The sequence below is a fragment of the Rhipicephalus sanguineus genome, chromosome 2 (assembly GCF_013339695.2).
Source record: "Rhipicephalus sanguineus isolate Rsan-2018 chromosome 2, BIME_Rsan_1.4, whole genome shotgun sequence".
Lineage (NCBI taxonomy): Eukaryota > Metazoa > Arthropoda > Arachnida > Ixodida > Ixodidae > Rhipicephalus > Rhipicephalus sanguineus.
This window is the reverse complement of record NC_051177.1, coordinates 177,903,901-178,048,079: the sequence shown is the minus strand read 5'-3', so window position 1 is coordinate 178,048,079 and position 144,179 is coordinate 177,903,901. Positions and strand designations below refer to the sequence as shown.

General features: G+C 48.5%; 1 pseudogene; it reads right to left on the bottom strand.

Annotated features, from left to right (window-relative positions):
• Positions 1-23,345: 23,345 nt before the first annotated feature.
• Positions 23,346-96,908, bottom strand: LOC119383880 (uncharacterized; annotated as a pseudogene).
• Positions 96,909-144,179: the final 47,271 nt, after the last annotated feature.

Sequence of the window (144,179 nt, the reverse complement as noted above, 5' to 3'; positions counted from 1 at the left end):
AAACGTTGGTTGAACTCCGCTTCTCAAGCAGGTACTGCTCCCACTAAGCCACCACATAAAAAACTAAAGACAATAACATTATTTTATCTTTCCACCAGAATTTTGCAGGGAGGGCAAGTGATGAGCTTTGAGTGTCCCTATTGAGTGAGCAGAGTCACGTGGTGGCGCTAGCGTCGTCTAGACAAACGCGCGAACGTCTACGCCCAGACGACATTTTGTCTCCATGCTTTATTTTTTTTAGTTGTGTCGGTGCTATGGTACACGGCTCTTAGGTACTATACTGTGCCGCGTACTCCAATGCATGCGGTGTCCTTTGCACAAATTCTGATGCCGCTGTAGTGTCATTATCGAAGTTTCTCTTGCGTTGTGCGTCGTTACGAAGTCTGAAGAATACAAGGAAAGGGGTTGCTTTGCGTCTCCTGGCTTTCACACATCGGCGATTTGAAGGACTTCGTCAATGCAAGTTTGACTTACGTGCAGTGAGATTGACTTATATGGAAATAAGATTCTAACAGCTACAGCACCACCGGTACCGATATTGGATTTAACCGAACAAGCATTCACTTAACAGAAGCTATCTTGGCGTACATCTCGATTTCTTTTATTCAATGAGTTTTCAAAATCATAATTTGATTGTTAGTGCAAGTTCTTTCTAAGCTGTCATTTTCCATCTCATGCATCACATATGTCTCTGTATTGCTGTTTTCGGCTCTGCTTACGGAAGTATGTCTTTAACTTGCTGGCAACGTAAGCTCTCTGTTTTATTCTTACATTTAGCTGTTTGCCTTATTTCTGCTGCTGCTTACAGACCGATATTCTACTTATGTTTACTGTTATGTCATCGCGACGTTGAAATCAAATATAATATAATCTGAGTGTGCTTGGAGTATACAGTAAAAAAAGTTCTGATTACTGCTTAGTAGAATAGCGAAATTAAGTTTTCATTATAATAACGTAAATTATGAGGAGCCATCTCAAAGATGTTAGCAAAAGGATTGGAGAAACATTGTTATACGAAATGCTCCGTTTTTCTATTGGCGTCTCAACGAGTCGGTTTACGCTATTTTATATAGGCACTGATTTTTCTGTGGTCTTACCTTAAATGCCTAATTATCATGGCTATTAAGGGTTACCCGCCATGGTGGTCTAGTGGTTATGGTGCTTGACTGCTAACCCGTAGGCTGCAGCGGCCGCAATTCGATGTCCGTGTGATTATAATAGAGTTTTATAACACCACGTGGTTGAAAGTTCCAGAGCCCTTCACTATGGCGTATATCATCATGTCGTGGTTCTGTGGGACCTTAAACTCAACAATTATTACCAGCGCGGGAGTGCCGCCTGTATCGTGTTCCTTTACTAATTCGCTGTGTTTGATACAAAATCGCTTTTCTATTTTACTTATTTACATTTGTGTTTCTTTTTTACTCTACTCTAAATATTTTAATGTTACTAATCACGCGGTAATTGGAGCTTAAGCGGCAATATAGTGTGATTAGCGGTGGTGTTCTGCGGCACTTCATGCAACTATAGAACACGTCTGACACGCTTTCTGGGCTGCATATGTTCTCTCAAAAAGAAAAATTGTTAGAGGATCGCGCATTACTGAGTACGTCGTTAACGAACGCTTTACGCCAGCAGGTAACTAGAACATAAAAGTTATTACAGTTTTATGTCAACTACGTAAACAAGATGCGTCGCAAAGAATGTCGCTATCGGCGTCCTTAATGATGTACACCTGTCCGGTGATCGCGTATTGCGAAAACTGTGATACGTTTACGGGCAAGATAGAATTTAACAATGGTATTTGCACCGTTGTACAGAGGCATCATATTGAAGATAGCAGCCAGCTAGCTGGTCACCAAGCGGAGCATCGACTCTGCCCAAAACAAAAGCGGAAGCAAAAGCCGTTATCAGCAAAGAGTATAAAGAGCTGTCATGGTAAGCAGCTAAAGCAACCTATTAAGTTGTTTCGGAACAAAAGTAATATACCTTCAGCAAGAAATACAAAACTTAGGAGGTACTAACAGACATTTCATACAAATGAAACAAAATTGGTCGCAGTTAACTTTCAAGCGAACATTTTTGTGCATCGGCGTTTAGTGCAACGTTACCGTATATATAGATACATAACAACACATTTCCGAATCTGTCGTAGTATCTTAAGATAAAATTGGAATGTATCGTATCGGATACAATCGGCGTTGTGGTATCTTGTATCTGTATCTCAAGTACTTCTTGCCTGAGTATCTTGTATCGTATCGCGATACAATTTCAAAGTATCTTTGCCCAGCCCTCAAAGCATCAACCAATTACCAAAAAGTAGTAGATATTTACGCAGGCTGTACATCTAGGTTAACAGCGGACGTTAATCGAGTTAACAGTCGCTGAAGATGTGAATGTTGGAAAGTGTAAACAGATGAAGGCATACGTGCGATGACCGGAAGCGTTGAGTCCCCGACGATCGGATGAGAGAAGTCACAGAGAGGTCTGGCACGACTGCGATGTGGGCGGAGTTTGAATGTTGATCTTTCCGGGGGCTAGTGCTTGAAGACGATCTCAGGCAGGTTGAGCTAACTTGAGGTACTAATTACGCGTATTAACTAGAAGAACGGCTAAGCTTAGGTGGCTAGCCAATACGGAGCCACACTAAAAACTTCTAGAAGGGATATTTGATGCTCTGCTTCTACACCATGCTAGACAAGCAACTAGACTGATTAGCAGTGCGATATTCTTTCGTGTCCCCCGCTTCTCTTATTGGGGAAAAGAGACCTCCACATGGGTCCAGTCATGCGCGCTTCATTGTTACCAACTCGCTCCTAAAAAATATATTGACCACGCCCCTTTTATTATGGGAGGTTACTCAACTGAGCGAGAGTGACATACGACTTGCCCACCTGCAGTTTTCAACGTGAGAATGGGCCCCTTCCTTGGCTCTCAGCCGGTGCGTCTTGGGGTTCGCGGTTCATCGCGGCCTTCAACGACCCAGCCGTCGCCGCCGGTACAGTTACAGAGGATCAAACGTCAGCGGCGAACGTTCGAAGAATAATACCCCTTCGGCTCTAAAGACCAGTCATGGGCACGTTACCAGTAAAAAGTAACAGTGTTACAGTAACAGTTACCTAGGCGAAAAAGTAACTCTGTTAAAGTTGCACTTACAGTTTCCAAAAGGTAACCTGTTACAGTTATTGTGAAAAAGTACCGTCGTTACTTTTCCGTTACTGTATAAAATAAGTAATAAATCACAAAATAAATTATATTGTTTATTTAATCAAAATGTGCGAAGGCGTGCGGGTAGTGAAAATTGCACGTGGTAAAACCCTAGACGAAGGTAACCTATCAAAATGGGGCCCAACACAAGCAACCCTTTTGTACAGCTCATTCTGTCGCATCAATAAACGCCCTTGGATACCAGAACTGGAAAGCGTGGTTGATGCTCTGTAACGACTGCAGTATCCTACGACGTTTGTTAGCGATGCCCAGAAATGCATGCGAAGATGAACCTAGAGTGCGTCACGAGTGAAGACGACGTCCATTTTGTATTCCTTATATTCAAGGTGTATCACACTGTTCGGAGAGCTAATAATATCTGGGGTTAAACGTCCCAAAACCACGATATGATTGTGAGAGGCGCCATAGTGGAGGGATTCGGGAACTTCGACCACCTGTGGTTCTTGAACGTGCACATAAATCTAGGTACATCCCGCGACTGTACATCCCGCTCTGCGTCCGCTGGGCAACCGTTTTAAGCCCCTTTATACCTTGAGACATGTGTTCACGCGAAACCCCAAGACCATACACCGGCGGACGATCAGACCCAGTCAGAGCGGGGTCATCTAAAAGTACAATTTGGGGATTGCGACGCAACTTACATCGAAACAGCCCGGTAAAACGGGTGTTGCTAAAGCAACCCATGCAACGTGTTCTACGATGGGGCTTGCTGAACACTGCTGGACAACAGCGCATAGTTTTGACCTAAACAGTGGGACGACATGGCTCGTGAACGAATGCAGGTGGGAAGAACACTCCTGGAAATGTGGTTCATTCGCCCCGACGCGTGGGCTTGTAACAACCTGAGGCTGCCACCTGCATAGGAGGCAAAACGTCTGTCATGTTGTTAATAACTGTTGTGTTATATCGGGGTCAACTATTTACAATCAGTTCCAAAGAGTCTTTGAAAACTGTTTTGCTAGGTCACGGTATTGCTGGCTCTCAGCCGTTTCGCGCGGTGCAGCTTTCTAGCCACCTGTCAAACAGGAGTAGCTCGGAGCCACGGACGAAAGAGACTATATAAACTAGGCGTCCTAATGCTCCACCGGTACACCAAGAACAAAGCTCAAGATCAAGTGACAAATATGATATATATTCCGAGAAAAAAAAACAACGGACGTGAACTTAGCAAGCTGTTCAGTTGCAACATGATTGATTCACGATATCTAGTTTACAAGTCAACACTGACGTCGCGTTAAGACCAACCTCCGACCTCAGCGTTCTGCAGGAATGATAATTTCCTTAGCGACCTCCTCTCCTAAACGGCGAGGGGAGCGCTATTGTGGAAAGTTGAAAGGCATATACAGGATATGGTAATAACATTAATATGTGGGGTTTAACGTCCCAAACCCATAATATCGTTATGAGATACGCCGTAGTGGAGGGCTCCGGAAATTTCGACCACCTGGTGTTCTTTAACGTGCACCTAAATCAAAGTACACGGGCCTCAAATATTTTGCCTCCATCAAAAGTGCAGCCGCCGCGGCTGACATTCATTCAATCCCGCGAACTTCGGATCAACAGTCGAGCACCATAAGCACTAGACCACCGTGGCGGGGCTACAGAGTATGTTAAAGAATGAAGTTCGAAAAAGTGGAAAGCGCTTAACGTCGGCGATTACAGAGTATTGCAGTTGGAGAATATCTTCCGAAGAACATACATTTGTGCGAGTTCGATTCTGTTGAACAAGCCCTTGTGTTCGTGTCCCTTCTTCATCTCTGTCGTCGTTGTATCACGCTGAATCCACCCAATATGCTCAAGGATATCTTATAAAAACAGAAGTAACTGTAACGGTATTCCCCGTTACATTTACAGTGTAAAAAAGTAACAGTGTTACAGTTACAAGTTCCCCTAACTTAAATGTAACAAGTTACAGTTACAAGTTACTGAAAAAAGTAACTAGTTACCGCTAACGCGTTACCAGTAACTAGTTACTGCCCAAGACTGCTAAAGACAACCCTCTTACGACCAAGCGGTCCCGCCAGTCAGCGGGGGAGCGCGGCGTCCGTTAGTCGGCGTGGCGCCGGTCCGCAAAAATGGCAATCCGTGACAGACACACGACTTTTCTGCAAAGGGTCCTTCAGAGCAACGAAATGGCCTCACTACAGCCCCCCCCCCCCGAAATTTACTGAACTCCACAGAACTTTTCACCCGCGTTTGAGGCGAAGTAGTTTAAAAAATCACATCATCTCCCGCTAAAGGGGACCATAGGTGATGCGAAGCAGTGTTTGGGCATGTAGAGCCCGCGTTTCAGAGGTGGAGTGGCGAGGGGGAAAGGGGAGAGAGGAAGTGGAGAGGGGGAAAGGAGAGGGGCTGGGGGAGGGAAGGGATAAAGGGAAGGAGAGAGGTGATGTGGAAAGGGGGTGAGGGGAGGAGAGATGAGAGGGGAGAGGAGGGAACGAGAGGGGAGGGGAAGGGAGCGAGGAGGGGGAAGGGGAGAGGGGGTGGATAGAGGAAGTGGAGAGGGGAAGGGGAGGGGAGCAGAGGGGAGAGGGGAAGTGGAGAGGGGTTGCGCATGCGCAGTAAGGGTGGTCAGGCCGCACACCACCACCACCACCAACACCGGATTGAACTCCGCTATAAGATGCTTCACATCTAAAAGACGAGGACTGTCGAAAACGATTCCTCGCTCTCCGTACAGGGGCAAGAAAACGAAACGTCCCTGGACAGCAGTCAAAGATGAGCCCCCTCTCCTTTCTGGGCCCTCCGCTAGCACAATATAATCCTTTCAATTCAAGACGTGCCGGCGCAGCGGTGTGTTCACAATACCTTCTCTATAGCCTCGTCCGAGGAGTTCGGCTAGTGTACAATAGTTACTCATTCATGGTAGCACGGCATCAGCGTGGGAGAGGGGAGCCCGTTAATAAGCGTGTCGCTGCGTCGCAAAATGGCAATCGATGGCACTACGCCTCTGTTTGCAGGGTATTTCTGACGGCCAAGCGCTGCTCAGCCAGCATGGCAGTCAGTTACAGAGCCGCCATGGGCGCAATGAGGACAGCCAGCCCAAATCACCAGTGTTCGCACCGAAGTGTCGTTTCGACTGTGGAAAGGTATTCTAGAAAAAAATACCGATAACATCCGGCGCACGTGGCTGTTTTGGTTGGCGGCACATGAGAGTACGAAACAATTTCGGGGGGGGGGGGGGCTGTAGGCCGGTCAGCTCCCCCCTCCTGGCTACGCCACTGCTCTACGCTCCCGCACGCTCTCATCCCCACGGAACAATTCACCAGTAAAACGTGTGAGTCTGTGGCCGCCGTGGTGTGCGTAGATGGTTTTGACACGTAAGTCGTCAGTGTGTACGTCCGCCACGTCGCCGCGGCCAGCTACGCGTTTGTGCCGCCCCTCGTCGCTGCCCTCTCGCGCGGCCACGTCCTCTGCCAGGATTCAATGCGCACCACGTCAGCTGGCGTGATCCGGCCACCGACGTGCGCAGTCGGGACTTGTGCGACGCGATACACAGGGCTGGTCCTGAACAGTGGGGAGGCAACCTTCAGCCGTCGCAACACGGCTGCCACTGTGATCGAACTGGCCCTGGTGTCAGAACGCTGCTCTTACGAGTGGATGCGACACTCTGACACGGCCGGGTCCGATCACTTTCTGATGGCGCTACTACCGTGCCATCCCAGCCGTTGTGCCGTCCGCGAATACAGGGTCGTGCGCTGGCCACTCTTCCGCGAGCTGTGCACGGTTGTACAGTCCAGTGAGGACTTTGCGCGCATCGCTGACTGTGCCGAGGTGCAACCACACGCTGTGTAGTGCCCGCCGGAACGTGACGCCCGGTCATCAAACTTCTGAACGTTCGAGCAGTTCGCCAGCGCGTTCAAAGGCGGGCACTCCGCTCCCCTGGCCACGGTGCGTGGTGAGTATAACCACCTCGACGTCGTATGCCGACGCCATGCGCAACGACTGCGCGACCAAAGTTGGACGAGCGTGTGTTGCTCTCTCCGTGACCCGCGCCGGCGCCGCTGCGGATGGCACATCACGAGGGTCATGATCAACCCGAATGTCTCTCGCTTTCCTGCCCTAGCCATCGCGGTGGCGCGCGAAATCAAAGAGAATCTGGGATGCACCACGAGTGCCTCAGTCTTTGTGGGAGAGAGTGTTAGGTCGATGCCCTCCTAAATAGCAGCAACACACATGGCAGCTGCCTGTGTGCTCCTTCGAACTTCTTGTTGCTGCCCAGGATCCTGCGCAGGCAGCCCCGACCCTCCCAGCTCCCGAACCGGCTCTTACGGCTCCGATCCGATCCCTTTGCGAGGAGGATTTCACCCTCTCCGAACTGGAACAGGTAATCCAAAGGAAGCGAGGATGCAGCGCCCTGCCGCGGACGGCCTAACACACCAGCTACTGAGATACTTGGAGTCCTCCCAGTGGCCTCTATTGTTAGAGGCATACAACCAAGTTTTCTGAAGTCCATGCCTCCCGGATCAGTGGCGCTCTGCGGTCGTTGTGCCGATCCTAAAGCGAGGCGAGCCGCTCCACGAACTGATGTCTTATCGGCCCATCTCCCTCACATCCGTGGCTGGGAAAACCATGTGTGAGGAAGAAGATCGGCAAGCACGGAGGCCCATCGCCATGGCTGGTACACACTGACAATTCGCACTCTGGCTACGTCCTGCGTGCTGCTGCTACGGTCGTTGCTCTCGTAGAATGCCCAGTAATCCCCCGTAACAAGTGGTGGATCGGCTGGGTAAGACAATATGGAACTACGCAACGGGAAACTCAAGCCCGCCTCTACAATGACGGAAGGAGGACCAATGGAACCCGGTACCGCAGTGACTACCGTGCTATGCCCTGGCCCGTTCCCTCAACGCGACCCAATCTTCAGCGGTGCAGAATAGCAAGATGTGGAAGACTGGCTCGCTGAATACGAACGAGCGAGCGTGATACACCGCTGGGACGACGCAGGAAAGCTTAACTACCTGTCATTTCACTTGAGCGGTGTCGCCAGCGTGTGGCATCGAAACCACCAACGCGACCTCCCGACATGAGCTGCCTTCAACACTCACGTGACGGAGGTATTCGGGCACCCCGCCGTTCGCAAGCTTCGAGCTCAGCAATGTTTGCGTGCTCGTGCGCAGCAGAGCGGTGGGAATTTCACAAGCTACATAGAAGACGTTCTCGACCTATGTAACCGCGTTGATGTAGCTATGACCGATGCCGAGAAGATTCGGCATATCTTGAAAGGAATCGAAGACGATGCCTTTCAGATGCTGCTGGCGACAAACCCATGAACAGTCTCTGACCTAGTCAGCCTTTGCCAAAGCTTCGATGAACTGCGCAAACAACGTGCAGCCACCCGCCAATCTCTGTCATCCGCGACTTCAATGTCCGCCTTGGCTCTAGCTCTCGATTACACGTCCCTGCTGCAACAGATTAAGGATTTCGTTCGAGAAGTTGCTCGTCAGCTTTCGCTGATGCCGCTTATTCACGGCCAGTCGAGTTCTCCATTGGCGCTGGCTCTCCAGGACATCGTCACTGATCAGGCAGCCGATCAAGTTCCACCTTCTCTCCTTCGGGCTCCGACTGCTGCTGTCCTGACGTACGCTTAAGTCGCTTCGAGGCCTGTGCTACAAAGTTGCGGCCCACGTCGGCCGCATATGCGCCCGCCAGTATCTCCACCCGCCCGACCAGCAGTACAGTACGCACGAGCTGAGGATCCTTGGCGCTCTGAAGACAACCGTCCTATTTGTTGTCATCAGGGCTGGGCAGAGATACTCGGAAAAGTATTCCGGAATGCAGATATCGAAATTCATGAACCGGAAGCCTAAAGTACAGATACTGAGATACATTTGCCTTTAGCGTAACGGGATATTTCGGAGATACTATTGCAATATAACGAAAAAGTATTCCAGAATACAGATACTGCATTACAGATACTAGAATACTTCTTTTTTATTTCAAAGATGCTCGTATTCCACAAGGACATTTATAAGTGCGGCATAATGGTGTACATAAAGTTGCAGTGCATAGAAGCTTTTAGTTTATTTGTTCATTACAGTACCCTCAGCGCCATTAAGACATCACAGAGGGGGGGGGGGGCGGCTTACAAAGTACATAATTAGTGTGGCGAAGCATTTGGTACTGTTTAACGGTTGCGCTCTCCAGCGCCTCCTAGTGGGTTGTCCTCTTCTAAACGCCGCGTGCGCAGCCCGTGCTATTGCCTTGACTGTCGCCATAGTGCATTGTCGCCGAGTGCCGTCCAATAAACAGCTTAACATTAGTAATAATGACACAATTACACATATCAATCGCAATAAAAAAGTACACTATTTCACAGCAACAGTAACAAGCATTGGGCACCGAAATCGACATGCTTGGTTACAACTAAGTGAGCTATGCTAGAAGTAGCATAGTTTAAGCAAATCACTCGAATCACTAACGAACACCAGTGAATTGAGAAAAAGTATACATTTACTTTGCACATAAGATCGGCTTTTCTGAGTAGGTTGCTCTGTGAGCTGAAGCAGGCTGTCTTCTAGACAGTGTCGATTCGGCCTCAGCACAAGACTCGCGAAAGGAAAAAATGTTTATCTAGTGCTGCCGACGGCACAAATTCGTGTTATAGTGAATAAATACGGCCTTCATAGCCGGATAGCCCTGGAGCGCGGCGACATCTCTTCTCGGGCCATCTATATACCGAAACGCTTCCCTCCCTCACGTGGGCTGTTCTGACCGTTCAGAAGCCCAAGTCGGTCCCTATCTTCGGAATCATCAGCCGTCTGGCCCGGTCAGCGCCGGGCAGACGACTGAGGATTCCGCTGCCCATATAGGCCGGTTACATACGCGCAATGGAGCCCAATGTGTCGAAACTGCACAATCCAAAAATTGGCTTCCTAAAATCACGTTCTTTGGGGGTGAGAGGGTGTAAGCCCCCCCAAGTCGCTCCTGCAAGCTCTCTAAACAGACATGGAATCAGGGACAGCTGCTCAGAGCGCCCCATGAGAAACTACAGCAAGTACTCGTCGCCTGGGCCGGAAGGGTCACTCTTCACTGAAGGTGTGACCACCACCGACGCTACCAGCACCCATTTCAGCAAGACGCAACAGGCGAAGTCGCCTCCGGCGGTGGCACAGCCTGGTACCACAAAAGAACGTTCCACGCTTGTGATCAATTAAGAACGCGCCCTGACACGCTGGAAAGCGCTTGCGGCCTGAATGTCCAACGAGACGGAATGTACAACGAACTGAATGTCCAATAGTGGACATTCAGTCTCGTTGGACATTCCGTCTCGGTTGGATATTCAGTCTCGTTGGACATACACTCTCGTTGGACATTCCGTCTCGGTTGGACATTGAGTCTCGTTGGACATTCAGTCTCTGTTGGACATTCCGTCTCGTTGGACATTTCGTACCGGTCACAAATTTCGCTTTTCCGTTTGGCAGTGTCTAGCGTGACGTCTAGACGTAACGATATGAGCCGTTGCAGTTACGTCTTGACGCCCCAGTGACACGGGCACACCACGGACGCTGGCACGGACGGGCGCCTGCCCGAAGGGGCAGGCGCGCGGGCTAAACAGCGCATTGCCGCGATAGCGGCCAGTAGCGCGTGACGGAGACCCTGCCAACCGGCCATTGAGCGTTAGACCGCACTCGCGGAAATGGCCGCACTCGCGAAACGAGGGCGAAGCCACGATTAGTTTTCCGCGCCCGAAGGACGCAGAGGGCCTTCACTGAGCAACAGGAAAATAATGTACTCTATCTATTTTAACCCAATGAGTGAGTTGTCTGAGAAATTTTAAACTAGGGCGCGTTTATCTCATCTAAATTTGATATTCCGTCCCGTTGGACATTTAGTCTCGCTGGACATTCCGTCTCGGTTGGACGTTCCGTCTCGTTGGACATTCCATCTCGATTGGACATTCAGTCTCGTTGGACATTCAGTCTCGGTTGGACATTCCGTCTCGTTGGACATTCAGTCTCGCCGGTCACGTGACCCATGGACATTCAGTAACATTGGACATTCAGTCTCTGAATCGCTGGAAAGGCGGCTGAAAGCGCGAGAAAGATAGCCATCTTCTAGTCACTTCCACCACGATTATGAGAACTGCTTTTAGAGGTGCCGCGGCTTCGAGAACTGAACGCACGCGAAGCATTGGAAATCCTCTGTTCCAAGGCGGTATCCGCGCGGGTTGTCACGAAGTAATGGTTTGCCACCCGAAAAAAACTAGGCGACCTGCACTGGCCTTGAGAGACATCGACTTTCGTCGGCAGAGGCCGACAAGACTGCCTCCGCGATTCTTCCGTCTACGGCGTCGCGCGCTTTACCACATGGACAATTCTGTGCTTGAGGAGAAACCATCGCCGCTCTTTCTTTCTGCGACCGGCGGCGCGCCTTTGCTTGTCTTGGCACAAAAACAAATGAAAAGAAAAACCCGTCATACCCTCTTGGAAACACGCATCAACAAGCGCTACCTCGTAAAAGTATTTCACTACTGAGATACAAATACATTTTTCAAATGTATCTCGATACAGAAATACAGATACCCAAAAGTATCTCTGAAATACTATCGCGATACTCTTGTATCGCGATACTGCCCAGCCCTGGGTGTCATTGTGTTCTTCCTGGGCATGTGGCACGTTACTGTCGCTTTCGTGTACTGAACGTCTCCAACAATATGCGTCCACCATGGGTCACGTATGCGCCACGTCAGCCCCGCCGTAGTTATTGGACGACCACGAATCTGCTCTTGTCGCCGAGGCACCATTCTCCTCCCGCCGTTCGCTTTCTCCTCACCGCCATTCCCTTTCACCCATGCAACAACGGCGGAGCCCCACTGCGCCAGGAAAACTAACTAGCGCGGTTCAGGAGGCAAGAACTACGGTGCCACCGAAATGTCTAAGGCATGAAATTTCCCCGAAGAACGTTACTGATGTCGCCATAGAAGGAATACGGACAACACTGGCACCCCTCTTGTCGACACTGGCGCTGCTCTTTCAGCAATTGATGCCCGCATTTCCGCGGAATCAGAAAAGTGACGACACCACTTTTTGGACTATCTCTTCGTACCGCCAAAGCACAGCACGTCGAGCCGTCCGGCGCCTGCAAAGCCCGTGTCGTCATACAGAATGTCGTCTATGCATTCGAATTCATCGTGTTGCCATCATGTTCTCAAGGCGTAATATTATGCTGGGATTTTCTCTCCACGCATCATGCGATCATCAATTGCGCCCGTGCCGAAATCGAGTTGTTGCCGTTTTCAGCAGACATTATCAATGACCACACAGACTCTTGTAAAATCGCAGACATCGTTACACCCGCCCGGTCTACTGCTCTTGTCAGCATATCTTGTACATCTATCAACGACGGCACCTTGCTTTTTGCACCATCTGACCATCTACTTCGTGACCGATCACTACCACTGCCGTTTGTCATCCTTTAGTTCAATTCTGGCACCTCTGTGATGTACGTGTCAAAACCAACGGCCGCACCGGTTACCCTGCGCCACCGTGAAAGCCCAGGGAGAGCCGAACCACTGCCATCTTCTTCAGTTTTCGACATCATGGAAGACTCCGCTGACCTGGCCGCCCTTGAGACCTCGCCTCCTCAGTCACTGCCGCGGTCTTTCACACCAACTATTGCAAGCGACCTTACGACTACGCAGCGCGGCCAGCTTCTTCGCTTGCTCGAAGGTTTCTCATCGTCGTTTGACTCCCACACAACGTCGCTTGGATGCACGACGACTGTGTCGCACACCATCGATACTGGTAGCCATGCGCCCATTTGACAGGGGCCTTACCGAGTATTGGTGAGCGAAAGGCGCGTTATCGATGAGCAGGTGAAAGACATCCTCCAACATGGTGTCATTCAACCTTCCAACAGTCGCTAGGCCTACGCCTGTGGTCCTGGTTCGGAAAAAAGATGGTACCATACGATTGTGCGTCGATTATCGACGGCTTAAAAAGATTACCCAATATAATGTGTAGCGAGAGAGGGAGACGAGACGGCGGCCAACGTGGCCGTGTCGTTCTCTCGCCACTTTATTTGGAAGGCAATTGCCGAAGCGGAACGGCGGCGGCTGCAGCGTCCAAACCGAGAGGAGCGTGAGTACGATCTCTACTGATCGCGCCTCGAGCTCTAGGCATGAGCTGCACGAGTGGCGCAGCACGGTGGCTAGAAAAATGACGATGATGATGAATGGTGATGATGATGACGATACAGATTACTCCCCCCCCCCCGCAGAAAAGAGCCCGAAATGAAAAACGATGGGGGCGTATATGCAAGAATGGTCCGTGACGCGAGGCAAAGTATCAGTGGGCAGTCCAGGTCGTGAACGTGAGATGACCATCGGAGACCAGTGGGTCTCTGACGGGCGGCTCTAGCAGCTGCGTAGCGGGCGGGGGTCGCGACGAATGGACGCTGTAGGCAGGAGCAAGGGCGCCTGTCTCTCTTCATGTCGGAACCGATCCCAGAAAGCCGGTTAGGCATGAGGAGAGGTGTTGCAGAGGTCACAACAATGCCGGTGACTGCTGGGTGCACTCCGGGCCCCTTGTATGCTGCGCGAGACGAAATACCGCCGGGTACGGTGGCTGTAGACGTGGGGAGGAGGCCTGCACAGCGCGCTTGCCGGGTGGGCGGCGCCCTGTGTCAATGGCTCCGGAGCAAATCTGCGGTGACACCGAGCAGGCGTCGTGGCTGCAGGCTCGGACAATGCACCTGTGCGCGTTGAAGAACCCTCGGCAGGTGGCACACGAGGGCTCGTGCGCAGGTCAGGAAGCTGGATTCCTGCCGACGTGGCAGGCGTCACATGTGCGGCTTGCTCTGCCATTGGCGAACCAGGCAAGTCGTCTTCAGACGCTTCGGTCATCGTGGCAGCGTCTCGCATGTTCGGCCCTTGATGGTTCGGTGCTCGAACTTCAGCTGCGGTAGATTGAGAGGGTGATGCGGCTCGCTGCTGGCCAGACGTACACAGTGTCGAGGTTGTTGACACGTGGTGATGTTTGAAAGACGAGGACGACGAGTCCTTCACAATTGGGGAGCAAATAGCGGGCGGTGCGATGTACGTGTCAGACTCCAGGGCATGCCGCAAAGTAGCGGTCGTGGGTTCTGACGACTCCGAAGCGTCGCAGGCAATCGAGGTCGGCGAAGACGTGTGGGTTGCAGACACGCATGAGGGACCTTCATACAAGGGTTTCAAAGGAACGCATTTGTCGGTGGGGAGATCGGCAGAAGTAGGCGCGTCTTCTACCTCGTCGTGGTGGTCGGAAGCAGGAATGGATGCTCCTGTAGGCGCATCCGAGGTAGAAGGAGTCGTAGACCGGGAAGTGAGGTATTTGTGAAGGTAGGGCTGGGGCCTGTTGGTAGCGCTCGCTGCGACGGAGGGGAAACCTGGAACTCACGGCTGCCCAGAAGCGGGCGGTACGTTTCTCCGTAGCTGGCGAGCACCGCAGCGCAGAGGTCGTCGTAGGGCCGCGGGCTGGAGGACGCTCGACGGCTAGATCACACAGTTCAACCGGGAGGGCGTTCAGCAGGGCAGCGTGCATCATCGGCTGTGCCTTGATGCCATTCACCGCGAGAACGGCATCGAGCCGCATAAACCACGCTCGGGAGTACGCCGGGTGAAACAGCGGAACTGAAGGGCAGAGTCGCGGTAGCATGGCAGCGGGCCGCTCGGCGAAGGACGTGGTTGTCCGGGTCACCAATTGTAGCGAGAGAAGGAGAGGAGATGGCGGCCAACGTGGCCATGTCGTTGTCTCGCCACTTTATTTGGAAGGCGATTGCCGAAGCGGTGTGGCGGCAGCTGCAGCGTCTAAACCGCCAGGAGCGTGAGCACGATCTCTACTGCTCGCGCCTCAAGCTCTAGACATAGACTGCACGAGAGGCGCGGCACGGTGGCTAGAAAAATGACGATGATGATGAATGGTGATGATGATGACGCTACAGATGTGTATCCTTTGCCCCGTGTTGATCACGCGCTGGACTGTTTGCAGGGTGCGGAGTTCTTTTCTTCCTTCGATCTCCACTCTGGCTGCTGGCAAGTTCCCCTTGCTGACGCTGACTGTTCGAAAACAGCGTTCGTAACACCAGACGGATTGTACGAATTAACTGTAATACCTTTCGGTCTCTGCAACGCGCCCGCGACCTTTGAACGCAAGATGGAGGCGTCCTGCGCGACCTGAAGTGGCGCACTTGTCTCTGCTATCTTGATGAGATTGTCATCTCTTCCCCAGATTTTTCGACTCATCTGCACCGTTTACATCAAGTTTTGGCCTGTCTTCAGAATGCTGGCCTCCAGCTTAACTTGAAGAAGTGCCAGTTTGCGGCTCAAAAACTGACTACATTAGGCCACGTCGTCTCCAAAGAAGGCATTCTCCCCGATCTTGTTAAACTCCGGGCCGTATCCGATTTGCCAAAGCCCACTACCCTAAAAGCATTACGCAGCTTTATTGGCCTATGCTCGTATTTTCGACGCTTCGTTAGCAATTTCGCTAATGTCATCGCACCCCTGAATGCACTTCTCCACGGCGACAATGAACTGTCTAACTGGTCGGAAGCCTGTGATGACGCGTTTACGACTCTTCGCCGCCTGCTTACATCTCCGACAATCTTGCGCCACTTCGATCCCAGCGCACGGACAGAAATTCACACTGATGCCAGTGGTGTTGGCCTTGGTGCTGTGCTCGCACAACGTAAAGACGCCAGCACCGAATACGTGGTCGCCTATGGTAGTCGTGCGCTCGCGAAACCGGAGACCAATTACTCCGTCACAGAAAAATAGTGCTTGGCTATTATATGGGCTCTTCTGAATTTTCGCCCCTATCTTTACGGTCGTTCCTTAGACGTCGTTACGGACCACCGCACCCTTTGCTGGTTTTCGAACCTGAAGGACCCCTCAGGCCGCCTCGCTCGTTGGGCACTCCGAATCCAGGACTACGACATCAGCGTCGTCTATCGCTCTGGCCGCCGACACACTGATGCGCACGCCCTTTCTCGTTTTCCACTCATCTCAGACGACAGCATATCTACACGCGATCAAGATATGTCGTGGCTTGACATACTGGACATGGCCTCAGAAAAACTAAACGACCCATGGATCGCCACCATTTTGAACTTTTTGTCAAGCTCTCCGACAGCGTCCGCACCTCGCGCACTGCGACGCCAGGCACAGCATTTCGCTATCCGCGACGGACTTTTATACCGCCGCAACTACATCAACGACGGCCGCACATGGTTACTAGTCGTACCCCGTAATCTTCGTCAAGAATTATGCTCCGCTTTTCACAATGACCCACAGTGTGGTGATGGTGGAGTGTCTAAGACGTACATACGGCTCAGTCGACGATAATATTGGCGGGGCATTTACAACTTCGTCTGCAAGTACGTCCGCACTTGCATCCCCTGCCGACGACGCAAACCAGTCTCGCACCTCTCCACAGCACCTCCACAGCCACTTGCATGCCCAGCCCTCCCGTTCGACCACGTCAGCATTGATTTATACGGGCCTCTTCTATACACTGGTACTGGAAACCGTTGGATTTTCGTTGCCGTAAATCATTTGACAAGCTATGCTCAAACCGCCGCCTTGCCTGCTTCAACAGCAAAAGACGTTGCCTCGTTTATTCTACACAACTTCATTTGTCGCCATGGCGCACCTCGTGAACTTCTGAGTGATAGGGGTCGTGCATTCCTCTCGGACGTGCTGCAATAACTCCTATCTGAATGCCAAATTATTCACCCACTACTAGCGCTTATCACCCACATACTAATGGCTTAACTGAATCATTTAACCGGACCCTTGGGGACATGTTGTCTATGTACGTTTCCTCAGACCACTGCAATTGGGATGTTGTACTTCCGTTTGTCACATAAGCGTACAACACCGTCTGCCAAACCACTACCGGATTATCAACATTCTTTTTGCTTTATGGCCGCGAGCCCTCCAGCACGATTGATACAATTCTTCCGTACCACCCAGATTCTGCCGGCTGCCAACCTGCGTCTGAGCTCGCCCAGCACGCTGGGAGATGCCGACAACTTGCCCGATCTTTCGCCTATGATGAACAGTGTCGCCAAAAACTGCGCCACGACTCCAAGCCACCTCCGGACCCTTGTCCTATCGACTGTCTCGTGTGGCTTTGGGTGCCTCCAGTTGCTGCTTCGGGCCTTTCATATAAGCCCCTTCCAAAGTACCACGGACCCTACCGCGTCGTTGCGCAAACCTCCCCTGTCAATTATGTGGTCGAACCCTTTACGCCATCTTCCGATCTCCGTCGTCGCGGGCGAGAGACAGCCCACATTAACCGCCTCGAGGCATATTATGATCCTCTGACCTATATGTAGATTGCCATGATGGCTACCTCTCCATATCGGGGGTGATTGTGAGAAGATCGGCAAGCACGGAGGTCCACCGCCATCGGCTGGCACACACCGACAATTCGCACTCTGGCTACGCCCTGCGTACTGCTGCTAGGATCGTCGCTCTCGTAGAATCCCCAATAAACCTCCCGTAACACATGGAGAATATGGCCCTTTACCGACTTAAATGGATCGCGGCGGCGCGCGGCGTGTTGCCACCCGAACTGTGCGGCTTCCGACATCGCCGTGCGACAGCTGACTGCCTCGCAGCCGTCGTCAGCACGCTGGAGCAGGCCCTGCACGATGGGGAGGTAACCGCACTCCTCCTGTTTGACGTGCAGTCGGCATTCGACTCGCCTCCCCACGCGTCCACCATCAGTGCCTTCCGCGCGCTCGGTGTTGAGAGCAGGCGCTTGAACTATGTACGAGGTTTGCTCACAGATCGGACGTTTACTGTGCGCGTGGGGACAGAGACAAGTTGATCGGGCCCGTTAACTCTGTTGTGCCACAGGCCAGTGTTTCAACACCGTTTCTGTTCAACCTGGTGCTCGCGCCTCTCGTGAAGTGCCTCCCAGAAACGACTGATTTCCCAGTGCGCGCGGTGATCTATGCCGACGCCTAGCCCTGTAGGTGTGCGGCGCCACACGGACGTTCAAAGCAGTCCGCCACTGCATTCAGGCAGCACTCGTGTGTGTTGCTGCTTTTGTTTTGAGCGAATTGGCCTGGCACTCTTTCCCACGAAGACTGAGGCACTGGTGGTGAATCCCAGAGCTGCTCTGCGCCGCCAGGTACCGTACCTTCAACTCCACGATGCGCCGATTGCCTGGCGAAGCTGTGTGCGCTACCTCCGGCTCACCATTGACAACCATCTACGGTGGCTGCCTGCTGTCAAGCGCATTCGGCAGGACGCCCGTCGTGTCGAAACCTGTGTTCGCCGACTCTGCCGGTGGTGACAGCTGCCCCCCTTCATTTGCCTGCACCATCTGGGAGGCAATGGCCTTTTCAGCAGTGCACTACGCCCTTCCACTGTGCAGTGTTCGTGAGGTGCAACGGTGCGCGCTGGAACGGGATTACCTCCGAGTGATTCGCACGTGCCACGGATTTCCTCACAGTTCTTGTGTGGCAGAAGCATTTGCGAAAGCTCGCACGTGTCCTGTTTCATTAACATCTGACCTGCGCGCCCTATGCCATGGAGCGCCTTCACCAGGCCCCAGACGCCAGCCCGCTCGTCGGCCGACTTCGTGCAGTGCCCAACTCGCGCATAGGCCAACTCATTGATTTCTTCGACCGTGCGGTGGTTCACAAACCGATGCCCCCTGCACGCTGGCCCGCCCCTCATTGCCGCGAGGCCCTGCGTGTTTCCCTCGAGATCCCTGGTGTCCGCTCCAAGCGCAACACCCCTCGCTGTGCCATCGCGCACGAAGCCGAAGCGCGGGTGCACGAGGAAATCGCCGGCACGATTCACGTCTTCTCCGAAGCCTCTATCCTACAGGACTGCTCCGCTGCTGCAGCCTGCGTCGCTCCCGAGCTCGGCACTGAACTCCAACGACGCCTGAGCTACTGTGCTTCTTCCACCACAGCCGAACTGGTGGGTCTGCAGCTGGCTGCCGATCTCCTTCGCGAGTCGCCGGCTGTCACGAGCGCAGTTATCTTCTGCGACTCTAAACCAGCCCTGCGCCAGTTCGCGAGGGAGGACTCCGTCGTACCACTCGCACAGCGCGTCGCCCAGAGTCTCCTGGCACTTCGGGGGAGCGGTTGCGACGCTCTCTTGTAGTGGCTGCCATCCCGCGTCGGTATCGCAGGCAACAAGGCAGCGGAAGAGCTCGCAAAGCGAACATTCTCCGCCACGATCCCGCTGACAGATTACGTCACGTCGATTGACTCTGCGCGCATCAACTTTCATCGAGATTTAGCGCGCGAGCATCCTGACGCGTGGATCGCCGCTGGACTCCCCCTCCTCCTCTTCCTGCAAATGGTTTTCCCGACGCGATCGCGCGCTCCTCTTCGCTCTGAGGACAGGTTCTGTGTGGCCCGCAGAACGCAAAATGTCGTCTCCGCGGCGCGGCTGCACCAAACTGCGTCGATTGCGTTGCGGTGGAAACAATGTACCATCTGTTCTGTGAGTGCCCAGCACTTGATTACGCACGGAAGCGCCTCGTCTCGGAGCACTGCCTCGTCGGAATGCCCTGTGCGACCCTGCAGGACTTTCTGTATCCCACCAGCTACGAGGATCACCGCCGTGCTGCCCTGAGGACCCTTGTCTCCTTCGTTGAGGACGCGATCCTGATTGTGCGTGTTTTCTAGCCGCTCGACAAGGTGAACTAGCGCTTCTCCTCCTGCCTCTTCGCAAGTTGCAACCTTTCTCTTATTTTCTTTCTCTTTCCTTTCTTTTCTTTGCTTTTTAACACGAAACTGTTTTATGCCGGGGTCCAGCACGGCTCCACTGACGTAATTCTGTCGCGGATATGACGTAAAATAGAAACACTAACAGATGGCAAAGAAAAAAATCTGGAAGGAAAAGTTCCGCCACTGTGAGTCGAACTTACGACCCATCCTCCGCAGCGCGCGGCGGGAACGATTAGGCCACAGACGGCACGTTCTTTGCCATGCTAACGGCGAGCTATTTATATACACCATTTGCCGGTGGCGGTACTCAGAGATCGGTGGTACATCAGCGTGTTTTCGTTATCACTAGCGAGATGGCGCGAAGGACTCGAAGAGCGAAAAGTCCCTAGAAGAGCGCGGTTTAAATGTCGTGGCCTCACGCGAAGGAGCGCGCACCTCTACAGGGCGTGGTCGCTCGTGCGCGCGCTTATCTCGTCATGGCGGTGGTTTCTACTTCTTGTGCTCTCGCCACAAGTTTGCGTTGAGAGCACGAAGGTCGCTTCGTTCACTGCAACGGCCGTTTTTGCGAAAGGAGCGCGCTGCTCACACAAAAATAAGTGAATACTGTGACCGTTCGCGCTCATCCTGTGTATGTTCGTTCCGTGCGTCCTCTCTGCTAGAGCAGCGCGTAGCAACTTTCTAGCTGCTTGCCGTTCTTCGCCTGACATTACAATTTGCTGCTATAACATTCATTCCTTCGCCGTTGGGGCGAAAGAATGCCCAACAAACGCTCAACTACATCTGTGAAGACACGTTGCACTTTGTTGTTATACTAGTTCCTATGACAGAGCGATCAGCCATGTTTTTTCTTCTTTATCCTACCGTATTTTGTTCCCCCTCATCTCCCGCGAGTTTTTTGGTTAAGGTGACCTCACTGAGAGGCAGTTTTCATCACTCCTCCCCCTGTTTCCTACCGTCTTCCGCGTTCTTTCCTGTTTAAAGAAATAAAGAATCACTCACGGCCCAGTGAGCGAAAGAGAACCGGACAACCGTCGCCGCCGTGGCTCAGTTGGCTCATTCGGCTCAGCGAGCAGCTCAGTTGGCTCAGTGAGCCGTCTTCTATAGAACCACCGCTCACTTCTACTGAGCCGCGGATCACTCCTTCTTTTGAAGGAGCCGATCAAAAGATCCGGCTCGCTCCTGAGCGACCCATCTCTACCTATAACCGCAAGGGTCCCCCCATGATTGAACAAAACGAATGTTGCCAGATCCTGAGACGCTCGCCATTTTCGACGGTGGTAATCAGTTTTAATCGACCAACCTAAGCTAGCTACGCGCTGTTGGCGCTATGTCAGGGAACATCTCCTGTGTTTCATTCGTGAAGCCGTGTGTTAGTGTAGCGTTGTCTGTACAGCTGGCCCGATTGACAACAGTGAAAATTTTTCCCTGTTTGTGCACAATTTTTACTATGCACGCCCTACCAACAATGCATAACGAATACCGTTTCTCCGTTTGCTGGCACAAGGGTCACTCGACGGATTTCCAGCTCGAAGCAAATATCGTAGGCCGCGGGCGCGGTGCTTCGACTTGCAATGACGAGGCACCTGTAGCCACATTCTTTTTCAGCTCATTGCTACCGCACTCCAGCGCAGAGAGCCAATATGAAGCAGAACAATGTCGATTGCAGCATGCAGTGGCAAGTGTGAGTGAGAGATCACTTGAAAGCTTCAATCAAAGTTAATGTTACGCGTCACACGAAGTTTTATCACCGTTAAAAATACTAAAAATACTTGTGTTGCGCCTAGCTGGTACATAACTTTCATTGCTTGTCTCATCTTTTTTTTGCCGTCCGTCCTGGTTTGCACTGATGTTTTTAGCTTTACAGAAAAAAGCCGTCACATGAAGTCGAGTTGTTGGTACGTGGCGACAGAAAACGCACACAACGGGACACTATGGCAACTGAGATATACACGACGTCAACGAAGTTTCAGGCGCTTTAACACGACGCGCAAACAGGCGCAATCAGCCGCGAGCGCACTCTCGAGTATTGTTGACATGGTGGCGCCATCTAGTAAACCAGCCTGCAAACGCTTCTTTGCGCGCACAGTAAATTGCACAGTAAATAACAGTTCGCTTCTTTCGTAAAATGTTCAAAATAAACACAAAACAATATCCGCGCGTTTTTATTTGTGCAGATGCTTCGTTAGGATTGATATAGCGAGTATTGTGAATGGTTTACAATGCGAATGTTGGCGCAGCATTACAGTAAGGTGATGGCAACAGTGACGACGTTCCAAGATGTCAGCCTTTTTGTGTGGTTAGCGGTCTCGCGTCCAAGCTTCTCCTCTAGAATCGGTAAACTAACTATATGGCTAACGCTACAAAATCCTTCAACAGGGGGTGTCGCTGTAGTCCACAATTCAAGTGGGCTTGTCTTCCGCAAGGGAGGAACTCGCCTAGGCACTTGCTGCCTTGACGAAGACTGGTCCACTTCTCGAAATGTTAGCTCCAGCGACACCCGGCTGTGTTCAGGGATTTCTCATGGCTTCGAGCCTCAGTTTTTCGCGTACTTATGGCTTGTTTGGACCACTGTCACACAGTGACAGACTCCCAACCACTTTTACCTAGAACATGGGATGAACGGAACAATCTGCCTGCGTCCGTTGTTAGCATGATTAAACTTGCTACACTTAAAACTGAATCTGTTAACCAGACCTAGCCTGGAACGTTGATGTGAATAAACGTACCTTCTGACCCTGTGATGGTGTGAATGAGAAGGATACTTCAAAATTGTGTCCATTGCGCTACCTATCCTATGTATACTAGTGCAAATGTGTTTATAGTGAAATGTAATTGGTAAACTAAGATTAAATGTCGAAAGTCATGTATATTCAAGATTTACCATATCTAATGTGTGGACCATGTGAATAGTACTGCATGTGCATTTTGTACACGCGACATTTGAAAATATGCACGTATACAGCTGGCACTCTTAACTTGTACATCTGAAAATTTTACATTATCAAGTTTATTTGCGAAGCTAACACATTTCATTTGCTATTTATCATGTTCCTTTTGTTTCTAAGTTTTGCTTTTGCGATTATTTGTGTAGTATCTACCCCCTGCAATGTATTTTTATTTTGAGAGTATTGTAAATAAGTAAATATATAGCAGTACAAAACATTATGGTTAATTAAAGACACAACTACCGCTCTCACTTTTGATAGGGTGCGCATAACGGTATATTTGTTTCATATGGTTTATTAGTTAATTTCTTCCAGGGACGTTTGTTTGTTGTCCCAGCGATGACATGTTGATGGCATAACATGTTTATGGTCGACCAATTATGTTGACATTTCACACATAAAAATACAAATGTTATGATGCATTTACCACTGAAAAACCATAATGAAATTTTATTGCCAGAATTGTTCCATGGATTTTCATTAAATGTTGGGGTTCCAGCTTCTTTATGTACACTGGAATGCTCTTGAGGCTATGCGGTTTCCGTAACCAGAACCTTTATTTGCTCACTGATGAAAATCATACGCGGCAATTCATTCCTTCCCGTCACCACTTTAGCTACAGTGGAGATGTAGGATCTCAACCAGATTTGGAGCCTTTTGCTGTTGTATTAAGACATCTTTTGTCAAAAACTTCAACAGTATCATCCAAGTAGGAGCACAAAAGTTCGAAAATGAACAGGCAACATTTTGGTGGCCTTAGTATACGATGTTCTGGTAACCACATCGAACAGCGAAGCCATGCGCGCTCGTGTGCTGTGGAGTAAACAAGCAAATAAATGTAATCAGTATAGCGGTGGTCAAAAACCGCGAGTTGACAATTTCCTTGCGTTCTCTAAGATTGGCAGGGTTTCAGCCCATAGAGTGAGTTGACATACCTAAATATGCACTCTGCAATTAGGCGTAAATATTAAGCAGTTAAGTCTACTTGACAACTAAGCTCATAATCGTCAACACGGTTAAAATCCAGTGTTAACAGCGTATCAAGGTTAAGACATGTACTAAATATAATTGAGGGGTTTAAAGAGACAAAAATATTGGGATGACTACGACGAACGGTTTTTCAGGGGTCTCCGGAGTCAGAGTGCCATGGTTAACACTACAGTTGAACTTCCTTAAGAACTCCTAGTGAACTTTCATTCTAGGCCTTTTATTTAAGCGAACCTGTTGTTTTTTTTTTTGTAGTGCTTTTAGCCTTTCTTATTTCCGCTGCGCTTTTTCTTCGTTCTTTAGTTATTAGGACTAGTGACGATTCGTTTCTCTGTAAGTGTTGCTCTAGTATCGCTTTCCTTGTTTGCGCCAGCGCTTCTGTTCGCAAGGCGCTGCCCGCGTTCGGAGACGCGCTCACCGATTTGCTCTCTCACCTTTCTAGTAAGGCTAGTAGCTGACTCCTTTAGCATCCAGCTTGACGTACCTCAGCGAAATATTGGTCTAAAGAAACGCGGCTGCTGCAGTGAACGAAGCGACCTTCACGCAGTCTATCGTTTCAATGCAAAGTGAGGAATGAGAACACAGCAAGCACAAATCGATGGTTTGTATGCTATTCCATGTCAAGACAGTGGGCGCGCGACCGCGCCCTGTCGTTCAAAGTACTCAGTCCCTGCCGCAATCACGCATTACCTTCCTCTCTCTCTTTCGAGGACACTCATGGGCCCTTGGCACGTCGGAAGACGGCCGGTGCTTTTCCTCTCTGCTTGAGCCACCATCGTCAGATGCCCTCGCAAGTTTTTGCTTACAGACAGAGCATACAACGCACGGGGCGTTGTTATCGCCCTTCGACATCATACGGAAGTGGCGACACCGACAGCTACGGCAAAAATGTGCCTGGAGTGTCCATATAATTGCCAATGCAATAAAAGCTGTATGGAGGGTGGAAGTGGGTTCATTGAACGACGTCGGGTAGCAGACAGAAAGCCGGCACAGCGACAAAAATCCTCGCATATCCACGAAGTGCATGATAAAGAGCGGGCGAAGCTCTGGGGATTTTTCTGTCACCGTGAATCTCCGGTTTGTCGTTTTTGCGTTTTGCAGCCGCTTCCCGCGCTTTCGCCTCCGAAGTAGTAGCTTGTCGTCGGCGCACCATTGAGCCGCCGCATGCCGCGCCCTACTTTCGTTTTCATCCATGGCAGAAAGAGATTGTGTGGTCTGGAACGCGCTTACATACGCATTTGCACCGCAGCGTCCTCTTGTGCATTACAAGTGACAAAGAGTCGATGACAAAGCTCAGTCCTAAGGTCCAAAATGTGTACGTTGAAGTCGCCGAATAGTAGAAAGGGTTTGTGCGTGTAGGTGTTTTATATTGTTTTGTCAAAATTACGATTGTTGTTGGTGTATTGTAAACTTTTTTATTCATATACACACACATGTTTTTATTATAGCAGCGGTTTTCTAACCAACATGACAGCGGACAGTGAGCGTCGAGGACAAAGCTAGGTCCTAAGGTATATAATTTCTACGTTGAAATCGCCGACTCGTACAAAGGGTTCGTGCTTCTAGGTGTTTTATATTGTTCTGTTACGATTATATTAAGCTCTTGTGCACTGCAGCGCCCCTATCGAACTCCATGCAAAACTAAGTCACGCCGCTGCGTCTCCTGACACGGGACATGCCTCGACACTAAGGTGCTTGGACCCTAAAACAGTCCCACAGACTCCGCGCCAACAGCTCGCGATCAGCGCTCGCGCATCGAACCAGGAGAGTGTCCCACAGGCGAATGCCTTGCATAATACCAGCTTATGAAACGGAATGACGGTCGCGGGCTTCACAATAAGCACTCGCTCTGGTGAAAGAGCGTGTCATTTGACGGGGCCTAACGAATGTCGCCGCAGTAATTAAGATTGATTGGTCGCATGTAACCTGGGCGCATAAAACATACACTTCAACCGCCACTCGTGTGTGGTTCCTGTTGGCCCGTCGCTATAGTGCAGTTCTTAATGTGAAGCGGGTTGGCCTCCCTGTCACATAATTTAAATTTGGAATGAATGTCCAATATCTTATTTGGTGCCCCTCTGTTCCCTTTCTGCGTTAAAACTATTACACAAACGCGGATGCAAGGCACAATATGAATAAATGATCCCAAAACTTTACATCTTCAACACAGTAACAAAAAATTGCGGCAGCTGCACACTGAAGACAAGCCCGGAGGAACCGCGCAACTGTGCGGGCTCCCTTAGCAACCAGCCAAGCTCAGCCTAGATATAGCCAGTTAAGCCTTGATTTAGCCTCATGAGCGTACAGAGGGCAGTTAATCCTGGAAAGCCAAGCTGAGTCTAGGAAAGCCAAGCTGAGACTCTGTCTTTTTATTGCTTTGTCTATCTTTTTTTTTTCTGTCTCCTTGACATTATTTATTTCTTTATCCGTGTGTCTATTTCTGTCTGTTTCCTCCCATCTGTTTCTATTTCTTTTTTCTCTCTATGATTTTCTCGTTCTCTCGCTTACAACAACGCAACAAAATGATTCCGATAAACGCTTGTTCTGCTAGCGCGCATGGATAGTCGAGTGGTTACCACGCTCACCTTGGCACCTTATTATACCCGGGTTTGAATCCCGAAAGAACGTGAGCTTTGGCACGTTGGCATTCCATCTTAAAACATATAACGCACAGAAAGGTACGACGTGGACACCGTTCTAGCTTCCCACAAATGCTTCATTTTACGAAGAGTACAAGTAAAAATATAGGAACCAGATAGCAACGCACGCAGGCGCGTATGTACGACATTAGAACTTTTAAAACATGTAAAAGATAGATGAAGATAAGATAAAAGTACAGCGTAAAAAATAGTTACAAGATTGCCGGGGCATCAAGCAAAACCATCTTCGTCACGTCACCCTTAATATCACATTTAAGAAATGCAATTCTTTTGTATTTTCGAGAGCTCAATTGAAGGCGCCCTTACGCACGTTTCCCGCAAGCCAGCAATCGTCGCCGTCTCGACGATTTCCCGTGTTGTTTACGCTGAGCTTTGTCCTATACTACACTGCACTGTGAAGACATAGAGACACACCCGCAGTTCCTGCAATGAATAGCGACATGGCCGGCGCTTTCAGTCCGCACGTTATTTGCGTGCTCACGCAGCCTGTCATTCGCTCACTTTCGCGCTTTCCCAATGTATGTTTTGCGACGAGACCACGGAAACTCATTTACCACGTTGTTCCCACACTGAATAAAGCTTTCTTTGTGCTTTTTCTGGCAACTCGGCTTCTCGAAACGGCAGTAAGTAGCCTTACACGGATTGGACAGCTTGTTTGGTGCTGAGATGACCCTCATACATTAGCATTAGACAATCTTCTTCAGCCTGTGTGAGACGTGAATATATGGTATTACTGCGCATTTGTGTTTCACTCGTTCCGTTTTCGCTGAAGCTGACTGTTTATCCTTGCGGCCGCGTTTTACTTTGTTAAGTAGACCTTCGGCAACACCTGTGACAATATGCTGCGGAAAGCCTGCCTTTTTGAGGCGGTCAGCTCGAGCCAAGAAGCTGGAACAACACTTCTGCAGACAAGAGCGGTGAGGCACATTCGTCAGGGGTAATTTTGCGATAGCTCGCTTAACCAGTTGCGAGTGGCCGGACGAGAACGGCAGTAATGGCTTTGTAGTCCTCCTCTTCAGCTGACATCTTGTGGCATTTCATGCGTAACTATGAGTGGTTGCAAAAACTTTGTAAAGTTACCTAGCACAACAGAAGCGGCACAACGCAACTTAATCGAACTTTAATCTTGTAACAAAAGGAAATAGTCAACATCACGAAACACTCTAATTACATTTGTGTTTTCTAATACGGCTTCTGGTTTCCCGTTTGCACGAGCCAGAAAAGGTCGCCTAATATTGGCTGGTAGCCTCGAAATCTTCATTTCAGTCAAAAGCCACAAACTAGATTGACCGCTAGGTGCTGTAGTGTCAGAAGGGGGGGACTTGTCAAAAGCGCGTAGGCCTATTTTTAAAGGTAAACTTCAAGTTCTTTGCAGTCATTGACCCCTTTTTGACCAAGAACTCGGAGGAAGTGATAGGTTACTTGAAGAAGCAGGGAGGTAGTAATTTTAATGCATTCTCTATAGAAGTAAAGGATATATACTATTCGCTGCCACAGAATGAGTTACTAGTCTGTCTCCAAGAGGCTATTGACGATTACGATTATAGTGTACTAGAACACTATAATTACGACGAGCAGAAATTCGTTAATTACGTCTGTACATCTACTCGGGGTTTCCTTGAGCTAGTGTCCCTTATCTATGTTTCACCTTTGCGCAGTTGGATGGTAAGGTTTTCCTCCAAAAACAAGAAGTTTGCAATGGTTCCTCTTTAGCTCCAATATTGAGCTGTCAAAAAAGAATTGTATTTCCTAAATATGACACCAAGGGTGACTTGACAAAGATGGTTTTTCGGATGCACCGTCAGTTTTGTAAATATTTCTTTCACTGCCATTTTATGATATCGTCATTGACCTTTCATATGATTTAAAATTTCTCATCTCGTACATATGTGCCTGCATGCGTTCCTTCCTAGTTGCTATATTTTTGGACTGCTTCGTGAAATAAATAATTTCTTGCAAGTTAGCGCCCTGTCCCCGTCTTACCTAAGTGTCTTGTCCTTTCTGTGCGCTAAAGGTGTTAAGTTTGAATTCCGCCTCGCCAAGCAATTTTACATTAATCTAGTAATTTCTTCTACTTCTTTTACCTAATCTTCTTCCCGCGTCCTCCACTCCTTCCTCCAACGCTTCTCTGGGCGATGTATGATGACGTCATAGCTCGAAAGAGTTTTTGCTAACCCCAACGGACCAAGTTCCACTGTGAAAAGATTGATAATATTTTGTATTTTAGTCACGTGTCTTTTCCTGAGGAAACTTTAGGTGTCCTTGGCTGGGCTTGAGTTACGTAATGGCGCTAGGAGGATTCACTTCTTGTGATGGCCAATTTTTGTGGGATGTACGGTTTCGGTAAAGTTACGAGACCGTCTATGTATACATATGGACTGTGCGAACCTTAGGACCTGGTTGTTGACCATCGCCCCCCTTGATTGCACATCAACAGAACGAGCGTAAGCCAGCGCAAGCGTGCACACCTCTTACTACTACGGGATCCAGGCAGGCGACTGCTGACGTGTCCGAACGCGTAAGCGCAAGCGAGCGCCGAACGAGATGAGAGTAGCGGAGGGCCCGATGGGAGTGCCGTCACCAGAGCACAGCGATAAGCGCACGCTATGCTCCTGAGCAGCACGTGACGTAAGCACAGCGGAGCGCACGCGGGCGCAGACGGCGCCAGCAATCACGCGCGGTGCAAGCGCCGCCACAACACCCGTGGAATTGGCGCACGCTGCGCGCGGATGCAGCGCATGATGCCACTCTGACCACACTTTCCCTTCCCTTCAAATGAGACGATGCGAGAAGTACCTCACTGCAGTTTTGGGTTGTACATATACCTACGCCTCAAACTGTCTCCTTCTAGCTGTATCTGCTGCAAAGGCATATATATTGTACGGCCTTATGAGATACTGGATTAATCGTAATTAAGTATTAGACGTGGGAAGTATGCCCCTCATAGCGTCACACTTGCGTACTACGTACCTACCAACTATACTGTCCTATGTTCTCTTACGGTGGACATAATGCACTTTCTGTGCTTTCAGGGTGTAAGTGAACATTTTCATTCAGTTTTGATTAACTATCAGTGGTGTTAACGAAATATTCCCTCCACTCAACCTAATCCTCGTTGTGCTCTCTATCCTATAGAACCATTCACTAGAACCATTACTACTTTTCATTGTTTTTTTTTTATTTTCCCTACCTTCGTTACACCTGGTTCGGGTGGAGCACTTTAGAGACTCGGGCTTTCGTATACTGTCGTTTAGGCCTCCCACGCACAAGTTTGCACAGCGCCTTCCGACGCCACAGTGGAGAGATGGGAAAGCTCCGGTAGCTCGGACTGGTCGCGCTTGCTTGGTTTTCCCATAGCGCGCGCGAAGAACGTGCTCCCCGGGGCTTTTATCTCGCATTTTTCACGCTATGGGTGCCGGTCCTTCGTCGTTCTCGAAAGCAGGCATGCAGTCCTACTGCACTGTGAACAGTCACAAAAATTTTAAAATGACCCATAGCCGAAAACTACCGTTTCCAATGCAAGCAGTGTGAGGAGCAGAGGCGTCAAGGGTGGACTACGTCAGTTTGCCGCGGTGGTTTCGTGGTATTGTCACCTTGAAGCAATTTTTGTCTTACACAGCATCACGAAATATTAACGAGGAGAAACGCGATCATCGTGCTCACTTGAAAGGGAAGTGCGTTTGTGAACCGAAGCTACAACAAATAGACAGACACTGTACGTTTCCAGATTGCGCGCTGGCTTTCGAAGTCAATCATTCATAATGTGAGAGCAGCGGAGCATGTGGGTTAATACACCACAGTTTAAATACCGAAGCGTGAGTACTACAAGTGTTTTATTCGGCTGATGGCGTACATTTCGTGTCGCGGCACACTGTAAACGGAATTAAGCTGCGTGTTTACAGCTGAGCGTTTATATTGGTCTTGCATGCGACACGCCGTGATTGCTCAGCAGGTTGACGTGTTGCGCTGCTAAGATCGAGGTCATGGGCTCGATCCATGCATACGGCAGCTGCATTTTGATGGGGGCGAAATGCAGTAACACCGGCGTACTTAGGTTTACGTACACGTTAAAAAACCACAGGTGGCCGTAATTAATCCGAAGTCCGCCACCAGGGGGTGCGTCGTAATAATGTCGGGCTTTCGGCACGTAATATAGAGCCTTGTATATGCGTGAGCCGCGGGAAATATACATCTCCCGCTTTCGAAACGAGCGAAGAAAGAGCCAAGGCGGCGTTTAAATGTTCGATGGCTTCCCGAAATCAGACGCGCTTATCATCGGGCACAAATCTCGGCATAATCATAAACATGCGCGATCACAGTGGGTATTGTTAGTATGATGTACACCAAGCGAGCTGTCGAAACAACCAAAGCGCCATTCGAATCGGGGAACACCGTGCGTGATAAGGCGTCGATATTTATCACAAAGGAAACACGCCTCTGCAAGAAACATACATGGGCGAAGTGGGCATGAAATATTCTTTTGCGCGTGTCATTATGCTGTCAAAGGGAGCTCTAAAAAATTCAAGGTGACATTAAACTTGCGATCCGATGTTGTTATAATTCGATGCAAACCTCAGCAAAAGTGAAACTCCCGCGAAACTGAACACTGAAAATTGCAATGCTGCCAGTTACTAAACAGGGTAGATGTAAATTTATGCTCTTCACACTGAGCTCATAATAAATTTGAAGCAGCACGACAAAATTGGCATCCAAGCAATCGAAATTTAACAATCGAAAACGCGCGCGAAAGTGTGGTGGATGTTTCCTGACAACTTCGAGCACACACGACTGCCGCAAGATGGTTCGTTTTACCGGTAACATTATTATAGAAGGCGCGCCGTCACTTCCCTATTCATGTCATGGAAATGTGGCCGTTCACCATCGGCACGCACGTAGCGCTCGCACAAACAGCATCGTCCTTGACGATTTGCTCGGTCCCGCAAAGGTGGTCGATCAACCGCACTCCTCTGGTGAGATTCACACCGTGAAAACGTTTTTTTCTACTTTGGCTATTTTTCTAAACGTTCAGAGCAAGCGACAGGTGAAGCTGCAGTGCACGGCGAGCAGAGAACAGCGCGTGCAGGGTGCGTGAACGTGCTGAAACAGCGCAGTCAAAAGGCAGGTGCGTAGAGAGCATCGACCTGTTTTTGCAAGAAAGGCGGTGAAACGCGTGCGACGCAGCGCCCCATGGCCGAGCTTGGAAGGCCTATGCTATCATCGTGTGCTGTCATTTCATGTCGTCGCTTGACGTCATGCAAGCAAAACCCTGTATAACCTAGCCATGTATATAGTAAGTAAGCCGAAGGAACGGGAGAGCTAAGTGAGGGTGAGGAGGATGGAAAAGAGAAAGGGAGAGAGTGAAGCCTAGCATAGCCATGTACTGCGTCGCGCAGACGAAACCATGTTTAGCGCAGCGATGGATAGCATAATGTAGCAAGGAAGCGGAAAAGGGAACTGAGGGTCAGTAGAATTGATCTGACAAGGATGAAAATAAGGAGGAGAGAAGGTAGATCACAGAATAGCCAGCATAGTATAGCATAACCATGTGTAGTCATCACCATCATCAGCCTGTCTACGCCCACTGCAGGGCAAAGGCATCTCCCATGTTCCGCCAATAAACCCGGTCCTGTGCTTTCTGCTGCCACGTTATACCCACAAACTTCTTAATCTCATCTACCCACCTAATTTTCTGTTTCCCCCTCACGCGTTTGCCATCTCTTGGAATCCAGTCAGTTACCCTTAATGACCACCGGTCATCCTGCCGACGTGCTAAGTGCCCGGCCCATATCCATTCCTTCTTGATTTCAACTATGATGTCCTTAACCCCCGTTTGTTCCCTGACCCACTCTGCTCTCTTCCTGTATCTTAAGGTTACACCTATCATTTTCCTTTCCATCGCTCGCTGCGTCGTCCTCAATTTAAGTTGAGCCCTCTTTGTAAGTCTCCAGGTTTCTGATCCGTAGGTAAATACCGGTAAGATGCAGCTGTTATATACCTTCCTCTTGAGGGATAGTGGTAGATTACCATTCACGATTTGATAATGCTTGTAGAATGAGCTTCCCCCCATCCTTATTGTTCTAGTTATTTCACTCTCATGGTTCGGCTCCGCGGTTACTACCTGTCCTAAGTAGACGTAATCCCTTACAACTTCCAGTGTCTCTCCACCTATCGCAAAGCGCTGTTCTCTGTCAAGATTGTTCCACATTACTTTAGTTTTATGCATATTAATTTTCAGACCTACTCTTCAACTTTCCGTACCCAGTTCAGTAATCATGAGCTGTAATTCGTCTCCCTCGTTACTCATCAATGCAATGTCATCAGCGAATCGCACTTTACTGAGATACTCTCCATTAACTCTTATCCCTATATCTTCCCAATCTAGGGCCCTGAAAACCTCCTGTAAACACGCGGTGAATAGCATCGGAGAGATCGTGTCTCCCTGCCGTACGCCCTTCTTTATTGGGATTCTGTCGCTTTCTTTATGAAGGAGTATAATATAGTAATTCCTGTACTTTCACTCTCAGAGCTAGTTCATTAATCGGCTTCTTGCGCATCAGTTTCTGCCGTTCCTTCCTCACGTCTAGTAGAATTCTAGATCTTACCATTCTATGGTCACTGCATCGGACCTTGTCAACTACTTCCATATCCTGTACAATGCCCGGGTGGCCGCACATTATGAAGTCTATTTCATTTTTAGTTTCGCCATTAGGACTCCTCCACGTCCACTCACGAGTAGCCCGTTTTCTGTAGAAGGTATTCAAGATCCGTAAATTATTGCGTTCTGGAAACTCTACTAGTAACTCCCCTCTGGCGCTTCTAGAGCCGATGCCATATTCCCCAACTGCATTATCTCCAGCCTGCTTCTTGCCTACATTTGCATTACAGTCGCCCATCAGTACAGTATACTGTGTCTTGAGTATACCTTACTTAATGAGTATACCTTACTCATTGCTGATTCTACGTCTTCGTAGAAGCGTTCAACCAGTTGATCATCATGGCTGGATGTAGGCGCGTAGGCCTGTACCACCTTCATCTTGTACCTCTTATTAAAATTAATGACGATATATATCACCTACCCATTAGTGCTATAATATTCCTCTATATTACCAGCTATATCTTTATGAATAAGGAACCCCACCCCTAGTTCTCTTCTGTCAGCTAAGCCACGATAACATAGGACGTGTCCGTTCATCAGCACTGTATAAGCCTCGTGTGGCCTCCTAACCTCACTGAGCCCTATTACATTCCATTTACCACCCTCTAATTCCTCGAATAGCACAGCTAGACTCGCCTCACTAGATAAAGTTCTAGCGTTATACGTAGCCAAGTTCAGATTCCAATGGCGGCCTGTCCGGTCCCAGAGATTCTTAGAACTCTCTGCTGCGTCGCAGGTCTGACGGCCGCCTTGGTCAGTTGCTTCGCAGCCGCTGGGGACTGAGGGCCGAGGGCTAATTGGTGTATTCGTGTGGGAGGTAATGGCCAAGTACTACACCGGGGTGGCGAATCCTGCTCTGGTGAGCGAGTGCATTGCTGGCTGTAGTCGCTAGTGAGGCTGCACCCCAGGCCTTTTTTACACAATTCCATCATCACGCGGATTTTTTTTAATCCGGTCGGGAATTGTCCGACACCGGGATTCGAACTACGGACCTCTTGCATGCGAAGCTGATGCTCTACCACTACGCCATGGCTGCATTCCTACCGTGTGTAGTATTGTATAGCAAGTGGTGTGAAAGGGAATTGAGGTAGCGTAGAAGTGACGTGAGCATGATGAGGACGAAAAGCAGAAGGGAGGACATATCACATCATAGCCGTGTAGAGTACATTATAGCAAGGGGACGAGGAATGGAAGGGAGGGTGCGGGGGGGGGTGATTCTTAAAAGGAAGAAGGAAATGAAAATTGGGTGTAGAGTGCACGATAACTGGCCCTCAAGTGAGGACACCTCAACCGATACACTCACGGGAGACTGGGGATTGAAGGGACAGTGAGAGTGAAAAGATGGTAAAAGAAGAAAAAAGAAAGGTATGAGCGGAAAAAAAAGAAAAAAAAGAAAAAAGTGAGGGGGGGCAGGAGAACGGGCGTCCGAGTCACCGTGCTGAGCGGCTAGAAAATTCGTTCTACTAGGCCGGCATCCTCGAGAAAAGCGAGTAGGGCCGCAAGGGCTGATCGGCGACGGTGCACGTGGCCGGTGGGATGGAGCAAGTCCTGTAGGGTCGCACACGGCAGTCCGACGAGTCGGCACTTCATGACGAGCCGCTTCCGCGCGGTGTTGAGAGAAGGGCTGTCAAACAATAGGTGGCACAGGGTTTCGATCGCGCCGCAATCGGTGCAGTTCGGTGCAGCGCCGCCGCGGGCCACACAGAGCCGGTCCTCAGGGCAAGAAGAAGCGCGCGCTCGCGGCGAGTGAAACCAGTGGCTGGGATGGGAGGAGGGGGGTGTCCGGAGGCGACCCGTGCGTCCGGATGCTTGCGCACCAGCTCCCGGCGAAGGTTGTTGCGTGCCGAGTCGAACGAGCTGGCGTAATCTGTCAGCGAAGTCTCGGCGGAGTGTGCTCGTTTTACGAGCTCGTCTGCAGCCTCGTTGCCCGCGATGCCGACGTGTGAAGGGAGCCACTGAAGGACCACGTCACAGCCTCGTTCCTGGAGGGCCAGCAGGCTGAGAGCGGTGCGCTGAGCAAGAAGGGGGCCTCGTTCCTGCCTCGCGAGCTGGCGCAGGGCAGGTTTCGAGTCGCAGAAGATTGCTGCGCTAGAGACGGCCGGCGAATTGCGCAGGAGGTCTGCAGCCAGCTGGAGCCCGACTAGCTCAGCTGTTGCTGAGGATGCACAGTATCGCAAGCGGCACTGTCGTTCCGAGCTGAGCTGAGGGGCTATGCAGGCGGCCGCGGCTGAGCGATCCTGCAGGACGGACCCATCGGTGAACACTTGCGTCCTCCCGGCCAGGTCCTCATACATCCGCGCCGCGGCCTCCTGAGCAATGGTACTGAGGGGGGTGTGGCGTTTGGATCGAATGCCCGGCAGGTGCAAGTTCACTCGAAGGGGCACTCGTAGGTGAGGGGGTGGCCAGCGCGAAAGGCGTGCGGGGTCGTCCGCCAGAACACCGTCGTACACGTCGATAAGTTGACCGACACGTGAGTTTGGCACAGCACGTAACCGCGAGAGGAGGGGACCTGCATCAGGCGCTCGGTGGAGACGCTGCAAGTGGCACAATGCGCGCAGGTCCGCCGTGAGCGACGCAGGCCACGCACGAGCATCCGCGAGGGTCTCGGCCACACGAGATCCACGAGGCATTCCGTGACACATGCGGATGACTCGGCGGTGATCCTGGTCGATCAGTCGCCACTGTGGCGCCTGGAGTTTGCAGATCGGCAGTGCTTAGTGGATGGCAGCCAGAGCCATCGCCTCGTAGATGGTGCAGGCGAAGGCAGCGGGGCAGCCGTTGCCGCCTGCTAGTAGCTGGCGCACGGCCGATTCCACGCGACGCGTCGTCTGGCGTACACGTCGCACCGCCGGGAACCATCGGAGGCGATTGTCTATCGTCAGGCCGAGGTAGCGGACGTTGCTACTCCAAACTATTGGTGCACCATCCAGCTGAAGGCACGGAAGACGTCGTCGGGCTTCAGCACGGGGGTGGACGACTAGGGCCTCGGTTTTCGGAGCCGAGATCGCGAGGCCGATGTTTCTCACGAAGGCGGCCACACATTGGAGGGCCTCCTGCATGCAAGCGCGCACCGCCGAGCACTTTCGGGTCGGTCCAAGCACATACAATGCGACGTCATCAGCGTACACCACTGCGCGAGCAGGGAACACAACCGTTTCTGGTAGGCACTTGACGAGCGGCGCCAGTACCAGATTAAACAAAAACGGGCTGAGGACGCTGCCCTGTGGGACGCCACAGCTGACAGATCGCGGCGCACTTGTCGCCCCGCCCACGCGCACAGTAAACGTTCGGTCAGTGAGGAAGGCCTGAACGTAGTTCAAGAGTTTGCCCTCAACACCTAGCGCGCGCACGGCACTGAGGATAGACGAGTGGGGGAGCGAGTCGAACGCCGACTCTATGTCAAGGAGGAGTAGGATGGCCATTTCTCCATCGTGAAGGGCTTGCTCGAGGGTGCTCACGACTGCAGCAGTGCAGTCGATGGTCGCGCGATGTAGCCGGAATCCACACTGCTCTGGTGGGAAAACGTTGGGCACCTCCGCAATCCACTGTAGCCGGCAAAGAGCCATCTCCTCCATAGTTTTGCCCGCCACAGAAGTGAGGGAGATTGGCCTGTATGACGTCACCGAACGCGGCGGTTTGCCTTGTTTGAGGACAGGGATCACAGTCGCGGAACGCCATTCTTCCGGGAGGACAGCACTGGAGAAAACTCTGTTGAATGCATCCAACAAGAGCGGGCGCTTGGAGGCATCCAGGTTTCTCAACAGCTGATGTGTGATTTTGTCTGCTCCCGGGGCGCTGCGCTTGCGCTTTCTGAGGAGAACCCGTTCCAGTTCGTAGAGGGAGAAGTCTTCCTTGCAGAGAGAGCGAATGTCAGCTGAGGTGATGGGATCCGCGGGAGGCAGGGGAGGGAGCGTGGGTGCGGCGTTTGTCGTGACACCGCCAGCGCTCCCCACTCTAGAGGGGGAAGGAGGCGCGAAAGAGGCGGCAAGCAGTTCAGCAAGCTCCCTTTCAGTGATTCCCTGCGCAACGGCTATGGCGAGCACTGGGTAGCGCGACACTTTCGGGTTTATCAGGACGCGCATGATGTGCCAGCCGCGGCGACGTCGGCGTGGGTCACTCAGAGAGGAACAGACGCCCGTCCAGCTGCGGTCGCGTAGCCGCTGCGCGTGCCGCCGGCACACAGCGTCGAGTCGGTTTTACTCTGTCAATGCGCCGGGGACCGAGGAGCGCAGCGCCCGCCGCTGTGCTCGTTGGCGCACTGCGCGGAGGTTGAGCAGCTTGATGTCAGGGCAGGGCGTGCCGGCGGGAACAACATAGCGCGTTGTCGCACGCTCAGCACAGTCCGCGATGCGCGAAAAGAAATCATCACTGCTCTGCACGCTCGCGCACAGGTCACAAAAAAGTGGCCACCATACGACACTGTATTCACGAACAGCACCACGGCTGGGGTGGCACGGAAGGAGTGTGATCGGGTAGTGATCAGAACCAGCAGTGTCAGCGTGGCGTTTCCATTCGTAGGAGCAGCGTTCTGACACCAGCGCCAGGTCAATCACTGTCGAGGCCGCACTGCGACGGATGAAGGTGGGTTCCCCGGAGTTTAGTACGCGGAGTCCCAGCGAACTGATCGCGTCGCATAGGTCCCTACCGCGCGCATCCGTGGCACGGCAACCCCAGCTGACGTGGTGCGCGTTGAAGTCTCCACACAGTATGTGGTCACGCGCGAGCACGGCGACAAGGCGCGGCACAAACGCGCAGCTGGCCGCGACGACTGGGCGCACATAAACACTCGCGACAGAAGTGTCCACGCCGTCCACACGGACCGTGGCAGCAACGCACTTGTTCTGTGGGGAAAGCGCATGAGCGAGTGTGTCACAAATGTACAAACCGGCGCGCGGCTTCCCGGGCGGGTGGGCGATGTCACAGCACGGCGCATTATTGCACTCAGCCAGCGCACACTGCGTGGAACTGCTGTAGCCGATGTAGCCGGGCAGCGAAACATCCTCGACGCGAACATACGTCTCCTGCAAAGCAAGGACGTCGTAGTCGCGCAGGGGAAGGATCGCTGCGAGCTCTGCTTGTCGGCGACGCAGTGAACGGCAGTTCCACTGCAGTATGCGTGGCCTAGACTCGTGTCGATCACTCGCCATCATTTGTTAACGCAAGGTGGGTGGCCAGCGCTGCAGCACAGAGCGGGCGGACGGGGCAGCCGAGAGAGAGAAAATCCATAGCGGCTTTCAGCGCTGCCGAGAGCACAGCGATCACAGAGTTTCTCTTGTCTGTGGCGGTTTGTGAGTTCTTTGCAGACGGAAGACCAGCGGCCGCCGCGTACGAAAAGTTCTCGCAAACCAGGAGGTGGGCACGGGACATGGTGGTAGAGTCGGGTGTTGCTGGGTCTCCTGTATTCTGTCCACGCGCGATAGCGAGCGCCTCACGGCGCGAGATTGGGAGCGACGATTCGGCGCGCACTTCCTACAAGCGCCGCTCTTCCTGCCAACGAGGACAGCGGGGCTCGGTAGCAGGGTGAGCTGCGCCACAATAGAAGCACCTCGCCTTCTTCGCGGTGCACTCACCGAGGGTGTGCGGTCCGCCACAACGCACACATCGCCGCTCAGATCTCCACGTTACGTGCGTGTGCCCATAGCGTCCGCAGAGCTCACACTGGGTTGGTCGTGGACGGCGAGCACGCACGGGCCGGCGCTGTTTGAAAAGTTCCACATCAGGGGGAGCCTTGTTGCCGGCGAAGAGCACAATAACATGGCGACCAGAGCGAGAGCACTGAAGGAGAGGCAACCGTGACGCGATGTTGGAGCGGATCGAATCCTCGTCTAGCGCGGGGTCGACGTTATAGATGACGCCGCTGCAGGTGTTCGTCGACGCCTGCTTCGCGCGCACAGCAATGCCGCCACAGATGTTAGCCACAGCGAGCAGGGGGTCGAGTGGAGTTCCGGCGGTGACGTCGACCGCGACGACGTTGCGACCGAAATTTACGCGGACGCGACTGACGCCCTCCAGAGGAGCCAAACAGGAGGAGATGGCTTCCTGTGTGGCTGTTCGGAAAGTTTCTCTCCTCACAGCCGGTATGTAAGGTACCGTCTCCAGCTGCGTGCCGGGGCTTGTGTGCCGTGGGGGCCGGGGGCGTGGGTCGCTGGCAGCGGACTTCTCAGCACGCTGAGACCGAGACCCAGTGTTGATGGGAACACTTGGTGCGCAAAGCTCTGTAGCGCTCGGGGCCCCAGTGGGGGAGAGGGCGGGGAACTCTTCAGCCATCAGCTGTCCCAGCACGCGGCTGGCGCGAGGGAGTGGGGAGGAGGGCACGCCATTCAGGGGCTACTTTCCCTCAAGAATGGGCAGTGGCTCGCCTGACCTTGCTGTGCACGTGTGAGCGGGAGCTGCGTTCCCTGGAGTCAGCTGTGCTTCCTCCGTGACGTCAGCAAAGGGGGAAGGGGCCTGGTGGGCGCTCGTGTGGCTTCATTCAACGAAGCTGATGAGGCAGTGATTTCTTCGCTCCCCCCTGCGATGGGAGGGGGAGGGTTCTTGTTTGACAAGGGGGATTGTCCCTCCTGGTTCCCCTCTGGAATGCCAATGTGGTCGTTACCCTCCTGATCCACCGTGACTTGCTCGCTGGAATCTGCCTCGGCGTTAAAATGGCCGACTTGGGAGGGAGGACGAGCCAAGATGGCAGCAGCGTCTTTCTCGACTGTGGAGGGAATGGCGCCCGTGGAGTTGAAGGGGCCGGGGCTGGATGGCGGTTCGGGCGCCTGGTTTGTGGAGCCTGGCACAACAGTGGCGGGTCGTTTGTACCTGCATGGCTGAGCAAGACTCTTGCGAACCTTGCGAGGGCGGCGGCGAGGTGACAGCGATTTCTTGGCGTCATCTTGCCGGAGGAGGTTGTTTGCCTCCCGATGAAGAAGTTCAAACGCTCGAGAGCGCCTAGAGATACAGCTCATGGTGATTTCCGACAGGGAGCTTGGCGGAAAGTTGTCGTCCATCACAAGGAGTGTCGAGGGACAGGGAGGGAATCGGCTGGTGGGGCGTAATAAAAAAAACATGATATAAAAGAAAAGGCCGATCAAAAAAAAAGGTTAGGCGGACCTTCATCGCCCTACTTAATCCCCAATGAGGGCTGGACCCGGTAGAGCAGAATAGATAAGTAAATCAAATTATAGAGGAAGGGGTAAGGAGATCATAACTGTGGATGAAAAATTAAACAAAAAAATAAAAGGAGAAAATGAAAAACTGAGGAGCTTGAAAAACGCGCGCGACCGCGACGGAATCTGCACCAGTCTCGAGGATGAGATGCAAGGATGAGGTGTAACGAGAGGAGGCGGGGAAGGGTAAAGAACAGCATAGCAATGTACAGTAGAGTATAGAGAGGAGTTGGAAAAGGCAAGTATAGCCTTATGTCGCTAACAGCTAGCGCCGTAAGACGCAACCAGGTGCACTTAAAATTCATTTAGCTGATTTTATTTTGTGCTACTATGCGACTGGTAATTTGGGCAAATTTCTCTCTTACAAAAGAACACACGACGAATGCAATTATACTGTCGTACGCCGATTTATTATCAGACAGCGACGTCTTAAACAGCCGAGGTAGCACCGGCAGAACACGAAGGTAGATCGCGCGCACAGCAACAACAGACGCGGAAGCTCTTCTTTCTCTTCCTCACTACAATGGCCCCGGGAGTGAAAAGGAGCCATCCTGGCGACTAAGGCGCAGGTAGGATCACAGGGTCGTAATATGGCTTGAGTCGGCTGACATGCACCGTGTCACGACCGCGATGTCTGAGGTCGTGGGATGGCGTCACAGGTTCAACGACGTAGTTGACAGAGGATGTACGGTCAATTACACGGTAAGGGCCGTCATAACGGGCAAGAAACTTCGTTGAAAGTCCAGGGCTGTGAGGTGGGACCGACAACCAAACGAGTCAACCAGTCGGAAATTGTTGCGTAGACAATTCGTTGTCATGCCGCAGCTTTTCGCGGCCTTGAGCGGCGGTCGTAAGTGTACGCGCAAGCTGCCTACAGTCCTCTGCGTATTTAGCCGCTTCAGACACCGTTGTGCACTCGGAAGTGTCGGGTCGGTACGGAAGCAATGTGTCCATTGTGCAAGAGGGCTCTCGTCCATATAGTAGAAAGAACGGCGAAAAGCCAGTGGTAGCTTGTGTGGCAGTGTTATAAGCATATGTGACGAACGGCAAAACAGTGTCCCAGTTGCTATGATCCAAGGCGACGTACGTACATAGTCAACATGTCGCCGAGAGTACGGTTGAACCTCTCTGTCAAACCGTTCGTTTGCGGGTGGTAGGCTATAGATTTGTGGTGGACGATGTTGCATGCCGCGAGAAGGGCTTGTATTACTTCTGAAAGGAACACGCGCCCTTTGTCACTGAGCAGTTCGCGTGGTGCTCCATGTCGAAGGACGAAGTTCCGCAAAATAAAGAATGCGACTTCGCGCGAAGTAGCGGCTGGAAGTGCTGCGGTCTCGGCGTAGCGCGTGAGGTGGTCGACTCCTACAATTATCCACCGGTTACCCGAGGAGCTGCAGGGCAGAGGAACATATAGGTCTATGCCGACGCGATCAAAGGGACGAGCCGGACAGGGCAGCGGTTGTAGCTCGCCAGTAGGCCGGTGGTGAACTTTTCGTCGTTGACATGCTGTGCAAGCTCGAACGTACTGGCGGACGAAGCGATACGTTCCGGCCCAGTAGAAACGTTGTCGTAGCCGAGTATACGTCTTCAGCTCACCGGCGTGACCGTTATGAGGAGCAGCATGAAAATATTCGCATATTTCAGAACGCATGTGCCGGGGAATCACGAGTAGCCACATGCGACCGTCGGGTAAATAGTTTCGCCGGTAAAGGATGCTGTCATGCACAGCAAAGTGAGCGGCTTGGCGACGAAGCGTTCGAGAAGAGGGTGTGGTGTTTGGGTCGTCGAGGAAGTTTATTATAGCTGAAAGGGATGGATCCTTTCGCTGCTCGACCGCCATGTTAGCGACGTTGATGGGAGACACGGCTGCAAAGGACATTGATGCGGAGGCCACATCGGCAGGCATCGGCGATCGTGAAAGCGCATCGGCGTCAGAGTGCTTCCTGCCCGATCGGTAGACAACGCGGATGTCGTGTTCCTGTAAGCGAAGCGGCCAACGCCCGAGCCGTCCTGACGGATCTTTTAACGAGGACAGCCAGCAAAGGGCGTGGTGGTCGGTAACAACGTCGAAAGGGCGGCCATAGAGGTATGGACGAAATTTGACGAGAGCCCAAATGATGGCTAAACATTCCTTCTCTGTGACGGAGTAGTTTCTTTCTGCCTTGGTTAAAGTGCGACTGGCATACGCCACAACGTACTCGTCGTAACCGTCTTTCCGTTGCGCTAGAATTGCACCAAGTCCGATGCCGCTGGCGTCCGTATGTATTTCTGTAGGCGCTGTGGGGTCGTAGTGACGAAGGATCGGTGGTGAAATTAGTAGGCGTCGTAGTTGCTCGAAGGCTTCGTCACACGAGGTTGACCACGCGGAGATGCCGTGGCTTGCGGTAAGCAAATTGGTCAGTGGCGCGATGATGCTTGCAAAATTGCGCACAAAACGCCGAAAATAAGAGCAGAGCCCTATGAAGCTGCGGAGTGCCTTAAGAGTAGTGGGCTTTGGGAACTCTGCAACCGCGCGAAGCTTGGCGGGGTCAGGAAGAACACCATCCTTTGATACAACGTGCCCCAATATTGTTAACTTACGGGCAGCAAAACGGCACTTTTTGATGTTCAGTTGGAAGCCGGCAGAGGAGAGACAGGTCAGTATCTCACCCAAGCGAATGAGGTGCGTTGGAAAATCGGCCGAAAACACGACGATGTCATCAAGATAACAGAGGCATGTTTTCCACTTGTAGTTGCGAAGGATGGTATCCATCATACGCTCGAAGGTTTCGGGCGCGTTGCACAGGCCGAAAGGCATGACGGTAAATTCATACAAACCGTCAGGAGTGACGAAAGCTGTCTTTTCGCAGTCATTTTCAGCCATGGGCACTTGCCAATAGCCCGAGCGAAGATCCAGAGACGAGAAGTACTCCGCGCCTTGTAAGCAGTCGATGGCATCATGTATCCGAGGCAGCGGATAGACATCCTTGCGAGTGATCTTATTCAGCCGACGATAATCCACACAGAAGCGGATTGACCCGTCCTTCTTGCGTACTAGCACTACAGGAGACGCCCAAGGACTGTTGGAGGGGCGAATGACGCCACGCTGCAGCATATCGTCGACTTGCTCGCTAATGACCCGTCGTTCGGTGGCCGACACGCGGTATGGGCGCTGGCGTAAAGGAGCGTGGGAACCAGTGTGGATGCTGTGAGTGATGCTCGCCGTACGTCCCAAGGATGGTTGGTCGCAATCAAACGATGGCCGAAAATTCTGGAGGAGGGCGAGGACTTGGCGGCGGTATGGATTCGGCAGATCGGCGTCCAAGGCGGCTTCAAGAACGTCTGACGACGGCGAAGGCAGTGATGGTGAGGTGCAATGCTCGGAGGAAGTAAGGGCGTCGAGCTGATAACAGGGCGAGCCGTCGGAAGTCTCAAGAATGTGAATTGGGTCAATGGGCTGAACACGACCTAGTGATTCTCCGCGCAGTAAGGTTACAGGGTGCTTAAACGGATTGCAGAGAAGCATAGATGATAAGCCGGATGCAGCGGCGAGAACGGCAAACGGGAGAGGTACAGCCCTCCGACGCAGAAAAATAGGCGACGGCGTAAAAAGTACGGTGGCGTCTGTCGCTGCGGAGCAAGATACGGGCACAAGGACCGACATTTCGGGCGGTACTTCCGTGTTGGATGCAACAGTGAGCTTTGCGGCTTTAGTTGCAGAAGGCTCGGGCAATACAGATCCAGAGAATGGGAAAAGCGCCACTTCGGCTCGGGCACAGTCTATGATGGCACGATGTTGCGACAAGAAGTCGCAACCGAGGATGATTTCATGGGAGCAGGAAGAGAGCACGAAAAGTTCGACAACGTATAGAACGCCGTCAATGACCACTCTTGCGGTGCACGCAGCGTGCGGCGCTACATGCTGCGTACTTGCAGTGCGCAGGAGCATGCCAGATAGTGGCGTGGTGACCTTATGCAGTTTTCTACAAAGCTTCTCGTCTATGACAGAAACGGCAGCCCCAGTATCAATAAGCGCTATTGCGGCAGTTCCTTCAACTATAACGTCCAATAAATTGTGCGGCGACTGTGCAGGCCTTGTAGAAGTCGCGGAGCTTGCAGTTCGTGCCTGCGGAACTGCAGCAGCTAGTTTCCCTCGCTTGGCGACTGGCGACGACGTAAGGGCGACGGCGAGCGACGACGTGGGGAGGGTGATCGATGGTTGGCGAAAGGTCGTCGAGGCAGCGGCGAAAAGTCGGGGTTGGAACGCAAGGCATTGCCGGTATCATCATGCGAATAACCGTAACCAGGTACTGCAACAGTTGGATTAGCAGAAGGCATGCGACGATTGCAGAAGCGTGCGACGTGGCCGGCGAAACCGCAAGCGAAGCAGATGGGCCGGTTGTCACGTGTGCGCCAGGGGTTCGGAAAATGACTTCGGGGTGGAACTTGAGGCGACAAGGGAGGTGGACATGTTCGTGGTCGCATCGCGGCCGGAAATGCGACGGTTGGATGCGCAGGTCGCGCTGCGACTGCAGCATAAGTCAGAGGTGCAGTGACGGGAGCGAATGGCTGAGTCAACGGGAGCGACTCGGCAAGCTCCTCGCGGATGGCCCTTCTGATGGGATCAGCCAGAGGTGTGGCAGGCTGTACAGGGCGATCGCCTAGCGGAAGCATGGACAGTTGGCGCGCCACCTCTTCACGAATGAAGCCCTTAATCTGGCCGGAGAGTGACATATCGGACGCCGGGTTGGCGGTAAGCGTGAGACCCGAGAGCGAGTTGGCAGGTGCAATAGCGCCGCGCGCAAGGACCCTTTGTCGACGCAACTCATCGAAGCTCTGGCAGAGTGTGACGATGGCCGCAACAGAAGTAGGGTTTCGCGCATCTGGAAGGCGTCGTCCTCGATGCCTTTGAGGACATGCTTCACTTGGTCCTCTTCGTTCATGGAGGAATCGACGCGGGCACAAAGGTCCACGACATCCTCTATGTAGCACGTGTACGGCTCACCAGGCAGTTGAGCGCGCTGGCGTAGACGTTGCTCAGCGCGGAGCTTTCTCAAGGTGGGGCGGCCGAACACTTCCGTGAACGCTGTCTTGAAAGTGGACCAGGTCTGCAGTTGACGCTCATGATTGTGGAACCAGAGCTTCGCAACGTCAGCGAGATAGAAGATCACGGCACGTAGTTTGGCCGGGTCACCCCACTTGTTGTGCTCGATGACGCGCTCATAGATTGAGAGCCAGTCTTCGGCGTCAGTCTCACCTGCTGCGCTAAAGACTGGAGGGTCGCGTTGCCGCTGGACGGCGCCGCAGCTGGTGGAATGGGCGGCGGCTTCAGGCTGATTGTCGACAGCGTCGGTCATAGTGTTGGAAACAGCCTGCAACGTTCGGTTGCGAAGTTCCAGGTTGAGGCCAGGGATTCCAGCAACCTCCACCAGATGTCGTACGCCGATTTATTATCAGACAGCGACGTCTTAAACAGCCGAGGTAGCACCGGCAGAACACGAAGGTAGATCGCGCGCACAGCAACAACAGACGCGGAAGCTCTTCTTTCTCTTCCTCACTACAATACGAACACTGGCCAACCTACCTATGTTCAGTTTACTTTACTACCATTTAAATAGATTTCCTTTAATTCAGCTTCACCGCAATAAGTTTCAGATTTTTTTCCTCCTTTGCCACCTTTCCTACAGTTCGAGGTCGTATACGCCTGGAAACTACAGTGACCAGTGCTCTCAATTTTTTAGTGGTCACGGAAACGAAAAATTAGGGCCATATATGTGTACTCCCGTCGTCAAATGAAACGCGAACAGTGAAGCGCGTGACTGAAGCATAAAGAACGGTATAGTGCGCGCCGGCCAGTCATGACCACCGAAAGGCGCGCACATCCGGTTTGGCAGCACAGCGCTATCCCCCTTAAGTGCAATATTTTCGCTTCTGTTCAAGTTCTGATATTTCAAAGGGAGATAAAAGAAATAAAAGTAAAATAAAGCTAAGCAACCGCAAGTCGATATGGTTCATGCTAATCACGGCAAGAAAAAATCTTCGGCCCCTGCAATTTGATTTTGGAATGATTTACCATCAATTCATAAATCTTTTGTTTCTCTTGCAGTCTTTAAAAATGATCTTAGGCATCACTACCTCAAACAACTGTACTCATATCCCGGATGTTGTACCATCGACTTTTAGGGGCGAAGCACCTTACGACCTAGCTTTGTCGTCGACTCTCGCTGTCCGTTGTCAGGGTATACAGAAAATCGTCGCAGTAGTCGAAACATGTGTCTGCATTGCGATGACGATTGCACTTATGAAGTCTCAAATGAAAGTCTTATGCAGCACTCAAAACACTCGTGAAATATCTTAATAAAACTTAAATAGAATAATAAATAAATGCACTATGTTCCCAAAATCAACAAATCTGGCTATCACTATTCTGAAGCATGTGCAGAGTGTGATGTGGAAGGTGTCGTGCCTGACAGTATGTGTTCCACGAGAAACCCTGAAGAAATTCTTTCGTAAGAGATCTAGGCGGAGACAACTTTGGAAGTCCGCGGCATTCCCTCCTCAAAGGCGAAACATATGTGTGTATGTTCCGATTACGATTAAGAAACAAAGTACAAGCACAAACCATTTTTACTAGTCGGCGACTTCAACGAAGGCATTATGGACATCGACTGGATTGTGCAGTAAATGATATCTCGATACGCTCAACGATGCATTTCATGTGACTGGAAACAACCCACAACCACCCGAGGAACAGGAACTTTAGATTGGATCCACTCGAAGAATCCTTGGCTCTCCATTTCACAGACCACAAAGCAGTAATAATGGAGGGTACACGGAATGGAGAACTCAAGACGATATACGAATTATAACAAGAGGATGAAAATAGAAGAGCATTGAAGATGAACCAAATAAATACATTTGGATTATATATATATATATATATATATATATATATATATATATATATATATATATATATATATATATATTATAAACAGGTTTATTAGCGGGGACAGTCAAGGCGGGGCCGACTCTCAACGCGAGTTGCGTTCTCTTCGAAAAGAGCCGAAGAGGGCGACCCACTAGGAGGTGTTCGAGAGGACGACCCATTACCAAGTTCGATCGCTTCGCTACAATTACCCCGGGTACGAAAAGGCAGCCGCCTGGCGACCTAGCAACTTGTCACTATGAGGGGGTCGTGGTAGGGCTTCAGGCGCTCCACATTGACAATGTCGCGCCCTCGACGGCGCATGTCCGAAGATGGTTCTATGGGTTCGATCAGGTAGTTGACCGGGGATGTGCGTTCGACGATACGGTAGGGGCCTTCGTATTTCGGCAGTAGTTTTGAAGAGAAGCCGGTTGCAGTGGTAGGGACCGAGAGCCATACGAGCGCTCTAGGGAGGAACGTGGACTCAGAAGTGGTGGTGCCACCGCGAAGGCTCTTCTGCCGCTCTTGTTCGTGCTTTGTAAAGGCCTTTGCAAGCTCGCGACACTCTTCAGCAAGCCTGGCTGTGTCAGAAATAGGCACACAATCAGATGGATCCGGCTTGTAGGGAAGGATTGTGTCGATTGTATGCGACGGGTGCCTGCCATACAATAAGAAAAAGGGTGAGAAACCAGTAGTGCTCTGAGGGGCGGTATTATAGGCGTACGTAACGAAGGGCAGAATGGCATCCCAATCTGTGTGGTCGGCGGCGACGTACATCGAGAACATGTCGCCGAGCGTGCGGTTAAAGCGTTCGGTGAGGCCATTCGTCTGCGGATGGTAAGCAGTAGTTTTGCGGTGAACAACGTTGCACTCTTTGAGAATGGCTTCGACGACTTCCGACAAGAGGACACGGCCTCGATCACTGAGCAGCTCCTGGGGTGGACCGTGACGCACCATGAATCGGTGGAGCAGGAATGAGGCCACATCGCGCGCTGTAGCCGCAGGGAGGGCGGCAATTTCAGCGTATTGCTTGAGGTAGTCTACAGCGACGATAGCCCAGCGGTTACCAGCGGACGTCAGAGGAAGTGTCCCATACAAATCGATGCCAACGCGCCCAAACGGCCGGTCAGGGCAAGGTAGAGGTTGCAGACCTGCCGGCGACAGGTGCGTTGAAGTTTTGCGGCGCTGACAATCGATGCAGGAGCGAACAAACTTCTGCACGTAGCGGTACATTCCTCGCCAAAATACCGTTGGCGAATGCGGTGGTAGGTTTTCGATACCCCAGGGTGTGCACACTGCGCATCAGAGTGGAACGACTCGCATATGTGAGAACGCAGACTGCGGGGTATTACTAGTAGCCACTGGCGACCGTCGCCGTCGTAATTGCGTCGGTGGAGGAGGTCGTCGCGAACGGCGAAATGGTGGGCTTGACGACGCAATGCGCGAGAGGATGGTGTGGCCGATGGATCGGTCAGCAAGTCTATCAGTGAGGCAATCCATTGATCCTTGCGCTGTTCGGTAGCGATGGTGTGAACGTCGATTGAAGCTACAGCTATGTGAGACACTGAGCTGTGGGCATTGTCGTCAGGCAAGGGAGAGCGGGACAGGGCGTCGGCGTCAGCATGCTGGCGTCCGTTGCGGTACAGCACACGGATGTCGTAGTCTTGCAGGCGAAGTGCCCACCGGGCGAGACGGCCTGAGAGATCCTTCAAGGACGACAACCAGCATAGTGCATGATGGTCGGTGACGACATCAAATGGGCGACCATACAAATAAGGTCGGAACTTCGTAAGGGCTCAAATGATTGCCAGGCATTCTTTCTCCGTAACGGTATAGTTGGTCTCAGCTTTAGTAAGCGTACGACTTGCATATGCCACGACGTATTCCGGGAACCCAGGTTTGCGCAGCGCAAGGACAGCGCCGAGGCCAACACCGCTGGCGTCCGTGTGTACTTCTGTAGGGGCCGTAGGGTCGTAGTGGCGTAGTATCGGAGGAGACGTCAACAAACTACGGAGCTTTGCGAAAGCGTCATCGCACTCTGACGACAACGAATTGAGGGGCCCGTTGCTGCCAAGGAGCTTCGTCAGCGGCGATATAATAGTCGCGAAGTTGCGGATGAAGCGCCGAAAGTAGGAGCATAGACCTACGAAACTGCGCAGTTCTTTGACCGATGTAGGTTTGGGGAACTGACACGGCCCGAAGCTTGGCTGGATCGGGGAGAATTCCGTCCTTGGATACGACGTAGCCCAGTATTGTCAGCTGCCGTGCTGCAAATCGGCACTTCTTTAGATTCAGTTGTAGCCCGGCGTCGCTCAAACGCGTCAGCACATCCCGTAGGCGAGCCCACAGCTACAGCTCGTGCTGCTCGCTTCTTTGTCCTCTGTCGTCCTGTCGGCTATTGCTCGCGACAGTCTCCCTTCCAAGAAAGCATCGTCCCGATGCTTCATCGTCACGGCAGCAGGGTTTGTACTCACTGGCAGCCCATGAGTTCATTCGCACAAATAGGGCTTCATCCGAACCACGTGAACAATTTCTGGTGCATGCATTTGACGCCTTGAGGAATGTGAACTGTTGGGAACAACCTCATATTTAACGTCAGTGAGACGTCGGAGGTCTTTATACGGTCCGAAGTACCGCCGTAATAACTTCTCTGAGAGGCCACGACGGCGAACTGGTGTCCAGGCCCAAAGTCGCTCTCCCGGCTCGTAGTAGACTGGTCGGTGACGTAGATTATAGCGCCTTGTGTCATAGTCCAGCTGGCGACGAATACGCGTGCGCGCAAGTTGTCGGGCTTCTTCAGCAAGCTGAGTTATGTAGTCTGCATCTGTTTCGACGCCATCGTTTTCATGCGGCAGCATAGCGTCGAGCATGGTTGTGACTTCACGGCCATGGAGAAGACGGAACGGGGTCATGCGTGAGGTCTCTTGCTGGGCCGTATTATATGCGAAAGTGACATAAGGCAAGATCTCATCCCAGTTCTTATTTATTTATTTATTTACAGATTACCTACATCGCCATATAGGCATTACGTAGGGGGGGAACAAAAACATAACCAGAATAAGGGAACACTTGCAGGGATATATACACACATATAGAAATATCAACAAATCATTATCAGGAGCAACATGAGTATAGATCACCAAATACAATTTAGAGACACGTAGTACATACATTTGTTGTTGCAAGAACAATTTCACAACATGGAAAAAAATAAATCATTATCTGTTATATTTACTAAGTCGTCTGTTAAACTGTTCCAATCTCTTATTGTTTTAGGAAAGAACGAGTGCTCCACATCGACGTACATGCAGAGCATAACGGCAAGTGTCCTGTTTAGCCGCTCCGTCAGACCATTCGTTTGTGGACGGTGTGCCGTTCCACGCCGGTGAGATGTGCCGCTAAGCTTCAACACTGTGTGTAACAGCTCGGCTGTGAATGCTGTTCCCCTGTCAGTTATTACTACAGATGGAGCGTCATGCCTCAGCACTACATTTTCTATAAAAAACCGGGCTGCTTCACTTGCCGTGCCCCTCTCCAGAGCCTTGGTTTCGGCGTAGCGAGTGAGGTAGTCCGTGGCTACAATTATCCATCTGCGTCCTGCCGCCGAAGTTAAAAATGGGCCTAGGAGATCCATTCCGACTTGAGCGAATGGAGTTTCCGGTACATCAATCGGATGGAGGAGCCCTGCTGGTTTGAGGGCTGGCACTTTCCTACGCTGGCATTCAAGGCAAGTCCGAACGTACTCTTGAACGGATGCCGTTAGTCTTGGCCAGTAGTACTTTTGTCTCACTCGGCATAGCGTTCGTGTGTAACCCAGATGACCGGATGTTGCTTCATCATGGCACGCCTGTAGTACTTCTCTCCTCAGTGGTGTTGGAACGACGAGTAAGTAGGTGTTTCCGTTTGGCGAAAAGTTCACCTTATATAGGACGTCGTTTCTCAAGCAAAATGATGCTACTCCTCTTGCGAAGAGCTTTGGCACAGCGGATGTGCGTCCCTCCAAGAAACCAATACTTGATTGCAGTTCCGGGTCTTCGCGTTGCTGCTGTGCGATTGTAGTCGTGTTGACAACCCCGACAAAGGCGGCGTCGTCGTCATCTTCAGCATTCGCATGTCCAAGCGGCGCGCGAAAAAAGCAATCGGCATCCGTATGTCGCTTCCCTGATTTGTACACAATAGCCATATCGAATTCTTGAAGCTTAAGGCTACAGCGCGCCAATCGTCCCGACGGGTCTTTTAAGTTCGTCAACCAACAAAGGGAATGATGGTCGCTGACAACTTTAAACGGGCGGCCGTACAAGTATGGGCGAAACATTATAACAGGCCAAACCACCGCAAGGCACTCTTTTTCAGTGGCGGAATAATTCTCTTCCGTGCGGGAGAGGGTCCTGCTCGCATAAGCAATTACTCGTTCGGCGCTATCTTGCCACTGCACAAGTACGGCACCTAAGCCGACATTGCTGGCGTCGGTGTGGACTGATGTCGGAGCGTCATTGTCAGTGTCCGAGGACTGGCGGCTTTTGGAAGCGTTGCCGCAGCTCGTCGAACGCTTCCTGCTGCTCTTCACCCCACACGAATGTGACGTCTTCTCTGGTGAGACGTGTCAACGGCGAGGCAATGCGTGAAAAGTTCTCAGTGAAGCGTCAGTAATAGGCACACAGTCCTAAAAATCGTCTGACTGCCTTTTTGTCGGATGGTGCGGGAAAACTTGTAACGGCAGCTATTTTGTCGGGGTCAGGCCGCACACCTTCACTGCTGACAAGATGCCCCAGAAACAGAAGCTCTTCGAAGCCAAAGTGACATTTTTTCTGGTTTAAGCGTTAGTCCAGGAGATCGTATCGCTTGGACTACCGCGTGTAGTCGCTTCAAATGCTCGTCAAATGTGGCAGAAAATACGATCACATCATCCAAATATACCAGGCACGTTTGCCACTTGAGGCCTGATAGTACGGTGTCCATGAGCCGCTGAAATGTTGCCGGTGCGGAGCACAAGCCAAAAGGAAGTACCTTAAATTCTTAAAGGCCAACGGGTGTCACGAATGCTGTTCTTTCTCTGTCTCTTTCGTCGAATTCTGTCTGCCAATATCCGCTCCTTAAATCCATCGACAAGAAATAACGTGCATGCCGTAGTCGATCGAGGGAATTGTCTATACGAGGTAGCGGGTAAACGTCTTTTTTCGTAACCTGATTGAGCTTGCGGTAGTCCACGCAGAAACGTAAGGTGCCGTCTTTTTTCTTCACCAATACTACCGGCGATACGCAAGGACTCTTCGACGCCTGAATAACGTCATCCTGAAGCATCTTGCGCACCTGACTTTCTATGGCTTCACGTTCCCGCGGAGCTACTCGGTATGGATTTTGCCGTATGGGTTTTGCCGTATGGGTCTGGCCATTTCATCCGTAATGATGCGATGTTTCGTCAAAGGCGTTTGACGAACTCTGGACGTCGAAGAGAAACAATCCTGAAACTGATTAATAAGGTCCAGGAGGCTTTCCTTGTGCTTAGGCAGCAACCTTGGGCCAACATCGACGGATAGAGGTACGGGCAGCAGGCCGGTGTGATCGTCTTGCTCCACAGTCAAGCAGCCTACCTCTCGCCGTATCTGTCGCAAGATGTCGTCGCTAAGGGCTGAAGTTCGTTACTAGAACTTGCGTGTGTCCGCAATTTACGCTTACGACGCCTCTTGCAATGGATAGGCCATGGCTGAATAGCAATGTTGAAATTTGTTCGGCGATGTTGTCGGACTTGCCTAGTAGGTCGCATGTTACAGCCACAAGAGCGCTTGACCGCGGAGGGATGGTCACGTCATCGTCGAAGACGCGCAGATGTTTACGTGACTGATCTGCACAGCGCATATCCGAAACTTGATCTGGGGCCATCCAAAATGTATCCGACCTGTCCGGAATGTCTATAACGGCGCCGCACTCAGACAAGAAATCCATTCCCAAGATCAGGTCTTTGCTGCACTCCGACAAAATGACGAACGTAGCAACGAAAGGCGAATTACCGATGTTAATTCTGGCGGTACATTTGCCAGTCGGCGTCATCAGTTGACCACCCGCGGTTTTGATGTTGCGCCCCGTCCATGAAGTTTTAACTTTTTTTGAGGCAGTCGGCGAGCTTCCGGCTTATAATTGAGAAATCCGCACCAGTATCAACGAATGCTGTCACCGGGCGTCCGTCTATGTAAACACTAGGTCGGCGCTTACGATTTCCTTCAGGGTCGGCGACGTCGCATCGTCCGTCGTATCGTACGGTTGGGGGTGTTGTAACATCTCGACGGGCGGCAACCTTCCCCCCAAAGGTCGCTGCTGTTAGTTTTTCGGACGAGGGCTGGGGGATCTGCCCCGGACGGTGTCGGCGTAACTACGACGGTGCGGCGAAGAGCTCGGCGCAGGTGACGGAGAGCGGGGTCGACGATACGGAGAGAATGGCTCTGCTTGCGGGTGCATGTTGCTGTCGCGGCGGTTGTGAAAACGAGCCCGTGGAAAGGTCGGCGCAAAAGTCTGAGATCTCTTGTCACGGTAAGGGCAAATGCGGTAAATATGGCCGGCTTCTCCGCAATGGAAACAAACAGGACGGCGGTCGACGGTGCGACACAAGTGCGTCTTACGAACAAATGGTCGACTGGTGGCCATCCTTTGCGACCAGGCTGCAGACGTTGGCGGAGGGTAGAACGGCGATGTTTCCGTATGCGCATTGAGCTGTGGAGTCTGCGGCGGCGGCGGTGGAATGTACGCTGGAATCACCGGCTCGTGCGGCGGTGGAATGTACGATGGGATCACCGGCTCGTTGCAAGTATGAGCCAGAGAAGACGAGTTGTGCGACACTGGCGTTGGACGACGGACGGCCGACGCATAGTTAACATATCGCTCGTCTGGTAGCGATTCGGGCAAAGAAAATGCTTGCCTGATCTCATGTCGTACGACTTCTGCAACCGAAGCCATTGCAGGTTCTGGCGGAGTCACAAGGAGCTTCCGGATTTCTTCACGAACCACCTCGCGTATGAGCTCACGTAGAGAACCCCCACTGGCGGCCGTCAGAGCAGAGACGCTTATCGAGGCGTTGTTCGGTCGGTCGTAATAGCGGCACCGCTGCTATAGTGCTCGCTCGATAGTTGTAGCCTCTTGGAAAAATTCCGCAACGGCTGTCGGCGGGTTGCGAAGAATACCGGCAAGCAGTTGTTCTTTGACGCCTCGCATCAAATGTCGTAGTTTCTTCGCTTCAGGCATCTCAGGGTCAGCTCGTCGAAATGTCCTCCGCAAACATGGCGACACTCTCATTCGGTTTCTGTATACGAGACTCGATGAGTTGCTGAGCCGAATCGCGGCGGTCGTTGTCTGCGAAGGTGCTGCCAAGCTGCTGCCGAAATGCATCCCAAGAAATCAATGTGGCCTCGCGGTTCTTATACCACGTACGAGCGCTGTCCCCTAGAGCAAAGTAGACGCGCGAGAGCTTCTGTTCGACGGTCAAATGGTTTGCCGTGGCGACTCCCTCATACTGGTCTAACCAATCCTCGACATCTTCATAAACCTCGCCGTGGAAGGTCTCGGGAATCCGAGGCTGCTCAACGGTCACCTGTGAAGCGCTTCCAGTTGCCATTTCTGCAGGCAGAGTCCTTGGATGGAGAGGTTCCAGGGGGATTGCCTCGGGACTGAGGCCTCGCTGTCGGCGACTGTAGCGGTGGACAGGAGTTCCACTGCAGGAACAGGTTTCGGTGTCGGACTGGAAGTGCCGGGTCTTAGAGGACTCTTGAGTATCAGACGTAGAGGTCCAGCACCTCCATCAGTGTGGCAACGCGGAAACAACAAGATACAGGACCACGTTGCGACGAGGAAAGACAAGTCTGTGTTCAGATAACAAAGAGAGCAGACGCCTCAACGTCGTCTTCCTCAGACAGCCCACAGCTTCAGCTCGTGCTGCACGCTTCTTTGTCCTCGGATTTGCATTCGCAGTGGCAACGCGCGGGTGACGTACGGTGATATACCCGTATGATACCCAGTGCTTCACGACTCGCCATGATTCACATTAATGTAGATCCGGTGATTTTTGTAGCGTTAGCTGCACTGGCCGAGCCGGAGCGGTAGCGCGTGCACGTACAACAGCCGTGCTGCGCATGCCCGAGGAGCAGTGACGTGACACGGCGCACAGCTGGCGCACCGGAGCCGCCGCCGCGAGTGCGCCTCACTGGTCTGCGCACTGGGCGTCCCTTCTTCAGGAAGAGACGCAGTGCAGTCCAAGTTTGTTCTAGTAACGTTGGTGCAGTCTGGATAACTTCGCCGGCGCGGAATGCAACATCTCGCATCTCGCATCTCGCGCCGGCTGCAGCCAGGGCGCGCTGACGGACGCCGGACGTGTCGGTCGCGCCGCGCGTCGGACTATGGAGTGCTGCGTGTTTGTTAGCGTGCCGAGCGTGCGCGCGTCGACGTTACGCTGGAGTATATCAGCCCCTAAATTTGTCGCCCATACGCAGACGTATCAGTGGGTGTATATATATATATATATATATATATATATATATATATATATATATATATATATATATATATATATATATATATATATATATATATATATATATATATATATATATATATATATATATATATGTTACCCATTTGTCAGATCGGCTGGTTGGCGTTTGCCATTGTGGTATAGCCATAGAGAAGGAGAGCGCAAATGCTGCTAAGCGGCGCAGAAAAGCGGAGCAGCTTGACAACCAAGAAAGCTAAGAATATTCAGCTGAACCTTAGCTAACTTAGAAGGATTGATTGTTGCGCGAGTTGGTAATTCATGATGAATGCAAATCGCGCGAAAAAACGTAAGACTAGACGAAGAAAGCTACGGCTTGTGCCGCAGCCTTCTTCGTTTAGTCTTACGTTTTTTCGCGCTATTTGCATACACCTTAGCTAACGCTACGAATATCCTGGCATAGCTGAGCTAAGCCGCTGCAAATTTTTTTATAACTCTCTCATTTGTAACTTGAGTTTCTTTTTTCTTAGATTTTTCATGTTTTTATTGATGTGAACTGAAATGTTTTCCTTCCTACGTTTTTATTTTGCCAATAACTGCGTTCATTTACTGTGTTAGTTTCAATGTTTGCATAAATGACCGACGGTCCACTACGGTTCTTTTACTTTGGGACCCTCGCGTGTATATTTCTAATGTTGTGGCACTTTTTTCAAAGCAATAAAACTAAACTTTGTTGAATTGAATTTATTTCTTTAAACCGTTCATAGATGCCGACTGCACTGCGATACTGCACTAAAAGCGAAGCACTGCAGGTGAAACGGCCCAAAACTCTGGGCCCGCTCACGCCGGCCGCCGTCATCACGACATCACACCTAAAACAAGCGAAAGTATTGCACTACAGGCCCAATGTGCTTCAGTTCATGACGCCGCCGTCCTCCGAAGGTGCAGCGCCAATGCGGCGAAGTCCAGCATATTGTCTCGGCTCTCTTTATGACGCGTAGGTGGACGTTATTTTGGCGCGGGCAACGTCCGTGCCCAACAGTAGCAAGGCCAAACGTGTCCCACTGGCTGCTTTCCGGCTACGGACGAGTACGTGAGGTTAGCAGCGACTTGTGTCTGGGTAATTACGTTTGCTCCGTGAGAGAACTTCCCAGTGCCGTCGGAAGGAGGGTGACAAGGCTGCAATAGGACATGCGCTTAGGGGCAAGCAGACTTTTCCTGGTATATATATTCCGGTTATATGCCTGCTTTGGAAAGCTCGAATTCGAATTCTCAAAAAAGGCATGGCCACACGAAACACGTTTCCTGTATTATTCGTGCTGCAGATTTTCACATATCCAAAAAAATTGGCGAGGCTTGCATTAAGCTGCACAAGGCTTGAAACAGCGAAACTGGACGATTCTGAACATTAATCTGGTTGCTTCTATAGGCTGTTTCTAGGCCTCAGCTAGGGGATTCAGGTTGTTACTAGGTTGCTTTTAGTTCATTTCTAGGCTTTAGAAAGGTGATGCTATGTTGTTTCTACGTTGATTCTCAGCTCAGAAAGGTTCGAGTGAAACAACAGAATGTCACAGACGCGACACGGATGTCCAGTGGCGTAGCCAGGGGTGGGAGTGGCCACCCCCCCCCCCCGAATTTTTTTTTAAATGCGAAGCATTTCTTAGCGAACCTCTGGTACTTTCAGCGTTTCTATCTATCTATCTATCTATCTATCTATCTATCTATCTATCTATCTATCTATCTATCTATCTATCTATCTATCTATCTAGCCGCCTACGTCTGGGTGCTCTCATGATCGCCTCCTTAACATGGTGTAGACCAAAATTTGCATGGGAGGGTAAGAGGATTTGACGAATATGATTGCCGGGTCATGACATGAATAACTTTAAAATCCTGTGGCGTACGTCGTCAAACCCTTTCCACTAGACACGTGCGGCACATACCCGTTTATCACGGGCCGCGGTGTACGGGTATGCGCCACAGGTGATTGACAGTTTATATGTAGCCAGGAACTGCGAGAACAGACATTGGTAACTTAAATGCTAGAGCGTTAAGGAAAACCAACATCGGCAGCGTTGACTCAACGAATCGAAAAAAATGAAAATTAGGATCACAGCAGGAATCGAACCCAAGCATTCTGCGTGGCAATCAGGTAGTCTACCACAGAGCCACGCCAGGTCTATAAACGGGTTTGGAAATGCAGTCTACGCAGGAGTAATATCGGTGCAACGTCAATTGTGGTTGTGGTGCTGGCTATCTAATTTTAAAAGAAAGCAATAAACACTACATGATGCTCCTACGATGCGTACTCGTACAATACAGGCGTCATATCAGATCAACGTCTGTAGTTGCAGTGTTCGCTCCGCTTTTATAGCGGTGTCATAAACATTACGTTTGTATTTCTATGATTCAGCAAGGTATATTGAAACATTGCTCGACCCCGAAACGAAAGGTACATATGATATCCACATCACCGCACCGTACAGTGCATTTTGTCCACCAGAACGACGCAGTGTCCTCTTCATGTCTTACGAGGCTGGGCGATGGCCTCATGCTGACCGAGGATGATGCCAGATTGATTGACAGCTGCTTTGTAGAATAGGCTACGTAGGGCACATACGCCCAGGTAGTCTACGAATACGACAAACACCATCCACTGATATTGGTCTACGTAGTACAGGGGCGTAGCGAAGGGGGGGGGGGTTGGGGGGTTCAACCCCCCCCCCGAAAATTTTCAATTTTGCATGTGTATATATACACGCACACATACAAACGCACGCACGAACATACATAAAGTATGGTTGAACCCCCCCCCCCCCGAAAAAATTTCTGGCTACGCCCCTGACGTAGCGCTATCCAGGCCTACGAGCCTCGAAAGCCTATACCTCACCAACGTGAAGGGTGACATCAGGTTCCGACATGTCGCCGGCTCTATCGACAGACAAATAGTCGACGAAGTGACCGAGGCATCCTCGATTTCCAACAGCTGTACTATACATCATACTTCACTACACATGGACCCCTCGTCTCCGCAATCACGACCTGATCCGATAACAAGTCATGACCAGCTGCTGGTGCTTACTGATCACGGTAATGATGCCCTTGTTCAAGAACAGTCAGGAACTTCTTGCACACATGGACACGGGTTCGTGAAACGTGCGTGCGTTCTCGGGACACGTATAAGCACTACATATCAGCTTACCGCTTCTGGTGTTGGTAAGTAATAAAGCAGAAATAACTGACCACTCTGCATTCAAGGTCGCTCTAAATGAGGCGTTGCAGCAAGTAAAAACTTAAAAATCTCTAAACACTTCCTTGCCATATTGTTACGATGCCTTAATATGCAAGTCATATGATGTAAGTTTTATTTTTGTATAACGTAGGAAATTCTGTGCGTACTACTAGCAAACTTTCTCTTCAGGATGTTCTTTTGTTCTTTTGTTTTTGTTTTCTATTTACACTTTTTGGATGTTCATATGAATTGTTACACCCCCCTATGTAATGCCCACTTCGGGCCCTTAGGATAAATAAATGAAAAAAAAATACCGACGTTGCCATTGGCAGCGTTTCCCAACCGTAAACAACTGGTTATATAACACATATGCGGCTCTTCAACTTATATTTGTGTGCGTATCAAATTTATACAAATCTTTAGCGCCATTTTGTAACGTGTCGCTCAGTAAAAAGTTACACCACAGTCACCTACCCGCCGTATGCTTCGCATAACATCGACTCCCATGGTACGTGGGATCTGCCGAATTTTTTTGCTGTGGCACACAGAGCCCAAAATGATACTTGACCACATCTGCCTGCCCGGCGCCCACTTCAAACCAAGAGGCCCCCCCCCCCGAAAAAATTTCTGCCTGCGCACCTGCGGATGTCCAAACTGCAGAGACAGAACCTCGCGCTGAAACCTAGTTCACCTCTTATAGATATACGGGCACGTCGTCGTTGGTGTAGGCGTCCATCACTTCGGGGCCTTCTCGCAGCCGCCTTTGCCTTTCCTGTTACCCAGTATTCTCTCGTTGTACGAACTCGGTGTCTTCGGCTCACCGCCGTAGTTTCGCAGCCATTTGTTGTTGGCCTAACTGTCGCTTGTTCATTTTCAGTGGACCAGTATTGAGTAGTGGGATTTACCCAATTGCTGCTGCGCATTTGTTGGGCTAATGTTGCCTTCTTCATTTTTAGTGGGCCAGCGGTGAGTAGTGGGCTTTACCCAATTTCTGTGGCACACACGCGTTTATGATGAGTTTTTTAAATGCGAAGCATTTCTTAGCGAACCTTTGGCACTTTAAGAGTTTCTATCTATCTATCTATCTATCTATCTATCTATCTATCTATCTATCTATCTATCTATCTATCTATCTATCTATCTATCTATCTATCTATCTATCTATCTATCTATCTATCTATCTATCTATCTATCTATCTAGCCGCCTACGTCTGGATGCTCTCATGATCTGCTCCTTAACTTGGCGTAGACCACAATTGGCATGGGAGGGTAAGAGGATTCGGCGAATATGACTGCTGGGTCACGACATGAATAACGTGAAAATCCTGTCGCGTACGTCATCAAACACTTTCCTCCAGACACGTGTGACACATACCCATTTACCACGGGCCGCGGTGTACGGGTATGCGCCATAGGTGATTGACAGTTTATATGTAGCCAGGAACTGCGAGAACAGACATTGGTAACTTAAATGCGTGAGCGTTAAGAATAACCGACATCGACAGCGTTGACGCGACGAATGAAAAGAATGAAAATGAGGGCCCCAGCAGGAATGGAACTCAAGCATTCTGCGCGACAATCAGATATTCTACCACAGACCCACGCCAGGTCTATAAAGTAGTTTGGAAAAACAGCCTATGCAGGCGTAATGTCGGTGCAGCGTCAATTGTGGTTATGGTACTGGCTATCTAATTTGGCAAGAAAGCAATAAACACTACATGATACTCCTACGATGTGTACTCCTACGATACAGGCGTCATTTCAGATTACCGTCTGCGGTTCCAGTGTTTGCTCCGCTTTTATAGCAGTCTAATCAACATTACATGTGTATTCCTACGATTCAGCAAGCTATATTGAAGCATTGCTCGACCCCTGAGGAATACATTAACGAAAATTATGTATGATATTCACAACATTGCACCGTGAAGTGCCTTAGTCCGCCAGAACGACGCAGTGTCCTCTTCATTTCTTACGTGGTTGGGTGATGACCTCATGCTGACTGAGGATGATGCAGATTGATTGACAGCCGCTTTGCAGACTAGGCTACGTAGGCCACATACGTCCAGCCTATTGAAACGTTCCGTATGGTCATTTCAATTATTTTATATGTTTCTGTAAGAATTTTACAGAAACATATGGAAAATATTTGAAAAATACACGGAATACATATGGATTCCGTATGGAACATATGGAATTATTCCAATGGCATACCGAACCTTTCAACAGAGAGGTAGTCTACGAATACGACAAGCGCCATCCACTGATGTTGGTCAACGTAGCACTATACAGGCCTACCAGCCTCGACGGCCTATACATCACCAACGCTAAGGGTGACTTCGAGTTCCGACAGGTCGCCCGCTCTATCGACAGGCAATATGTAGACGAAATGACCGAGGCATCCACGATTTCCAACAGATGTACTATACCTCATACTTCACTACACATGGACCCCTCGTCACCGCGATCATCCGTCACCGCGATCATCCAGAACAAGTCATGACCAGCTGCTGTTGCGCTCTGAGCACGATGATGATTACCTTGTTCAAGAACTGTCCAGAACTTCTTCCACACATGCACACGGGTTCGTGAAACGTGCGTGCATTCTCCATCATAAGTCACGAGTACAAGCACTACATATCAGCATACCGCTTCTGGTGTTGGTAATACCCACGTTGCCGTGGGCAGCGTTACCCAACTGTAAACAACTATTTATATAATACATATGCGGCTCTTCAACATATATGTGTGCGTATAAAATTTATAATATCTTTAGCGTCGGTATACAGCGTTTCGCTCAGCAGAAAATAATTACGCCGCAGTCACCGCCCGACTCCCGCGGTACGTGGGATCTGGCGAATTTTCGTTAAATGAATTTTGAACCGTACACTACCTTTTTATTCGTCGGACAAGGAATCATTCGCTAAAGAGCATCGCTGTTGCAGCTATAGATGGTGTTGCTTTATCTTTAATGTCACTTGTTACAGCTGTATTGGTTTTCTTTTTTTAAACTACCCTCAGTTGCTGCGTATTGCCACACAAGGAAACGTGAAATGTCAAGAATTATAAAATCAATTTGACGGTGAGCAAAATTATTTGGAGTGTCGCGCGAGATTCAACAAAATTCTGAACAAACCTTTTCCTTTTCCCGCTAACCCAATGTAGACGACTTTCAGTTTTTCTTTTGCTGCGAGCCAGCGGCATGCAACCGAGAGCTACTTATGGAACACGCGCAGGCCGAGTTTCTTGTTCGAAAAAATCTCTGAAACCTTAGTTCTCTTCATGTTTTTTTTAAGAATTTCATGCGGTTGCGAAGCAAATATTTACGCTCACTGTAAAATTCCTTGTATTTTACTGCTCATTTTTTGTTCCTTTTCCTGACAATGCGAGCGACTGAAGCCAGTTGCAGCAAGCTGCAACAAGTTATAAAAAATAAGAACCCACCAGCTACAGATGCAACTGGAACCCGGGTCTTTTAAAGGGGAGGAGGCATTCTACCTCTGCACCACTAGGGTTTATTTTATTTGTTGTCCTTTGCAACACTTTGGTAGAGCCACACGCCTCTCTTAAGCGACGACACATTGCAGACTACCGATCGCAGCGCCATAAACGGCTTTACCCGGTTTTGGCTTCACTTTCTGTGCGTTGGTACTGCGCCCATTCCGAGTACTTCCCTGTTCTAGTACACTCGACTTTTGTTTAGTTCGGCGCATTGTTTTCGCCAGCGCAAGGCCGGCGTACGCTCGCCCTTCCTGTCGGAGAATGCAGCACGCTGCGCTGCGTAAGGCTACCAAAAGAATCCTTTCACGGCTGCTGTCTAGCTCCAGTGGTTTTCCTTGGTTTGGCAACGTGAGTTTTTTAACTATTCTGCTATTGTTCTCCTGAGCCGTTGTGTCATCATATCTTTCTTTATCTGCAAAATATTTTGTTGTCCATTGCAAATACGGTAAAAGTACACTATTAGGCTTATTAGCCTAACGATGTACTTTTGGTGCATTTGCAATAGCAAGCTTATTGCTCAAATCATTCGTGTTCATCCTCCTTTCCTCTCGCATACGACTATCACCGAGCTGTAAAGATGCAAAAAAATCCCGTAGTTATCAAAATGAAATCAGAGAGCAGCACTTTAAAAAAATATGACATTTCACGCATGTAGCGTAAATGCGCGACGTCGTTACCGTTTGTGGTTGTGACGTCAACATTACTTTTATTTTTCTTGCTGTTAGTTGTCCCCTCCATACGTAGATGGCGACGGTGGCAATGAGCCGCCAACTTCTTGACACATGGGCTTCTATGGAAGTATCGCTACCAGTTTACATATACCTTGCAGCATAAGCGTCCACCGCAGCGGCAGAAAATGGACACACGAAACGAAGAACACGGGACAGGCACTTCATGCGCTCTTCAGCGCTCTTCGTCCTTTAGCGTAGCTAATAAGTCAAATAGACCGAATTAAATGTTCAAATTCTACCTTCGCAGCCTACTGGACGCTTCGTTGCAGGTACTTCTTCAACACCCTGAACAGTTTCTAGACGTACATTTTTTTTCACTATGTACACAGCTTCGTGTTACTGGAGGCCAGATTAAAGAGGGCGCGGCTGTGAAGAGGGAATCGAGTCTCTTCGCTGGCAGTCGTGACAAAGTCGCTACAGTGTCGCTGCATGTTTGATTCGAAACAACAGCGCATGAAGCCTACAGGGCGAACGCGCAGTGCTGCGCCTAGGTCGGCAAACTATTGCTCACTGGGAGTCCGAGTGAGCAATATTTTGGTGAGCTTGTGTGTGAGCGAGTCCGGCTGAGAAAATTCTCAGCGATTCTGAGTCCGAGTGAGTCCGGTTGAGGAAAATTTTGGTGAGTCTGAGTCCGAGTGAGCTCTAAGGGCAAAATATATTTCATGAGTAAGTCTGAGTGAGTTGCACATTGTTTGCCGACCTATGGTGCTGCCAAACTAAATATGCGCGCCTGCTTATGGAGGTGAACGGACGGTGCACAATATGCAGTGGCGAATACTTGAGTCACTCGCTCCGCTGTTCGCGTTTCATTTAACACCGATAGTACGGGCGCGGCACCGGTGGTGCCATCTCGTCGATCAGAGAGCACCGCTTATTAGTGCAGTTTGCGACAGCTTTCTCGTCGACTGCTTCCCTCATATTTGCAAGAAGTCGAGACACCACTGAACTAAAAGAAACATAAGGTTTTAGTTTTATTTGCTATAGATTTGCGGAGTAGCCCATCTTTACGGTGCCTATTGGAGGCTAGAATCGTTCTCGATCCCGACAGGCACCTGAACTAACTGCTTAACCGGCCAGTGGGTCACGTCGAGCTGGGGCTTTTATGCTCTGTAAAGGCCTGGGCGGTCTCTAGTCAATAAAAATATGTACCGCAACTTCGTCTACACCAAGCCAACCTGCACGCTTCACCTTAAGGTGGTAGGCCACCTTCAAAAGTCTAATTTTTTTCACGAGATCAATTTTTAGTTTTTTTGTTTTTTGTGAACGCCCAAGCATGCAAAAATATGTTGCAACAAAAATTGTCCTTCTATCATCATTAGTTTGCAAGTTACACCATGTTTTACATACCCCATGCTTGTATAGCGAAACCGAAATCACATTGTGTTTTTTTCGAAAGTAAGTGTTGTTTCATCAATATTAATGATATTCAAAATACTTTATAAAATTTATTGTGACTGTTACATAAGAGGGTGTCATTAAATATAACTTTGTGTTTCTAATTGTTTTTAAATCTCTAAAAACGGCCACAGGGGGACGCACACCTCTTGCAAGCTCTGAAATCTTTCTTTGCGTTTTTCTCAAAATAAGAATCTGCTCCAAGTCATGTGACGACAACATTCACAACTTTTTTCTCAGTGTGTACTTCTAACTGAAATTTTGTATAATAGTTTACAACATATATATCTGTGCAATGAACTAGAATAAAAGAAATTGATCGAATATTTTTAAATTGAAGCCAATTTTGCAAAAAGGTTCTGTCTAAACTGGCTCTTCTTCCCCATCTTTTTGGTTTTTATAACATTATTTTTTTGACATTTGCTGCATAATATTTATCCTAGTTCATCGCACAGCTCCAACCTTTAGTTACATAAATACCAAAGCTTTACTGAATTAAGCCAGCCATTCGTCACTTATCACTGCTGGCGTGACTACCACTTTTAAGGCAATTTTTGACAAATATCACCTCCCAAAAAATAAATAATCAATATTTTGCATTATAAATGGCTGGGTAAGTTATATAAGACATGCTTGTTTTAAAGAAAAAGTTATTTCAACGCTGGCTGCTCCCAAAAAAAATAGATTTTTTTTAGTGGCCTACCACCTTAAATAGTCAACGAGCACATCGAATAAATTCTTGCTTTGCGAAGTATTCTTCAATCTTACCTGTTGTTAACGTTTCGGCCAAAATAAGGCAATTAGCGTCACTAAAAAGTACAAGGAAATTGTAGTTGTCGTGGGACATAGTGATGTTCACGTCAGAGAGATTCATGATAAAAAATCCTGTTTCTGAAAAAAAAGTGAGGTGTTTAAAAATATAAAAAATATATTCTTGCGTTCATTCATCCCATATTCGGGAAAGGGGTACGATAAGTATTTCTTGTTAACATAAACAGTGAAAGCAAATTTAAATAACCAATAAAACATAGAAATGAAAAATTAAGAAACAACAACTACAAAATATGATGATCTATAAAAGAATATTATTAAGAGTGAGAAATTAAGTTTCGCCGAACGGGCGAAAGGATGAATGCGATTGCAGCAAAGTAGTGTGTTACACGAAGGACGGCAGGAAGCTCGAAACTTGATGCGTGCCTCTCAAGCAGAAAGGACGCATACAGCCAACACACTCAGTGCGAGCGCGAACTTGAAACTGTCAGAGCTTGACACTTGCAGAGCGCTGCTAAAACACAAAGAAGGACGCATGAAAAGAACACACAGATATGCACAAGACGGGCGCGAACTGTCACAGTTGTTATTTGAACGGGGCCCTACTTTAGCTTTTCTAGTTAGCAGATCCCTCCTTTCGCAAATGCGACCGCTGCAGCGAGCTAGGTTACCTTCGTGCGGTCTATAGCTTCAACGCAAACTCTGTGGTAAAAGCGCAAGGCGTACAAAACTACCCCTCAAAAGATAAGCGCGGGGCACGCTCGACCACGCCCTGTATGTCAAAGTACAAGTCGGATGCGCACATCCAAAATCTGGCGAAACACTAAAGAGAAAATTGGGGACCCAAGAAACTTCCGAGCCGCCAGGGCGCATGCGCAGAACACAAACCCCAATTGGAGTCTTGCGCTCGCGTTGTCCCAAGACCCAAAAATCGAAAACTAGCGCAGGTCGCCAGCGAGACGACGCAAATGCTGCACGGGCAATGATGCACTGTACCCCACGTCTCACATAATTTTAATTTCGCCCTGGTTGATGTCTCGTGCGTTTGATCGAACTCTCAAACGCCCTGCTCCTCCGAACACAAGACCTGCCTGCCCAACGCAGATAATAGTGCGGCATCTCGTGTCATCTCGTGTGACAGTAAAGAAGCTGACACACCTTCGACTTCTGCGTACAACCAGCGGTGAATGGTGTATATAAAGAGGTCGCCGTTAGCATTCTGTAAGACGTATGACGCCTCGCACAGTTGTGTAACTCGGTGCGCTGCGGTGCGAGGGGTCGCAGGCGCGATCCACGGGCACGCACGTCGGACTTCATTTTGTAGTTGATTCGTGGCTCACGATATACGAGCGCGTGAGCGTGCCCAACAAATGGGACGTGGCAGAAGAACTGAGCAACCTGGTTTTCATCCTCGCGGGTGTGGCAAGCCTGTGGTACAACAACCACGCAACCGATTTCCTTACGTGGTCTGATTTCAAGACCGCCATCACCAACGTGTTTGGCCGTCCTACCGTTCGTAAACTGCAAGCCGAACAGCGTTTACCTGAACGATCTCAGCAGACCGGTGAGTCGTTTACGAGCTACATCGAAGACGTCCTCGCTTTGTGCAAGAAGGCCGACGTAACGATGTCTGAGTCTGACAAAATCCGCCACGTTATGAAAGGCATCGACGACGATGCCTTCACCATGCTGCTCGCCAAGAACCCTCGCACCGTGACAAAGGTGATCACGCTCTGCCAAATCTACGTGGAGCTGCGCCGGCAGTGGTTGCTGACCCGTCGACCTCCATCACGCGACGCTGATCTCGCTGGCTTGTCGGCCATTTCTGATCACTCAGCCTTTCTCGCCGAGATCAAGTCATTTGTGCGCGAGGAAATTGCCCGCCAGTTTTCTCTACTGGCCTTCGCTCAGTCGCAGCATGTTGAACAGCCGTCGACCACACTGCTGCCACCCACACGCCGCGCTATTCAACAGGAAATCGCGGAGGACATGCCGGAATACTACCAGCCTCCTCCGGCGCTTGCGCCACTCACTTACGCGCAAGTGGTAGCCCGGCCACCCCCAGCGATCCCTGTGTCTGCCCCACATACTTACGCCGAAGTCGTCGCCAGACCACAGGCCTACGAGGAGAGGGTGCCGGCTGCGTACGCCGACTGAAACCCACCATGTAGTCCTATCACCCGCCGCCCCGTCCACTGCGTCTTGGGCCATGGATGAGACCTACCCCGGCGAACCGATGGCGCACTTCCGACAACAGCCCCATCTGCTTTGCGTGCGGTTGCGCCGGTCACGTCGCCCGCTATTGCAATCGCGTGCAGTCGCCTCCAGTCGCCTCAACCATGCCAAGCCAGTCAAGCTGCCCCTATTACGATTCACCGCCGCCTATGTCACCGATGGATGGATGGATGGATGGATGGATGGATGGATGGATGCTATGAGCGTCCCCTTTGTAACGGGGCGGTGACATGTCTGCCACCAGGCTCGAAAAAAAAAGCTTCCTTGTTTCATGTTGGCCTAATACCTTATCTATATTGAATAAATCTATGTTTTTAACAAAAAAAATATAAATTCACGGTCTATCTCTCTGCCTCTTAAGGCAGAATGACCTTATTTTTCCTCCATTATTTATTTTTGTTCTTTATCTCTACTTTTCTGCCACCAATACTCTAACCGTCTCTTACTTATTTCTATCGCGGACGTGTTCAGCTTTCCATTGTTGTCCCTATACCCAAGGCTTCATGTAGATTCGTGCCCACACGTATACCTGGGTGAATATCGCCACATTCAATCAGTACATGTTCCATCGTTTCCTTAGTTCCCCCGCAGCATGTACATTGTTCTTCTTCGTTACTGAATCTCGCTTTATAACTACGCGTTCTAAGGCAGCCCGACCTTGCTTCAAACAGTAAAGCGCTTCCCCTTGAATTATCATAAAACCTTTCCCTCCTTACTTCGTTTTTTCCCTTTCGGTAGTTACTCAGAGCCGGCTTCTTTTCCATCGCTGCCATCCAATAAGTCCTCTCCACCTCTCTGACCTTCCGCTTAATGCTCCTTGTTGCCATATCGCCCGCACTGCTAGCCGTATATTTACTGGTGAGCCTCCTAGTCCTTTTTCTCCACTGCGTGTCAACACTTTTTCTGTACAAATACCTGAATACCGTCACCGCCGTCTCGCCCAGCGCCCTCTACCCGCCGTTCACCATCACCACAACGCCGCTCACTGTCCCCGACGCGGCCACGTCTGGTCCCACGCGACCAGGAAAACAATTCGTCGCAGTGCGCGAGGCAAGGGCTGCGACGCTATCGAACTGCGAAAGCCCTAAGCAAAGCCCATCGAACGTGACAGACGTGTTTGTAGACGGTCTTCGTGCATCTGCCCTTATCGACACTGGAGCCGCCGTATCCCTTATGAACGCAAAGCTTAGCCGAATAGTGCGAAAAGTGACGACGCCACTTTCCGGGCTCTCCCTCCGCACAGCCAGCACCCAACGTATTCACCCTACAGCAGTGTACACAGCCCGCGTCATGATTAAGGACGCTATGTACGCTGTCGAATTGATCATAATTCCTGCTGCTCTCACGACGTCATCCTCGGATGGGATTTTCTCTCCCGCCACGACGCCGTCATTCATTGCGCACCCGCTCAAATAGAGATGTCGCCATTCTCTAATTTGACGCCGGAAGAAATTCCATCGGCTGCGAGCAAGGTACTCTTCAAACACGACATCAAAGTGCCTGCAAACTTGTCAACGGCGGTGTCAGTCTACTGCGCCATTCTATCCGACACCGTTGCACCCCTCTCGCCATATGACCGTGTTTGCACTAGGAAACGCTTGCTGGTGCCTTTCGCGACCGTTCAAGTCACTCAGGGCAGCAACTCTATTTTTGTAAGCAATCCCTCCCCGTACAGTGTTACGTTGGTGCGAGGGGAATGTCTCGGCAGCGTGGAACCTCTCGAAGACGCACAAGTTATGGACGAACCCGATGACACGCACGGCCGCAGTTCCAGTACGCTCAGTGCTGTTTCGACGTCTGTTTCATCACCGCTGACGTGTTTGGTTCCTCCATAGCTGACAACCTTACGCAGGTCCAGCGTTCCCAGCTTCTGGACCTGTTGGAAGAATTTCACTCTTCTTTCGATGTCGCTCAAACTTCTCTCGGCCGCATGTCGGCCGTTACGCACGGCATCGACACTGGCGCCCACCTGCAACTGCATCGTTACCACAGGCCCGCATGTTCACTGCCGCCCTCGTCGACTTGGCCCTGATAAACTTCGAATTGCTCGCAATGAGTTCGAGCATATGTTACAGCTACAGATCACTCGTCCGTCATCAAGCTCGTGGTCGTCGGCGCTACACAAGGTTCCCAAGAAGAACAATGACTGGCGGCCCTGTGGTGATTATCGGGCTCTCAATGCAGTCACCGTTCCAGATCGATACCCGTTACCCAATATTCAGGACTGTACTGTCTTTTTAACCGGCACAACAGTGTACTCGAAGATTGAACTCGTGAAAGCTTATCACCAGATCGCCGTTGAGCCTTCTGACACTCCAAAAACTGCAATAATTACACCATTTGGGCTCTATGAGTATTTACGAATGCCTTTCGGTTTGAGAAACGCAGCTCAGACATTTTAGCGTTTTATAGACGAAGTCACAAGAGGTTTGCCGTTTTGTTTCGCCTATATAGACGATCTTCTCGTTGCCAGCAAGGACGCTGAAACGCACAAGGCACATCTACGTGAGCTTTTCACTCGACTGCGTGATCACGACCTTGTCATCAATGTAGAAAAGTGTCAGTTTGGAGTCTCAGAGATAGCATTCCTCGGACATCAGACCACTAAAGATGGCATCACTCCTCCACCTGACAAGGTTCAAGCTATTATCGACTACCCGCCTCCTACGTCCATGCGTAGTCTGCGACGTTTTCTCGGACTGGTCAGTTTTTATCGCCGCTTCATCCCTACATGCCCTTCGCTGCTGCAGCCTCTGGAAGCACTACTCTCGATTTCGACAGTCGAGTCAGCCGCACTTCCCTGGGACAGGGTCGCGGATCAAGCTTTTGCCGCCGTTAAGACCAAACTCGCCCAGGTCACCCTCCTGCACCACCCTTCACCAACTGCTCCCAGTAGCCTCATGGTGGACGCTTCTTCAGAAGCAGTTGGAGCCGCTCTTGATCAATGGATCACTGGTGCATGGGCTCCAATTTTCTTCTTTTCCCGCAAGTTACGCGACACTGAGCACCGATACAGTACTTTCGGACGGCAGCTCCTCGCGGCCTACCTTGCGGTGCGGCATTTAAGGCACTTCCTTGAAGGGCGACAATTTGCCATTCTTACCGACCACAAGCCACTTGTTTCGGCTTTACGTTCCTGCAGTGCCACGTACACTCCTAGAGAACTTCGACACCTTGCTTTCATTGCCGAATTCACCACAGACATACGTTATGTAAAAGGCAGCTTTAACAGTGCAGCGGATACTCAAAGTCGTATTACCATCAATGCCATGACAGGCACTACCGACCTTTCATTGTCATCGCTCGCGGAGGCACAGGCAATTACGATGAGCCGACTGCAACAAGTCAACTTTCCCGACGACAACGTTACGCTCTGGTGCGATGTTTTACACAACTGCACTCGTATGTGAAGGAACATAGGTTCCTTCACAGCGGCGTCGTGCTGTTTTTGACACCCTGGTCACTGAACGCTATGTCTGGCCGCGCATACGCGCTAACATTCGTGACTGGGTTCGCACTTGCACAGCGCGTCAGCGTATCAAGGTACAACGGCACAGCAAGCCCCCATGGGGAAAATTCCCTCTCCCTGATGCACGTTTCGACACCATTCATTTGGACATTGTCCGGCCTTTACCTCCATGTCGGGGGTATACGTATTTGCTTACGTGTATTGGCAGGTACACTAGGTGGCCTGAAGCAACTCCAATGCCTGACATCACGGCAGAAACAGTTGCTCGTACCTTTCTTGCTACCTAGATTAGCCGTTTCGGTGTACCATCAACGGTGACTACTGATCGAGGCAGATAGTTTGAGTCAGCGCTTGTCGCCTCTGTCTCATCTCTACTGGGCTGTGCGCGTATTCGCACAACTGCGTATCATCCAGCATCAAATGCATGGTAGAGAGACTCCATCGTCATCTAAAAGCAGCACTCGCCTCGCAGCCTCACGCCGAAGATTGGGTGTCTGTGATGTGCAAGTGCGCGTTTGAAAAGGGCGCGACGCAAAGACAAACCAGAGAAGACGACGACGATGACTCGCGACCGCAGTGCGTGTGAGCGTGAACAATTCTGGTCCAATGAAGAGCCGCCACGGTGTTTCGGAAGAGAAAGCCACGGGTGAAGAACGGCAGAGCGGGGAGACGTGGCCGGTACGTGACCAAGTGAAGAAGGCGACCAGGGCGCGGGAGTGGCGGCCGGCAGAGTTCCTGCGTCGAGGCCGCTCCGGGCTCCCACCTGGGCGCGTACCCAGTTTCTTCAATCGTCTGGCGTTGGCCAGTCAGGACCGGCGTCTCCCGCTTCAACCCCAGTCCGCGGCTGGCGAACGCCGAAAGGGCGTCCGGCCGTTGACCTCGACTCGCCCTACGCTTCTGTCCACCCGAGTGAGCGTCTCCGCGCCTCAGCCATCGCCGTCTGCGTGAGTGCGTCCGTGCCTTGCCTTCACAGTCTCCGCTACAAGCTCCGCGTCCCGATGAGTGGTGACATTGCCATTTCCTCTTGTACCTATCTTTTGTGAACCGTTCGCGTCTTTTGACATTTTCCTACTCATGTTAACTTCTTTTGCACTTGCATTTGCTGTACCTTTCTCTCTCCCTCGCTATCTTTATTTCTTATGTGTAAATATATTGAGTGTTTGGTTTCGTGTGTGCACAAATGGTCTCGCCTCGTTTCTTGATGACGGTTATGTCATCGGTTGAATGTTTACCGAACCTACACGAGAGCTTATTAATTTAACAACCTCGTGACAAATGGCGTCCACGACAGGACGAGACCGTTTGTGACACTCTACTGGTGTTCAGAAATAGAGAGAAAAGATGAGCAGGGCAGATTTAGAAGAGTTGGGAAGGCGCATGGGTCTAGAAGGCGAGGAACTGGTGGCGTGGTGCGAGGAACGCGAGAGGCGAATTAGAGATGGCTGAGGAAATAAAAGACAGGATTGAACAGATGGAATTCAAACGTGAAATGAGAAAGAAGGAAAGAGAGCTTGAAGAGCTAAGGCAAAGAAGGCAGCAATTGCGGCTTAAGCTGGCGGAGGTCGAAAGGAGGCGTGTAGTAAGAGACTAAATGTGGTTGTAAGAGACTAACCCACAACCGAATGAGAAAACGGAACCAAAGAGGACGACGACGGTGTGCGCGAGCGAGACGCTCGCGAAGCTCGAGAGCGGCAGAACGTCGCCGGGCTGAAAGAACGCGGCCAGGCAGCCAGAGCGCCGGTCGTTGGGCCGAGAGAAAAAGGGACCGAGCTGGTGCGACCAGGCCAGCCGGGACGAGCTTGCTGTGTCCCGGGAACGAGCAAGCGTGCGGGCCAGGAGCTAGGATCGTGGCCTCGGTGCCACGTACAGGCGGTTCCGGCCCAACCTGAGCTGACCCCGTTCTGGAGCCGAGATCGTGGCCTCGGTGCCACGCCCAAACTGACCTTTTCCCGAGCCGAGATCGTGGCCGTGGTGCCACGTCCGAGTCGGCCGTCGTCAGCGTGGGCCTGTGAGTACCGCGACGAGCGGGTCGTTGTCTGCTCGTGCACCTTCGCACGACTTCATCACTCACCTGGCCGCTTCGTGCTGGCATCGTCGCTACCTGACTGCGGTACTGTGAGTGACGTTCGACGGGCCTAGACGTCAGGACGCGCCGATCCTCTCGCGTGTAGGTTAAAACTCTGAGATTTAGGACTTTAAAGGATATTTGTATTGTTCAGTGAGACAAAGCATGTGTAATTGTGTGTGTGTAATTGTGCGAGTGTCAAGTCGATAAATGTGTTTCTTGTTCGTGCCTTGGTTTCCCTGCATCTGAGGGCCCAAGAACCACCACAAGGCGACGCGAAGGTAGAGAGTGGCGGGATGAATTTTCTTATCTGAGCTCCAAAGAGCAGTTACTCGATGTGTGCTCCGAAGGCAGGGCCTTCACGAGTGAATCAGTATCGCTCTTTAGTGGCAGTATTGCAAACGCCAGCAACCACACTTTAGATACAGGCTCTCTACAAATAGAGGATAGAGTCGAGGCGGAAAGCGAGGGCGAGAATAACCAAGGACTAGGGACAGTGCTAAATATGGCTTCGCCGAACGTCTCTGAGAAGGAACAGTGGAGTTCCTTGGAAAGCAATTCGGCTATGCGAACTGGTGCAACAGAATGCTCAGTGATTGAAGAGGCACATAGTCCTCTAGACAGCCCTGATGAGAGGGTAATTGATGTTCGCATGAAGTGCGCAATTGAAGGCCGTGAGGCGGTCTCTAGAGAAGACGCCGAGTCTTCATACATAATGAGCTCAACAGAAACTTACGCCAGAGTGATGCACGAAATCCAGGTAGAGAACTCTACGGATGTGGCCGCGGAGCCTTTTTGTGTGTCGCCAGCTGCGGTAATAAAGGACACGGGAATGACCGATGACCACGCGAATAACTCCATTTTAAACACACAGAAGTTTTCACTCAGCGGCAGTACCGATGAAATGTACTCGAGTGAGCTGGCAAATAGTGCAGAAGCACATTTCAATGAATACAGAGGGCCGCAAGTTCAGTCAGCAGTAGGTGATGACGAGGAGAGGCAGGATGACCAAGATGGAAGAGCCGGTACACTTGAAGAACAAACAGATGAATTGGTGAAAACTGAAGCAGAGTTGAGTAATATTTCACCTGTTCATTGTTATTGGAGCCATGAGGATGCCGACGTATGCTCTATTGCTTTTGCGAGTGCGAAAGCAACTTCTTTCAAGGTTTCAGGTCGATCCGAAGCTTATGGGCCAAAGCAAGGCATTCGCTTGCAGGCAGCATTTGTTCGGATGCTGTTGTCTCGACGCATCCAGAGGCATTGTGTTGGGTTCGTATCCAATCCATCCTACGCAGAGGCTAGCGTTTTAGCTGAGCAGGCGTTGGCTGAGCATAGGAGTCTCTTAATGCTTACTTACAGGCGAGCCTCTAGTCGACAGTCCTTCCAAGGCCGTCCGATATTTTTCTCTGGAGCGGTGATAAGCGCTGTGCGTCTTGTGTGGGACGCGATCACCTAATAGTCGAAACTAACCGGTAGCTGCTTTTGGATTTCGACTGAGGACAAGGAAATGATATTTCTTGTATATATTTTAGGTTTTGAACCGGCATTTGGTATGAAGTGTGGTGTGATTATAGTCGACATGACGCTGGAAATGTCCATTGAAATGTGTGGTGGACTTAAGCAGCATATATTTTATGTGAACATTAAAAGTGAAATAAGTGTGTTGGTTAAAGATTGTAGTGGACGTGGAGCAAGATGTGTGTTGTGCGTGGCTAAACGCGCACTTACCGGCAGTTTTTTCATTGGGAAAAAACTTATCGAAAGGGCGGCTTTTGTGATGTGCAAGTGCGCGTTTGAAAAGGGCGCGACGCGAAGACAAACCAGAGAAGACGACGACGATGACTCGCGACCGCAGTGCGTGTGAGCGTGAACAATTCTGGTCCAATGAAGAGCCGCCACGGTGTTTCGGAAGAGAAAGCCACGGGTGAAGAACGGCAGAGCGGGGAGACGTGGCCGGGACGTGACCAAGTGAAGAAGGCGGCCAGGGCGCGGGAGTGGCGGCCGGCAGAGTTCCTGCGTCGAGGCCGCTCCGGGCTCCCACCTGGGCGCGTACCCAGCTTCTTCAATCGTCTGGCGTTGGCCAGTCAGGACCGGCGTCTCCCGCTTCAACCCCAGTCCGCGGCTGGCGAACGCCGAAAGGGCGTCCGGCCGTTGACCTCGACTCGCCCTACGCTTCTGTCCACCCGAGTGAGCGTCTCCGCGCCTCAGGCATCGCCGTCTGCGTGAGTGCGTCCGTGCCTTGCCTTCACAGTCTCCGCTACAAGCTCCGCGTCCCGATGAGTGGTGACATTGCCTTTTCCTCTTGTACCTATCTTTTGTGAACCGTTCGCGTCTTTTGACATTTTCCTACTCATGTTAACTTCTTTTGCACTTGCATTTGCTGTACCTTTCTCTCTCCCTCGCTATCTGTATTTCTTATGTATATATATTGAGTGTTTGGTTTCGTGTGTGCACAAATGGTCTCGCCTCGTTTCTTGATGACGGTTATGTCATCGGTTGAATGTTTACCGAACCTACACGAGAGCTTATTAATTTAACAACCTCGTGACAGTGTCACACCTCCCCATCGTGCTTTTCGGCCTGCGTTCAACACTTCGGCCAGAACTTGCCTGCTCTGTAGCCTAGATGGTTTATGGCTGCACACTCCGTTTGCCTGGTGACCTCGTCAGCCCCATTACTACGCAGAGTGTTTCGGATCCATCTTCTTTCGTCCAGCGTCTGCGGATCTTCATGCGAAACTTGCGCCCATCACCAACTTCAGCTCACACTAAGAACGACGTTTTTCTGCCGGCAAACTTACAGACATCTTCACACGTTTTTCTTCGTGTCGATGCGTCTCGCCGTGCTCTACAGCCTCGCTATGACGGTCCTTTCCCAGTCATCAAGCGTTCTGAACATCATTTCACAATCCTGCGTAATGGGCATGAAGACACAGTCAGCATTGAAAGGTTGGTTGGTAGGTTGGTCCTCAGTTACTTGGCGCAACCTACCACGGGGGATCGGCCATGAAACAGGTGGTACCTTATTTTAGAAATTAAATTGTTTTACAATACGAATATGTTTAGGAATGAATGGTTTAAAAAATTAGATTCACTGGTACAACCCGGATGTTAAAAAAAAACATTTGAATAGGTTGAAACAGTGAAATGGTGCATAAACTTAACATTCTATTCTTTTTGTTTCCCGTAAAAACTCGCACACGGCTGCGCAAACGTTCCTGTGGCTAAAGCCCATTTCAGTTGCACCAAAGGAAAGAATCACCGGAAGGGATAAATTTAAGCCCATCCTTCGGAGAGGTTGATCTAGCAATCGTTTTCTTTGATTTGTGAACAATCTGCATGTTGAAAAGAAATGATGCAGAGATTCACTCTCGTTGCAGTGGAGGCATAAGGGTGACTGTACCAGACCCGACCTGTGTAGGTAGAAGTTCAGAGGGGGAACTCGGCATCGTATCCTGTTTATTGATATTTCTTCCCTTCTAGTGCAGCACCAACGATTTTTCCATGGATACTTAAGGTGTGGAAACTCGGATGTTGCCAAAGCCGATTTGGCAAAGGTATCCGACGTTGCAAACTTTTCAAATCGTGCTGCTGACACGAACGCCACCGTCGGCAATATAGAGATTATGGGACCATTATGTGATGCCACCGCAAGTGCATCTGCATATTCATTGAGGGTTAGACCCTTGTGCCCTGGTACCCACACTAAGCGAATAAGACGATAATGTCTTGGGACAAGGGAATAAAATACTTCTAAGGCATTCGAGAAATTAGGTGCGGTTAATGGAGAGCAGATAGATAAACAATCTGTCAGAATGACAGCTTCTGTTATTGATAGGGGCAATTTACGTAAGGCTAGGACAATGGCAAGCAATTCCGCTTGATAAATAGGCGTAAAGTCGGGTAATCGAATTGAAAAAGACCAATCCAAAGCTGAGGATGCAATTCCCACTCCTGTCTTTTCTTCACAAACTGAAGCGTCAGTCGCTATAACGATGTTTGTTTCTAAATGTGACAGGTGGTCTTCCAAAATGGCATTCAGGTACCTATTGGGTAAATGTTTGCATTCATTAGGAAATATATTCTCGAACTCTATTCTAATTGTTTGAGGAGATCTGTTAAGTACAAGTACCTCACGAAGGTTTCCTTGTATTTTTTCCAAGAGCTTTTGTGCGACAATCACTTGTGGGCACCTTAATCTAGACCACTGCTGGTTAAAAAAGGATCAAGCCGGCACCCATTCTGAAAAGCTCCGTCTGATCTTTTTTTTTCTTCTAGCGCCCACGGCCACTTGTCTGCAGGGGGGCCTATCTGTGGCATACTTTTCTTCTTCTTCTGGCACGACACACTTGGGACATAAACTAGTAGTGGGTAGGTTGCTAAGGAGAAAGAAGAGGTAGTGGGAACAATGGCGGAGATTGATAAACCGCGCTGTGTTTTCGGAACGACGTTTCAGAGTGCTATAGAATCATCTTCGGACATGCGCCGTCGAGGGCGCGACATTGTGAACGTGGAGCGCCTGAAGCCCTACTATGACCCGCTCATAGTGACAAGCAGTTAGGTCGCCAGTCGGCTCCCTTTTCGTACCCGGGGTAGTTGTAGCGAAGCGTTGGAAGTCTCTAATGGGTCGCCCTCTCGAGCGCTTTCTAGTGGGTCGTCCCCTTCAGCTCTTCTCTGACAGCACGCTCCTCGCGCTCAGAGTCCGCGCCCTGTCTTGACTGTCGCCGTTGTGCTTCCTCGACTAGTGCCGTCAATAAACGCCTTTATATATATATATATATATATATATATATATATATATATATATATATATATATATAGGTAAGCACCGGGACGGTGACCATATCGTCAGGGGGGTTTATGACAAAAAAACAGCCGCAACGTCTTCATATATACATATATATATATATATATATATATATATATATATATATATATATATATATATATATATATATATATATATACATATATATATATACATATATATATATATATATATATATATATATATATATATATATATATATATATATATATATATATATACATATATATATATATATATATATATCTATATATATATATATATATATATATATATATATATATATATATATATATATATATATGTCTGTGTACATGAGGCCGACGGCAACAACTCCTCGATAGTGTTCATATAATATCTATCAATAAAAATTCTAAACGACTTGGACGGGCACCCGATCTTCGCCTTTAAAAAAGAACGCGATAGCGTAGCCACGCAACGTTCGCATCGCCTTCTCCCTCGCTTGCCATGCATCGCTTCTTGGTGGATTGGCCCTTGCGCCAAAACAGCCCACTAATCAATCAATCAATCAATCAATCAATCAATCAATCACTTCTTGGTGGACGCCTAAAGTGTGCCGCGATGGACAGAACGTCTGTGCACGTAACATTGGCCGTTTCAAGCTCTCCGAGAATGCCTACTGGAAGCGCAGTTAGGAAGTGGCCACTACGCCATAATTCACCATATTGCCAATCAGCGAAGTACCCACGACGCGTTTGTAAGGCAATACGCGCACCTCTACCGCTTCAGACTTTGTTGATGCTGTGGTGGATGATGATCGTCAAATATGCGTGAGCGCTTTGAAAAACTGTAAGCAGTTTCAAGTGATGGCCCCGTTCTGTGGTAGAGCATCTGGCTGCCACGCACTAGGTTTCATTGCGGCCCGAACACTTGATTTTTATTCTTCCCATTTATTGCGTTTTTTTAAACACTGGTACGCCAATGCGGTAACGGAACACCACCACAGTTACGTAATGCGCGCCGTGTAGAGTGTGGGATGTATCGTTTACGCCGCTACCATAAGAGCACCTTTCACCGTCGAAGTGGTAGAAGCTGGCATTGTTCTGGCCATCGCGCATCCTGCCGTACAAACCGTCCACTGCGACTCCGAAAGGCCAATCGCAAATTTTTCGCGAGGTAGCATAGGCGTCTACCCGGAGCCAGTCCTACAGGAATTTACAAACAATAAGTCTGTTTTTGTATGGGTCGCTTCTGGTGGCCGAAAATGCAAAGTAATGTGCACTCTCACGTCGCCAGTTGCGAAGCGCATCAACAGTTTAAAACAGCCTGGACTGTTAAGACCTGTTTAGATAGCCGATCAGATCTTTCATACGGTGGGCATCGACTACATAGGGTCGCTACCCACCACCGCTGCTGGAAACTGCTATATCATTGCAGCTGTGAACTAGCCCCCGGTGGCCATCGGCATTGTAAATGCGTCGGTGAAGCAGGTCTTCGCTAATGGTGAAATGGTAGGCTTGACGACGCATCGCGCGAGTGCTTGGTGCGGCCGATGGATCAGTGAGCAAGTCTATCAGCGTGGCGATTCATTGATCCTGGCAATTTTCGGTAGCGATAGTGCGATGGTCGATGGAAGAACGGCAAGGTGAGACACTGAACAGTGGTCATTGTCATCAGGCAAGGGCGAGCGCGAGAGGGCGTCGGCGTCACCTTAAGGTACAGCACTCAGGTATTGTAGTTTAGCAGGCGAACTGCCCTGTGGGTGAGACGGCCTGAGGGTTCCTTCGATAACGACAACGAGCATAGTGCATTATAGTCTTCTAGACATCAAATGGGCGACCTACAAATGAGGTCGGAACATCGTAAGGGCCCAAGAGTTCGCCAGGTATTCTTTTCCCGTGACGGTGTTATTGGTCTCGGCTTTAGTAAGCGTGTAGCGAAGCCATCGAACTTCGTAATGGGTCGTCCTCTCGAGCGCCTTCAAGTGGGTCGTCCTCTTCGGCTCTCTTATGAGAACGCGCCCATCGTGCTGAGCGTCCGCGCTCCATCTTGACTGTCGCCGTCGTGCATCGTCGCCTAGTGCCGTCAATAAGCGCCGTTACAATGTCCAGCAGGACTTGGGCGTGGTGTTTTCGTAGAGCGCCGAGAGCGAAAACCTATAAGGAGCGCGTCGGCGTTATCCTATGTAGGCGCAAAAGAGGCGCGTCCGATTGAGGGCGACTCCGTAACTCCTCGGCCCCAATTTCTTGAATGTAGTTCAACAGACACCTCATAGCCTCGTACGCGTTGTGCTTTCATCGCAAGGTTTGCGTTGAAGCCACAGACCGCACGAAGTCACTTCACTCGCTGCAGCAGCTGTGCTTGGTAAAGGAGTGAGCTGCTATACTTCCTTCGTATGACATTCCAATGTGTTGGTCTTGAATTCATTGCTTCGCCCTTGCGGTGAAACTGTCATGTTTTACATTGCTATTACAGCGCATAGGCAACACCACTCGACTGTAACACACACAAGCAAAGCCTAACTGACAGTTAGCCAAGATCATTACGTACAAACCAACAATACCCAACACTAGCCAATAGCAAGCGAACGTTAGCTTGTGCTCTCTTTCTCACTTTCTGCGCGGCCTACTTATATTTACATGGCTAGGTACTGATTTAAAAGTTAAGTTTACGTATATGGCTAAAGTTTCAAAAAACTGGATGTGCTATTTTCAGCATATGGAGCAAATAAACGAGAACCACCACTGTGCGTCGAGATTTCACTTACCATTGGTGTGAACATTAAGAAGTGTTTGCGAGTCTTCTTTTTTTACGGTAAGGGAAATATTAGTGGACCTGAAATTACTGAGAGAAAAAAAATATGCTGGGTCCCACGTTCTAAGAATAATAAATGGAACATTCAATATACTAAAATAAATATAAATCTCGCACTTTTGAGCAATTGACATTAGTTAAACAAAAATGTAAAGCTTCACTGCGGCGCGAGGGGCTTGTGCGTAAACAAGCAAGACAGCGTAGTTCTGTCTTGCTTGTTATGAATAACGCGCTCTTCTCTTACTACCGTCAAATATATTTGGCGTACTACTATTTACATGACCGAAAAGAATTTCGAGCAGGGAGTAAACATTTCGTACCGCGTTAGGCTACATAGCGTTAATAATGAGATATGGAACCCGGCTGGGTACCGCGAAATCAAAACACTGTTTGCACAAAATTTAACAAGAGAGTCAAGAATGCGTATGTGGCCACGTGCGTATGCCCACGGTATCATGAGAAAGACGACAGCTACTACGAGATATAAACGGAATAGACCGTCGGCACTTCATACTCAAATATCAGGCGCTGGAAGTATCCAGCTGCTTGTCGTTGTTCGTGTGACATTCTAATTGGTTGCTATCGCATTCATTGCCTCGTGCTTGCGGCGAGAATATCAGTTTTTTTTGTTACACCAGGACCAGAATCCCGAGGCTAAAATTACAGCGCAAACGCACAAGACACCCACGCAGAAAAGAAACGTACCGCACAAGTACTCACTAACAACTGCTTTATTCTTTCATACGTCAATCAATATACATGTCCAAGACAACCTTACAGCACATGCGCGCACAGCAATAGCTCTAACGTAAACGTGTGACAAGGATGATAGTGTATTAGATACGCGAAGGCATGAAATCATATTCAGATAGGTGCAGCGACAAAGAAGTAAAGAAGAAGTAAAAAGCACAAAGACATGCGTGTGCGCTGTAATGATAGCCTCAGCAATATGTACCCAAATGAAGTTTTATTTTAGTGACCAGAGTCGACGTCAGCAGGGAACGCGAGCAGTGGCTTCACGCCTTGGCGCCACGGCCAGCCGCCGTCCTAATTTCTCTTGTGGTCCCGCACTCTCCGGTTTCGTTCGCCACCCAAAGGAGGGCGTTACAGCGTCTTGGGACAACGTGAACGCAAGATTCATATATCCGCTTGCTTTGTGCGCATGCGTCCTAGCGGCTGGTAAATTTTATGGGCCCCCAATTCTAAAGCTCACTAGTGTTTCGCCGGATTTTGGATGTGCGCATTCCACTTGATGACATACAGGGCGTCATCAACCATGCTCGCGCGCTTATATCTTGAGGGGGAGTTTCCTATGTCTTGTACTTTCACCGCCTAATTTGCGTTGAAGCTATAGACCGCACAAAGGTCACCTTGCTCGCTGCAGCGGCCGTGTTTGCAAAAGGAGCGAGCTGCTAGCTAGAAGAGCCAAATTAGGGGATAGTTTAAATAACAACTGTGACAGTTTGCGCTCGTCCTGTGCATACCTGTGCCTTCTTTTCCTGCGTCATTCTTTATGTTTGAGCAGCACGCTGCATGTGTCGAGCTGTGACATTTGTTATTTCGCACTCAGCCCGTGTGATTTCTTTTCCTCCGTCATTTGTGCTTCAGCAGCGCGCGGCTAGTTTCTAGCTGCCTGCCGTTCTTCCTGTGCCATTCCAATTTCTTGCTATCGCATTCATAGCTTCGCCCTTGAGGCGAAACTGTGGCTTTCTTTTGATGAGTAAGGTTGCTTAATGGCGGAAACTAAAATCCAGCACCCATGCCCTTTTGTCTCCCTCCCTTAATGTTCAGCTACCACACCTGAGTATGTGACGCACGGTTTTTAACAGTGGAGCTCTTTATGTTCAAAGAAAATCCATTAGGCATTAACAGAAACTGTCATCATCATGCGCGGCATCTATATTAAAGTCTAGCGCGTACAACGCAATGACTCTACGAGCAAGCGCTCTTCTTGTCCTCTTCTTTATTTTCTGCTTCTATTGCAGAACACATCTAGGACGCGGGATAAAATAACTCCGATGGTGAGAGAACAAGTACAGAGAGAAAGAAAGAGTGAAGGCGATACAAAGAAAGACAAGAAAGAGATTTGAGTAAACAAACAGAGAGAGAAAGCGATAGAAAAAACGGAGAGCATGACAGAAGGAGAAAGAAAGAGAGAAAGCAAAGACAGATAGAAAGAAAGAGAAAGATACAGGGACAAAAAGAGATAGAAAAGACATAGTGAAAGATAAAGAGAGTGAGAAGAAAAAAAAAGAGAGAGAGAAACAAAAAATAAATAGAAACAACGAAAGCCGCGCAGCTGCGCTGTTCCTTCTGGCTTGGTACTACTAGTTAGAAGCTGCCTTAATTTTCCTTAACAGGGCACTGCTATGTGCCGCAATGGGGTATTTCGAACTTTTCGGAGCTCTTTTGCCCGATAGCTTGGTAGTAAATATATTTCTTCATGACGCCTTAAACGTGACAGTATCTTGCCAGGGTGAACTAATTTCTGCAGAATTTGTTATACTTGAAACGCTGAAAATGCCTCCCACCTCGGGTATTACAGCGCACCAACAGAGACTTCTATTTCAATGCTGCAGCAGCTTGTACTTGTCTTTAAATTATTTAGAACTAACTTTAGGCGGCAACTAGAAGTTACGTGATTTTCCTTTCGGTTAATTTGCCTTCAGGCAACGCTTTAATTCTTTCGAGAATATTGGAATTCTTACCTGTGGTTCGTTCTGTTATAAACATCGAGAGACCGCTCAACTTTTTCTGTTGTATTACTCCAATACCTTGAGCGCACACAGGGAGTTTGTGGTATGTTGCTCGACGTACTCGAGAGTACAGATAGACGTAAAAGATAAACACTACTGTTAGTCCAAATAAACTGAAAGAAGAAAGAGACATTCATATGTACTGCATTCTGCCTGGAGCATAACTCATGCTTCGGCATGGTCCCTCTCGCCTCCTTTCCCTCAGTGCAGTAGTGACTTTTCTGTACTTATTGTCTCTTTTCACTACCGACGGCTGTCTACGAGATACCGTAACGGTTCCCACACTTTAGACTGCTCTATTCATGAGTTGCTCTTGTACAATCGTACCACTTTTACTACGGCTAATGGCCATGAGCGTTGCGGATGTACACAAGTCCAGTCGCAGTCTTGTAACAGTTGAAATGCTGTGTACCTAGATATAAGAGCACTGTATATTAACTGCTGATGGAGTACGTGTGTGTTGCTGATTAACATCTATCCCTGACGACTCGAGCTTAATATTGTAGCAGGCAAGGTAATTTATGCTTTAAAAAAGTTTTAACCTTTGCACTAAGTGGCGCAAAACATGGCGTAGCGAAGAACAGGCCCGTCGCCGCTAGTAATCCCCGGCCACCAGCACGTCGAGCTTCGTCTTGATGGGAACTGTTGCGCAAAAAATACGGGACACAAGAAGGAACAAGATAGATAGACGAAGTGCAAACTAACAAAAGTGACCTTGCATACCAACAACACTCATTGCGTAATACGAAGCGAAGACAATCTAACACACACGTGTAGTACCAGTGAGATATGCTTCGAGATATCTTCAGTGTCTAGCTTCGAGATGCGCGGCTTCCTCCTCGGTAGTACGCATTTTCATGGGACGCCCTATGCCTCTCTAGGTATGCTCGCATCCTCTCTAGCGTGCCTGTATAGCTGAGTGGTCGACATGCAATGTGCCTGTGTGAAGCTCAACAAAGACGGACTTAGCCACTTGCATTCTTTTAACCTTTTTTAGCACGTCCTGCCCTTGGCCTCCACTGTGCAGGGCCCTGTACACAGGCGATAAAGCAATCTTTATATATATATATATATATATATATATACAGGAAGGTATTTGAGACACGACGTACGGAGCAGAGTTTATTTCGACGTTTCGGCCGTGGGACCGGCCTTCGTCTTGGAATACAGAGCATAAAAAATCGCGCACCTATATATGCCAAAGATTGGTGGCCCCCAAACACGTGTTCTAGTATAATAAACAGGCAATCTTATATCAGTACAAAGAAATTTTTCACTGATCAAAAAATACAGTGCTGCACTGTGTGATATCACCATGTGTCATTCATTGGCAAGTGAGGTGGCTTAACGGGATACATGTGTAAGTACATAGCGGCAACGATAGGAATAGCCATAAGCGTTTTCATACAAAGACAGTAATGACAGTCGGTTCGTCAAAGATACGCGTTCAAGATGACAAAACTGACAAAAAAAAAGTAGTAACAGTAAAATACCTGAAACAGTGAAAGTAATAATAACGGAAATACAGCGGTGACATTGAGCAGGATTACAAAACTTCTTGCTTTTTCACGTTCTACATTCTCAGTAGAACGCACTTTTGGAAGACAAATTCCACTGTCATCATACTGGGTTGTGCAAAAGAAGCACACTTGTTGCTGTTGAACAAGATGAATCACGCGGAAGGAAGACATGTCAGTGTGCCTGCATCACACATACACACACACACACGCACACACACATATATATATATATATATATATATATATGTGTGTGTGTGTGTGTGTGTGTGTGATGTGTAGAAGCGACATTTGTCTTTTCCCCTTGCTCACGCCGCTTCTTATCTACCGTACGAAGAAAAAATGGTCATAGCCCGCCGCCTCTCCTCCCGCTGTTCTTTCCCTCCCTCGTTTTGTCACTGTTACCTTCCTTCGCGGGTTCTCGCGTCCTTTTTTCTATTTTTTCTCTCATTTTTTTAAGTATTGTCTGGCCCACAAACTGGGTGGGCGGCCCTTGTGCAGCGGGTTCGGCAATAGCCGTTTCATTTCACTTACATCCTTTGAAGAAGGCTGGTCCTCCAGCCGAAACTGTCAGGGCAAAATAAATATTTGTTTCCTATATTGTAGTACGAAGTCTATCACAATTTTTATTACGATAGCCAGAAGAAGTTCTCGTTATCCATATATATATATATATATATATATATATATATATATATATATATATATATATATATATATATATATATATATATATATATATATATAGTTGAAGGGTTAGGAATCTCGCCTGCAGATCGAGGGTACGCGGGTTCGCATCCCGCCTGTGAAGAATTTGCTTTCGGTTAGAATGTTTCTCTCTCTACTGCTTTCTCTCTCCCTTTCGTTGATGTTCTCTCTGTCGGTCCTTCTTTTTCTTTCTGGATTTCTTTCTCTCTCTTTCTCTCTCATTCTTTCTCTGCTAAGCTTTACTCTCACCCCTTCTGCTGTCCCTCCTCCTCATGTTCACTTCAATTTCCAACCCCCTTGCTACACTGTACTAATAGCCCCGAGAAGTTGGGGTAGCGCCGCGTGGCGGGAAGCCTGGTTGACGTCACGGCACTGACTCTTTAACACTTTCGTGACCGCGCCTATTCCCATCGATAGTATGTCATCGATGACTTCAAGTTCAAGTTTTGGCGCTTTCGGAGCGGTTCTGGACAGATAACGCCATATAAAGAGTACAAGAGGAAGTATTTTGTCAGAGTCGCTTTAAGTTTCTTTTTCCTGCCGTGGGAGAATTTTTAAAGCTCCTTTGCAGTCGGGGAGGTGAGCGCTTGTGGTTTCGCTTATAGTTTCGACGTCGCTCGCGGGCGCTCAATGAAAACGGCAAATTTCAATGGATTCCGGTGAATATGAGCGTCAATCTCTGGGTGATGGAAGCAGCACAGACACAAAAGACGACTTCGATTCATCAGACTTCAGTACGGACGGCGATAGTCCGTCAAACTGCCCCAGAACATAAGTAGGCATGTGCGAGTAAGTTTCCTCTCTCTCCTCGGACCATCTTATAACTGCCGCACATTTATCTAAACGTATCTGGTGTGTACTAAAGGCCACCGCTCTTACCTGCAAGGTGTGAACTTTGTTAGGGCGGGAGCATTTGGCGCTGGCTGCAGAAAGAGCGAGGTTCTCTCCGCAAAAACGAAAGAGAGTGGACCTTGACCTAGCATTCCGGAGCTGCCACGCGGCCGCTTCTTCCGAGTTGTTTTTCACGGCAGAAGTCGTCAGAGAGATATGCAACCACACAAATAAGTATGCGTGGATGCATATTTTCGAAAAGCCAAAGCACAGTGAGAAGGACGGATCCTGGAGAGAGGTCACTGAGGAGGAGATGGGCATGTCCGTCGGACTTCTGGTGCACACAGAAATCGTCCATGTCCCATGCCTGCATTGCAATTGGCTTCGACGACACATATTTCCAGGCCTTCTTCCGCCGTCAGTGATGCCCCAGAAAAGGTTCAACCGTTGCTTGTATTCTTGAGTGTCTCCGATCTGGAGAAGACGACCGTCACATCTCACAGGAAGTTTCACTGCGTGTCTTATCTAATGCAACACATGAACGATTCATCCGCGCTATTTTTTCACCCGCGTCGGAACCTTTCCGTGGATGAGAAAATGGTGAAATCTAAAGGTCAGTCTCGTATTCGGCAGTACATGAGGAACAAATTGGTCAAATGGAAATGGGAATTATGGGTTTTGGTAGATTCGAAAATGGGGTACACTGTTCAGTTAAACGTATACACAGGAAGGCACTTCAGGGTACCCAGCACCAACCACAAAAAATTGAAAACACTAGAACTGCAAACTATGCTACAAAGAAAGGAAAGTTGAGCAGTAAAAAAATGTTTTCTGTGAAACTACTGCAGCCGAGCTGTTTCACTGCGTCGACAAACTGTTTCATGCGGTGACATGATAGGCGCTAGTGCTTGCATTTTTTATGCATGTAACTTTTGCACTTACGTAGCTTATATATACAGTAACATGCTATAACGGTTTTGTGTTCAAAATGTATATTTAGATTTTTTAAGTGTTTACCTGTGCAGAGTAGCAAGGATGTTCTTATGATTTTTTTTCTTTTTGTTACATTTCTCTTTGTCGCAGTAATTTTTTATAATATTCTATATAAATCTGATGTCTGAAATTAATACTGTTGGAAAGACCAATTCTTCCTCGATCATTTGATACCCTACAATTTAGCATCCATCAAGTTCTGTGGCAGGAAAAAAATATTTCCTGGACTACCCAAAAACAACGGATTTTTCCACGGTCACGAAAGTGTTTTAACATCCGCCGTGGCGCGCCTAGAGCAGATGCGCTCGCTTCGTGCGCTGTTCCGCTGTTCGTTATCACTTTTTGCCTGTCTCAAACAACAAATGAATGAACAAAACAGCATCGATAATGTTTCTCGTGAAACGGCGAAAACCTATACATTTTCCCAGCACAGTTGCCAACGGTGCCCGTGCTCCGTTGTACAACTTTGATCTGGTTTGTGGTGTTGCGCTGCTAACCTCGACGATGGGTTTGATTTTCGGCCACGGCAGCCCCATTCCAACCGGGTGAACAGCTAGAACGTGTATGCGATTAGGCACCGCTGCACGTTAATGAATGCCAGGCTTTCAGGATTATTCTACAGTGGCTTTGTAATGAAGTCGTAGTTTTGACACGTAAGACAACATATTTAATTTATTAGTATGCGCTGTTCGCGGGCGACTCCTTTCAGAGCTATGATGGTTTCGCCTCCACAAGTGTTATTTGCATTGGACGCATGCGCGTGTCTGCGGACAGCGTTTTTACCGGTGTGCCGAGCCCCGCGCACACTTACAAAAATTGGGGGACCCTTAAAGGCCAACTCCGGCAGTTGTTTGGCCATGTCAAAGTAATGGTGCTTTTATGTTCCTGAGACGCTCCTGTCACAGGCCCGATAGCAGAAATATTCGGCAAATTGAAGAATAATTTTAAATAAGCAAAAAAGCGCGACACCAAAACCGAACCCCAACCAAGCATACTGTATTCGCGTGACGTATAAGTCGGCAAAAACCCGAAATCATGCAAGGCATGCCGCTCCCGCAAGCGCGTCGTATGAAAGCTGCGAAAGCGGCGAAGAGCAGACGCTCAGGGGAAAGGACACTGCGTCGGAAATATATCCTGTGTGTGACTGACCGTGCTACGAGCACAAGCTCCTCCGAGCTGTCAAAAATGACAGCTGCGATTCCGACGCATTTGGAGGCCAACTAAAATCGCCATTCCATTCCTCTTCGATGAAGTGGAACACACCTGTTTTGTTCTTTGCTTGCCCGGTTGCGCATTCCACCGCCAGATGGCGCCACCTGTCCAGACGGCTCAACTTTGTGGGGCCGCGATCGGGTAAAATGCTATCGTTGATTAGTTTGCGGACTAACTAAAACTTCTTAATATTGCTATGGGAGTGCATAAGTTTGGCAATAGCGACGTTCAACATCGCATTGGTAGGGCCGAAGGAATTTAATATAAGCCAAGTGCGAGCCACCTTTCGCATCAACGTTAGAAGGCTGCGGCTGCGGTATTTCGCACGACACGTAGCTCACCGTACACCGATAGGCCCGGTCACGTTGCACCCTGTATATGTTACGGAAAATGTTTCCGTACGGTAATGTTCACACATGTGTATTCTTTAGCCGGTGCGGTATTATCGCACTTTCCGTGCGGTAAACCGGCATTGCTAGCTAAAACACAGGGTAATAGTTAGGTGCGAGTGTTTTGTGACGGCCAATGGAGCATCGTGTGCAGCCCACAACGCAATACCACTTTCCGCCCATCGCGCGCACTGCCACAAGGAATTGAAATTCACACGCCCAGCCAACGAAACGCTGGCCAAATACACAAGATTGTTGCCTTGCGGATAGCACACGCTCTAGTGGCTCCTCGGTTCCCTCAATTCCGCTTTGCCAAAAATGACGTCATGCACACAACATTAAGAGTTGAATGCGATAGCGAAATCCGGCCCCTAATGCGCACTTCAACCACTAAGTACATACTTATTAATGTGTGTTGCACAAACACACATGCAGACGCACGGAGGCGCGCGCGCGCGCGCGATGTATCTATAGCAATGGTACACGTCTTCAATCTAAAGCACTTCCCTGTGCTAGAACGGCGGAACCACATAGGCTCCTTCTAAAAAGACAGGGCGTGCAAACACGGATACAAGAAGGAAGTCAGGACACCACAAACGCCGTTTGTGGTGTCTTCGACGTTTGTGGTGTCCTGACTTCTTTCTTGTGTCCGTGTTTCCACGCCCTATCTTTTTAGAATGAACACTTACCAACTAGCTCAGCTCTCTGTTATTCTAAACACATAGGCTCTGCTGTAGTCGAGACATCTCTCCTACAATGCTTCACAGATGGCAGCACATGATCTAATGTTTGCTGTTTGATTGATATGTTTTCCGCTAGATGGACATAGTTGTCCATTTTTGGAGCTGTTTGAAAGTTTGTGTCTGTTTGTTTTTAGCGGCATTGGGTGCACTATCGTTGCTATTTTGGAAGCATGGTGTCGCGCAAAAAACATAGTTTGTTGGCCTCGCCAATGCGCCTACAGATCGCCGAATGGCCTCATTTTTGTTGTGACACCTGCCGAACAAAATAGGGTAAATAGACTCCTTCCAGAAGATGACATTTACGTAGTGTTTTTTTTTTGAAGCTGGTGCTTGTAACATCGTCACTTTGTGGTAGGACACCGGCTTGCCACGCAAACGGCCCGGGCTCAATCCTCAATGAGACCGAAAGCTTTTAACGCGACAGCGTTAAAGAGCTCGTATCGCAGAAATTCCGCCGTCGGCGTCGGCACCGTTGGTTGTGAGCGAAAAATCATCACCTTGTCCGTGACCGAAAAATCGAAAAAGCTGCAAATAAAATAAATAATAAAAATGTTGGGTACGAGTGAGAAGCGAACCCAGGCCGCCCGCGTGGCAAGCAGGTGTTCTACCACAGAGCCACTAATAATAATATCTGGGGTTTTACGTCCCAAAACCACGATATGATTATGAGAGACGCCGTAGTGGAGGGCTCCGGAAATTTCGACCATCTGGTGTTCTTTAACGTGCACCTAAATCTAGGTACACGGGCCTCTACCATTTCGCCTCCATCGAAATGCGACCGCCGCGGCCGGGATCGAACCCGCCACCTTCGGGTCAGCAGCCGAGCACCGTAACCGCTATACCACCGCGGCGGACTACCACACAGCCACGCCTCTGCTTGAAGCTGCACTGAAAGTAACATTCATGCTTCCCAAAAATGCTTCCTGTATACAGATGTCACAGTACGAGATGTAATATCGCAGTAATATTGCGTGGTACAAGCGTGCATTACCATCAGGCGTCACACCATGTCAATATCGTAACGACTTGGTGGTTTAAAGACAGCCACCCATTACAAAAGGCACGTACATTACTGCGCGTATTCCCTTAAGGCCACGTAGTGGGTGCATCGCAACTTCGAAAAAGTTTCTGGTTTAAAGCATGGTACGCATTACATAAGCCACACAACTTAGTGCGCGCATTCTGTTATACCCCTGTCACACAGGGCAGCTTAAGTGCACTTTGAGGGAATGCACTTCGCCGCTAGTGTCATTTGCACGCTGTCACACAGGAACGCTTAGTGACACTCGCTGCAAAGTACACTTGCCGGCAAGTGCGTTCGCCAAATTCACTTCGCTGCGACGGAGTGTCTAGCCTCGGTAGCAGTGGCTTGCAAATAAATACGCTAATGCAAAACGCGGCGATCATGGTATTTTTATACCATCGTTCTCGTTATTAGGAATACTGCCATGTATTCAAACAAATCATACTACAACAAAAAACCTCGCTACTCTCGCCCTCGGGCAGTTTGCGGTGACGTCCGCTAGGGGGATGCGGGAGCACATGCCGTGCAATGGCCGCGTCCGTCGCGTTATTTACTTCTTTGCAGACGTGCAGGTCAGTCATTCTTTAGTCATTTGCGATGGCGTGTGCCACGTGTGCCACTTCCACGAAGACAACGTGATCCGACGAAGAGACGCGGGCCTCATACACCTTTGGGAGGAGCAAATGAGTGCTGCCAAAACACGCTCCAAACGCCTGTCACCACTACGCGTTCCTTCTGCACCGGAGTCCACCATTTTTGTTGTCGATTCGTCTTTGATATGACACTGTGTTGTCTCGGCTCGCGATTATGTTACGCGGTTGCAATATTTACTTCATTTGCGCGCAAAATGTATTGTAAATTATGTTCATGCCTATAATATGCTATTAAACAGCGAGCATTGCCAAAAATAACAAATATATGTCGCGCTACTAAACCACCAATTGCCACTGCTATCATTTCCAAAGCACACTTCTCTTTCTCGTGTAGCAGCGCGCCGCCAAAGTGACACTCTGTGAGCGTAAGTGCACTCGCTCAAAATGACACTAAATTTGCCAGTGTGACCGGGGTATTAAACACTCGTAGTGTTCGAAGTGCGCACTAGGGGCAGGATATCGCTATCGCGTTCAACTCTTAAAGGCGAAGCTTAAGCGGCCCCCAATTTTTATTGCTGATTTTATTTGCATCTTTCTCGATTTTTCGGTCACGGACGCTTTTTCGCTCACAACCATCGAAGCCGTCACCGACGCCGACGGTGGAATTTCTGCGAAATGAGCTACGTAACGCTATCGCGTTAAAAACGCACGCATTGTCGAGGCTCGAAAAATATCACTAAAGCACTCGCCCGAGAATACCGCTGCAGTTATGTTTATTTTCTTGTGTACTCGTTCACTCATCATGTTGTTTAGTTTCCCGTGTTCCTAGCAACAAATTCGGGACTTGATTTCACTACAAAGCAAGCTGAGGTTAATTGGGGAGAATTCTTATTGCTGTTAGATTGTGACTCACGCAGCATTGTGACTCAGATTGTGTCAGATTGTGACTCACGCAGATTGTGACTCACGCAGCAGTTATACTCGTCAGCACCAGTTTAGATAGCAAGGTTCTCAATTATTTTTTCTTGCATTTGATAACCCCTGAGCATCAGGAACCTGTATGTGGACATGACGCGCAAGACCAGTTATAGACTCATATAGGCGAAGGACGTTTGATTATTACGTGGGCTACGTCGCTGAGAGCGCTATGGAAACAGAGCGCTATGGAAACGGAATTCGACTTTCAGGCGTTTGTTTTGACAACCATTGCTATCAGCAGTGCACCCACGTGAATTTAACATTACCGCTTGTTATGTGGCGGTTGATCGGACCAGCAGTTCATGCAAATCAGGGAGTACGCCAAATAATCTCAGACGACTGTTGGGAAGAAATCTTTACATAATCAGAGTATACAAGCATCTTAGCATTTCCGAAACGATTGCGTGTGTGTCAGTATTATTTTGTTTAAAGTTCCTGATATATTAAGTGATTCTTCATCATAGATATATTCATCAAAAGTCTCGCGTTGCAGAAAGCGCAATTCAGTGAAATCGCCTACATAAGCTGCAGAGGCAGACATAACATATACGATAAACCACCATGTAGTTAGTGAATTAAAAGCGTGCTAATTTCATTTGTAATTTTTTGGGGGACATGTTTTAACCGTAAAGTCTACGCCAAATTGTAATGAAGTTATAACCATTAGCGTAAACGTTAGTCCCGATTTCTTGGAGTGCGCGGTGAAAAACAGCAAATATCTTGCTGTTCTGCTTCACCATTTTAATAGTGAATCTTCCGTTTGGACGGCAAGTTTTCCCATCATAAGCTATACTATCTAAACTTTCTACAGCTCACTTAACTTGCGCAAGTAGCGAAAAATTCCACCTTCCACCTTGGGAGATTTGCATTTCATGAAATCGCAAAAGAGGGGGTGCACGGCGGGCGCAGAAAAAGGCGATCCTCGGCTGCGGAGCAAGGCAGTCCTTGCCGTGACGTCACATAGCCGCGACTGCCGCGCCGCCAATGTTCTACGCGGGGCTAATAGAAGGCCACGCCGTAGCGGTGACTAGTGGGATTTGCCCAGATTCTGTGGGAGGTACCTGCTCATGTTGATGATAAGCTTGAGTCAGGGTCGACATTACGGCCGCCTTAAAGAGTCTCGCTGTTAAAACAGTGCGTGATGAAAGGTCATGAGGAAAAAACTTTACGATGGTTAACGAATTTGTCAGGGAATGTCATTTTTAAATGAAGCGACACGCTGCTTAACGGGCGCCGCAGCCAAAGAGTCGACATCGTGAAGCCTCCTTTTAAGGGGCAGCGCTTGCCCATAAGAGAATGTTGTATCTTTCGAGCGGAGCGGGCCCGAAAGGGTTGTTGATATTTGACCATTTCCTGTTTAAGCATGTTTTGTCCTCTTGTTCCTGTGGGGGCTGCGGGAGCCGTTCAAAACAGAGATCACGGTCTACTATACTGAACAACATATGACCAGTGCAACGCGTCGTCCGCAAACGTAGTGACGAACAGTTCCCACGAGAGCACATCTGCGAGGTATGTATGGGACGCCGGTGCCTGACGAACTCGATCACTGTAGCCCCTTGTCAAATGGGGCCCGGCAAATGTATATTCGGGTTACGTTGGGAGACAATGAGGCGAACTAACTGGATCCCTATTCCCACAGGCAGAGAAACTCAGGAAAGAAATAGTATCTAAATGCAGAACATCCCCCTGCTAACCATTTTACTCTTGTCTTGTCTCGTCGAGTAGCGCATAGAAGCTGAACCCTGTCGCTCTCCTAGAAGCAGTTAGCATCGCCTAGTATGGCCTGGCTGCTTAACAATATCTGAAAGACTATTTGACGAAGATACGTCAAACAAGCTTTGCTACCAAGCCTGCGGTTATTTCCTCTCAAGGTAGCTCAATCCACTTCACGGAAACCGTATGAACTAGACTCCCATGGAAAATCAGTGCTGATATTCCATCAGACGCACGAAAACTCGCAAGCACTGTGCGAGACTGCTCGCCTTCATCTGCTAAGGCTTGTGAACGTTGCCGGACATCCATGTGCCATCTGTTTGTTTTATTTTAACGGCGAAGCTGATTAAGCTGTTGCTAACTTGTGCTCCGTCGTCCAAAACTCCTCAGGTGGGTCTGCGCCACAGGAATTGGGCAAGCCCCACCATCGTGTACAGGTGTGATTGTCAAACGCAAACGAACACGCGAAAAGAGAGAGAAATAGAAAGAGATAGAAAATACGCAGAAAGAAAGAGCAAGAGATAGGGAAAGTTATGGAAAGAAACAGGCAGTAAAAGATAAAATGAAACGGAATAAAGACATAAACAGACACGAAAAAGATATAGAAAAAAACGGAGAGCAAGGCACAAAGAGAAAGAAGGAGAGAAATAAATAGAAACAAAGAAACAGAAAGAATGAAGCAGAGAGAGAGAAAGGCAAGGAAGAGAGATGACGATAGAAAGAGCGAGAAAGAGAAATGAATACAGAGAGAAACAGAGAAATAGAAAGAAATAGATACAAAAAAGAGATGCAAGAAACAGAGAGAAAGAGAAAGAAAGAAAAGAAGCAAAGAAAAAATTAAGAGAAATCAGGAAAGCCTCTTAGCTGCACTGTAACTTCACGCTTGGCACCCCTAGTGCAAAGCTGCGATAACTTTTTTAACTTCCTTTTAATCAGGCGCTGTTTACCATACTCGTATGAATGTTTAGCGAAATATAATTTGCCTGGTGCCCTAATTCTTTCACCTATGAATAGTTTTCTGCTGCTTGTATTGCGTCGCATCCATTGAACATTCCAGTGCATGTGTGCCAGTTTTTGTTTTCGTGATATTTTGTATATCTTGACATATTGCTGTCAGACTAAACATATGTTGGTTTGCTTTCTACCATAGGTTTTCACGCTTTGACTGTGCATGCTTGCGTATTAAACACCAACAAGTTTGTCATTTAACGCTGACGACTTAGCACCGACATGTCCCGGGTGGCCGCTTCTCACGATGTCATGCAAAACGTATTGGCCGCAGCATGCTACCGCGCATCGACTTTCATTGCACAAATCGCCACCAGGTATACAACATGTTTATGTGGGATGAAAACATCAGGACGTCAGTGACTGTGAACATGCGACGGCTAACAGGTTATTCTACATTATTCAACATGCTATTCCGGCTTTTCTTGCAGTTGAGCTCAATGCCACTGCTTGGCTTTACCATAATGAACCGTCATACACTCAAACGTCGATTATAGAAACGTTTATTCTGAATGACTGCTTGTCGAGCTACCTATTCCTGCGTGAATGTTGGGTGTAATAAAAAAAATAGCCGAGCATAGCTTGCACTATTGGAGCAGGGCTGAAGGCACAGCGGAGCTGATTGGTTCCTAGCTGGTCCTGGCGATACGAAGTGATATTAGTAATGCCAAGGAATGCCAAGGAATGCCAAGTTGCAGTCGAGTCGAGCACGGTCGCCTCTCTTTGTTTCGGCCGTACTACGTCGTGGACTACTATATGCTGTACACGGTCCGTGGAACGCGGGTACGCGCCGTACGTGATCCGCAGTCTATACCAACCCAGGAACAACAAAAAACATAAGCAATAAAAAACTTCATAAGACACTTTGCGTGGGTTAAACGAGAGACATACAGTGTGGCATAACAAATAAATTCAATGTAGTGCATAGAAGCTGACAAATGTGTTGCAGCGACTGTTAGGCAGCAACCCCACGGTACAGACAGTAAGTACATCCATTACGTCAACCACTGCCTAATACCAGTTGTGGTGCATGATAGTGCATGTCTAACGAGAATTCTTGTTGTAACGTTGCCTATCCTCTTTATAACAATGTAGTAAACATTACACATGTTCTCTAATGAATCGACAAGCGTTGCTCGTCACCGCAAGAATATGCCAACAAAGGCTGCATACACATAATTTCGATCTAAGTGACGTCTGCGCTGTAACGATAGTGCCTACATTATGTCGAACCATTTATGTCGACCATAACGGCCGTTTACACGCCAGTGCGGTCGATGTGCCCGGTAAGCACACGACGGGAATACAACAGCTATATTTACACAGAGCCGTCGATCCACCTGATGAGACATGGCTCAAGTGATAAAATGCCTCACAGTAATCTACTCGCTGACTGCATCGCATTTAATTGGCTCCCAGTATGTGCGGGATATAGCTGAATTTTTTACGATGCTGGATCTCTTTTGCATGCAGTGGCAGCTGCAACGTAATTATGAAGACATGTTAAACCTTTTTGGGAACAGCATGACAAAGCGTGTGCGTCATAAAAACCAAAATATAGTAAGCAATATTAGTAGAACAGTAAGTATCATCACAAAACTAAGCTTCATTCGCTCTAATAACAATGAACAGGAAAAATAATCACCTTTTTGGGGTCTTGAAACTTAGAAAGATCCGGGTTTTTGACCAAATTGTGCAGATTAAAGAAAGCCTCTGCCACGGCAAGGGGCAAAAGCATAAGTACTGTAAAAGTCGCCATCAGATTGTCTGCCTGTTTTCAGAGTAGTCAGACCATTTTGGGACACGATATTTATGCTGTCTACTAGAGATGAAATGTTGTAATTCGACTGATCCTCATTCGAACATGTGGATCGGACGTGCATCTTTGTTGACATTCCTATGTATCAGACGCACAGAGGTTATGACGTCCTATGTGATCTTTATTTGATAAATAATGAACAGATTTCTGAAGCACTCATTTCTGAGTAATTCCGCAAGGCGGTCGAAGAGTTATCAAAGGGTAAACCGGCATTCATTTCTTTTTAACACAAAGCTACAAAGACGTCAATACATATTTATCGAAAAGTAAAGTTTCCTAGTTGTAACAAAAATACATCCTCGTTCGCGATGAGACGCGGGGCGAACGCCTATCCGTTGCGGTCACTATACGCATTGATATAACCAGGAAGCTTGCAACTGGCGGGGCGAGGGTGAATTAGTGAATGCGAAGCACATAAACACTGAATATGGGAAATCAGTAGTGCGTAATCCCGCAAAGTTGAGAAAGAGCTATGATAGGGAAAATTGCCATTACCCATTTGTAGCGGGAAGCCACTAGCAATTTTCCCTTTCATAACCCAGGAAACATGCTCACAATTCTGAATCAGTACTTCGCCATTCGGATGTAACCGCATGAACACTCCTGCAAACGGACGATAGTGGTGACGCAATTAACTTTATTTCCTGCAGTAAGGGACGTCCTTACGTGAGATGGTCATCGCGTAAGCAAGCCGCATACTGACAAACGCGGATCATTATACGATCACTGAGGAGGACTGTCTAGCTGTGGTTCGGTCTGTACAGTGCTTTCGTTCTTCGTGCCCATATTCGTGTTCATAGTGTAGCGTGGTAGAAGAGTAAAATAACAACCAATGGTCACACAACGCGAATTCTGTAACCAGGCGTAACACAATGTGAAGTGCGCAGCGAGTGGGTTGTTGAATGCTTCCAACCCATTACAAAGGTTTGTACCATAATTCTTCATCGTCATCAGCCACAGCATCAACAAAGGGCACATAATGCCTTACAGGTGTTTAGCAGGTAGCACGGTTCTCCGCACAATGACGAAAAATTGCATAGTGGCCGTTTCCCCACTTCACAAGACTTATGATGAATAATAGCGTAGTGGGTTCCTCGCAGGTGCACTTCTATTGGTTGCCTAGGATGCCCATTAGGCTCCCATGATCCATTTCTTCAGGGTCTCAATAAAGATAATTCACTCTGTCTATCTCTTTCTCCCGTTAGCATACGTTATAAAGCGTGGTGGGAGAGTGAAATAACGACCGGGCGTCACACAATGCGAATTACGTAACTAGTGGGTCATTTAAAGCTTCAAACCCATTACAAAAGTCTCAGTCATAATTCTTCATCGTCATAAGCCGTCGCATCAAGAACCTGCACATAACGCCCTACAGATGGCACCTCGCTGCTCCGCAGAATGACGAGTAATGTCTTGGTGGGTGCTTCCCAACTTCCCAAAAATTATGATTTGTGGCGTAGTGGGTACGTTGCTAGTGTACTTCTATTTGTAGCAACAAAAGAGTTTATAACGGGCTCTAGAAATGCCACTCTTCGAGCTTTCGCTGTGACTGTGCTGCGCTTTCCACGCAGACCTGGCGTTTTTTTTTCTCAAAAGCTTTCGATCGCGCTCCTCGCCATGGGCTATTAACAAAGCTAATGAACCTCAACATACACGCAACCGTTATTGCATTGATTCAGGATTTCCTATAATCCAGTTTGCAGTACTTATCTGTTATAAAAGCACCTCCTCATCCACCAACGTAACCTCCGGTGTTCCACAGGGCAGCGTTCTTGGTACTTTCCTTTTCCTTATTTTATATAATGACTTCCCTTACTGTGTGTCCTCTCGCATCATACGTTTCCCGGTTATGTCAAATAATTGCATGTGACAGTGACAAAAATATTCTTCAAGGTGTCCTTAACGCAATTAATACATGGTGTTCAACATGGTTGATAACTCTCAATGTAGCTAAAACACACTTCTTATCCTTTAGAAAGCGCAACCACCGCATTCCGACATCCTACGTAATCAATAGCCACACAATTGAATTTACAAATTCATATAAGCACCTTGGTGTTCACTTACAGTCTCACCTTACGTGGCATCATCACATCCGCCTGACGTTGGTACTAACTCAGCTAACCGCTAATTAGGTGTCCTCAAACGCAACATCAGGCATGCTCCAGATAATCTCCGTAGACTAGCATAGACCGTAAAAATACGCCCTAAAGTCAAGTAAGGATTACATACCTGGGATCCTACACAAATCTATACCACCCATGAAATCGAATCTCTGCAAAACCGTGCAGTCGGTTTCATCTTTTGCGACTACTCGCCCTGTACTATACTGCGGTACAAGTGGAGAAAAAAGCTGCTTTTCGCCATCAAAGCGCTCCCCTCCACCTAAAGGCTGAGACAGACGATGCGATTTTCCATGCGATGTGACGTCCGACACGGCGGTGGGGACACCGGAATGGTGACCTTTCGTAGCATCGGACAGCCACCATTCCCTCTCCCTCACCGCTGTGTCGGCCGTCACATCGCATGGAAAATCGTACCGTCTGTCTCGGCCTTAATGCCGTCGTCGTGTCATCGTGATTCGCGACCGACCGCCTTGCGCCTAAAGCAGCGCTTGGACCTAAGCTTCTTTGAGTGCGTCCGCGCCGTAAAGTAGTTCCTCTGGGAGCCTTAGTTTTGAGCGAATATAAAAATTTGGTTCAATTTCTTTTATTTCCCCGTTAGAATACCACACGTGAAAGAGATTATTCGTCAGCTGGAGTAGTGAGTTGCAACCCGCGCAGCATCGTCTGTGTGAGTCATCGCCTCCACAAAAACAGGCGTAATTGCGCCCCGACGAGCAATAAGCGAAAGAATAACGAAGTGGCCCCCGTTTGAAAGATTCTAAGCCAGACAGCCATCAGTTCTGTGGGCGCAATAAGCGCGCACCACCCGTTAACGTCGTGCGCTATGCACAACAGAAATATTACAAAATTACTGGCGTAATCAATGAGAAATAAACAAGCAGTTATTGCCATGTGTCACAGTCACTGGTCTGACAACAGGCGTATGTAAAAACGTACACCACAGACGCAGGAGGGACAAAACGGCAGAACACGCAACACCTCGTACTCAATACAAAACACCCACAGAGAATGATGACGATCACAAGGTATTGGAGCGCCGATAAACGGCGCAAATATTGGCAGCTGTTTTCAGGCAGCGCCGTGCGCTTATACAGCAAACGAAACACCACGGCGATCGTCGTTACCCAACACTGTTCACAATACACACAAGGCTTTTCGTGGACTTCCAATTGGAATGAAAGTTAGGTTGCGAGAGCGCGAACCACTGACGCCGCCGATGGATTGTAGCGAACAGCGGAGGCGGCCATTTTGGTGGAGGCCCGTAAGTGCTGATGAACACGCTTTTTGATTTCTCAAGTAAGCAATGCGCGAAGGCGGTCGGCCACGACGTCACGATGACACCGCCAATTCACTAGCTGGAGGGGCGTACTTTGACGGCGAAAAGCCAATTTTTTCTTGAATTGTACCCGAGTATAGCATTTCAGCACTAAAAGCTCGCGCTAAGCTTGACGACTTACCTCATCGCCGCAGAACTGCACGCCTTTCGCTTTTTCACACTTTACTATCACCCATATCTTCACCGCGTCTTCGAAGCACCAACAACCGTGTTTCCGCGCACAGACCATTCGTTCAAGTCAAAACGTTTAACTTGTCGCTCAGCTGTATGCTAACTCCTTGAATCCCCGAATATAGAATAACCATTGAAATAACCATGGAAAGCATGGGATAACATGCCATCCCATATTGCCACTGAAGCCGATTTCACGATTTTTTAGTAACTAGTAATATCCATTACGCGTACTGTTTTAAAGTTTCTACATAGGTTCTTCAGTGTAGAATTTTCCTGTTGTGATCATTCGTGAAATATTTTTATGACTATTGTACACGCCCATTTATAATATTTTACTTATTTATTTATTTATTTATTCTATTTGTTTCAGAAGTACCGCCGGCTTCTCATATAAGGCCTCAGGCAGGAGTGGTTGATGCATAAGAGGAAACTGATATGGAAATAGAACAGAAAAAATCGCAGCATATCCACGGAGTGAATGATGATGAGTGGGCGAAGCTGCGGAGGTTCATCGGTAAACCGTGAATCTTCCGTGAATTCTGCCCAGTACATCATCACCGACGTGAGATCGGGCGCGTTTATACTAAAGGTTCGATGAGTTATGACGACTTGCAGCTCACTTTAATTTTACATTTACGCTGTGAATTTTCATTGTTTAGAAAACCATTGCTTTAGAAAAATCTGGCGTCTTTCGTTAAGCAGCTGGCGTCTTTTCGTTTTTCCTTTAGAAACATCTGGCGTTCTTTCGTTCTGCTTTTACTAAACATCTGGCGTCTTTCGTTGGTTTATTTCATCAATCAACGGCGTTTTTGAACAAAATCTTTATTGTTTAATCACGCACAGGAGAAATCTCACCAGGCACTACCTTGGAGGTAAACAATGGCTGCTAATGGGAATGAGAGACAGAAGAAGTCGGCTTTTAGCTAACACTTACACTTCTACTTCTACTAACGTTTCCTCCTGGAACATGCCAATGGCTGCTAATGGGGAATGAGAGACAGAAGAATTCGGCTTTTAGTTAACGCGCACGCTGCGAATTTTTTATTGTTCAACAACGCACAGGAAAAATCTCCCACCGGCACCACCTTGGAGGTCAAAGCGTAAGACTTGTTACGGACTACGACTACTACTACTACTACGACGACGACGATTACGAGGGACGAGCGGGTGCCGCCTTAAGGAGCTTCGCCCCTAAAATAAAATACGTCGCAGAATTTCACCATCGAGAACTAGTGCATCAAACGTAAGCGCCAGCGCTTAAACAGTTCATCAGCTTTCCCGCGCACACGCACAGAAAAAAAGAAGAAAACAACATAAAAAACGGTGACACAGACATCTGTTCATGAACATCTGTTAATTCGCAAACATCTAAAAAGCAAACATCGTAAAAGGGGGAAAGATTAGCAACACACATAAATGTTGATGACACGGATAAATGCAATGGATGGCATGAAAATATTGTCGGTATGTTGAAAATTGCAAACTCCTGTATCTTCTGAACAAGACTTCATTTTACTTTTTTTCCTTGTATACTGTATTTGTTAGTGCCTTTAGTTTATGTTTTCATTAGTCAGTCTTCCATTTCTCCTCTAATTTCCATCTTGTTTTTTTATTGGTGTATTAAGCTCGCTTTCGTTATTTTGTATAATCTTGTCTTATACCTCGGTCACACTGGCAAATTTAGTGTCATTTTGAGCGAGTGCACTGACGCTCACAGAGTGTCACTTTGGCGGCGCGCTGCTACACGGGAAAGAGAAGTGTGCTTTGAAAATAATGGCAGTGGCAATTGGTGGTTCAGTAGCGCAACATATATTTGTTATTTTTCGCAATGCTCGCAGTTTAATTGCTTATTATAGGCATGAACATAATTTACAATGAACTTTGCGAGTAAAAGAAGTAAATATTGCAACCGCATAACGTCATTGGCCATCGCGAGCCGAGACAAGATAGTATGATAACCAAGACGAATTGAAAACAAAAATGGCGGACTAGCGTGTTTTGGCAGCACTCATTTGCTCCTCCCAAAGGCGTATAAGCGCCCACGTCTCTGCGTCGGACCACGTTGTCTTCGCGGAAGTGGCACCCGTAGCACACGCCATCGCAAATTATTAAAGAATGACTGACCTGCACATCTGCAAGAAAGTAAACAACGTGACGGACGCGGCCATTGCACGGCATGTGCTCCCGACTCCCGCATACCCCTAACGGACGTGACCGCAAACTGCCCGAGGGCGAGAGTAGCGAGGTTTTTTGTTGTAGTATCATTTGTTTGAATACATGGCAGTATTCCTAATCAGGGTGTCGGAACGGAACGAAAACCGAAAACGAAAAACGAAAAAAAAAAACGATATTTTGGACCGGAACGAAAACGTAACCGAAACTTTATCTATTATTTCGTTCCGGAGTGAAAACGAAATTTTTTCCATCGTTTTTCGGTTCACGAGAAAACTTCGCAATCCGGAGCAACTGAGCTCGTGCAGTGTGAGCATATCTTAGGGTACGGTATTAGCGCGTACCTCAGGCAGGAATTCCAAAGCAAAAATATGTTGAAATTGTGCGAAAAACGAAAACAGTGGCAACCAGAGACGTTTATATTAACGCAAGTAGATTTTTGCGCGCCTGTCACGCAGGTCAGCGTAGAGAGGGCATGGTCGGCGCCGAAGTTTGTTACAGCGAAAGCTGTTATGAGATCACAACAGCTGATTTTGGCGCCATGATTGTCCACCGCCGCCGGCGTCCATGACCGCTAACGCGTGATATAAAAAAATAAATGAGAAACAAATTTCTAGGATCGGATGGCATTTCAACCCGCGCCCTCTGCGTGGCAGTCGGGTCTTCCACAACAGTGCCACACTAGAGCTTCTATGCTTGCGAGGAACGCTTGACAAGCGTGAGTGCTGACGAGCAGTGCGGCCCAGTGTTCCGTATTCAATACAAAGGCACAAGGTGCCCGAGCGGTGCACTGTTCCAACTAATACCAGCAGATCTAGAGGGTCTTATTCCTCATTAACCAAATCTTATTTTTCTCCATATTCACAACCGCTCCAGACGCGTGGCAAATCTGCTTAGTTTTCTTGAATACTACTTTTCTCAGCATAAAAATAGGCTACGTCGTCATTTTAGCATTAACACATTTAAGCATAAACAATATATTAAAACACCAGCATTCGTTCAAACATGGTGACCATGCAAATATATAGGTAGCGGGAGAACTGCCCCTATGGGAATTAGTAGGGCGGTTGTACTGCACGAGATATGTAACCAAGCTATTATCCCTCGATCTTGGTAACCTTTTTTGCGTACTCTTGCGGTTCTTAATGCATCTGATGACATCAGCTTTATGGGGCGTTCATTCTCAACTCGATAAAACTATCAAGATTTCTTACGTGGAGGAATTACATAGATGGAATTGAATTGCCAGGCCAATCCCAAAGTCCGAACGCGCTAACTTTTTTCATTCCGAGGAATTGAAAGGAATGAAATTGCGGCAAGTTTTAATTTCCCGCAATGGAATTGAAATGGAATGGAGGCGCCCATTCCGCCACACTGCTTCCCACCCACTGCAAAGTGCTCAGCCATAATTCTTTATCATCATCAGTCACAGCGCAAAGTGCACATAATGCCTTACATATGTGTAGCGTGTACCACGAGACTCCGAAGAATGACGAAAAATGGCATAGTCGGAACTTCTCTACTTCAGAAGAATTGGGATGATTTATGGCGTAGTGGGTACCTTGCATGTGTACTTGTATTATTGCCCCAAGAGACTCTCCAGCGGTCTCTACAAAGTCCGCTCTTCCAGCTTTCGTTGTGACTGTGCTGCGTGTGTCGCGCAGGCCTGGCGATATCTTTATCAGAACAGCGGTCTCGCACATCAGAGAGTACACTCAATGACGTGCTGCTTCTGAGATCGTGCTCACTCTCTTGACACAAAGCATTGAGCCCACTGAAAAATTCGTATTTGTCTTTTGAGAAAATAAATACTATGACTTTGAAATGAATACTGGTTTGTGCTAGTTGGTTGAAATTCGTGGTACAGTTACTTCCGCTCCTCTGAAGAACGTATTTTACCCTTGTCCCACTTTCCTAAGAGCAGGGCAAGTAACTACATCACAAATCCAATGTTCGTAATGATTACCTTAACTTCAAATTTTTCCATACAAAATACCGTTACGAACCGTTACGGAACATTTTTTTTTGTTCCGGAACAGAAACGGAACGGAACTTTTTGCGGTGGAACGAAACTAAAACCGAAACGAAAAACATTTCGTTCCGACATCCTGTTCCTAATAACGAGAACGATGGTTTAACAGTACCATGATCGTCGCGTTTTGCATTAGCGTCTTTATTTGCAAGCCACTGCTGCCGAGGATAGACACTCCGTCGCAGCGAAGTGAGTTTGGCGAACGCACTTGCCGGCAAGTGTACTGTGCAGCGAGTGTCACTAAGCGTTCCTGTGTGACAGCGTGCAAATGACACTACTGGCGAAGTGCACTCGCTCAAAGTGCTCTTAAGTTACCCTGTGTGACAGAGGTATTACATCGTGTAAACGTACGTCGCTTTGCTTTATGTGCCTGTTCCCCTATGAAATATGAGAGTTTTTAGGTTTATTATGAAATATCAACAGGACCAAACCTGGGCTATCCAGCACGCCAGGGAGGCTAATGAAAGATAAGGTCTTCCGTCCTCCATCTGAGCGGTCTGGCCGAGAAAAGCAACTACCGGATCTCGCAATAAAGTTGTTTCATTCATTCAATAAATAAATCCCCATTGCCGCCATTTTACCGCATTTACGGACCACCATGCTTGATCCATAAGAAAGGGGACGTCAAGGACCTGAAAAATTACAGGCCCATCAGCTTACTGTCCGTTGTCTACAAGCTATTCACAAAAGTAATTCCTAACAAAATTAATACGACATTACAGTTCAATCAACCAAGGGACCAGACAGGATTTCGTACAGGCTTCTCAACAATAGACCATATTCATACTATCAATCAGGTGATAGAGAAATGCGCTGAATACAACCAACCCCTATACATAGCATTCATAGATTACGAGAAGGCATTTGATTCGGTGGAGACATCAGCAGTCATGCAGGCACTGCGGAATCAGGGTATCGACGAAGCCTATATAAACATAATGGAAGAATCTACAGCGCATCCACAGCCACTATAGTCCTTCATAAAGAAAGCGACAGAATCCCAATAAAGAAGGGCGTACGACAGGGAGACACGATCTCTCCAATGCTATTCACCGCGTGTTTACAGGAGGTTTTCAGGGCCCTAGATTGGGAAGAATTAGGGATAAGAGTTAATGGAGAGTATCTCAGTAACCTGCGATTCGCTGATGACATTGCATTGATGAGTAACGCGGGAGACGAATTCCAGCTCATGATTACTGAACTGGATACGGAAAGTAGAAGAGTAGGTCTGAAAATTAATATGCATAAAACTATAGTAATGTGGAACAATCTTGGCAGAGAACAGCGCTTCGCGATAGGTGGCGAGACAATGGAAGTTGTAAAGAAGTACGTCTACTTAGGACAGGTAGTAAACGCGGAGCCGAACCATGAGAGTGAAATAACTAGAAGAATAAGGATGGAATGGGGCTCATTCAGCAAGCATTATCAAATCATGAATGGTAGTCTACCACTGTCTCTCAAGAGCAAGGTGTTCACTATTCTCTGCTAGTGCTGTAAACATTCTGGTGGCGACCCTCTTCCATGACTTGGGTGCCTGGTGGGGTCACTCTATCGGCGTCCGTGTGCTTTGGTGTACACCTTGAGTTAAAGGAGCGCCGACATAAGTTTCTAGCTCGCGATGTGGCCTTCACTCGAGAGCAGGGCATGGATAATTTCTTAGCGAAGTATGAATTGCATGCTTTACGTAGAAGTTTGGTTGGTTGGTTGGTAACAACTTTATTGATGGTCCGGCAGAGCTTTCGCCGACTGGGCTTTAGGTCTCCCACGTGGGGACGTCGAGGCCTTGCCTCACCGCCGCCTCGCGGGCCTGCTGGACAGCCCAAACTTGGTCGCCGAGGCTGGGGCTACGCAAGGCAGCGGCCCACCGCGGCGGAAGGGTTCCGGAGTTAGCACCTTCCGGATTTTTGTCACAGACGCAGAGCATGTGATTTAATTTGGCGACCTCAGTGTGGCAGACCTTGCATATATTTGTCGGGTATGTACTAGGGTAGAGCCTGTTACACTGTGCGGGGTTGGGGTACGTGTACGTCTGCAGTTGTCTGAGGGCCGCCGCCTGCGTCCTGTTCAGCTTGTCGCTGGGCGGAGGAAAGGTTCGGCGGGCCAGGCAGAAGGCCTTGGTAATTTCATTATAGCTGGTCAAGCGGTCTTTGGTGTTGCCCCATAGACTACAGTCGCCGGTGCGGTTTGTGAGCTCGTGCGCCTTGGCGTGTGCCGTCTCTAGGTTGCGTTGAGTCTCTGATACCTCTCCCATGTGAGCCGGAAGCCATATGAGCCTTACTATTTTATTTCGAAGGGTGCATTCGAAGGTTCAACAGGGCGTTCAGCAGCCTTCTACATCGGCAGTACTGCGACGCGTTCAACGAACCCTCAACACCAGCCCATTCCCCCGAATGACGATGCGCTGATGACGATAACGTCGTCAATCTCAGTGTTATCACCGTAGCTCCAAATGGCGTCACACCTGGCAACGGTTTCAATTCCATCATCTTGCTTGGTTCGTCGCAATCCTGCGTCTTCGTCGCGCTGGTTCGAATGATTTGTCGTGTACTCGTCAGCACGTGTGGGATTATTAGGAGTGACGATTTCAAATGCATTACGTGCCAGCACATCGTTAAACAGTTGTGATTACGCCTGAGGTGTTTAAAGTACCGCAAGAATGAATGTCGCAGCCACGGACAGCTCCAAAGGTCGTTGATCAAAAATTTCGGGCAGGACTGCACATGCATTTACGTTTCCTGCCCACGTGCCTCGGCGACACATTCAACGTTTGCCTCACACACCCAGAGACTGTGCTCCCAGAGACCCAGAGACATCGTTGGAAGTTTGATGGTGACATGGGCGAGACACGCCAGCACAGACGCCTGGCAGAGGACGAGATGCGCGGATAGTTGACAGCGTGTGCTTGTTTGTTTGTGTGTATGTGTGTGCACGTGTGTGTGTGCTTGTGCCTGGCTGGCTGAGTGGTGTTAGAAGGCGAACCCTACGGAAGCCAGATAGGACCGTAATTCTGAGCAGTGCGGACATATTTCACCTTGAAGACGACCATTTGCGTTCAATAGATCGTTGGTTGCTGTTAGCCAGCAGACAACTTAGTTTTCACGTTGCCTTCACTTCAAACTAAAACCGAGTCAGTATTTTTTTTTTCTGCGGTGGCATGCTCTTGACAGTAAAACGGGTGCTTGGCAGGCGGGTGTATCGCAGAGATTTCACCAGCAGAACCGTGCCTGCTGCATCGCACCTCAATAGCGCAGCACATTTTCATTTTTTCCGCTTCATTCCCTTCCAGACGCGGGGCTCCGATTCGAAATGGGCGGTCTCAACGCCACCGAAACTGGGGTGCACGTCGTCTTATGGTGCTTCACCGCGGTGGGGCTCTAGTTTCTTACGACATAAAGCTGTCGTTACGAAAGACTTCAAATTGTGTGATAATCAATGGCCCTAGTTTAAATAGTCAGTTTTAAGATAGGACACGGAAAGCTTTGCGTTAGCGTTCGTTGCGACTGCGCATGCATCGTACGCTATCATTTCGCGTACCAACATTAAGTCACGTAAATAGCGTACGTACCCAACGAACCGTATCTTTGCGTACCCTATTCTAAAACTGTCTAATTATGCGATACGTTAGAGCATTTACTATACAAATCCGAGATTATACGACACAAAACTACGTATTAAAGCATGATAGTCACAAACGAAAATGTGGTTCGCAGCGGTCCTAGCGCGCGGCTGAAGCGGATCTCAGAGGCCGCGTAGAAAGAGCGTGGTTGAGATCTCCTCCGCCAGGTGTCGCAACGTTCCGAGCAGCTCACATTATTTCAATTTACTCAATCGTATGATTTTCATTAACTTTCGTGACAGTTAATTGCATCTTATTTTATGCAATGATATCACAATATCATGTCATCCAATATAAAGAACTCAACTTGAACCAGAAAAATCGATTTCTATTTGTTGAAGATCTTTATTGCGATAGAAATTATATGGGCACTCACGGCGTGTTTATGCCGTCTCCAATGTTCTGCATCAAGTCGAAATTGATAACATCTCCCCACGCATCGTATGGTTTACGCGCGAATAAAAAAAACACGCGAGTGCTCGCGACGAACGAGGCTGAAGCAGAGGTGAAACGAGCCGGCCATCTCCGTTGCATAAGGACCCATGCGATAACATCACCCCGCGTTTGAGGCCTGCCGTCGATGGTTCCTAAAGCAGAGAGCAAACGTCCTGCCCTGCTTGGTTTCCTCGGGCAAAAGAGCACAAACGGGCGCCGGAAGGGGGGAGGTGTTGCGTCGTTCTAGCAGCCACTGCCCACTTGAATCAAAACGGCACGGTCGCACAGACATAAGAGGACGGCTCGTACATAATCATATGTGTTGTGCTCGCGCCGCTTACTTCACGCTAAGACGACAGTCAGCATAAAAAACACTTCGCCCCTTGCAGAATCACGCCAGTTCAAATCGAAAAGAGTTGGCTGCTAGCCTTACTTCGTATAACATTCCAATTTGTTGCTGTCGCGTTGCTTCACCCTTGCGAGGAAACTGTAACTCTGTTGTCGCCCGCATTAACTGGTTGAGCAAGGAGGAGACACCTTGAGAGAAGCGGAGCCCCGCCTAGCTATGCCGTGGCACGCAAAGCCATGAAAGGAAGTTCAGAAGGGTTGCTGATCGCGCGAGTTGGTCATCCATGAAAGTAGCGTGTATTAGCGCGGTAAATAAAAGAAAGGCACACGACACAGACGTAGAGATAGGTAGAGCCTACCTAACTCTACGTCGGTGTCGTGTCCTTTACTTTTATGTACCGCGCTAATACACGCTACGTCGATGAAAAGAACATCGTATAGTAAACAAGTAGGTGGGAAAGATAAATGGTAATGAGGAGTGATGTGAAGGTAAGGAGGAAGGAAAAGAGGAGGTAAGATGGTAAACCATAGCATAGCCATGTTCAGTATAGTATAACGGGTGGGAAAGGTACCTGAGGGTGCGCAGGAGGGAAAAATGCGGGAAGTGCGCACTAAGTCACGGAAAGCTCGCCACAGCGAAGCATGACCCCGTCGCCGATCGCTGGGCAACCTATTTTTCTGTCCCTCCATAGTTATCTGCAAAGCTAGGGGGCCTTCTTTGTTGCTCTTTAGACTTCAACACGAACTTGTTTTATGCCCGGCTCACTCACGTATTTCCGTCACGGATATTACGTTGGTAAAAGGCACACTAACGGATGAGAAGGAACAGAGAACCCACGACCTCTCGGTCTGTGAAGGCGTTCCACGTCCCACGTGGAACGCTTTCGCGCGTGCGCGGCTCAAGCTACGAATGAATATCTTGTGGCTGAAGCGCAGTTTGGTAGTGTATGCATGAGCATAGGCGTACGTTACCCTTTACTCGGGAGCGCATATCGTGCCGTGTCTCTCCTCAATTAACGACGCTTTCAAGAAGTTCATATCGAGTACTGCTGTTTATTATATGCTGGTTGATGCCATTCTTGCGCGGGATTCACGGTATGCTGGTAACAACTTCATCTACCACAGTGGTTAAATCATAATTATGAGCATTAGTTGTCGCGACGGAGATGTGCCATTAGGCGTCAACGTGAGTGCTTTCCAGTCAAACGATGTTATAGCTGGCAAACACCAATATACATCGAACAAGCTCTCATATTTGACTCCACAATAACTACAACTTCTGTGAAGACACGTTTCACTTTCGTGTTATGCCGATTCCTGTGACGGAGGGATCAGCCATGTTTTGTCCTTCTTTCTCCCTGTCTTTCTTTTTCTCTCTAATCTTTGTTTTTGGTCTTTTTTTGTCTCTGTTTATTTTTATTGATTTCTCTCTCTCTCTTTCCTATTATTTCTTTCTCTTTCTTTCCAATATATGTCTCACTCTATTTCTCGCTTGCTTCCTGTTTCTTTGTATTTTATCCCTCTCTATATCCCTTTCTTTTAGGTTCTTTTATTCTCTCTGTCTATCTTTTTTTCTCTCTTTCTCATTCTTTATATGCTATGAGTTACTCTCTTTCCTTCTCCTTTGCTTCCCGTCACCCTCACATCTCTTCTCCTCCTCACCCTCACTTTCAACGTTCTTTCTGGATTTACTAGCGAAACGGCAAAAAGCGGGGCTGAAAGGACGTTTAGCTTCTCGGTGTACCGAAAACCTACGCACACCGGACGATATCTGCAGTTCAGTTCTAACCACCCGACCGCCCACAAAACATCAGTGGTCAACACACTCCTGAATCGCGCAGGGGCCATTTGCAGCTCCAAAGAAATTCGGAGAAAAGAAGAAAAAGCGATCACCACCGACCTCCTGGTCAATGGGCACCCGAAGAGTTTTATTCGCCGAGTACGCCAGCAACGTTACGGCCGGGAATGCGCCCGCCCCCTTCATTCCTTTGCAAAGAGTGACACTAACAATGAAGCCTCCCCGAAACGTTCCTACCGCGTCTCGGTCCCATACGTTCCGGGAATCAGCGAGCAACTGTCTAGGGTGCTGGGGATGGAGGGCATCCAGGTGGCGCACAAATCCGTTTCAACAATCGGACGACTCTTGCCACGGCTAAAAGACTGGTTGCCAAAAGAATGATTGCCTGGTTCCATGCACGGACTGGGACGCCACTTACATCGGTGAGACAGAAAACTTCCCCGAAAGCATACGGCAACAAAGAAACGATGTGCGTAACTTCAACGCCGCGCGAAGCGCTCTCGCAGAACACAGCGAAACGATGGACCATCGCATCAATTTTCACGACGCCCGGGTCATCGACAGGTAAGGCAGCCACAGAAAAAGACAGTTCTTAGGCCCGTATTCTCAAATCGACCTTATCCTTATCTTTTGCCCTCCTTACCTTTTCGGCACCTTAACGCGTTTCATAAACAAACCTTATGCCTCAATCCAGCCTTTACTTAACCTTATTGCCGTGAAAAGGTGGCGTTCGACAAGATAGCCCGGGAGGTACCTTAAGGCGCCACTTATGCGGCGCGCTATGGCTGATTACGCACGAAGCTTTACAATGTCATTAAAGAAAAGGTGACGTACGCTGCCGGCATCCATATGCGCAATTTATGCTGCGAGTGCTTGGGAACCGTCAAAATTCCATGGAAGAGTTCAGCGACGATGTGCTGCTGAGCAGATTCCGCTTATAGAAGCGAGCACTTCATGTCCCCGACCTTGCCGCAGGAAACGGCCCCCACTGCGTCGGTTTTCCCGTGCCACCGCTCCATCAGCTGCTGGTGGCACTTTGTTTCTACGGCGCAGGCACTTTCCAAATTGTGAATGGCGACTTCCACATTGCCCCGCATTATTAAACATGTGAAAAAATCAGTCATGGTACGGCGCGGAAGCCGACGCGTTTCACAGCAGGATGGAATACTTTTTACCCATTTTGCACTCACGTTGCTGCTGCTCTGTGCGCAGTCGCACGTCGCTCTTGCTGCTTTGAGCTGCTTCCACTTTCTCGTGTTGTACCTTCACAAACACCGAGTGCTACCACAACTCAACGCTTTCACGTCGATGAGCAGCGCTGGGTCTTCAGTGATATTCAATTTTCGCCTTTCTGTCGCACTCAATAACAAGCCTATTATGATCCACGTAAACAGTCACACACGCGGGCAGACGGACAAAAGCCGCTCGCAACTTCGTGCGCATGTCATTGCTCTCGTAGAAACCAGCGCTTGGTGGACCGGCGTGTCTGACTCCGCATGTGCCGGCGCGTCTACGCGAGACGCCGGTTGCTATGACAACGAAAAAAAAAAACGTTAACAAAGAAAAGGAGCAAACGGCGCGGCCAGACGAGGCGCGTTCGTACCGAAACTTGCGCGGGTATGCGTTCCTGCATTTTTCTGATTGTTTTGAGGAGCATGCAGCTTTTTATTCTTGCTAATAAACCAACAATGAGCCAGCAAAAGTTCATAGCCTCGCTCCCATGCTCGTTCCTTATGACAAGGCCGCCTTTCGTAAGGCTGCCTTAAAACCGAATAAGGCGAGTTTATGAAACGCACTGTGACCTTTTCTTATCCTTACACTTTGCCCTTCCTTACGAAAGGCCGCCTTATAGCGTTAAGATAAGGTTGGTTTGTGAATACGGGCCTTAGAGTCCTGGCATATCCAAACAACACCTGGAAATGTTGAAACTCAACTGGAACCTTACCGAGTGTGTACGTGCACGGTCTACGAAACCAGTGGAAAAAACCCCGCAGCAACAAGAAGGACGATGAAAAGGGGGACACCACCAATGAAGTCGCTAGCTTCGGAGCCGGCCGAACAGTCACCTCTGAGGAAGGGACCGAATCGGTCCCGAAACGTCAGGTCAATTTATAGTTTTAAATATTAATTTTAGCAACTGTGGACTATAAGTGACTGGAGAGTTTATTATATATTTTCGTATGGACTTTCCAAAGTTGCAGAAAAATTCATTCGCTTTAGCTGCTAGTTGCTTTTTACACAAGATCTTGCAACAACACCTATACAAATGGAATACGCTACTTTTTCATGAGAACACGCACCTGACAACAACCTATTGTTATATGGCAGACAGAATAAATGTAATTTTTTGTTGACCTCATTATACTTGCAATTATAAGACTAGAAAAAAATGTTGCACTGGCTTAGCTCGGCTATGCCAGGATAAGGTAGCGCTCGCCAAGGTTTAGCGGATTAATCCTAGCTTTTCTGATTGTCTAGGATTAGCTTGATTATCATGCTTACCGTTGCTCCAATGGCACACACACGGTATACGTATTATGTGACACATGTATATTTATTTTGCCAGGCAACTACTTCGGGATCCGATGATTAAGCTTCTCCGATCTTTTGCGCCGAGGAGCAGCATTTGCGCTCTCCTACTCCATAGCTTTACCACACTTGCAAACGCCACTCAGAGGCGCTATCAAGCGGCACCAACGCAGTGTGATACGGCGACTGCACAGCGAAGGCGAATAGTTGCGCGCGCGCCGGCGCCAGCACGTCTGCCACGGCTACGAAATAACTGCTCTGGAAAGCGCAGACCGGCGGCAGCGAGTCGCGCCCGGCGGCGGCGGAGTGCGCGGGAGGTGCCAGCTCTGGTGCAGGAGCTGTGTGACATCCCTGATCCTCATGCATGCGCAGTACGGCTCTTGTGGAGGCACGCGAAACTGGCTCATCTAGGCCAGTGTAGCTAACGCTACAAAAATACATGTAGTTTCAATGTGCTGTCCTAGGTGAGCATGCAATCAGAGGAAATGAATGGAAACGAATCTTTTCTAGCCAGAGCATACACATATAGCAGAAGACTGTCCCTACACTTTTGTGGAGTGCTGTCCGTAGTACTGCCATCAGTAGACAGAAGCAATATTTGCAAACCCACATGGTTAGTAAACAATGGCGTCCTTGTTAGCAGCCCTATCTGTCAAAGGGGTTTCGTCAAAGCAAGAAAATTAGGACGGGTTCACTAAACAATTTCTTATAAATGTCAGCTCACCGGTGGCATGAAAGGCATAGAAAGATTAATGGCAGAGTCACCAGCTCAGGGGGATTGATAGGGCAGTTCGCCTCCAATCCCTCTGCTTGGCGTGCCTTTGAAGGCCCAATTACCATTTGTATTTTGTTCTAGAGAAGTATAGTACACTGCTGGAAGAAACCATGTATAAAGAAGATTCCAAATTTTAACTACGAAAATTACGAAGCAACCTTCATTAATGCACAGTTACTTTGGCACCTTCTGATCCCCCATTTTGGCAAATCCTGCGTCTCTTTCTGAAGGGTACATTTAACAGCATGTACTGCGCTGCCAGATACAACACCACCTGAGTGGCTGCAGTGCATGCTTATCATTGAAACACTAAGGAAAACTGTTCTGTCTGATGCATTACGTGGCTCCTGTGAGTGGACATGGCGATGACAGCCCGAGTACATCATGTTCACATCGAAGTTTCTCTGAGCATAGCAGGTTCCTAAAAATTAGTCTGGCTACCTAAAGGCACATGGTGCAGTTTTTTTATCATGCGCGGCATTTGCAGAGTCTACTTGCCTTGTGTGTGTGAGACGTGGTTCCGTGCATTTATTTTGAGTGTAGCTGCACTGTTGTTCATTTTATTCCAGCGGAAAAAGATATTCTCATAGTGACAATGTCGAAAACACCATTTATTAAGTGCAGTATATTGGAAATCGACATGCTTTGGCTGCTAACAGAAACACGTCAATTAGCACTTGTGCGAGCACTTCATCAAGTAAGATTTGTCCTTATTCCGCGTCTCCGCAAAGACAAAGTTTTATGTGTAGTGACAATGGCCAGGCTTTGTTTCATATGGAGCTTTACAAAGCGCGATTACGAGTAACTGTCTTCACAGAATGTGGATAAATCATGGAACTCACAGAGAACACAATGGATCATGTTGAATGAAATGGAAGCCTGCAGGACTACCACCTTTGAAACTGTTCTGATTTTCAAGAAGATCTGCATCGCCCGAGTAAAGGTTATCAAGGCCGTTTGCCAGCAAGGCACAACAATATAATGTGACTGTGAGATTGACCATCGTCGACAGCATTTTGTCAATACAGAGACAGAAGGTAAAAAACAAACAAACCAGGCAACCAAGAAAACAAGAAGCGAAAAGTTTATTCATGTGATGACCATGGCTCTTTGATATTAATTAAATTGCTCAGTACATCTTCTTGAACAAAAAGGAAATAAACTTGATTTTCCTCTTTAACTCTCGATATCTCAAAAATAAATAATTTACGTGTGCCTCATTATCAGAATAACTTGAAAAGACAGAACGCTGATTTTTACCAGAAGAACCTGTACAACTATACAAATCTACTCAGCTAGAATGTTGTGCGTATACCGAATAGTTTTCATTTTTTGACAGTTTTATTAAAAAATTTAAAAGAAGTAATTTCATTGGTAAAAAACTGCAAGAATATCAACACTTGAAATACAATTGTAATTCTAGCGCTATTGCAAGAAGAGATGCTGATGAATGAAACGAAACAAACCCGAATGTTTTACATAATTATATTGTAAAATCCTGATCAAACGCCTTCCCTACGGTGAAAGATAATCGGTCAATGGAGGACCTTGTTTAGTTGCAGACCAAAATTCAACATGGCGGCGGAAGAGCCTCTAAGTACGCACACCTGTGCTTCTAATGAAATGCCTCACTCAATATGAATGAATTTACTGTTTTTACTGAGCCGGAAAAAAACCTCGTGTGAAATTTCATGTATTATGACAGCGGGGGAAAGACATTCTACAAATGTTCCGACAGTTTCTGACAACTCAGAATGCAACCCCGAGGCACCACACTATAAAAGTACTAAGAAAGTATGCACATATCCAAAGAATGTCAGAACTTGTTTCCTAGAAACCGCTACTACTTGTACCTATAGTGGAGAAGAGCTTGTAAAGAACATGGTGAGAGGGAAGGGGGGTGCTTGCTCGGTCTTTGGCGCACATTTCAATTCTCCCGAAAAGGGGAAGTGGGCGCTTGCTTGAGTAGGGGCACTTGCCCGGTATTTAATGATAGTACAGTAAAAGCTCCTTAATTCCAACTCGATTAATTCGAATGTACAGTTAATTCGAACTGACGCCCTGGTCCCGGCACAGCTCTGTGCATTTCTACGGGGGAGAACTCGCCATAATTCGAACGCGTTGGTGTACAACGGTTATTTCGACCTCTCATAACTAAGCCCCGAGTGATCACAGTGTGTGGCAAAAGCAAACCGAACTACATTTACTACAGATGCAAAACAATGAAAGAGCAGCATTTCTGAACAGATCAGAATTTGGACGCTGCGCTAGAGCTCTTGGGCAAACTGCAAATGTTACTCACGTAGTCGTGACAGAAGGAGCGCAAGAAAATGAAAATTACTTATTACTTTATTTTGATTGCGGTAACTCTGCCATGTAAATGAACGTGTTTTGGAGGACAAATAGTGTAATATTTGAGACTCACTGTTCCCATGAATGCATTTTGCTGCTTGTTTATCATTGACTGATCAATTATTTCTGTTGGCTGTTCAGTTCCATGAACTTAATTGACAAAATTATTCGCCACAAACGTGTAGCATCACCTAATTCGTGATAACGAACCCAGAGGTGGATTCCTTGGCTTCTTCACGCGCAGTGTATCGCGATGTCCGTTCATTCTAGCGCCCGCCGGTGATTCGAACTCCTATTATTTCGAGCAATTTCGCAGTACCGTTCGACTTCGAATTAACGAGATTTTACTGTTGATTCTGAGAAAATGGGTCACAAAGACGCCTTTAAATAGATGGGAGGTACGGGGCCTACCCTGTGCCCTCAAGTTTAAAAGCTTGTTACATGGGCCAAGTTGTAAAATTTTAAACATAACTATTTTTCTGTGTATAACTTACAACCTACTCATATTGAAATCCTCAATTCAATATAAATTTGTTTCAGCAACTTCACTTCCAACCAAGAAAGTGACGCTGCGCTAGAGCTCTTGGGCAAACTGCAAATGTTGCTCATGTAGTCGTGACAGAAGAAGCGCAAGAAAAGGAAAATTACTTATTACTTTTATTTTGATTGCGGTAACTCTGCCTGGTATAACAGCACAAAAGGACACTGACAGAAGTGGAGACCAGACGGCCCAAGCGCAATTGACATTCGCACATGCCGAGTTCTCGTTTGTGAAATTGTGCTGCAAGGAGGTTTCATCGTGATAAAAACGCTCGTTTTTCTTTGTAATATGTGATATATTCTATTCTATCTGCTTGATTTCAAATTAACAATAATATCTGGGGTTTAACGTCCCAAAAACACGACATGAATATGAGAGACGCCTTAGTGGAGGGCTCCGGAAATTTTGACCATCTGGGGTTCTTTAACGTGCACCTAAATCTAGGTACACAGACCTCAAACTTTTTCGCCTCCATCTCTCATGAGTGTGCATATTCAAATGGACTTCGTTGAATAATTAGATGCCAAGTGAATTTGTGCCAAGAGAAGACGTCGCCAGACAGTGCAAATTCGAAGCCACCCCAGTGAGCCGGCCCCCCATATATTACAGCAGAACGTGAAGTTGCCCCCTGCGCGGGCCCCACGGTCCCGGCGCCGAGCAAAATTCAATGTAAACACCGTGCGCACCGGCGCGGCAGGAAGAAAGGCTCTTCTCACAATTGACCCCAAGGACTCTCGGGAGAGGGATTTCGAAGAAGACGACCGAGAGCTCAGGGCAGTCGAACCTTGGCTCGGGCGAAAGGAAGACGCACGCGACTCGAGCTAGACAGAACCAGCATCGGTGACGCTCCGGTCCCTGGTTTCAAGTCGTTCCCCCGGCTACGCTACGAGAGCTCCAGCAAGTGTCAAATGCAACACCGGACGTCAACTGCCACAAAAGAAGTAAATTCGGACTTTATTGTCTTTTACGTGCAGAAGCGAAATTAGTTTGTGATTTGGACTCTTACTTAGCGATGTCGAATATCGAATAAGCCATTATAGATGTAATATTGATGACAGTACTATTTGTGTGTATTCTATTTTTTTATGTTCGTTCGAAAAGTAAATAGCCGAAGCGAAAAGTATAAATGTGCATCCCTCTGGTATCCTGCACTTTACTGACGGTGACGACACGATCGAAAATGCAGTCGCCGCGGCCGGAATTGGATCCCTCGTCCTTCGGGTCAGCACTCGAGTGCCATAACCACTAGACCACCATAGCGGGGCTTACTTGATTACAAATGATTCAACCAAATCGCTTTCGTTAAAACATCAGAGTTACTATTTTCCCATAATTAGGCTCGGGAGTTCTTGCTTGGGAGAAGTGCTTAGAGGAAGTTGTGGCCGAAAATCCAGGGCATGTTTTCTAACAGGGCAGGCTGCTGCAGGCCTATGTGTTACAATAGAAGGGGTTGTGAACCATTTCCCGAAAATTTTCAACTACGTGTACTTTCGGAACCGTGGCCACCCATTCATTACAATACCTCTGCTCGATTCATCGTCCAGGTTCATTTAATACCTATAAAGACACAATTTTCAATCCCGAGCCCGCGTTTCCTTCAACTCCACAACTCACGTCATTAATCCAGCCAAATTCTTTCATAGACAAAATATGGCGATTCAGCAAGGCCTGCTGAGCCATATTTGACCGAGGTTCGGAGCATCATACTGTTTCGACTGCAGTGCCGAAAAGACGTCACGCACATAACCCGTGACGACCATGCGACGCTACTGCACGCGAAGACGATTCGATAGCTATATAAAAGTACTAACCGAGCCTTCACTGAGTGCGCCCGCATGTATCGCCCTGAACCGAAAAAGCGCAGACGAGCGCGCCACCTGCCAGAGGCTACTAGAACCTGCTGCAGGCGCCGTTCAGACACCTCTCATATTCTTCCACCGGGGTTAGAACGCAGTCGGCTTTTGAACTTTGCGGAGTATTGTGAGCTAAAAAATTGCTGTAATATTTTCTAAGTTTCTAACTTTCATATAAATTTACTATTTTAGAGCAAGCGGAAGGTTAACGATACGTTTACGATTTAAAATGTCTTATCATGACGTCACCTCGCTAGTGAATATGGCGGCCAGCGCTGAGGCATTGTTGTTTTAAGATCGCACGAATTCAAGGATTTCAAAAGGGCATTACAAAATATGCGCTGAATATTGCGCCGAAATATTTAGGAAATGGCATCCACGATGCCTAATAAAACAGTAAAAATCACAACCGGGCAGCTTCCTTTTCTTTTCACGACCCCATTAAATGGTAAATGGGAGAAGTGAAGATTACCAAGCAAATACCAGTTGTGAAGTTTCATATATACTGGGAATTCACTGGGATCAGGACTGGACTTTCCTGATAGATTTATTGTATGCCTATTGCAATAATGCTATCTCTAGTGTTTTGGTAGAATTGGTATAGCGAAAGACTTTTACTTAGGGTGCTGCTTCACTCCTTAAAAAAGCTTGTGATGGGGTCTTGAAAGTCCTTGCATTTTGGCCTTCAGAACTTGGATAAGCCTTCAAAAACTAAATCACCCATAAGCACTTGTTAAGCTAAAAGTGAGTTATCTTTAATATACCTTATCCACAAGAATCATCTGATTGTCTCGTCGAGCTACAATCTTTGTATACAACTTCCCAGATACCCGTGGGGTGTGGAAAAACACAATGCAACAGAAACACAGTTTTTATTTCACTTGTATTTATTCACCTATTTCTAAATATAAATTTACCGAAGTTTATTTTAATTGGTTTGGTACAATATTGACATTCACAGCAGTAACATACTACACACTAACATACTAGTGTTGCAAATTATTGATTTGTATTTTTTTTTTTATTTCAAATGGTGCTTTCATGGCTTCTCAAGCCATGTTTGCTGCTTTTCTATGCACAGGCACTGTCATCCATTGCCACACACCACCACGTGGCAGTCCTCCATGTCGATGCAGCATTAGAAAAATGTGAGCCATGTTAACTGAATAGCGTACGCCCATATCCCCATGTGCAGTGCCCTATAGACGTGCTGTTTGCTGAAAGTGTACCTGGATAAGCTTAGTGCAAGAAATCTTTGTCATCAAGAGCACAGTTCCGTTATCAATGCAAACTCCTCTTCCCATTCTTTCGTGGAGTCCACTATTTGGTGTGCTGCTTGTGTGCTTCTTTGTGTTTGTATTCAATGTTATGCCTTCTCTCTCACTTTTGTTATGGCGCTGCCACATCTAATATTTCTGACCATTTCCATTTCCTCATTTTCCCTTGCAATCCTCTGAGAAACGTGAATGCAATGTCACTAGAAAGCAGGTATCGGAACGCGGTATTTAAACAGATTTTGGTATCTCTTTTACTTACAGGCTGACCACAGAAACAGTGTGATTCTACGCCCTTAGGGAACTTGAATGTCACTAGGTATCAAATATCTGGTCATTGTGGACAAGTACTGCGACGCGGACAGCACATGCCTTTGTGCCATATTTCTGGACGCATTTCAAATCTTTTAAAATGAAATGCCATTTACTGGCAGTATCCTAAGGTTTTATATTTTTTAACATCTACAAGCTGTCAGACATGTAAATAAATTATTCTAATTGGGGTCTCTAGTGTACTTCAGACAATATGAGCATCGCACATACACTCCTGCCCCTTGTAACCAACGCTGGTGTCTCACAAAAAGCAGTTTATAAGTTTTTGAATGTCTGAATTCTTAAAAAGACATGCAGCCTTTTTGCACCATGCAGGAACAAAAAATATGTAAGCTACAATAATGATAAACCAGTTTGCTTTGTCACACCATGTCTTGTGTAAATGTTTTGTTTAAGTAGCCTCCGAATTCATGGTACACCTACTCTATTTATGGTTCGCATCCATGAGTCGCCTTGGCCGTTAGTAAGGCCACAGCATGGTTCTTCAAAGTGTTCAAGGTCCGCTTTCATATTTGGCAGCAGCGTTTTGTCACACCATATTGTACCACATTAACACTGATGTAATGTGTCTGCGCGTATTACTTCATCCCTCTTTCCTCCTTGATCTCTCTATTCTTTCTTCTCCCATTTCCCCTTCCCCGGTGTAGGGTAGCAAACCGGTTACGGCCTGGTTAACCTCCCTGCCTTTCCTTCGCTTTTGTCGCTCTCTCTCTGAGAATACAGCCTTCCGATGCGAAGATTTTATAAACTCATGAGGAATGCACACTAGAGATTGGCAATAAACATGCGCAATATATCTTTTCTGCAATATCGCATCAGTAGTACACAGCCAGAACATGATTTCATACTTGGCTGGAATGGTGCTTATGATTTCTGACCCATTAAGCTAGATGAGCTACAATTCGCCACTTCTAAAGTAACAGCTATGGGCATTATGAATAGGTTTTTTGCTCTCATGCAAGATATAAATAAAGGCAATAAATGCTAGTGCTAATATGAAAATTTGAAAATGGCCATTATTGACTCATCATTTCACAATAAAAGCGCAAATCATGGCACATATGCCGGAGTTACTGCCGCAAATCTAAAATAAAAGCTCCCGTTTGTAAAGGATGCAATCTTTACGACAGTTATTCACCAAATTTGGGATCTATCTCTGGCTATGAAAATACACTTTGGGACATGGAATACCATGTGACATGTCTTGAGCTGCATGCAATGGTGTTCGCTCAAATTTCAGAAGTAGGTCGACGCTACTACCTCCAAAGCGTGCCTATTGCCACACAGTGAGCGACAGTTCTACAAAAAAGTCACAGTTTCGCTGCAAGGGCGAAGCAATGAATGCGATAGCAAGAAATCGAAATGTCACACGAAGAACCTGAAGCAGCTCGATACATGCAGCGTGCCGCTGAAGCACAAAGAAGGACGCCCTAAATGAACGCACATGCATGCACAGGGCAAGCGTGAACTAACTGTCACAGTTGTTACGCCTATGTGCTTGAGCAACACGCCGCAAGTGTCGAAAATGCAGAATAAGACGCTTGTTTGCTTGCCTGTTTGCTTGCTTGTTTGACCCTTAATTATTGGCTCTTACCCACTATGGAGGAATGGCCATGAAGCTGGCGGTTAATATAAGTGGGGAAATTTAGACTTTAGACGCTCTTAGATATTTCTTCTTTTAAACTGTGGCGCGTGGAGTGACCCTCTGCATCTCCTACCACAGGGGGCGTCTGATGCGAGGTGTCACTAAGGTCCCTAGATAAAACAAGTTTTCTGTTTTATCTAGGGACCTTAGGTGTGCCTGGTGTTCTTTGTCTTTTTTTTTCCTTCCAGATCCCGAGTGGGTACAGAAAATGGCCACTTTGTCATGCACGTCTCAAGGGCAGTATTCGAAATGAAAGCAAATTAGGAGCGCTGCGCCTGCAAGTGTCGACAATGGAGAGTCAGACGCTCTTAGATATTTGTTTTTATTTTAAACTGTGGGGCGTGGAGTTACCCCTGCGTCTCCAGCCACACGGGGGCGTCTGATGCAAGGTGTTCCCGGTGTTTTTTCATTTTTTTCCTTCCACAACACGAGTGGGTACAGAAAAGGTCCAATTTGTCGCGCACGACAGAAGGGCAGTTTTCAAATTGAAAGAAAATTAGGGGCTATCCAGCAGGCCAGGGAGGCTAGTGGAAGACAAGGTCTTCCGTTCTCCAACTGAGCGGTCTGGCCTGGACCAGCAACTAGCCGGATCTTGCAATAAAGTTGTTTCATTCATTCAGTGTTGCGTGATAGAAAATGCTCTCACGCTCCTCTGAGATTTGCTTACCACATGGTGTATATAAATAGCTCGCCGTTATTTCGCGGGCGCATTAGTGATGCAGAACTATCGATAGCGGAGTCATATCGAAATACTATCAATAGCTCTATCGATAGTACATGCTATCGATAGCACAAAATCAGCAGCGCGAACTCATTGCAGTATAAACTTGGTTCCCCGCGCGCGTGGCACACAGTGGAGCCGGAGGAGCAGGCTGAAGGGCAAGAAAGTTGACATGCTTATGTTCTTCACCAGAGTGATTCGCTGACACATGATCATAAAGTGCGTGACGTTTCCCACCGTGAGGTGGGAAACGTCACGCACGCGGTTGGGGCAAGCTCACGTGCGTGTGGTGGTGGCATACGACGAGCGAGCGCTGCAGAAGCGAGGGAACGACAGATCTTTGGCTGGCGAACGCCGAAAGGGCGTCTGGCCAATGACCTCCACCGTGTCCGCCGTCGCCGGACCCGGTGGAGGTCATTGGCCAGACGCCCTTTCGGCGTTCGCCAGCCAAAGATCTGTCCTCGCCGTGGAGATGCACGGGGGTTTGGATAGCGCTCCCAAAACGCCAGGCACCAGCTGGGAACCTGCAGTGACCTTCAGCCAGGAAGTCGGCAGACAGCTACTCCCACGCCCTGGGCACCGTCTTCTCCCGGCCACGTCTGCCCTGCTCCTCCGTTCATCTCTTCCAAACCACCGTGGGTTGTGTTCATTGGTCGAGTCTCCCGCATGCTGCCACGTGCCGCAGGTGCAGCGTCTCATCATCGTCGCCCCTTTCTTCTACTTAAAATCACCACTCCGTTCGTGGCAAAATACTGCGGCAATGTGCGCTAGAGTCATTTACACTAGGTTCGCGTAACGACAAATCTCATGAAAAGCATGTCAGACATCATTATCATTACAGGTCAATGTACCAAGATTAGCTGCCGGTGAATTGAAAGCGAACTCATGTAATTGTATCCCAAGTTAGCCTAAACGCTGAGCACCCTGGAATATGAGCAGACATTTCAGTTTCTAGGGTTGTGCGATTCCAAAACCACATAGAAAGTTTTCCATAAATAGGGGCGGCATACATGTATCACGGATGGCGCATCTGTCTGAAACATTGCTTTTCTGATCCGCAGTGCCTTTTTCAAGAAAGTATGATACTTCATTATTCAGATTAGCTAGGCTAGAATCATTCGCCTGCTTCTTTGAGTTTTGACTGTCTCGTACAAATGCTTCTGTGGCTCTGCCACTGCTATTAGCAGTTACATGAATAGGCTTGTCGCCTATATAGTCACGGGACACATGTTGGCTTTCTTCGGAAACAGAGCTACGGCCTTCTCACTGGCCACCAGCAGTTTTTACTGTGGATATGTGATGGTATTATTCTGAATGCACGGCACTCCTGTCATCATGAACATGTAATTCTTATCCTTCCTATACTGATAGTTGTTTGCGGCTGATAGATTGGAAATGACTGCAAGTTTAATTTCCTTTCGAAGCACGGCTCTTTCGGCACTGTTCAAAGGCTTGCGATTATCTTCGTTTAGCCTCCACTGTTGATTTCTAGTTGCGGGCTCTTCTTTTACTGCCGAAAACCTATTGCTACTTTCTCGTTTGACACGCATGAAACTGCCAATAGTCATCGCGCTAGCTTGCGCTTTAAGAGTCGCGATCTCTTGCTTGAAAACACGCATATCTTTTTCATACTGAGCTCTCTCTGTGTGAAATTGCTGTGGTAAGCTTGATAGTTCTATTTGCCTCTCGGCAGCATGCCGCGCACGCTTCATAGCCATCTGCTCATCGACCCAAACTCTAAGCTCCTCCTTCTGAAGCCCCATACACTCGCCCATCTGAACTATATGTCTCCTTGATACGCTCCATATTTTGGGGTAGTGAAATGTCTCTTCACAAACGGCCTCCTCCTGTCGCGGACGCCAATTTGTGACAGGGTGGTTTAACAAAGCAAGTTGAATTAGTTCTGCAACGCCATTCTCGAATAGGAGACGGAGGAGAGCGTTTGATTTTCAAAGAAATGAACATATATTTGCAGACACAAAAAATAAACGAAAGGGAAATACTAGATTCAACAAAAGGTAAACTAACAAGCATCAGCTTGACCACAAACACATAGGGTTCTCCTTAAACAAGGTGTAATAGACGTGACTCGGAGCCAGATGCTCAGTAACAGAACAAAAGGATTATTGCGCGTTCCGATAAATGGCGGCTAACAGATAACGTCATTCGCACGTGGCTCACTTGCGTCTCAACACAGAGAGCGGCGTTTGGTGCCGCGTCCTAACACAAGGGAAACTTATAATAAGCCTAAATGTCGTGCAAGTCCGCACACTAATGTCGTCAGGAGAGTCCTGATGTGGAAAGTGAGTAGTACGGCTCACGAGCGGGTTGGGCACATAAGCCGTCAACTGTAGAGGACGGTCTGGTGTAAGTCTACAAGCGCGGGCCCTCAGCCCGACGGCTCAGTCCCGCTCCCGGTGGATGCCGTCATCGGCGGTGCTGTCACCCGCCCGAGCACCACAACCACACCGTGCCTGGGCCTCAGCGAAAGCCACGCCGGTAGAATGGTCGCCAGATCCGCGTATAGTCCCGCACAAGCTCGGTGGATGCCTTCAGAGCCCGGGTACAAGCGCCCGACAAGCTGCACTCCGCACCCTAGCCACGTTCTTCGAACCGCCAGCACAGTTCTTTTTTTCATGCTCCGGTCCTCGGCGCACTCACGCAAGTAGCACGTTGTACGTCTTCCTCGTGGTTTTGCTCCTTCAACCGTCGGACGCACCACACTCGCGCTGTTCAGTCATAACAGCCTTCATTCTTCCCTTGGCTGAGCATTACAGGTGAGAGCCTTCTGTAGTGATCCTCCAACGCTCCTTTCTCCCCCTTTCCCAAGAGTCAACTGCGTTTTACCATTAGGCAGCCGACATGCATTTCCTGAAAAAATTAAGCGCGTGTTCTCCATTCTTCTCGGTGGACCACTCATCGTCGCCGAGAGTTTATTTCCTCTCGCATTCGAAGTTCTTATACTTCACCCCGTTTTCCCTTCCCCGCTACCTCAAATGCTCGTGTGCCTTTCTTCTGCATGCCACGCACCTCTTCTTACCTGTGAATGACCGTCAATTTACTCTTTGATTTAATTCAGGTTCTTATATCTAATATAATTCCTTGCATCTGCTAAACCGACTAAATAACAGTGTAATCACAAACAATTCGCCTCCTTCCGCGGGGACTGTACATATCAGGTACGTCAGCCGTTTCCAACTTGCACCATGCGGGCCACATCCGGCCCGCGGACCCTTCGCTAGCTGGCCGCCACGGCCCGGCGCTAACTCTAGAGGCTGGTAGTGTGATCGGCATTTTCGGAAGTACCTATTTGTCCGAGCACCTCTTCTGCTTAGTGAAGGTACAAGTCCGGTAGGGGATGTATACCCGCGACCGACCATGAGGATCACATCCGACAAGAAGTTAGTGTGGGTATTCCTTCTCTCGTCGCAGCTAAGCGTTGCCAGGCATCAAGTCGGCGTGTTTAAAACTTTAATCGTTTTTCCGTGCTTCACGAGGAATTAAGTTTCATGACTTTGCTAAATGGTACCCGCATTATTTTCTCGCTTATTGCAATAATTAATGCTTTATTCGTGGTACCCGCCGCGCTGGTCTAGTGGTTATGGCGTGTGGGGATCGAAATTGATAACCCTCGCCCTCGTCCGCACCGGCGGTGACAAGACCCAGCAACAAGGACCACTGTGCATGCGCCCGGATGCGAACAGGCTTCACAACCAGCACGACCAGCGGACAAGGGAGAGTTGCCGGCGAACTGCCGTGAGGTGCGCGTGTGTGCGTCGCATGCGGTCCGCCGGGGCCAGGGTTAGCGGGACCGGCGCGGAAGTGTTCGTGCAATTTGCTGTTACGTATTGTCATTTTGTTGCCCTAACGGTTAATTAGTAAATGTTTTTTTTTTTTCAGTTACGGCGACGAGCGGCCCAAATTCACTGGAGTGGACGGGGAACCCCGCATGCTCTCGACTGCTGACCCGAAGGTCACGGAATCGAATCCCGTCCGCGGCGGCCGCATTTTCGATAGAGGTGAAAATTCATGTTGTCTGTGTTCTTAGATTTAGGTCACGTTAAGGTCACCCAGGTGGTCTAAATTTCCAGAGCTCTGCACTCCGGCGCCCCTGATAACCATATCGTGGTTTCGGGACGTTAAACCCGAACAACTATTATACGGGTAAGATGCGTAAACATGACTCTCTCAGGCATTTTTCTTTTTCGTCAGGCACCCCGTGCGGTCACCATGTGTTGAAACAAAACTATTAAAAATTGATGGCTGATTCCTCCGTGATATGAATCGGTATAACACGAAAGTGAAACATGTCGTCATAGAAGTAGTTTATAGTGTATAGTGCATTGGTATACCAGAGCTTGTACAATGTCTGCTGTTATTTGGCAGATATAGCACCGCTTGATGTAGACGCATCTCACTCACGCTGACGCCCAGTGGCACATCTCCGTACCGATGAATAACGCCCATGATCATGATTTAACTGTTTCGGTAGTTTAAGTCCTTAACATCTACATGGACACCGCATATGGTGAATCCCGCGCAAAGATGGCATCAACAAGACATAATAAACACTGATACTCGATATACACTCCTTCAAAGCGTCGAGAAATGCGAAAAGAAAGGCTACGCGCGTCGTGTCTTCCTTCTAGCCTGGCTGTTAATTTCCACAGGGTGAGCGAGGAACACAGTACGACAGCCAGGCGAGCGTCGGAGAGCTCTTTTCTATATGAATGGATGCTATGGGCGAGCCTTTGGCTGAAGCTGCCACCTCACGGTGTGCTAAAGCGTTGACCAAATTAAACTTGTATTGGAAACGCGCCGAATAGGATGGTCGTAGCAACGGCGCGTTTTTTTAGAGCCTCGTGCCACAGATGTCATCGCCCCGTTATAATGGGGACGCTCATAGCATCCATCCATCACTACAAGAGCACTGCCAGAGGAAAGTGTGAAAGATAAAAGGCGCGTTCATGTAAATTATTTGGCGGTAGCTCAGTGTCTTTTCATAACGCAATGCGCAAGAACGATCAATGGCCTTTATTTTTATACGCTGCTTGAACTCTTCCCATTGTCCTGGAAGTTTAACGTCATCATTGATTTTGATGTCTTTGATGCAGTTCAGTACCTGATCCAAAAAACATTCGTCGGATATTAAATTGGAATTCATCTTCCACAGATCCCACGAAAAACTTCCACCTTTTTTTTCCTCTCCGATATCACATTTAACTAAACAATGATCGCTGAAGGAAACGGGATAGACGGCATAGGTCTTACAGTGCGTGATTATTTCAAGAGACGCGTAAATGCGGTCTAGGCGAGCGTGGCTATGACCCTGAAAATGTGTGAAACACACTTCTCGCGTCCCCTCCATACAGCCACCCACATCTTCTAAATCATATTCTGTAATTATATCGGCTAGCACCCTGCTACTCTTGTCGCTCATAACGCGTCCGTTTCATCGGTCTCGCGCATTAAGGACGCAGTTAAAATCACCAAGTAATACAAGCTTCCTATCCAAACGTAAGTGATCTTTTAACTTCGAAAGAAAAAGGCGTGCGTTCCTCACAAGAGCTCGATGCATAAATACACACAATACGCCACTGGTATTCATTTAAAACAAGATCACAGAAAAACTAATCTACCAGACGGGCATGAAAAGGTGTTTTGCACAGCAAGACCCGGTAACTTCTTAATGAACAAGACACAGCCTGCAGACGTTCCTATGGCATGGCTTACAATGGCGTAGTAACGTGCCGTAAACCTTAGCATCATGCCCCGGGTCTCCTCGTCACCGTGTACCTTTGTTTCTTGTACAGCTAGTACATCCAGATCGTGATCCACCAGTAGCCTATACACTTGGCTCTGCTTCCGCTTGGCCGCCAGACCTCTAACATTTAGTGTTGCCAATCTTAGAGTCGGTATAAAAGCCATGGCTACCTAGTGAAGAAGTTAACCCGGAGCATGATGCTTACCTTCACCGTCTAGCACGTAGCTAGACGTCTCCGGAGCCTCCAGGTGGACCCGTGCCACTGGAGGGTGGTGGCGTCTTGTGTTTCTCCACAGTCTGGTTGGGACGCAGTCTGATGCTGCTGCGTCTGAATGAAGACGCCTTCGTAGGAGGCCCATCCACATGCTTTCCACTCGACTCCTCGCTCCCTCCTGCAGACTGTTCGTGGGATCTTTTACCAGGGGCTCCGACATTGGCGCTCTCGTTCTTCACTGGAAGGTGTTCGGACTATTCCATCGGATTAGGTGCCTCCGTTGGGGTACCTGTGCAGCCGGGAGCGTTTCAAAGTGACATACGCAATATTAAGCAGAAACTTGAATTGCACGACGAGGAACGCTATCGCGGTGCACTCGTTCGCGCTAGGGCTGAGGCTTTACTGTTGGAGAGACGCCCACCAAAAGAGCGTTAGGGTTGGAAAAAACGAACGCTCGAAGGAATCACATTGAAAAAATAGAGGCGGATGGTCACGAAGTAACCGATAACAACAGCATTTTACATGTCTTTTCAAGGCACTTCGAAAAGCTTTTTGCACGTCGACATGTAGAGTTGGAAAGATTTAAAGCAGAATATTTGGGACGCATGCCTCAAGTGAGTGAAGAAGCGAAAATTGCGTTGGAGCTACCTGTATCTGTTTCTGAAGTTGAAAGAGCGATTGATAAGTTAAATACAGGCAAGTCCCCGGGGCCAGATGGCCTTTGTGCAGCGTGGTACATGTGTTTTAAAAACGATTTGTCCCCCATACTAGCAGCGGTTTTTAACGAGGCATATGAGGAAAAAAGATTGCCGCCGTCGTTTGGTGAATCACACACTGTACTGATTCCAAAAACAGATGGGGTCGGAAAACTTAGGCAAGTCACGGCATACAGACCAATCGCACTGACGAATGTAGACTACAAGATTTTCATGAAAATTTTGGCGGCTAGACTTCAGTCAGTAATAAAAGATATTGTGGGTCCGCACCAAACGTGTGGAATCAAAGGTAGTTCCATAGTAACAAATGTTCATAGAATGCGGTCAGTTCTGGAGTGTGTTGACATGATTCAAGCTCGTGTAGCCGCACTTCAGTTGGATCTGGAGAAGGCGTTTGATAGGGTCGCCCATGTTATTTTGTTTGCAGTATTGTAGCATATTAATGTTGGTAAAATAATTGCTGACGGCGTTGCACTGGCATATCGGAATGGTAGTACAAGACTAATAATAAACAAGACACTGGGACCTCCCATTAAAATTGAGTGTTCCGTTCGTCAAGGCTGTTAGTGGGTTTCAATTACAATCCTCAGAGGTCAAACTACTCGCGTATGCTGATGATGTTGCGATATGTAGTACTTCTTATGAAGGCACTGAAGAATCACTAAAAGTTTCTAAATATTTCGCTGATATTACAGGAAGTCACATAAACTGGGGAAAGTACCTGGGGTTTTGGCATGGCGCGTGGCCTTCAACCCCTGATTTTTTTGCTAACATTAAGTGGACCAAAACACCGGTAAAATATCTCGGAGTTCCGGTGGAGTTATACAAAAGTACTGATGACTATTGGAAGAAGCAAACAAAAGAAATAAGTGAGAGAGCGAATAGGTGGAGGACAAATTATCTGTCTATGTTTGCTAGGGCTACCGTATGCAATTGGTCTTTTGTGTCTAAGCTATGGTACGTGATGCAACTGATGTACTGTTCTAGGGTAAATGTGCAGAAAATGCATAGGGTGTTTGCGACATTTGTGTGGGGGTCCAACTGGGAAAGGTGCAGTCGTACAAATTTGTTTAGAAGGGTAAACAGCGGAGGCCTTGGACTGGCACATTTGTTCATAAAGCAGTTGGTAAATGGGTTTTTCTTTTTCCGTGAGGCAAGCGAACCCTTCCTGTTAACAGTGTGCCAAATAAGACTTGGTCGACTGTTGCCCGAGTTTGTTGTCAGCACTCAAACGATGAAAGGTGCAGTACAAGGCTATATGAAGGAAGTCGTGGCAAGTGTGCGTTTTTTGAGCGTCCGCTTTTCAACCGAGTACCTTTTTTTCTGTTGGAAAGAAAAAGCTTTATAAGGATGTACGTGACCTTGTGTTGCCCATCCCAATGTACAGAGCGCTATATGCTGCTGGCAAGGGTCAGAATGTACTTAAGCGAGTCAAAAAAATGGAAGCACCTCCAAATGCAAAATCTTTCTTCTTTAAATTGCACACAGGAACACTACCGGTTAAAACCTTTTTAGAGGAGCGAGGTTTCTATATGCCATGGGGTTCCGATTGCTTAAAATGTAACCAACCTGAAACAACTGACCACGTCTTTCTGTACTGTTGGGAGGGGGTGTACCTTTGGGACGTGTTGCAGAGGACAATAAAAAAAGAATTTCCGTTTGACCCTCATGGAATTCGGTATTTAGCAATTGACAATGAGGACGGGCTACCTCTTGACTTCATCATGATGACTGGCTTGCACAGTATATGGCGCTCAGGAATGGCTAGATTTTACTGTGACCCGGATAGAAGACCAGCAAGACAGTATTTTCAAGAAAGTATGGCCCGGTTTCTTGAGGTAGAAAAAACAAAAGAATATGTTCCTCCATGGTTGGCTAGGGTAGAGCCCCTGCTTAATATGAAGGAATTTTAAATCACAGTGTTGGTTATCCAGTGGTTTCCGGTTTGTGTTTCTACATGTTTGTGGTGTCTTGTAGAAAAATTCTGTTGTCCCCGTTTGTGTGATTTACAACCGGAAATAAAGAAAAAAAATGGCGGTAGCTCAGTGGGCTAAACGCCCGCCCGCCAACGTCGTCGACCGAGAGGTCGTGGTTTCGACTCCCGTCAACGGAACTTTTTCTTATTTTTTTAAAGACGATAGTCTTTCTTGGGGAACTTAAACGCAGAAATTTTGGTCTGTCTTTCTGTCTGTCTCTCTTTCTGTTTGTCGGCACGTCCCTCGATTCAGCCACTCGGCCAAAGTTGAACCACTTGCCCAAGGGCCAGCCGTCTTGAACTGGTACGGCTGTTCATACTTGTGAACGTTGTCGATCAAAAAGTAAATATCATGCATATCTGAGGTGCAACATCACTAGGTAAGTATTAGGTGGCGTGTTCCTTTAATAGAAAATGCATACATACGTAATTTTAAGGACCCTAGTTTCTTAAGCTGCGCTGAAAATGCATAAGAATGGAAGCTTGAGCGAGTTGGTATGCGTTCATCTTTGTTGAAACAGCGCTCACTAGACGACGACGAAGTAAAAGAAGGCACAGGACAGGCAGCGCCTGTCCTGTGCCTTCTTTTACTTCGTCGTCGTCTAGTAAGCGCTGTTTCAACAAAGCTGAAAATGCGACTGCGCTGAAATTTGCCTTCCTCCGTGCCCTTCGCACGAGCTCATTGTTGTGTTTCGGTTTCGGTTCTGTATTGCACTGTACGAATGCCATGGGTTGGTGTTGAAAAACTTTAGTTTTGAGAAGGCCAAGAAGGTGAAAAAAAATATTTAAAAAATGAAAAAGCAGCGTTGTGGGCGGCCTTCAGGCTGCCGGTTGTGGGCGGCGCTCTGGCGTTCCTGTTTTACCCACACGACGTGCAAATAAAAGAGTGTGTGGAGAGTACTCGTTGAGTGCGGACGTTTCTCTGCTTCAGCGCTTCGCGCCAAACCGCGTTTTCGGGCTGGCTGGCGTCCCCGCCGGTCTTCGCCTACTGCTGCGCCGGGACTACCAGCACGCAACACAGCACTCATGTTTCCCGACGTATTACCAGATGGCAGCCATATCTCACACAGCGCCTCTTCTATCGTCTTTACACGACATTTGCAGCGAAGCACGCAGATACGCGGCCAATTTTTTTTGCCATCTGATGGCGTTCACTTTGCTGACGCACTTGCGTGACGGAAATACATCATGAAAGTATTGGTGGACCGCGGCATGAAACACTTTCGTGTTCAAAAATATATTTCAGAATCCTAGTCTCCAGAATATAGTCGTTCCGAAGATCGTTATCAAAATGTTTCTTGAATAATGACGTCAAATCGCCTTCAGATAGGAGCCATATATGAGTTATGCGAAAGGCCTTCTTAGAAGGGAAAGCCAGCCTTTGTGAAATAAGCAACAGCTGTGGAGCAAAAATATATACACTTTACACCTTCAAATGCTAAGAGAATGATTCCGTGACCGCTGAAACATCATAAGAAAGTTGTATGTCAAAACTGCTCAGAGTTGCTTTTTTTATTATTAAATACGGAGGCAGAATCTTTCACATCTGCAATTCAATGATCTTGAGGCTGTACGATTTCCGTAAACAAAGTTTTTATTTGCGCATAGATAAAATGAAACGCGGCAGTTGATTCCCTTCCGTCAGCACTTACTGTGAGTCAGTGTAGATGTCGTAGGATCTCAACCACGTTTGGAGCGTTCAGCTGTTGCATTAAGACATGATTTGTCGTAACCTTCGAAAACACCATCCTGGTAGATGCACAGAAGTCTGAAAACAAACTGGGAAGAACTTGTTGGCTTTGTTATACGATGTTGTGGAAGCCACATGAACCATTGAAGCCAGTGGCGCTTGGCCTCTGCTGTGAAATAAACAAGCAAACAAATGTAATCATTGCAGCGGCTGTCAAATACTGCAAGTGGACAATTTTCTGCCGTTCTGCAAGGCTGGCAGGGCTGCAGCCCAGATAGCCAGTTGTCGTACCAGAATAGGGAGTCTGCAATTAAGCGCAAAATTCAAGCAATGAAGACTACTTCATAATGAAGCACATAATCGTCAACAAGCTTTTACTCCTGCGATAACGCGCTAAAGAGGCTGAGATTTCTGCTGAATGAAATTGTCAGGTTTAATCTGGTCAAATCATTGGAATGGCGTGGCGCTTATTTTTATTGTGCTTCAATTGCATTGTGCATTTATGAAACATGTGCTTTGTCTTTGTTGCGCTATTAGGGTTTCTTATTTTCGCTGCACTGTTTCTTCCTCCTTTATGTATTAGAAATAGTAATTATTATCTTCCATTCTTGTTATTCTTATTCTCTACTGTCGTTGCCGTTCTTTGTGCCAGCGCTTCTGTTCGCAAGCTGCTGCCCGCATTTCGGGACAAGTTTACCGATATGCTCTCTCATCTTTCTAGCAAGGCTAGAAGCTAACTCCTTTAGGCTGCAACGAGATGTAACTCGGGAAAACGTCTGCGTAAAGAAACCCGGCAGCTACAGTGAGCGAAGAGGCCTCCTTGCTGTCCACCGCTTGCACGCAAAGTGAGCGATGAAAAGACAGCAAGTGCATATGCATGATGCTAATTCCTGTCACGATAGCGAGCGTGCGACCACGCCTGTCCGCTCAAAGTACTCAATGCCTGCTGGGCCCACGCAGGCGCCCTCCTACCCTCTCCTTTCTTTCTCTCTCCAAGACCCTCCTGAGCCTTTTGTGCGTCGCAAGTTTTCACTCGCACATAGAGCACACAACGCCCGGGAAATAAGTTTCATGTGAGATCGACCACACGGAGTACACCTGGGCAAACCGAAGTACTGTCGTCTTCCTTCATCACGTGTGCTTCCATTTCGCGACAAAATTTGCACTAAAACATGCTCCTGTGTCTCCCGGCAACACTGTACTCTTCCAACCGCTTCCTTCCCGCGAAAAACTTCTGCCTGTGCCTCTGAAAGCATCATTCTGTAGAAGAATGCTGTGATAAAGTTCCTTGCTATGCTTTGCTCTGCATTTTATCTTATTTGCTGTGCGTCCCCTAGCTAATTAGGCAATATTTTTCAGGAGCGGCTTTGACCTAGAGTTCATCCTAAGCACCGCCGAAGTCCCAGCGTGTCAAATATTTCATTTATTTATGCGATAATGCTTTAGAATTGTTACACAATAGCGGCGACAAAATGCAATATCAACAAAAGCTTCTGAAGCAATACGTCTTTAAGGCAGCAACAAAATATTAGGACAGCGTCGCACTGGTGGTGCTAAGCCTGAAGGAGCTGGGCGGCCTTCCTTAGCATAATAGCCAAGTCTAACCAAGAGATACCTACTTAAGCCTTCTTATAACCATACGAGTATAGCGAGAGGCAGCTGAGCCTGGGAGAACCAAGTTAAGGTTCTCTCTCGCTCTTTCTTTATGTTTATTTGTTTCTTTGTCTCTGTCTGTTTTGATCTCTTTCTTTCTCTCTCTTTCTTTCTGTTTCTTTTTTTTCTCTCTCATTTTTTCTGTGTATATTTTCTCGTTCTCTGGCCCATAGCAACACATTGAAATAATTTTTCATAAGAATCAGAATCACGATCAGAAATGGTTTTAATGAGTCATCGAATCAATTACATAATTTGTGTTTACAGAACAAGATCCCATAGTCAGAGAGTGAATCGGGACGCCCTACAGTACTGAATAAAGAAAAAATAATTGATGCAGTAAACAGTGGTAGAGAAACCGGGCAATAAAATACATCGCAGGCAAAAAAAGGAGTTTTACCTTTAGTTTTACCTATTATTCCAATAGCAGAGAGCAGCAACAAAAACCGGAATTAGATAACATTAAACAGGCGTAACTCAACTCTCCTAAACAGTTTTCAGATAATTACGTGGTGAAAGATAGTAAAAACTAAACGACGTAAAAGAAAACTAAACAGTGACATCTCATTTTAGTTATGTAGCATGATCATGCGATGCTTCGTTAACATTAGGTGTGGGAAGGCATGGAAAGGAACGGGAGTAATAGATGCTGTCCAGATTATGGAATGAATGCGACGAAAATCTTCATATCCTTTTTGCATATGCTGGTTTATTCGAGGTTTTGATTCCTGAAGGTATGTTGTTCTAGAGAAAGATTCCAGTGAAGTGGGCTGTTTGTTTGCCATAGTATTGTGAACTATAGGTAAGATAAAATTGTGATTGTGTGCAAACCTCGTCAAGTTTGTATTTTCTAGACTTGATTCAGGGATTATAAACAAACGAAGCTGATTTTTTATTTGCCTGAAAACTAGTATTCATCGATTTTATTTGAAAGTGTTGACGACTGTTACGATGTTGTTGGCATGCAGGAGTTCTTGAGCATCTTTTTCATAGTTTGAAGGGAGACGACATGACTGCTGTAGGTATTGCCCTGAGACGTGACACAGTAATTAATATGAGATTAAATAAAAACATAGTGCAATGAAAATATAGTCTGTTGGGAAATATTGGCGGGATTTAACTAGAGCGCGTATGGCATCAACCATTTTTTGCACAGGTATCCAACATGCGAATGAATTCAAGCGACGGTACAGTTCAATTCCCAAGGAGGTCACCTCATCATCTGCTTCAATTCCGAATTAATTTAGAAATATTGGCGGGATATAATTATGTTCACGTTGGTCAGAGTGGAAAACAACAAATTTCGTTTTAGTCGGATTGATTTGTAATTTGTTATGGATGCACCAAGCAGCCAAGCTTGAATAGTCATGATTTAGTTTCTGTGTCAGAGATTGGAGGCATTTGTCAGTGTTAATAAGAGTTGTGTCGTCTACGTACAGTAAACGTTATGAAGTGGTAAGACAAGATTGCATATCATTTAAGCAAATTACGAAAAGAAGTGAACCGAGAATAGAGCCTTGAGGTACTCCTATATTTGTTACTTTAGGTATTGATTTATAACTTGACAGACTGACAACTTGGCTTGTATTGAGTAGGTAGTTTTTTATTATTAATAGTGCAGGGCCAGTTACGCCTATTGCTTCAAGCTTCATAAAAAGAACGTGGTGGATAATAGTGTCGAATGCTTTGGTAAAATCTATAAAAACTAAGCCTGCGCAGTAGCCCCCATCAATTGCTTCCTTCTGCTTTTTAATTAAAGACAACAAAGCCAGGTCAGTGGAACATGCTTCAAGAAAACCGAATTGGGAAAGAAATAGAATCTGAAATTATTTGACGTATTTCGTTAGACGAATTTCGAGCGATTTTTCGAATATTTTACTGGCAGAAAGGGTATCATGCACATAGGTCGATAGTTAGATGTTAGTGTACGGTCACGTTTTTTAAACACGAGAACGTAACTTCCACTTTTCAATTTTACAGGAAAGATGCCAGTTTGGAAATCTAGGTTGATGATGGGTGCCAAAGTATTAGAAACAGCATGAGCAATTGTTTTTACGTGGGTTGGGTGAATACCATCAGGGCCAGCACTTGTGTCCAGGTTGCGAATGACATCGTGTGCGTCATGAGATGTGGCAGGAAATAAAAAGAAAGACTGTGGCAGATTAGAAAGGGGAAGATGATATTCAGCATTGGGGATGACGTCAGAGTGAAAAAGGTTGTTAGTGAAGGCCTCAGCAATTTCTAACGGGATATCATACGTGAAGATGTTGTATTGAATAGTAGTGCAGCTAGAGTGATTTTCATTCCTGTTCAAGAATGAGCTGACGATTTCCTATTTTTCTTAATATTTGAACCAGCATCTTCATTATTTTCCTTCAAAATAATTTTTTCCATTTTTCAGACACAATGTAACGGCGTGCCAGAATATTTTGTAACTCGCGAGTAATTTTAAGTTAAAAGGATTGCGTCTTGTTTTTTAGAAAGGTTCTCTTTGGCCCTCAGCTCCTTCAATTATTTTTCAGTAATCCAAGGTTTTGAGGACTGGCATATACTTTATTACATCTACGAACCTAAGTATGACGTTGAATAGGAGACAACAATATGGATGAAAACTCTGAATGCAGTTTGTGGATCATCTAAGGGTATTGCTGAGTACCAGTCAGTGCGCATGACATCATCAATGAACGATTCTTTGTCTGAAAGACTCCTGTGTAAGATATGCTGCTCGGTGAGGCATTACTGTTCAAGCGCAGATATATCGGGTGATTCTCATTGATGTCGACATTAAGACACCCTGCATCCGGCGCTTGTGGTAAATTAGAATGTGCATGATCAATCAAGGTACTTCCTCCATTGATGCAGCGTAGGGAAGGGAGATTAAACATTCGTAGCCAAAACTCTGGTAAACACTGGAGTAATTCAAAGAACTAGAAGACGACTGGTCGAGTAAATGTATGTTGAAATCACCCATGATCACTACATTTGTATGACTAAATGATAGTGTGTGTAATACTTTGTGGAGGTCTTCACGGAAATTAATGACTGATGAGGCTGGCAATCGATATATATGCATCCAAAGATATATCGCTCGCAGTCTAGCTTACGAAAATCGTGGTTAACTTGCACCCAAACACTTTCGCGGTCCCTTAATTTAACTCAATATCATGTCGTCGTATATAGTGTATGTTCGAGTTGATATAAACGGCGACACCTCCATGGCTGTTGCTTGCCCTATGAGATTATTCAGACTTGTACGAGGGGAGAACAAAGTTTTGTCGTCACCGCTTAGCTGGTTTTCAGGGATACCGATAAGTGAAAACGGATTGTCATGAGCAGAGAGAAGAAGCTGTATGTCATCAAATTGTTTACGGATGCTTCCTTCATTAATATGAATCGCAGAGTGGGAGGCAGCTGAATGAAAGCTGTTGAGATTATCCTTTGAGAAATGAGTAGCCATAATTTGATGGTCCTAAGTACAACAAAGAAAGAAATTAAAAGTAAGTGTGGTTCGCTAGCAGATTTTGGATAGCTTGGCTTCTCAGGTGATGCGGTGCACCTTGCTCTTTGTAGTCCTGGCTTTGATTTGACAGTTATCTCTTCATAAGAACTTCCATTTGTTCGCCTTTTTAAAGCCAGTACGCTTCTTCTGCTAGTGTGCCTGGATAGCCGAGTGGTTACGGCGCTTGCCTTCGGACCGTATGTGCCCGGATTCGAATCCCCTCTCCCCAAGTGCTTTATATTTTTTTATTTATTTTGTAGCGAAGCATTGGAAGTCTGTAATGGGTCGTCCTCTCGAGCGCCCTCTGGGACAGCACGCCCCCTCGCGCTCAGAGTCCGCGCTCTGTCTTGACTGTCGCCGTTGTGCTTCGTCGACTATTGCCTTCAATAAACGCCTTTATAATTTGGTGGAGAGTGCTGCGCCGTCCAACCAGCTTCGGTCCCCGTTTGATACCCCTGGCGCTTCGATCCCGTACCATGCCCTCTACTATGCCTCAATACGTTGCAAAGCAGACGCCTCCCCCTGTACCGACACCATGCCCCGGTGTCCCCCCGCATGCGCGACCCTCCCGTCTTCACCGGCGCCGATGGCACTGTGGTGGAAGACTGGCTCGCGATATACGAGCGCGTGAGTGTACCCAACAAATGGGATGAGGCAGGAAAACTAAGCAACATGGTTTTCTACCTCGCGGGTGTGGCAAGCCTGTGGTACAACAACCACGCAACCGATTTCCTCACGTGGTCTGATTTCAAGAGCGCCATCATCAACGTGTTTGGCTGCCCTGCCGTTCGTAAACTGCAACCCGAACAGTGTTTACGTGAACAAGCGCAGCAGACCGGCGAGTATTTACGAGCTACACTGAAGACATCCTCGACTTGTGCAAGAAGGCCGACGTAACGATGTCCGAGTCTGACAAAATCCGCAACGTTCTGAAACGCATCCACGATGATGCCTTCATCATGCTGCTCGCCAAGAATCCGCGTACTGTGGCCGAGGTGATCACGCTCTGCCAAAGCCATGAGGAGCTGCGCCGGCAGCGGCTGCTGACCCATCGATCTCCATCACGCGGCGCCGATCTCGCTGGCTTGTCGGCCATTTCTGATCACTCGGCCTTGCTCGCCGAGATCAAGTCAGTTGTGCGCGAGCAAATTGCCCGCCACTTTTCTCTACCGGCCTTCCCTCAATCGCACCATGTTGAATAGCCCTCGACCACACTGCCGTCTCCCTTACGCCGAGTGATTCAGCAGGAAATCGCGGAGGTCATGGCCGAATACCACCAGCACCTACGGCGCCTGCGCTGCGCAGTTAAGCGCAAGTTGTAGCGAGGCCACCCCAAGCGATCCCTGTGTCTGCCCCACATACTTACGCCGAAGTCGTCGCCAGACCTTCGAGGCGAGTGTGCCGGCTGCGTACGCCGAAGTCATTCCCGGGCCACGACTGCTGCCCACCATGCAGTCCTATCAGCCGCCGCCCCGTGCACCGTCTTGGGCCGTGGATGGGACCTACTCCGGTGAACCAATGACGCACACACGACAACCGCCCCATCTGCTTTGCGTGCGGTTGCGTCGGTCACATGGCCCGCTCCTGCAATCGCGTGCAGTCGCCTCGAGTCGCCTCAACCATCCCAAGCCAGTCAAGCCACCCGTATTACGATTCACCGCCGCCTATGTCTCAGCGAAGCCTATCGAACGTGATCGAAGCCCATCGAACAGTGTTCCCGCATCTGCCCTTATCGACACTGGAGCCACCGTATCCGTTATGGACGGAAAGCTTAGTCGAATACTGCGAAACGTGACGACGCCACTTTCCGGGCTCTCCCTCCGTACAGCCAGCCCCCAAAATATTCACCCTACAGCGGTGAGTACAGCCCGCGTCATGATTAAGGATGCTCTGTACGCCGTCAAATTGATCATAATTCCTACGTGCGCTCATGACGTCATCCTCGGATGGGATTTTCTCTCCCGCCACAACGCCGTAATTCATTGCGCACCAGCCGAAATAGAGCTCTCACCATTCTCTAATATGACGCCGGCAGACAGTCCATCGGCTGCGACCAAGGTACTCGACAAAGACGATATCAAAGTGCCTGCAAAGTCGTCAACGGCGGTGTCAGTCTACTGCGCCAGTCTATCCGACAATGTTGCTCTCATCTCGCCATATCAGCGTGTTTGCACGAGGAAAGGCTTGGCGGTGCTTTTCGCGACCGTGCAAGTCACTCAGGGCAGCACCTCTATCTTTGTAATCAACCCCTCGCCGTACAGTGTTACGTTGGTGCGAGGAAAATGTCTCGGCAGCGTGGAACCTCTCGAAGACGCACAAGTTATGGACGAAGCCGATGACACGCACTGCCGCAGTTCCAATACGCTCAGTGCTGTTTCGACGTCTGGTTCATCACCCGCTAAAGTATTTGGTTCCTCCGTAGCTGACAACATTACGCAGGTCCAGCGTTCCCAGCTTCTGGACCTGTTGGAAGAACTTCTTTCGATGTCGCTCAAACTTCTCTCGGCCGCGCGTCGGCCGTTACGCACAGCATCGACACTGGCGCCCGCCTGCCACTGCGGCATCGTCCCTATCGCGTATCTCCCACAGAACGCCGTGTAATCATCGAGCAAGTCGACGACATGCTTCGACACGATGTTATTCGACCCTCTAACAGCCCCTGGGCGTCTCCTGTCGTTCTTGTTCCGAAGAAGGACGGCTCTCTGCGCTTCTGTGTGGACTACCGACGACTCAACAAGATCACTGGTAAGGACGTGTATCCACTGCCGCGAATAGACAACGCGATTGACAGCCTGCAAGGAGCCGAATTCTTTTTATCTCCCGATTTGTGCTCAGGGTACTGGAAAGTACCTATGGCTGATGACGCTCGACCGAAGGCCACCTTTGTCACGCCCGACGGCCTGTAGGAATTCAACGTCATGCCGTTTGGGCTGTGTAATGCACCTGCCACCTTTGAGCGCATGATGGATACCGTTCTGCGCAACCTGAAATGGCACACGTGCTTGTGCCACCTCGACGACGTCGTCGTTCTTGCTCCGGACTTCTCCACGCATCTTCAGCGCCTACGGCATGTTTTGACGCGTTTGAGCGAAGCCGGTCTGCAACTGAACCTAAAGAAGTGCCGATTTGCAGCAGGGCAGCTGACAATCCTCGGCTACTTCGTGTCGAAGGACGGAATTCTCTCCGATCCAGCCAAGGTTCGGAACGTGGCCCAGCTCCCCAAACCTGCGTCCGTCAAAGCGCAGTTTCGTAGGGCTGTGCTCCTACTTTCGGCGCTTCATTCGAAACATCGCTACTATTATATCGCCACTGACGAAGCTCCTCAGAAGTAACGGGCCCCTCCATTCTTGGTAGTCAGAGTGCGACGACGCTTTCGCAAAGCTCCGTCGTTTGCAGACGTCACCTCCCATACTTCGCCACTACGACCCTACGGCCCCTACAGAGGTACACACAGACGCCAGCGGTGTTGGTCTTGGCGCAGTCCCTGCGCAGCGCAAACCAGGATTCCCTGAATATGTCGTGGCATATGCAAGTCGTACGCTTACTAAAGCCGAGGCCAATTACACCGTCACCGAAAAAGAATGCCTGCGCATCATCTGGGTCCTTACAAAATTACGACCTATTTGTATGGTCACCCATTTGATGTCCTCACCGACCATCATGCACTATGCTGATTGTCGTCATTGAAGGATCCCTCAGGCCGCCTCGCCTGCAGGCGCTTCACCTACAGGACTACGATATTCGCGTGCTGTGCCGCAACGGACGCCACCATGCTGACGCCGACGCACTCTCGCGCTCCCCTTGCCTGACGACAACACTCATAGCTCAGTGTCTCAGAATGCCGTTTCTTCCATCAAAATTCACACCATCGCTACTGAACAGCGGAAGGATCACTGGATTGCCTCACTGATAGACTTGCTAACTGATCCATCAGCAATACCACCCACTCGTGCGTTGCGTTGTCAAGCCCACCATTTCGCCATTCGTGACGACCACCTCCACCAACGCAATTATGGTGACGGCCGCCAGCGACTACTCGTAATACCCCGCAGTTTGCGTTCTGACATATGCGAGTCGTTCCACTCTGATCTAGAGTGTGCACACTCTGCGGTATTGAAAACCTACCACCGCATTCGCCAACGGTACTTTTGGCGAGGGATGTACCGCTACGTGCAGAAGTTCGTTCGATCCTGCATCGATTGTCAGCGCCGCAAAACTTCAACGCCCCTGTCGCCTGCAGGTCTGCAACCTCTACCTTGCCCTGACCGGCCGTTTGGGGACGTTGGCATCGATTTGTATGGACCACTCCCTCTAGCGTTGGCTGGTAACCGCTGGGCCATCATCGCTGTTGACCACCTTACGCGATACGCCGAAACTGCCGCCCTCCCAGCGGCTACAGCGCGCGATGTTGCCTCCTTCCTGCTGCACCGATTCATGCTGCGCCACAGTCCACCCCTGGAGCCGCTCAGCGATTGAGGTCGTGTCTTCTTGTCGGAAGTCTTCGAAGCCATTCTCAAAGAGTGCAACGTTGTTCACCGGAAAACTACTGCTTACCACCCGCAGACCATTGGCCTCACCGAACGTTTTAACCGCACGCTTCGCGAGATGCTCTCGATGTACGTCGCCGCCGATCACACAAATTGGGATGCCGTTCTGCCTTTCGTCACCTACGCCTATAATACCGACCCTCAGTGTACTACTGGTTTCTCACCGTTTTTCTTATTCTACGGCAGGCCCCCATCGCACACAACTGACGCAATCCTTCCATACAAGCCGGATCCGTCTGAGTGTGCGCCTATTTCTGCCACAGCCAGACTTGCTGAGGAGTGTCCTGAGCTTGCCAAGACATTTACTACGGATGACCAAGAGCGGCAGAAGAGCATTCCCGGTGACACCACCACTTCTGCGCCCACGTTCCTCCCTGGAGCGTTCGTATGGCTCTCGGTCCCTACCAGTGCAACTGGCATCTCTTCCAAACTACTGCCCAAACACGAAGTCCCCTACCATGTCGTCGAACGCACATCTCCAGTTAACTACCTGATCGAACCCATTGAACCACCTTCGGCCATGCGCCGTCGAGGGCGCGACATTGTCAACGTAGAGCGCAAGAAGCGCTACCATGACCCGCTCATAGTGACAAGCAGTTAGGTCGCCACGCGGCTATATTTTCGTACCTGGGGTAACTGTAGCGAAGCATTGGCAGTCTTTAATGGGTCGTCCTCTGGAGCACCTCCTAGTGGCTAGTCCTCTTCAGCTCTTCTCAGAAAGCACGCCCCTCGCGCTCGGAGTCCGCGCTCTGTCTTGACTGTCGCCGTTGTGCTTCGTCGACTATTGCCGTCAATAAACGCCTTTATAATTTCTTCTCCCCTTCTCTCCGCCTCTTCTCCCCTATCCGAAAACCCAGTGGCACGCTGCACGAGGCACGCTGGACGCTTGCGCACTGCACACTGGGACACGCGTTACGGGCCGAAATCGGGCTTTTAAATTGTTTTTAAAAACTGTGGTCATACCCAGGCCGTAATTAGGCCTGATACGCGCGAACGTCGACAAAAAAAAAAAGAAACCTAAAAAAAACAAGAGCGAGCGGGAGTCGAACCCACCACTCTGACTCACCATGTATCCTGTATCTGACACCTTACC